The sequence below is a fragment of the Lemur catta genome, chromosome 6 (genome assembly GCF_020740605.2).
Source record: "Lemur catta isolate mLemCat1 chromosome 6, mLemCat1.pri, whole genome shotgun sequence".
Classification (NCBI taxonomy): domain Eukaryota; kingdom Metazoa; phylum Chordata; class Mammalia; order Primates; family Lemuridae; genus Lemur; species Lemur catta.
In genome coordinates, this window is record NC_059133.1 from 44,145,367 (window position 1) to 44,289,545 (window position 144,179).

Here is a 144,179-nt window from a genome sequence, read left to right on the forward strand (position 1 = left end):
TCTAAAATGTGTCCGACACTGTTTGACCCACTGGAGACAGACAAGTTTTCTGCTCTCACAGAGCAACCAAGAGATAAAGAAAGAGTAGAAGTCAGAATCACAGTTTGCTGAAATTCAATGCTTGGGGCTCCGAGGAGAAAGGCCAAAAGGAAACAACTTCAGGAAACACTGTAATTAAAGAAACATCTCTGCAAAGCATTATTGTTTATTATTAGCAAAACAGAGTAGTTGTGGGCTATAAGCCAAAATGTAGAAACAGTAAAGGTTTTATTCAGCAAAATGTCAGTCTACTTGCACTAATAAAGGATCTTGCCTTTCTCCTTTTGTCGAGTCCTCAACCTGAGAACATTCAGAATTAATTGGCAAATGGCAATATCAGATATCTCTAATTACTAATACTTTGTCAAATTTATGAGAATGATGATTAATTTTTCATCTGTGTCACATACATTGTTGGATTCATTCCCAAAGTGATTTAAATTTATATTACAATCACAAATCTTATACTTTTAAAAATAATGCTCTTAATGAACTCAATCTGAATTTTTCTTCCCCAAAGGCATTTGCTATAACCACAGTGTAAACAACGCTTTCCCACTTTCTCCCCTGCTGTTGTGACTGTGTGTGCATTTTGTGTTAGCAGTCTGTGCCCTCTGAATCAATGCTGTGTCTAAAAGGTAGACGTTAGAGAAGACAAGACTCCTTTCATAGGCTGGAGGGCAGCAAACTACACTCCTTCAGCCTTAGGTCCGATGGAAAAAAATCCTTCAAATTAGTTACAGAAGAAGTAAGGCTTGTAGCCCTGGCTTGTGTGGGGCAAACGCATTACATGTAACCAAAATGTTTGTACCCCCATTATATCCTGAATAAATTAAAACAAAAAAAGAAGGCTCTCAGTATAACATCCAGAATTTTTCAATCTTTTAAACAAAAGCATGTCTTTAGAAATTATGTGCTAAGTTTTAAAACAAAATTTTAGAACACATTTAAATAAAAAGAGTAACTGATCTAGGATAGCCAGATGTCCTGCATTAGTAGAGCTCTTTTGCAACCTTGCTTCCAAGATGACAAAGAAAAGAAGGAACAAGGGTCCTGACAAAAAGGGCCAGGGCCACGTGCAGCCTGTGCTCTGCAGGAACTGCCCTGACACCTGCCTAAGGACAAAGCTATTAAGAAGTTTGTCATTCGGAATATAGTGGAGGCTGCAGCTGCCCAGGGCCATTTCTGAAGCGAGTGTCTCCTGTGTGCTTCACACGTGCTTGGCTGTGACAGCAATGTCAAAATGTTGTAAAAGTTTCTCAACATTTACTCTGGATTTCTGTACTTACTTTGTTACCTTGTTTCAAACTGTTCATGGAGCGGCACTGGTGCGCAGGCCATATCTTGAGTGGTAGTGGTCTAGAGGACTTTCATTAATTGTACAATCCAGGAGTAGTTCATAAATTCTGTGGTGGTCATTTTTTGAGGTAACTCCATTTCTAGTAGTTTCTAGAAGAGCACAGTAACGTCCTCTGATTCCCTGACACCTCAGGGTGGGGAAATTCAGACTGTCCCACTTGGGCTCTGCACCTTCACCCTGGGAAGAGGGTGTGGCCAACGTTGGGTTAGAATCGAGATAAACATGATGACATTCAAGAACCCCATGGTGGCAGGGCTTGTCATTCTTCTCTGAAGCCACACAGTGCAATGCGTGTCGGGGGGTGGGGGAATAGACAGAGGGAAACTCATAGCTTCCTTGGCAAAATCCAAGTTTCAGAATGGCATTGAGCTTTTTGGAGATCTGAGAGATTCACAGGCATGAACTCCCTGTGAGAAATGCTGTTCGAGTGCAAGCACTGGACGTCCTCATGACGGCCTTTGTGATTTCAGAAGAATGGTCCTGTGTTTGGCTGAAGAGTTCTCCATTCAGTCATTCCACGACAACACACAGACATTTCCTTCCAACACAGAGTTCTCATCCACGTCCATAGTCCCAGGGTGTGTGTACACTGGGAGGTCCCCTGGTGCAGCTCTGTCCTCCTGTGGTTTCATGAACGTCCTAGAATATTACTAGAGTGAGTTTTTCCTAGATCCTCTTACTGAATATCTGTAGAACTTCACACTGATGCCCAGTTCCAAGACTTTAGCATGACCTTGCGATCATTGGTGATAGTGTTTTCTTGATCTGCTGACTCAGCTTGAAGCAGAACTAGGGGAGCTACTGGGGATAAGGGGGTGCAAGGCTGTGGCTGGGGCAAAGGGCATATTGGGTAACTAGGGATACCCAAAGCCCAGGAGCACAAAGAGGATGGTGGAGGGCAAAGTAGGCCACCTGCCACTGGAATGGAAAGTTTGCTCCTGCTTGGAACTGGTTTGTTCTCTCCAGGCCAGCAACAGCTCCAGGTTTGGGCTCCATCTGAAAGTCCGTTTGCACCAGATCATTCCTTCTCTCCCATGAACCTCACTCCCTGGTGTTTGGTGCTCTATGGAATGGAAGGATGGCAGGGGTCAGGCTACCCTACTGGTCTATTTTTGTTTTTAACCGGTGTTATGGTTTGAATATATGTTTCCTCCAAAACTCATGTTCAAATTTAATCCCAAGTGTGGCAGTATTCAGAGGTAGGGCCTTTAAGAGGTGATTGGGTCATGAGGGTCATGCCCTCATAATCGGATTAATCTATTCATGGATTAATGGGCTATCATGGGAATGGGATTGGTGGCCTTTTAAGAGACTAGCAGGCTCAGCCCCTCACCACGTGATGCCCTGCACCTCTTTGGGACTCTGCAGATCTCCCAAGTCTCTGACCAGATGCAGGCCCTCAACCTTGAACTTGTCAGCCTCCATAATTGTAAGAAATAAGTTCCTTTTCTTTATAAATTACCCAGTTTCAGGTATTCTGTTATAAGCAACAGAAGTGGACTAAGACAACCAGTTACACCTAGTTGTTGCTTCTAGGCTCTAAAGTCTGACATAGCAAGTCCTCCATTCTCACTCCTTTTTACCCAGAGTGCTCAGTAACATGCTTGCAGCTGCAAGCAATAATTAAAAGTGTCTAAACCAAACAGGGGTTTACTTTTCACTGAAAACAAAAAGCCTGGAGATAAGCATCTAATAGCATTGTTTTAACAGCTCAAAACTTTCAGATCTGATTCTCTTCCCCTCTCTTTTACAGCCATAGGTGATGAGTGCAATTGTAGACATCCACAGCTACATTCAAGGTGGAAGAGGTGGGAATAGTCAGTACCAGCCACATCCATCCTTACTATCAGGAAACCCCAGAAATCTTCAGCAGACTTCTGTTTCACTGGTGAGATGTCATTTCATCACCCCTAACTGCTAGGCAGCAACGTAAACAAAGAATTTAGCATTTCTAGCTGCTAGAGTAGAGGTGAACAAAGAATAGGAATGGGTGTTTGGTTAGGAAACCAACTGTGTCTTACAGCATTTTTGTCTTTTTTTTTTGTATAATTTTTTGTTAAATTGTGTAAAACATTCTGATTCTAACAAATATGGTCAGGGAATCACTCCATCATAGGAAATCCTAGTTTTTGACATTCCAGATCTCAATAGGAGATTGCTTTTGAGCCTCCTACCTGCTGGATTAAGGCCCACCCACCCCTCTCCTGCACCAAACTGTAGGCTCTAATTTTTTTCCCTTCATTTTGTACAACAGACTCCAAGACAACACTGCATTCTAGCTATAGGTGGCAAAAGATGTTAGGGCAGGGAATCCAGATGTTTAAAGAGGAATGGAATCAATGGTTGCCATCGCCTCAGGCACAAGGAACAGCTTATTTTTTGCCAAATTTCTTAATTCCGTCTGTGGCAGGGGGTGCAAGGTGTTCACCTTTAGCTCCTCTTGTTGTTTCTCCTTCAAGGCCTTATCTTCCTCGCCCACCTCTTCGGCCCGCTTCTTGTGTTTCAGGGGCCTCCTCCTGCTACCTTCACTGCAGGACACAGCACCTGCCGCAGGGATCTGACTAATTTTAAACTGAGAAAACAGGAAACTGACTTTTTGCGGGGAGAGTAAGACAAACAGGAAAGGGAAAATGAAGACATACGGTTGATACAGATCATTTGATTTCAAAAGGAAAAACAATCTCTTATGGATAACTAAAAACATTAAAAATTTAGAAATGCATAGTCCTCGCTGGTAAAATAACTATGCGTGCTCATTCCTGTGGCATACGTAGTATTTATGAGATATTTTTAGTTAAATAGGAAATATGTTAATATTATTACAGTTTGGGTGACATGCTGTTTTCCAAATTAAAAACAGTGTAACGAAAACAGTTCCCCAAACACCCATAAATAATTCATTGAATCAGCACTAATTCACCTCCTAATGACTTCATATGAAGTATAAAGCAGCTTTGATAAATCAAAAGAAATCATGTGTTCCAATATATCAAAGTAATATAAAAATAAATCGTATTTAATATTTTGCATATACTTTCCAAAAACAGAATCTATGAATAAAGAAATGTACATGAATAAGAAAACAGATCTTGGCCAGGTGAGGTGGCTCACGCCTGTAATCCTAACACTCTGGGAGGCCGAGGCGGGAGGATTGCTCAAGGATAGGAGTTCAAGACCAGCCTGAGCAAGAGTGAGATCCCGTCTCTACTAAAAAATAGAAAGAAATTATATGGACAACTAAAAATATACAGAAAAAATTAGCTGGGTATGGTGGTGCATGCCTGTAGTCTCAGCTACTCGGGAGGCTGAGGCAGGAGGATCGCTTAAGCCCAGGAGTTTGAGGTTGCTGTTAGTTAGGCTGACGCCACGGCACTCTAGCCAGGACAAAACAACAACAAAAAGAAAACAGATCTTGTAAGGGTCAAACAAACTCTTTCAGATTAACTTATTCAGATCTGCTGTTAACATAAACAAATGAGAAATTATAATTTTAATCTAAAAAAGCAGAATCAGGGGATTTTGGAACTGGATGGTCCCTTGGAAATCATCTGGATTGAAGCCTTCATTTTATAAGTGAAGAAACTGAGAAAATTCGGGCAACATCCCCAAAGGCTTACTAAAGGCTATCCTAGTAAATGGCAGTCTGGACTGGAGGTCATGACCCTGATGCCCAGGCTAGACAGTTCCACTGTGCCTCAGTAGCTCCCAGACTGAGATTGGCCGCCTTCACTTTTCCTGCCTTTTCTTCCTTTCCCTCTTTCCTTTGCAGGAATAGAAAATGAAAATGTATAACTGATCATCCCTTAATGGGTTTATAAAATCATTTCTTAAAGTATAATGGCACTTGGCAAAAGTAAATGTGGATTGTATTAATAGCAACTCATATTTCAAGAATATATTCAGGAGTGATCTTGTAATTTGTATTAAAAATAAAACTCCTTTTCAGAGCAAAAATCATCTCTCTTACAAAACTATATACATTTCTTCCAGGAGTACACAAGCTCTTTGGTAGTCACAAATTTAATTCTGTAACAATAAAATATCATTACTATAAAAATCTTTTGACTCAGACAAAAAAGCCCCAGGTCACGTCAAGCATAGTTCAATGCAACAGAATTGTCTACAGTCTTGGATTTCATATCCTTACCTCTCACGCACTGGCTTGTCAGCCCACTCTAACCTCTTTTTTGCCTCTTTCTGCTGAAAACAGCCTTACTTAGTCAACATCTCTCTCAATAAATCCAATGGTTATTTTTCTATCCATGTCTAACTTGACTTCTCAGCAATATTGTCATATTTCACTACTCTCTCTCCTATTCTATTATTGTCCCTGTTTTCCTCCCATCTCTTTGTTCCTTCTTGGTTTCCTTTGCAAAATTGTCATCCTCTATTATCACATGCTAGAGTTCCTTGAGGTTCAGTTGTAGACTGTCTTTTTATTTCATGCTGTCTTCTTCAGCAAGCTTATGTTGGTCTGTTTTTATCCTCATCAGGCATACTCCAATAACTCCCAAGTTTTATCTCCACTCCAACAAAAATTTCCTGAGTTCTAGACCTCTCTAGCTTAACATCAATTGGCTGTCTCAATAGCAAGATGGCCTTGTATGTACCCATAATCTTCCTCTGCTTCATCCTACTCCTAACCCAGTCTTGTGTTTCCTCTCAGAGAATGGCACCGTTCTCCATCAAGCTGTGCAAATCAGATCCCCAAGTGTGATTTTTCACTTCACCCCTTCCCGTGCCCTCCATTTCTAATCCATCTCCAGTTCGGCTCATTCCACCTACTAAATTGCCTTGAATATATCCACTTACCTCACCCCACCACTTTTTAAGCTACCGCGACCTCTCACTACAGTTGTCTCCCAACTGGTCTCCCTGCACGGCTCTGGTTCTCCTCCATTAATTTCAAAATGAAGGGGTTGACTGTGACAGCATTCACAACACTCCACCTTACTTTAAAGATGCCCAGGATAGCCTACAGGTGTTCCATGGTCTGAGGGCTGCCTACCTTTTCAGGCTCATGTCACACCATGTCTCCCCATCCCCAAATTTAGTCCCTAGACTCCATCCTTTTTGCAATTCTTTAAAGTCATCATGATTTCTCCAATCAGTGGGGCTGTGTATGTGCTATACCCTTTCCAGAATGCAATACCCTTCGTTTGCATAGGTAACTTCTATATATCTATCAGATTTCAGCTCAATTTTTCTTCATGGACATCATCCCCAACTGCCAAGCCTAGGCTAGATTCTTTTGTTATATGCTGGCAAAGAACCACGTTCCCTTTAGCATTTATCTGAATTTGTAACAATAAACTCACTTTGTTTTTGTTTACTAAGTCCTATCTTTTCTGCTAATGTGTTCCTTAGCATCATAGGGAACATAGGACTGTATATCCACAGTGCCTAGCACATAGTATATGCTCAGTAAATCTTTGAGTGAATGCAATTATCATTGTATCCCTGATGTTAGCAGGTATAATCCAGTTTAATTTTGAAAACATACAAAACAGAATATATCTAATAAATCTGGTCTCCATTCTTTATTTTTCAACAGACTCAAAAAACAATGCACTCCATTCTTTTAATCAGACTTTCACCTTTGGCCATTCTGCATACTCATTCACCTAATAACTATTTATTGATGGAGAGAATATGGAATGCTAGATTAATGCTGCTCTTTGAAATAAGTTTTTAAAAAGAGAAGACATTAACAGTTTAATAATACCAACGTTTAAAAAGTATTTTAAAAAATAAAACAGGAAAAAGCTTGCTTCATTTCACAAAGATTTCTCCTTTATGTTATTTTAAAAGGGAGATGGCATTCTGGGAGCTAACGAGGCCAGTGCTGGCGTGCACACACACAGATGCCACTCTTCTTCCACTGGCTCAAATGTGCAATACAAAAGTAAAAAGAGGTTGTCTTTATTTTTAACAGGTAAAAACTGAAGTTCAGTCATTTAACATAGGATAAAAAACAAGTCCAGTTACATTGATAACAAAAGGACAGAATGTTTTCTGCGAAAGCACTGCATCTGGTTTGTCTCTGTTTGGTCCCGGTTATCTGGCACACTTTCCCCTCAGGAATTTTCTTTTCAATGAGATGATTGTCTTCAGGGCAAAAAAAGTTTATCAGACTCTAATTCTAGCAATACATATTTTATTCATTATTATACATGTGCCCCTACCCTGTCTTGCTGCAGCCATCTTACTGCATTCCTATTGACACATTTTTTACAACTCCCTCCCCAAGTTTTATTTACAGTTAAGAATTTGTACGTGGCACAGATCAACTCAGCTGCTCTCAGTGCACAGAAATCAAATAATCCTCACGGTGCTGAAACACTTTGCTCCAGCTTTTGAGAAATAATTATGTTAATTTAAACATACACAGAAAATGTTTCTTAGACAAACATAATACTCGAGGCTTATCCGGCAAAAACAAATGCTTTGTTACCTTTTAGCACAATAAAATATACCGAGAAGAACCAAAGAATACTTAAAACAAAAACGGGAAACCACATACACTAATCACACAATAGATTGAGTGACAAGTTGAAATTCTTCAAAATAGAGTTTCAGTGAGGCTTCTCACTTCTAACAGTCTAGGAAAAAAATCCTAAAAAACCCAAAAGGGGGGTTAGCGTGTATGTGCTTTACTGTGGTAAAAACCATATAACATAAAATTTACCATCTTACTGAAAGGCGTATTTTGTATATGTGGCTCTTTGTTTACTTAAGAGTTTTCTCAACATTTAGAAAAAGTATTATTTATTACAAGAGGAATGATTTCTCAATGTATTATATGAGATGATCAAGAACTGTTTTTAATAGTCAATTGTCAAAAAGGTAGAAGGCAGAAATATATTTTGCAATTAAATATGTGGCACTATTATTTCCTTAAGTGGAAATCATGGATTTCCTCTAAATACCCCAATTTTTAAAAATGATCACTGTAAAAACTCATGGAACTAGTTAATCATTTTTCTACTTCTCTTTCAAATCTTTCCTCATATTTTCACCAAGTTTCTGCCTAGTGTTCAGAAAGCTCCGTGGATGCCTCAAATGCAGGGCTAGGGAGTGGTAGCAGGGAGGGGTATTAAGAAATTATCAATATGAAATGCTCAAAATGGCCGGGCAAACAGTTACCGGGCCAATAAATCTGTTCAATTCCATCTATTATCCTTTCTTTGAGCCATTTAATCACGGCTTTTGAGCCAAAAAACATTTTGTTTTTTAACTCCGCATGGTTTCTACAGTTCACTGAAAGCTAAAAAACGAGAGAAGACCCATAAAAATCGTAGTTTTTCTGGATAATATACAACTTCTTACATCAACTTTCTGCTAGAAAAATAGTGCTTTTAGAATTGGATTTGGTCTTATGGTCATCTTCTCTATTATACTTTATAAATGATATTTCATTTCTATAAATAATCAGGAAGTTAAACTAAACCAATTAAAATAGAAATGCTAGATTTAAATTGATTTGAACAGTCTGACCAAAATTATAACAAATCTCACATTGAGAAACCAACTACTAGCAAATAGGTCCTGTGTGTCCTTCCTTAGAAGAGAACGAACACTGAGAACCACAACACATTTGTAGCACAATAACAGTAATTCCTTTGTCATTATCACAGAACTTTAATTTTCATGTGCTTGGTATAACCAAACTATCCTATATACTTCATATAATCATCTTTGTAAAGAAGCACAAACCATTTGGTTTAGAGAATTAAGATCTAAAAAAAAAGAGGACTTAAGTCATTTTATGAATAAAATTTCCTTTTTGTTACTTCTTGAAAATCATTCAATGAATTTCACACTATAATTTTTTTGAAAATAACTTGTACACACAACAACACTTTTTATCTCCTTGAGGCAACATTCTCTTCTCCACAAAAACTGAATTAAGGACGTTGTACGAGTTTACTCTTGCCACCTTCCTGTTCACTAAGTTTAAAGTGGGTATAGGCGAGAATGCCAAATAATGTACATAAAATGCCAAGACCCTGATTAATGGACAGTGGATCCTTAAATAAGACGTATCCTCCAAATAAAGTAATGCAGAACTTGAAGTGTCCAAACATGTTATAGCTGAGGTTTTTGGATAAGGATAAAAAGGAATAACAAGATAGTTATATTTACACACACACAACACATACACACAGAGCAAAGGCTCCCTGTGGCTGCAAAGAACTGCACGCGACACAGCCCACTCCACGTAAAGCACAGCAACTTCAGTGAAGTGCTGGGACAATCCTAGATTCTTCAGGTAGGTGTTAGTGATGAGTCAGGGACGCAAAACTGCCTGAACTCTTCCCGTTGACCTCTCCAAGGAGAAAAGGGCTATAATATAAAAGGAAAGACACTCAGAACAAGGTCCAGAGAAGGTATTTTGTTCAGCAATCTATGATTATGTTTTAGAGTGGCATTTCTAGTAAACTCTCCTTGCCAAATGAGATGATATATGTGAGGCACCAGAGAGCTGACTGAACACATCCAGTACACTCAAGTTCAGGAGGGAGGAGAGGGAAAGCGAGAGGGCCTAATACTAGGCACCAAGTACATGCCAGCCACCGTGAGAGACGCTTTACGTGACACCGTCTTATTTAAGCATCGCATTTGCCTTCACTGCAGTCCCGCTCTTCCTATTTTACAATTATAGAGGCTCAGGGAGTTTAAGTAACTTGCCTCAGAACACAGAGTTATTAAGTAGTAGAGTTGGAGTCCATGTAGTTCATGATCTTTTACAGATATTTATACTAGAGGGATGGTAATTTTAAAGAAACTCTTCATGAATTTTTAAATTAAACCCTTTTATAAATTAAAAAAAAAAAAAAAGAACAGTCTATACATGGTATTTCCAACTCCTCTCTCCAGTTCTTACTCTGTTCCAGGCAGGCTGTCGCCTCCCCGCCCCCTGAATGTTCTCATCAGACCACCAGTGTCCTCTGCCTCACTAGTCCCCTTCACCAGCTACCAGTCTCCCATACTGGCCCTGTCAGTGCACCTAACACAGCTGCTCAGCCCTCCCTCCTCAACTGGAGTCTACACCACTCCCCTTCTCCTACTTCTCTCTGCTGCTCCTCCACCTTTTCCACCCGGCCCCTCTCATTTCTCTGAACTCCAAACACTGAAGTCACTCGGGACTCAATCTTTGGACATCTTTTCTTCTTCTACTTGTTTGCTTGGTAATCTCAATCAGTCTCACCACTTTAAATGACATCTACACACTGCTGGTTCTCTAGAATATCTCTAGCAGAGACCTCACCCCTGAATCCTCACACTTACCCAAAACTGAGCACCTGGTCTTCCTCCCACCCCCAAACCTCCTCTGGGATGTCCTAGGTCAATTGGTGGCAACTCCATTCATCAGGTTTTTGCTCAGGTCAAAACCATGTAACAGAGTCAACTTAGTTTTCTCTCTTACTTTCCACATCCAACTGATCAGCAAAACCTGTTGGCTCTACTTGGAAATATATCCAGAATCCATTCCCCTCTCACTATACCCACTGCTACCATTATTCCTAAATCAGAATGTTTCCATGGCCTCCCAACAGTCTCCCATGCACCTTTTCGTCCAGGGGTTCTCAAACCATGGGTGATTTTGTCATGTAGGCAATGTCTGGAGACATCTTTCATTGCCACAATTGGGGAAAGGGTATGCACTGGCACCTAGTGGTGGAGGCCAGGCACGCTGCTAAACATCCTACAGTGTGCTGGACAGGCCTCCGCAAAGAGCTGCCTGGCCCAAAAGGTCAACAGCACTGAGGCTGAGAATCCTGCTTTAGTTGATTCTCAACACAGCCAAGCTCTGAGTGTTTCCGCTAGAATGTAAGTAAAAGCATATCACTTCTCTGCTCAAAACTCCAACAGCTTCCCATCTCACTCAGCACAGCAGTCCTTATGTAAAAGCTACTCAACCCCGTTCCTTGTTACCTCTGGGTCTGCTACATTCCTTCCTTTGCTCATCCTGCTCCGACCACACGGGCTTCCCTGTTGCTCCTTAGGGCCTCTCACTGCTGTTGCCTCCGCCTGGAACATCCTTCCCTCTCACCTGCACAGAGCAGCCTCATTTCCTTCAGTCTTCGCTCAAAAGTCACCCTCCTGTTGAGGCCTCCCTGACTGTTTTACCTAAAATCTCAACTCCGTCCCCAACATTTCACATTCTCTTTCCTGCTTTATTTTTTCTCCTTGGCATTTACCACTACTCAACGCTGCATATAAATATTTTAAAAGTTTCCTTCTGTATAGTCTATCTTCCTCACCAGAATTTAAGCCTGTGAGGGCAAAGATTTTTGTCTATTTGGTTCACTACTGTATCCCCAATGCCTGACATATAAATATTTTATAGTCACTATATAAATATTTTTAAGTCAATGAGTGGGTATTAAATAAATATTTGTTGGATGAATGAATGTTTTTAATCAGGGCACATACTTGGATGCCTTGATTTGGCAGCATGATGCACACGTTCTGCGACCAGACTACATGGGTTCAAATGTGGACACCCCACTTCTCATCTGTGTGTGGCCTTAAGTCAGTTATTAATATTTTACCTCTCTGTACCTCCGTTTACTCTTCTGTAAAATAAAATGATACAACTTTACCTCACAGAGCTACTGTGAGAATTAAATGGACTAATACAAAATGTTTCTAATAGTATGTGGCACAATATAAATATTTATTAAGTAATGGCTTTAAAAAATATTAAATATCATTGTTATTTGATAGTTGGCAAATATGCTACTTATTTACTTTGCTGACATCTCAGTATTCACTCATTTATATAAGTTAGCACTCTATGAGAAAATGTTACTGAGCTACCTCTCTCATTTGGGGAAATTCATTCTTTGCATTTGCCTAAGGGTAGGGGCAGAGAGAAATACGAAGAGAAACAGACAAGCAGAATGGTAAAAATGGCAATTCAACTTGATCTTCAACATATGATTTCATTTCGTGATTTGAAATAATATTGAGAAAAACAGGCACACCCACATCCAAATAAGTCCAAAGACAAACTCCAAAGTCAGATGCCAGTGGTCTGAAATTATCTTTTGTTATTTGGATTAACCACACCTCTACTTTGTTACTATAAATACCTGAAGACTGACTGAAAACTCAAACCTCCACCTCACTATTTACTCAATAAATATTTAATCTCACAATATGTAAGGAATGGTACTGTAAGTTAATTTTTATAAGGGAAGAGGCCGCCTTTTACTTAAGAAAATTCAAAACCATTCATAATACAGAAATCTAACCCATTTGCTCAGTTTATATTTCTTTAAAATTCTATGGACTCTAGTGCGGACAGATACAGTAAGAGACTAAAAATAACCCGTCTCACTTAATTTAGGCCATGCAATAGTTAGTATGAGATTCCATTAAGGTCATTAATGAGTGTGACAGTTTTGGAAAATATAAGACAATGCATTTATAAGTTATTATGAAAAGGATACGTGACGGGTGAAGTGTTCCCAATGATCCAATAAATTGATAAGTTCACCATAAAAGCTATTACTCCAGATAGCAGCACCATAAGCTACAAATAAACCAAAAGAATCATTAATGCAAAGCACCGCAATCATTATCATCAAGTAAATTTCATTAGGAAGTTTAAAAAAAAACTCAAATATCAACCATTAAAAATAAGATTAGAAATAGAGTCAATTTGGGAGATAGCACAAATTGAAGGTAAAAAAGTGGAATAAACAGTGTTCAGAAATATAATTCTGTCCACAAGAATAATGGAAAATTCTGCAATAATATCCTTTCTCTGAATGTGAATTTTCTTATTTCTCTAAGGAAAAATATTTTGTATTTGTTTATTATAAAATACATACACATTATAAAAAAAATCAGAAAATAAAGATAAGCAAAAAGAATATAAGGAGTTCTTAAAATCCCATCCACCCACCCACATGTTAACATCTTGGCATATATCCTTCCTTATCTTTTTCTATTGAATTGCTCATTTTTATTCTTATTTAAATTAAATTAATAAACATTTATTGCATGTCTACAAAATTAGGCCAGGCCTTGTGAGGAATACAATACTCCTGTCCTCAAAGAGCTTAGGACATAATAAAAGTCATGGTAATCATAGCTTTCCCTTACACAACACTTACAGTATGCCAGGAACTGTTCTAAATGTTTTACATGTATTGACTCATTTAATCCTCACAAAAACACCCACACAGTAAGTGTAAAAATATTAAATATTATTCCTTTTTAACAGATGAAGAAAGAGAGCATAGAGAGGTAAAGTAATTTGCCCAAGATCACACAGCTAGTAACTGGCGGGCGCTGAGATTTAAGCCCAGGCAGTCTGGTTTTGGAGCTCCTGCTCTTAGCCCACTCTGCTAGGCTACCTCTCACTCACATGAAAGGCAGTGTGCAATACGAGATTTACAGCTCAGGCAGTGGAATAAACTGAGTCTTTAGTTCTACATCATTAACAGGCAAACAGGCCAGGTGCCGTGGCTCACGCCTGTAATCCTAACTCTCTGGGAGGCCGAGGCAGGCAGATCCTTTGAGCTCAGGAGTTCGAGACCAGCCTGAAGAAGAGTGAGACCCCATCTCTACTAAAAAAATAGAAAGAAATTAGCTGGACAACTAAAAATATATATAGAAAAAACTAGCCAGGCATGGTGGCGCATGCCTGTAGTCCCAGCTACTTGGGAGGCTGAGGCAGTAGGATTGCTTGAGCCCAGGAGTTTGAGGTTACTGTGAGCTAGGCTGACACCATGGCACTCTAGCCTGGGCAACAGAGCGAGACTCTGTCTCAAACAAAAAAACAAAAAAACCAGGCAAACAGACAACAGGTTCCATACAAATCTCAAGGCAGAAGAGATCACTGTGGGCTGAAATAGAAAAGTCTTTGGATCTCAAAAGTATGTACAGATTAAAGAAAGAAGTGGGGTAGGGTTCCAGGCAGAGGGAACACAGGTCAAAGCGTGGAGGCAGGAAAGGAACAAGGTGTGTTTATGGCACAAGGAATAAACCAACCTGGCTAAGGACAGGGGACAAATGGGTCATACTCATTTAAACCTATCCCATAATTTTATTCAAAAAGTTGCAAAATCATATTCTATTTCTGAAGAGAATTTAGATAAAACACTAGTCATGATTTAAATTATTAATAAGTTTAAGCACCAAAGAAAACATGTCATATTTAAAGATCCTTTCTGTCCCATGTAGGTTTTATCAGATTTCAAATCAGTACAGTCAATAAAAGGACCAAAGCAGTTCAATCTGTGTCCTGTTTAGGTAAATACAGTTACACCTCATCTGATTTACAATTGTGAGGTCTGTTAAATATTCAACCGAGAGAAACTTGCTCCTTAAAAACTTTTAAAACTGTTTCTAGAAATATATCTAAAATTTATCATTTTTAATTTTATTGAATTCACAGAATGTTACCTACTTCTTGATGACTTGGCACATCCTTTAAAACACTACATGCTCTGAGTCAAGGATGCCCCCTAGGGACATTAAGGAATGAAGGTGACTTTCCCTTAAACTAAATGGCCTCAGCCTGTTAGCTTCTTTAACTTTATTATGTCCTTTCTGCTGCCTTCCTCTTTTTTTTATTTTGCTTATGTTTTTTCTTTGTTCTTTTTTTTTTTTTTTTGAGATAGAGTCTCACTCTGTTACCTGGGCTAGACTGCCATGGCGTCAGCCTAGCTCACAGCAACCTCAAACTCCTGGGCTCAAGCAATCCTTCTGCCTCAGCCTCCCGAGTAGCTGGGACTACAGGTATGTGCCACCATGCCTGGCTAATTTTTTTCTATATATATTTTTAGCTGTCCAGGTCATTTCTTTCTATTTTTAGTAAAGACGGGGTCTTGCCCTTGCTCAGGCTGGTCTCGAACTCCTGACCTCGAGCAATCCTCCCACCTCGGCCTCCCAGAGTGCTAGGATTACAGGCGTGAGCCACCGCACCCAGCCTAGACCACTTCTAGCAAGGAAAAATAATCAATTCTCGACAAGCTGTGGAAAACACCTTTTGCGATTTCATCACCACTCATTCTCCAGGCTTCTTTGCTGCTGGCATAAGCAAGCTACTGTTAAGATTACAAAACTGTGTTGATAGTTTAGGCAGATACTTTGATTAATTGTATTGCTTCTTATTTGAGAGATAATAAACTAAACCTTTGATTTGAAATCAGACATTTCATATTTAATGACCTAATATACAAGAGATCCATAAAAAGATCATCACCAAATTGGTAAAGGTGATCTTCTTAGTATGGTAGGATTCCAGGGGCCTTTCACTTTCTTTCTATTTCTATTTATGTTCAAAATCTATATAATGGACATATACTATTTACATATATATTTTAAAAGCCAATAAAACTACATTTTCACTGTAAAGAAAATTAAAAGAAAATGTCCAAATTATTCATGGGCTATAGCTTGGCACGGTCAGAACAGTAAGTGGGCATCAGAAGACCTGAACTGTTAGTTCTGGTTTTGCCATTGACTAGCTGTCCCACCCCATGCAGGTCCTTTCACCTTTCTGTGCCTCAGTTTCTTCATCTGAAAAACATTCCTTACCTTGTTTTCCTTAAAGGGTGATTATGAAGATTTTTTTTTTTATTTATTTTAAAAAATGCTGAGGTAACTTCGTACCTTGAGGTAGTTTACTTCGCACACAGCATTGTCTGACTCCGCCCACATGTCATGGCTGTTTTGTTGTTATTGTTGTTGCAATGTTGGAAGGGAGGGGAACTCCATGCATGGGCTTTTTCCATGCGTAGAGAGAGGCCTTCTTCCCTTCCCAGATTATGAAGATTAAATGTGAAAATAAATCTGAGATAGTGCTCTGAAAATTTAAAATTGCATTAATAGTGGAGGAATTATTATTACACTGTTTCTTAGACACCAAAACAATCAGAACTTACCAAAGCAGAAACTGACCAGGGACCAAATATTCCTCCTTCTCCAAACATTGGCTCAAAGAAGGGCACAGTGACCAGTAACATGGCAGATGACATCGGGGCCTGGTAGTACAGCAGCTGCATTGAATTCACTTGCAATTCATGCTGTTTGGCTCCTACCCACTGAAAATCACGAGATGAAACAAGCCAGGAACAAAAGAAATAAAATCACTTAATCAAAGATGCAACTCTAGCCACAAAGATAGGAATGTGGGGTGCAGGCTACGGGAAGAGCAAACGCCTAATTATTCTACAGGATTTCAAAGATCAGTAAGCTACATGAACGCATTTTTAAGCACCTTGGCTGAAAGGAGCTCTATAAATTCAATTTCTGATTAATCTATTTTCTTCTCAATTCCTTAGAAAGGGGAAGAAAAATTCCCTTTTCCCTCCTCCCTGAGGGAAATAGGGAAAAGTAAATGTGTATGGGGCCCACGAGCATCAGAGATCTTGGGAAAATAAAACAGAAATGGAAATTTAGGTGATAAGTAGGAATACAGATGCAGTGTGGGATTTCATTTCTCTCTAAAAATGCCCCCCCCCCCCCAAAAGGAAGATGTAGGGCGGGCCAGGGGCCACAGGTTAGGACAATGACAGGGCAGTTTAGAGACTGACAGACTGACCAGAACAGTTATCCCAGGTGGCTGCCAAGGTGTGTGGCTTGAATGCCACATGGTTTTTTCAGTTCTTTAGAAAACCCAACCAATGGCAGAAGAAATTTTCCTCTCTATGGATGATTTTCTGTGGGTAGTATTCCCCATCCCCCACCAAATACACCTAAATATGTTAGATAATCACAAACCCTAAAATACTGTACCATTCAGTAGAAACAACATCTCAAAACCTCATGACCCAAGAATCCTCAAGATGCTTCATAAATATGACTAAAAAGGAGATTTTGGGGAAACCTTAGTAGGGCTGTTTGAATAAGATCTGGCAAGAACAGCCAGGCTTTTGACTCACTTCTACATGCCTCTTGTTCCTGTAGGTCTGGGTATCCTGTTACGTAAACTCTTAAGTCTATAGAAATTCACCAAGACAAAAATAGAAGAGCAGGAAATCTGAACCACACTCCTGCCAGCCATAACTAAGAGTCTTCTGTGAATATGAAGGACAAATAATTGATTCTTCTGCTGCCTACTCGAGGGGCACGGCAGCATGCAACAAGGGTGCAGAGAGCGTGTGCTTGGCCCTCCTCTCCTGTAGGCTGCTGTGTGCCTCTGCCGCAGAACTGCCTGGCACGGAGGGGACTCCCGGGTCTCAGCTGTCCCCTCCTGCCCGCCCCCCCTCTAATGCTCTCCTGAAGGCACCATTACCTCCAATGGCCACAACCAAAGGGTTTTCCACGTGGCCCTCTTCCTGCTGGACTTCTCTGCACAATCTGCGAATTTCTCTTGGAAGAACTGCCTTCTGGTTTGCACTCCTTCACTGACTGTTAGGGTAGATGTCTGTCTGCCTTCCTCTTTAATCTCCCTGACTGACCTCTTTTACTATCTGCCGGCATGTGAAGCTCTGACCTACTTCCCTGAGCATTCTTAATGTCACATTTTCAACAGCTTCCTGGCCATCTTCACTTAGATAATCTGCAGGAACTTGTTTAAAATCAAGGTCATGTCTTCCTTCCACGAATAAGCTCCTCTTGTGTCACTCCAATAATGAATGATACAATCTCCACCAAGGATCAGACTCCTTACTTTCCTCACTCTCACATTCAGTCAGGCCCCACTGATTGCTCCCCCAAAAGGTCTCCGGAATGTCTTTTCCCCTTTCCCCATCCACGCCCACAGCCCTAGCCCAGGCCCTTCCCCCTTCCCCTTGAAGCTCAGATGGGCTCCTGACTGCTCTGCCTTGCCCTTTCTTCTCGCTGGTACCCCCCCTTCACTGCTACCAGTTCTTTTTCTTAACCACAGGGAATGATCAAGTCTTTCTCCTATGTGAACTCCTTTCCTGGTGCCTGCAGGATAAAAACACACTTCCTTAGCAAGACATTCAAGACTCTGCCATCTGGTCTCACCCACTCCTCAGCCTTGTGTAGCCACCATGCACCTACAGTCTAGCCTCATCAGACAAATCGAGTTCTCCAAAATGCTCCATATTTTCACACATAACACAAGGAAAGACCTGCAATATTTCACTGCTGAGGGAATTCCTGTGCGTCCTTCAATTTAAATTAACTTTCCCCTAAACTCTTACCTTGCCACCTGTCTTACAGAGCTGCCACTTCCTCATTGGTGTTCCTCAGAACTTTTTCTCATACCCTGAGGTACGTATACTACTGTGACTAGCCGTCTATATATGCTTTTACAATGTTGGATCTTAGCTGCTTTTCATCTCTGTATTCTCAACGGTGAGCATGAAGCAAAAAGACGTCTGTTGAATGAATGACTCAACCATCTTGCCACAACTAAAGCTAATAACTGATCACTCAACTTTTAACTCCTTTTAATGTCCCCAGCAGTATAAGAAAAATTTAGAAATTACACCCAGATACTATGGACAGATACAACTTTCTTTCAGAGGAATTTCTTGGGGAATACACTTACTTTGCAATAGTACTTTTACCATTTACTGATAATGGAAACTGTGTCCATTAGTTAGTCTATAATCATTCTTTGGTCAATCTTACTTCAAATAACTAGCCTAGGGATATAGAATCCTTTGATTCTAATCCATAGCAATTTGAGACTTAAATGAACAAAAATAGTCATACTGACATGGACAGTGAATACTCTGAATTGAAATTATGTAGAAGTACAAAAAATTCTAATGTTCAAGTAATAAAATTTCTTGCTATATTTAATGTTTAACCCACACTAGGCAAAAAAGTGCATTTAACCAAAAATATAAATAGGAATGTTCGCTTACTTTATCTAGTAATAAAATTTAAACACACTGAAGTGGACCCAAATATAATTTTTTTAAAACACAAAGTTGAGCTTCCTCTGATTACTCTGTAGTAAAAGACACAATATTATGGTGGCAATTAACAAGACTGAGGTGCTCCACCCTCTTATGCCGCTTTCTTCTTTCATTTAAACTGCTTTTCTGCCACTAAAAAATGTATTTACAGTAGTTTTTCGTAAGAATCTTTCTGACATGATCACCTGCCAGAAAGTTTAAGATGCTGTATTCCTGAATTCCTACATTCCCAACAAGAATGCCTTAGTTTATAACCACTGGATGTTTGTGAAAAAAGTAAAATTGGTTACACATTTTGGCTGATTCCCCATGCAGGCACACCCAGAATTTCCAGACCAAGGTTTCCAGTATAGAGAGAATACTGTTTCACTGTACCCTACACCAAGTTCTTTTTTTTCCACTATATAAGAAACAAAAAACATATCTGTTGGGATTTTATGGTAATGAAGTGAATCCATGAACAAATTTTTAATGTATGCCTGCTATAGGCAAGGCACTGTGCTTGCACAGGAAGTGAAATACCCATTGGTATAAATTACTCTACTGATATTGACAAATTATTAAAAGCCAATATAAGTTGTAACAGCAGTGTATTTTGAGGCAAAAAAAAAAAAATCTACAAATCTGGAAGTTTCCTTTCCTGTTCAAATTTCTGGAAATGTACTCATTCGTTCACAGCAGTGCTATAATTAAAGAGTAAAGGATAAATATAACCAATAAACTTAGGAAGTAAAGAGTCTTACTACTCATTTTGTAAAGGCTCCCCAGCAAATAATGTACCCTCACCCCAGACTCAGACTGTTAAGCATGGGTATTACACACTTACAAACAGGATTTGGAGAGCATCATACACCCCAAGTTTCTCTGTCTCTTTTCTTCTCTTCACCTTGAGTCAGACAGTTTATGCAATTATGCTTTCTTCCCAACAGTCTATTGTCTCTATACTGTATTTTCTAAACCTTGGGATACAGCTTCAAAATTTATGAAATCTGCTAAAAAGGCACATAAAGAAAAAAAAATTACCAACCACTTGATAAAGGGATGTAACTAAAACACCAAGAGCAGCAAACACCATTCCAAGGAAATTAAACTTCACATCGTAATAAGAATTTAGGATTACACCTAAAGTTATAGGAATCTGTAAAGAAAAAGAGGTAAATGTTGTTCAGATTAAATTCAAGAGACATAAATTTAGTATTCCTTTTAGCGCGTCTTACAAGGCTAATCATAAACACATAACTGAGAAACAATGAACCTGTATAAATGTTTTCTTTTTTCATTTTAGAAAACTAATTTTCATCCTATTTCCTAAACGTGAAATATGATAACTCTACATAGATGTTCACATTTAATTCTTTTGTAAATTTGTGGTAAATGCATTTTGCAAGAAAATACCACATCCACACACAGATGAGTAAATGGACCTCAAAACTAGTGTCTAAACAATATATAAGCATAAACACACAATAAAAGCATAAAGATCTTAAACATTATAAGTTACTAAGTGTTAAATTTTTTTGTCTCCTTTTATTGTATGCAGACATCTCTGCAGTATGTCGCTGCACACATACTCTGAGACATATTTTATGCTAAACCTTTCGTTAATCATACACGGTTCGATTCCCCTGGTGGAGGAGGGCTGTTTTTCAGTTTGAGCTTCTGCAGCTATTCTGATATACTGGACTGCACCACTACAGAAAGCTTTCTTTTCTTATCAATCACAGCATTTAAAGATTTCCATCAAACGGTAGTTATTAATAAGACTCTCACAACCACGCTCTTCTGGGCTAAGAGCCCAATAGAATGCCAAGATGGCTTTTTCCCCCCTCCCCCCAAAAGCTCAACGTTCACAAGCTCACAGATGACTCATCTGTGGATTTCAAGACGACGGGGAAGAGGGTGGCGCAGGGTTAACGAGCATTCAAATTTCCCGGGGAGAAAGGCGGTCCAGGAGGTGAGTCGTTAGAGGAGCGCCTCGGGAAGCCCAGGCTACTCACCAGCGTGAGCTGTATTCTGGTGGAGAAGGTTTTCTGGTAGCAGAAGGTCTGGATGGCTATGATCACCGGCGTGGTCATGGCCTTGGCCAGCTGATAGGTGCCTATGGTGTTGTTCTGCAGAGAAAGGTTGGTGAAGACCACAAAGCCGCAGAAGCTGAGGGCCAGAAGGAGGAGCTTGGAGGGAGGCAGACTTTTGGGGGCAAAGATATCCAGTTTCTGGCAGATGTACAAGCCCAGCCAGGTGACCACGAAATGCACCAGGGTCAGGCTCATATTGGGGAAGCCGTGATGCACATAGATCCATTTGTTAAGGAAGACGATGCAGATGGACACCAGCAGGTTGAACAGGAGCCCAGCGGCTATTCGCCCGTTGCCCCGCACTCGGTCCGCCAGAGATGCCATGATCCCCGCTGCCTGCCGAGCTGCGACCCCCGCGGAGCCGGGGCTGTCCAGCCTCCGAGAGGGATGCCCGGCCTCTCAGTACAAGGGCTGCCCTTGTGCTGCACCGCCGCGTCCTCGCAGACGCCAGCCTCACCGTCTGGCCAGAGACAGGCATGCACGGATCCGGTGCCAGGCGAGCAGCAGCCTCAACAGCGCACACATGCTCCGCCGCCCCGCCCTTTAAGCCTGTGAAGACGCGGCACCACGTCCCGCGCCCCGCCCCATCTCCGCCCACGCCCACGTGACTCGGGGCGCCCTCGCTTCCGCCCCGGAGCAGCGGGCTGGGCTGCTTTGCCTTGCGCAGGCGCGTTGGGCCCTGGGCGCGGAACGCTGCGTCCTTGATTCCCATGCTCTGGGCCCGCTACCCCCTTAGCTACCTAACATCTCAACCTGGCTGGGCCAGTCTGGGACCCGTCTCTTATTGTTTGATTATTTCTTGTGTGTCACTTAGCCCGACATGCTAGGCAGCTTCTCTCAAGTTTGTGGAGTGGGCTGTGCAGATGCTCTTGGACAATTTTACGTATGAGACGGATGCTGAGCAAATTTAGTCCTCGCCAGAAATGGGAAAGCATTACTTACTGAAGGCATATTTTTAATTTATTTTATTTTTGGAAAGAAACATTAAAATTTTGCTTTCCAACAGACAGCAGCTTACAAGGGTGTCTCCGTAGATCATACGTTAACAAGGCATGATTAGCTCAACAGTGAGAAAGCCATTGGTGTGTTCTCTGTAGCAATATCCACTAGCAATGTAAACAGGTACGGTTATTGTGTTCTCTTACAACCCGGAAGGAAAGGCACAATTTGGCAAAAAAAAAAAAAATTGGATATTAAAGTCAGGTGCAGTGACGAACATACAAAACGTTAGGTAACAGTCTTGATGCACATTGCAATAAGGGCTTTCAACGTAGAGGGAAAGGACTTCGTCGTCCGGAAGTTAGGGTCTTTCTCCTTCCTCATTAAACTGCTAGAGCAACATTTCATCATTTGCTCAATGTTATTACGTGTACAAAATGGGATTTAAAAAAGGACTCACAAAAACATCTTGAATGTCCAGCTGGTCCCACCACTACATCAATTCTTAGGTTTATAACACGGCCTGAGAATACTTCAACAGTCATAAAATGGAAAAATAGAGACTATGGCTACAAAAATTAAAAATAAATGGGGTAGCTGGATGCGGTGTATCCCAGCTACCCAGAAGGCTGAGGCAGGAGGATCCCTTGAGCCTAGGAGTTCTAGGCCAGTCTGGGTAACATAATGAAACCCTATCTTATTCATAAATAAATAAATAAATTTTAAACGTTCACACCCAGGATTTGCTCGTTCCAACTTTGTAGCCTTCATGCAATGCTCAGGAAAAAAAATTTTCATAATTATGTGGCATAAGTTGCACCAAGAAAAAAATTTTAAATTAGTATTTTAAAAAATACTAATGTGAACCTGTGATAGGAAACACATTCTTCCATAAATTTCTTCTCTAGAAAGAAAACGCAGTTTTTCAATAGAGTAGGCACTGGTGAACTAAATTCAGTCACCTGAGATTTCCCTCTTGGGTGCCCACATCTTCTGGCTTTCAGGAAGACAAAGGCATCTGGGAAGTGTGGGGAGTACATTTGCACTCTTGGGGATCCAACTGAGCTGTATTTAAATAAGCAGCAACCTAAACATTGACTCCCTAAAGACTAAAATAAGTCCTTTGGAAGGCATCCTATTAAAGGTTCTAAGGTTGAAAGAATTTTGTAATTCTACAACCTTAATTTTTTGTTGTTTTTTTAAAGTACATTCAAACAACAAAGCAAAAAAAAAAAAAAAGATGGGTACAGGGTTGCGGCATATAAAGCAAGTTCCTAACTAGATGGCAGTCCTTGTCCATTTATCCACATACAGTTATCACGGAAGAATACGGTACCTCTCCTTTCCAATTAGGGCTAAATAGTTTTCTTTTCTTTCTTTTTTTTTTTTGAGACAGAGTCTCACTCTGTTGCCCGGGTTGGAGTGAGTGCCATGACGTCAGCCTAGATCACAGCAACCTCAAACTCCTGGGCTCAAGCAATCCTACTGCCTCAGCCTCCCATAAATAGTTTTCTTTTCCACTGTGGTTCAATAGACAGGTGACAGTCTTTGAAAATAGTCTAGGTTATACAAAATTTTTATGAAAGTAACAAAGCTACTTTCAAGACTTGCTTCTTTCTAAACTTTAAAAAAAAAATTCTGGTCTGTATTTATTTTGGTATGATTTTGCAAAGCAGAATAGCAACAATTGCCATTGTAGGGCTGCCTGAATTGTAAACATCAGTTGCATATGAGCAAGAAAAAAGAAAACAGAAGAGAAGAATTCTTTAAAAAGCAAAAAAAAAAAAAAAAAAAAGGCACAGAAACTAGAGATTTCACTCTACACTTCTTCCTCCATGCATATTCCCCTTTAGATTAGCTGATTGCATATTATTTTCTTCAAGGAAGTGAAGGAACTGGTGTTTGGGAACACTGTCAATAACGTTTGATTTTTCCACATCACCACTGATTCGTGATTGGGAGCCATCCATCTTGAATACAGTGGCATTATTCACAATGAAGTTGGTCTCCAGGGAAACCAGGAGGGTGGGAACACAGCTGCTCTGGATCACAGAGATCTCTTTGGTTTTCTTCAGAGCCAAACCACCCATGAGCATGCCAGTGCACTGGTTCCACATGACAAGGGCCACATTCACCAAAGCGGCCAGGATTTCCATCTGTACCTAAGACAGCCATGGTGTTATCAACGGTGGGCTTCCTTCCATGGCATGCTGAGTATTGTTTGCCCTGTGCACCGACCAGTGGGACTTCAAGCTGCCTTTGGTGGTACAAGTGTGCCCACGTGTTGCACACAAAAGGCCCCCTTCCAGTGTGAGCCTGCTCGTGAATCTGAACAGCTCTTGCCACACCATGTGCAGCCATGTTGCTTGGCCTGTCGGGGAGGCTGGGCCACTAACAAAGGTGTCATGCCCTGGGACATGGTTGAGGGTCCTAAAATGGGTGCTAGGAACTTCGGCTTTGACATAGGTTGGCTGGGCTTGGATAAATATTGATGGGAGACCGCTCCAGTCTCCCATCTCAGTGTAGCTGCTATTGGAGGTCTCACCTTTGCCCCTAGCATTAGGAGACTTTGACTTGATGCTTTCTGCTTGGCTGTTGGCTGGGGAGAGGGCCTGGAAGGACATGGTTCCCACAGTGTCTGGACTTTGGTTCTGCTAATCCTGGCATCACATCAATGAGAATGAGTTGTTGGTCAAGTCACTGCTCTCCACTGAACCATTTCCTTGGCTGCTCTGGCACTGTAGGCCTAAAGGGACAGGACCCACTTTCCCTGGGGCACCTAGGGAAGCCAGCATGGGGAACCTTAGAGTGGGTGATGCCGAGTGGATGCTGGGAATTGACATGAGGACCTTTGAGGGGCTACTGGGCACATCCTGAAAGCTGACTTCAGCTACATCAGTGCTTTCAATATCATCATCTATTTTTTGTAGAGACAAGGTTTTGCTCTACTACTAAGGCTGGTCTGAACTCCTGGCCTCAAGCGATCCTCCAGCCTTGGCTTCCCAAAGTGCTGGGATTAAAGGCGTGAACCACCTCATCTGGCCTGATTGTTTTAATTTTCTCTTTGGGCTGGGTGCGGTGGCTCACGCCTGTAATCCCAGCACTCTGGTAGGCTGAGGCAGGAGGATCCCTTGAGCTCAAGAGTTCCAGACCAGCCTGAGCAAGAGTGAGACTCCGTCTCTACGAAAATAGTAAAAACTAGCCAGGCGTGGTGGTGTGTGCCTGCAGTCCCAGCTCCCCAGGAAGCTGAGGCAGGAGGATCACTTGAGCTCAGGAGTTTGAGGTTGCCGTGAGCTATGATGACACCATTGTACTCTAGCCCGGGAGAGAGAGCGAGACTATGCCTCAAAAAAAAGACACAATTATGTTTATGCATGCATTTATGCACACATTATGTATATGTGTGTGTGTGTGTGTGTGTGTGTATGTGTGTGTGTATATATACAGACAATATATGTATATGTGTGTACAGTGTGTGTATATATGTAGAGAGAGAATGTTTTATAAGAAATGAAGAACTACAGACTGAGGGGCATTTCAGATTGGTACTTTGTGTGAGACCCCCAGCACATTCAGGGGATTGCAGAGTCACAGCATAGGGTGAAGCTGAGACCCACCTTATACTTCTTTGGTATCTGATATTCCTATCAAGCATCACTGGTAAATGTAAATGGGGTGGATGATTTTTCTTTTCAAGCTGACTGATGTTTCTTTCTTAACGCAATTCATAACCCGCTCAGATTATTTCTATTTTTTAATGGCATCTTTTAAATATACTTATGGTGTTTCCTCTACTAGAAGAACTAGATTTGTATTCCCCAATGTATTCAGTGCCTATTGTGCGCCAGATACTATGCTAAGTCTTTACATACTCCAACTTATTTTAATAGCACGTTTGCTAAATGACAGCTAAACTAGAAATGTCTTCAAAATAAAGAAAATAGCACAATATGTTAAAAACATTCTTGTTATAGTCATCTTCTTACAGCATTTTAAAATTAATTATGTATTATCTTAAAAATGAATCTACTTTCTATCCTCTATAATTTTAAGATATTACTTATGATTGTGAAAAAATTAGAATAGAAAATTTAATTTCCTTATTATACAACAGAGAGACAATCTTGGAATTTGTGAAAACAAAACATTAATTTTTATACAATTTTATTAATAAACACACTTAGGAAATACTGATATAATACATTAAATTTTCAAAATGTTACCATGATGTTCTGAAACTTTACATTTCCCCCCAGGACAATGCAAAAGAAAAAAATGCAGTGATAACAAATATGTATATCTTACAAAAAGCTCCATTTATCATGGAAATGACTGAGATTACAAAGTGGATGAACTTATGACTGAATTTCATATCCTAATGGGTCAAGTCCCTGGTCTAAAAGCATTAGAGAGGATTCTCTTAGCTTCTGTAGCAATTTCCTTAGTTCTTCCTTAGAAAATACCTGATTTTAAAAAAGAGAAAAAAGTTAATAAGAACAAAGAAGACTATGAACTTACAGTCACCTAATGAATCTGATTAGCTTCACAGAAGAAGAAATTACTCTTTAAGATTTATGCAAGTGCCTCCAATCCTAGCTACTTGGGAGGCTGAGGTAGGAGGATTGCTTGAGGCCAGGAATTCAAGATCAGCCTGGGAAAGATACGGAGACCCCCATCTTAAGAAAAATAAACATATACAGCCAGAGGCTAATAAATTGAGTGGTTCAGAAACTTCAAGGCTATTTCTCAGACTCAGACTCACTCTATGTATTTCTGTTTACAAATATATACACATTTTGGAAAAAAAGTACAAACATTAAAACTGGACCATTACTTCAAGAAAATCCAAGAACAACTAAAAATGGAAACATATATTCACAAAATTAAACATTACGATAGAAAGTATCAAATCACTAAAATTTGAAATTACAATGCCCTAGAACTTACCAGATACAGTTTGTGGCGCTCAGAGGATACCATATCTGCTAATTGCAGGCATTCCTGGTACTGACCAGTACTATGCAATATTGTATGAAGCAGAAAACACAACATTGGCAGACAAAGCTTTCTCAGTAAAACCATTTGATGTGTCCTTTCAGGGTCTTCTTCAGCATCCTACAGACAGACATCAAGAAATCATTTTAACAATTTAAGCTGAAGAGCTTTATAAAAAGGAAAGTCAAGTACTGAATCAAAACTAACATGCAACAGGGAGAAGCTAAGGGGTTTCTCTAAAGCTTATCATGTCCATTAAAAATAAAATAAGGCAAGGTTTCAATCACAGTATCTGGTAGACAAGATTTTATGGCAGAAAAACATGAAGATAAAGTATACTGTAGAGGGGTCATAGGTATGAAATGAATATAAAATGCTGCTAAATTTATATTTCTAATAAACTTACTTGTCTTGAATAAAAACATGCACAAAAGGAGTAAGGTTAGAAATTGAATACTATTAGAGCAAAAATCAGAACAGAAGATAATCACCATTCCCTCAGCTATTTACACCTAAAATTAAATTTTTAGGTCTAGAATTTTTAAAAATTAGATTTTAGTATTCTGTGTGAAGACATTAAATGTGAAGTGATAGTTTACCCAAGAATCAAATATTCCTATTCTCTAGCTAGTATTTTCAGCTTAGGTTAATGTGGGATGTCTGGTTATAACTACAAAGATTAAATAAAATCTGTAGATGCTCCTATTTAGAGACAGAACATTTAAAAAAAGACAGCTTTTTTTTTAAATTTTCACTGTAAATAGTGCACACACAGCTTACCTCTCTAACATCTACCATCCACCCTCCATCAACAAACAACAACACGTTATACATTTTCTCCTTCACATCAGCAGTTAGGGCATCCAAATGCCCTTTCCAAATACCATAATCCATCTGCAAAGCAAACATAAGGCAGTCATATAATGGGAGAAAACCCAATAAATAATGTATGTATAAAGTACAGACAGGAATATACATATGGAACATCATTTTAAAGAGCTGATGTTTCAGTTTGCCAAATATAAAAATAAATATCAACAGACTGTAGTTAAAAAACACTGAAATGTTAACTTTGTAAATGAATGCTAATGTCACCTGAAGGTATTTTTCATGTTTGGTTAATTCTCTACAGAACAGTGACTAAACAGATTGCTTTTTTCAAAGCAGAACATTAACAGGAAGGTCACCTGTTGTAAGAGAAATATAGCTACTAAATAAATGACCTCTTTAAATATATAACATACATTTTTAAGATGCAAGTCCCAGATCCATATTCAACTTACTTCATATTTCTTTTCTTTGTGTTCATGAGCCACTTTCTCAGTAAAAGTTGGCTGAGGCATCAAAGTAGGTTTTTGTGGAGCTGAATTCATATGCTTGAACCACTCATTAAAGGTTTCATGGGCTTCCTAAAATGTAAAATAAAAAAAATAAAATAACAATAAAAGTTTTCACTTTTATTGTTCAACAAAGCTTTTAAGATTGGTTCTTAGAAATAATTTTGCCACATCAAGAAATAAAACTGTTTAATATTTTTTGTACAAAAAAATCATATTATGAATAAATGTTTTGTCAAGTGAGAGAAACCAGCAAGGTGTATATATATATATAGTGTGTGTTTTCTGGCATCTACTCCAGTCTCAGCACTCTGATCATGTATGTATCTTGACATTTATCACTCTGTGATGTTTGCATACCTACTTGTCTTTTCTTGGCTAGCTTATTAGCTTTTAGAGGGCAAGGACAGAATGCTATACACAAATCTGGCCCTACCATCTAACCCACTGTAATCACTTGACTATTTATTAAATGAATTTTGAATGAGTATGCTGTTATTCTAGTCATAACAAATTTAGAATATCTTGCTTTTCTCAGTTATTGCCAAAAGCAGAAATATTACAATTGAGACAAACATTAACAGTATCTTATGAAAACATAAATTCTAGATATCACAGACTATCTTCTGTATGAGATGATCTTGGCTGGTTAGCACTGATTAGAGATCATGCTAATGAAGACAAGGCCATGATTTTAATCTCCCTGTGGATCAGTCAGCTACAGCCACAAGGGAGGTAAGATCAATCAGTACCACCTCAGGAGAAAAAGTTCAAACTCTGAGAGTAAATCAGAAAAATCATCACGAAGATAGGCACATCTGTGGTTTTCTTTACAATCTCACCAAATAAGCTCTAATGCACAAATGTTCTCTGATAGCATTATCATCTTCAGCAGGAAGTGGACTTTCCATTCCTTGTTCCTCCCACTGATTATAGATTTCCGCTATAGAATCCTGAGGAATTTTCACAAATACCTCTTTTGCAGCTTCATGCTTTTTTGATGCTGTGAAAAAAAGATACACAATTTTCAGCACGAATGGTCCTCTGTGTAATGATTTCTAAAAGAGTCAAATCACTGACTTACAACTTTTACAGTAAGCTGTAACCATTTGAGGTCCAAAGGTACTTCTGTTAAAGGTATTGGTGATTTTCTACCTAATGGATTGGCTTTCTTCCTATCTCAGTGTGACAGTAATACAAAAGGACACATTAAATACAGTTACATTTACATACGTCTTAAAGAAAGCAATTACATTTTTCAAAGTCTGATAGCCTTGAGATTGTATGCAAAATTGGTTAGGACAATAAAAATTCACTGTTAAATATGTTTTGTTTCATAATAATAGGTTTGATAGATTAAGAGTGGTTGGTTTTCTCCCCCCAGTAGAAGGATTTAAAAAACAAAAAGCAAAACAAAATTCAAGAATATATGGATCTGAACAAAAATTTTAAAAAAGAATATAAAAATATAGCATACCCAAGAATTTTCTCATTATTGCATTGCCTTGTTTCAGTGCTTCTGCCCTCTGTGCTGGGTCAAATACCAACCAGTCAATTACATCAATCTTTAAACGATCCTCCTATTCATTTAAGGGGGAAAAAATGAGATAAAAAACATCAGTTTTGTTTTTTTCCAAGATGTTCTGTATATTAGAATTAACTTACATCTGCACTTCTAGTGAACATCATTTTCTCTCAAGTCAAACAAAATTATGAAAGAATCTAACTGTCCTTATTTTCATATTTAACAGCTTTCTACTACAGAACAAATTTACTAGACTATAAATCTGGAATTATACATTGTATGCCCCACTAACTTAACCATGTGATTCCTTTAAGTGCTACGCTAAAACTGTTTTCTTTCTTAAACATAACTTTCCATTTCTTTCCAAAGGTAAGAAGCCACCTAAAGTAACCTGATGAGCTAAAAAGCCAAAACTCAAGATATTTTTTCTATTAAAGAAGCTTTCTTTAACATAATACTACTACAAGCGATCCCTTACATAAGAATTTAAATTTGCTGCCAATTTTTATAATTTAAAAGGCCTGGGCTGACAAATATTCTTAAAAAACAAAGAAACTAGTGTAGATCCTTTTGCAGTTCATAAGCGTGATGACTGGGTGTGAGATATGCCTCCCTCAAACCTTGTTACGACATAGGCACATTATCTGTCTAACGTGAAAAAGAAAAAAAAAAAAGAAACTAGTGTAGAATTTCTTTTATTAATATTAAGGTAGAAGTTCACCAAGGAACAATATAAGGGATTATTAGGAGTTATACAACCTCTACTCTCCCATCCAAATTACCTCAGTAGTGCCAGTGTCTAGGGCTGGGGCCAGATCATGATGACTAAATTCACCATTATCTTTCTTTCGAATATTTTCAACTACAGTTTTTGTTATTGTTGCGACATCCAAATCTAAAGAATTTTTTGAAGAGATAAAAACCAAAGATTAATTATTTACACTAATATTCTCTAAACAGTCACAGTGATTTAGTAAATTTGGGATAGTAATTCTTTAAAGATATGTAAAATATGAAAGACATTACAAAAGAAAATGCTAAAATTTAAATATATTTTATATGAGTTACAGTATAAGTTATTTTACTCTTAAGATAGAACTTCTACTGAAAATTTTATTCCTTTTTTTCCTCGTCTCATGTGAAATAAGACTTAAAACCAGAAGGACAAATGTTACTATATCGCAAATGAAAATGCATCTACAAAGGCTAATAGACAAAGTTCTCGATCATTTTTACCTGCTTCTTTTGCCAATTCCAAGCAATGGTGGCGCTCTTCAAATTCTGTAATGCCTTCCAAAAATAATGCATACTGGGCAACAGCTAGGTCTTGAGGCAAATGACAGGTATAAAATGCTATGAGATTTGTATGTTTCTCACTTATTAAAAGCTAAAAAACAGAAAAGATCAAAGCATGTCAATAATGAAAAGTTTACTTCAACATTTCAGACATATTTAGGAGAGGTTCACACAGACATGGATTTGAGCTGCTAGTCAAAATAATTTTAAATTCCAAAAAAATGTACAGTTGACCCTTGAATAACATGGGTTTGAACTACGTGGGTCCACTTTTATGTGGATTTAATAAATATATTGGAAAAATTTTTGGAGGTTTGTGACAATTTGAAAAACCTTGGAGACCAACCACACAGCTTAGAAATATCTAAAAAATTAAGAAAAAGTTAGGTATGTCATAAATGCATAAAATATACGTAGATACTAGTCTATTTTATCATTTATACCATAAAATGTACAAAAATCTTTTATAAAAAGTTAAAATTTATCAAAACCTATGTACACACAGAACATATAGTGCCATTTGCAGTCAAGAGAAAGGTAAATAAATGTAAAGATGCAGTATTAAATAACTGAATAAAACTTACTGTAGTACACTCTGTACTACTGTAAAAATTTCCTAGACACTTCCTATTGCCACTGGGGTGAGCTCGAGTGTTACAAGTATCTGACTAAAACGCCATGTGGCTTGGCTTTATGCCTCTAATCCTAGCATTCTGGGAGGTGGAAGTGGGAGGATTGCTTGAGGCCAGGAGTTCCAGACCACCTGAGCAAGAGCTAGACCCTATCTCTACAAAAACAGAAAAATTAGCCAGGTGTAAGGGCATGCTCCTGTAGTCTCAGCTACTTGGGAGGCTGAGGCAGGAGGATCGCTTGAGCCTGGGATTTCAAGGTTGCAGTGAGCTATGATGACTCCACTGTACACTGGCCCAGACGACAGAGCAAGACTCTTGTCTTAAAAGAAAAAAAAAGGCCATGTGGTCTTAATCATCTCCAAGTCCTGCATATTTTTCATTGTGTTTCGTACAATACCATAACATCATGGGACACATACAAAGTACCACTAGTGATGCTGAAGTGCTTTGCTGAAGAAGCAAAGTCATGACATTATAAGAAAAAGATATCATAGATTGAGCTCTGCAACTACAGTTGCCACCATTTCAGATAATTCATCTTATAAACAGATGATGTAAGATTACAGTACCAATTAATACAGTGCAGTACTGTAAATGTATCTTCTCTACCTTATGATTTTCTTAACATTTTCTTTTCTCTAGCTTACTTTATTGTAAAAACTCAGCACAGTTGACCCTTGAACAACACAGGTTTGAACTGCACCAGTCCACTTATATGGCAGATTTTTTTCAACTAAATTCAGATGAAAAATATAGTATTTTTGAGAGGCAAAACCCAAGTATATGGAAGGCCAATTTTTCATATACATGCAGGCTCTGCAGGGCTGATTGCAGGACTGGAGTATGCACAGAGTTTGACAAACATGGGGGTCCTGGAACCAATCCCCTGAGTATACTGAGTGATGACTATATATAATACATATAACATACAAAATATGTGTTAATCAACTTGTTTATGTTATCAGTAAGGTTTCCGGTCAACAGTAGGCTATTAGTAGTTAAGTTTTCAGGGAATCAAAAAGTTATACATGAATTTTTGGTTACATGGTGGACTGGTACCCCAACACCCTTGTTGTTTAAGGGTCAACTGTACTTATGAAAATTAAAAGATCTCTTATGTAGTCTGATGACTTTCCTAACCACTGAGAATTAAAATAGTAATCATTCTGATTTTTGTTTTCGTTAAAATGGTAAAAAAGAGTTAAGTTGTAGATTCTCAAAGTTTACCTGTATGTATGTCTTTAAAACTTCAATAGAAACTTCTTCCTTCATAGGAAAAAAGACATAATTATAAAAACAACTGCTTATATGAACCAGTAATAAAATTTCTAATAAAAATTCTGCTATTAAATGATTTAATAAGTTTAATATTTACCTTTGAGCAGTATCTTATACACCAGGCCAAGTACTTAGCAAAGTTCACCTATTGCCTGATTTAACCTTAACATAACTCTGTGGGTAGTTACTATTATTACTCACATTTCACAAGGGAAGAATCTAAGACCCAAAGACTTTATTTACCTAGAATTACACAGCTACAAGCTGCTGCGTAAGCGTAGAAACTCAGGATTCTAAGTCCAAAGCCCAAGCTTTGAACTACTATATCATTTACCTTTTACATATAGTCTGACCAAAATGTTATCAAACATTTAGAAACACAGAAACAAACAAAAAAAGAAAACAAAGGTTTAAAAGATATAGAATTCAGTCTGGTTCACTTAGCTCTGCTGGTTGATTTAAAGTTGAGTACTGATGAGGATAAAGTTACGAGTTTATTAAAAACTAGGTAACCAATAGCATTCTGTGGCCAAGGACTAAAACCCTAAAAGGTCACACATAGTGACTTATCACTGAGTGACCATACAAGACTATATGGAAGACTTCTGCACCCTTTTCACCATTTCTAGAAAACAACAATAAAAAAGTAGTGTTTTCCTGACAATAGGGATATAGCATCAACCTTACAGAGAAGGGTAAATTGTGTATTTTTATTTACTTTGGTCTGTAGTCCCAGAGTGCGGAAAAACAAAATGAGGTGAGTCATAAAGCGAAGGAGGTGTCCAGGTAGATTGTTTCTGCTTTTGGAAAGCCATTTGCTAAACTCATCCATCAAACCTACAAGCCATCAAAGCAAAGATTCAACAGGAATAAAATCAAAAGAAGAGAAATAAACATTATGGAGAACATTTACTTCATTCCCATAGTGCTATTAAGTCATTGTCTCATTGTTAGTAGCCATCATATAACTCTCTACACCCTCTTAAACAGATTCTGGGTTAAATTCAAACTTTATTTCATAAAAACAATTAAGTAAATAGTTGTAATCCAATAGGTTGACATTTTTAAGATAAAAATATGTGTTGAGTCATATGCATTGTTTTGATAACTTTCTCCCAAAATTACTATAAGAAAATGAAAAACTCATACAAAGCAAAATAAGATTATATCTTACCATCAATGTCTCCCAAGATAAGGAATTTTTGAACTATATGATAATGTTCTTGATTCTCTTCCAAAACTCTCTGAAAAAAATTTTTTCATTTTTCATAAATATTCTAGTGGTCATTCTGTTACAGTATATACTCATGGTTAAGCTAAAAAATATTAAACTTCTGAAGGAACATATATAAAGTTGGAAATGAAGATCTTAGGAAGGTCTTAGGAAGACCAAAACAAAATAAAATATGGGAAGGATACTGCCTTTGGAATATATTCACGGCTTACAAATCTAGAACTGAACAGTATCTTTGAAAATAGAAAACTATGCTATCACAATTTAATCTCTGTGAAGTTATTAAATTTCTATTCTTATATTTTATTCCTATTTATCTTGGAACTCCATGGTGGACCAAAAAGGAAGTGCCCATATGACCTAAGCAAAATAAACATTTCTTTCAACATGAGCAGCAGTACTTAAAAACATTCTTTGGGTATTCTCTTCTGCCAGTGGTGCAAACAATAGCAAAACAAAATAGTGACCAGTTACAGAGTAGAAAAAAACATTTTTAAGTAACCTGTAGCTTGATTTCTTGATGCAAATAGTGATATTTTTGTCATATTTTAATTTTTATGTGGATAGTTGTCTAAATTTCCTTTTAACATACCTTGTTTTTACATTCAAACTTTTGCTCTATCTGCAATTTATTTTAATTACATGATATGAGGTAGGATCTAGCTTTGTTTTCTTCCAGGTGGAAAGCCAATTATGCCAGCACCATTTATTTAAACAAACCACCCCTTTCCCTCTGAAATGAAAGGTCACCTCTGATAGCTGGTAAGTTCTCATATATATTTGGATCTAGTTTGGGCTGTGTTCCACTAACTTATTTATTCTCATGCCAATTCTGTACTATCTTTATAAGTTTTATTATTAAGGCAAGTACCCCATACCTATTGTTCTTTTTCTTGCCATTCTCACTTATTCTTCTACTTGGGAAGTTTCTGTCCAGAAATAATATCCAAAAGCATTAGATTTCTACACTAATCTGGAATGAGTGACATTTACATTAAATCCTCTCATCCAGGAACATGGTATATTTATTTGTTCAAGTCTTATTTTATGTCTCTCACTAAGATTCTATGGTTTTTTAAATGAAGGTCCTGAAACCCTGGATTAATTTTTTATTCCTAGATCTCTTTAGTTTTGGTCATTCATTTAAATGGAGCCTTTTGCAGAGGCAGGGCTGTATCCTTTTCTAACTAGTTATAACAAGTACAGAAAGACTGTGTTTTTTTTTTAACTTTGTCTTGTATTTAGCTACCTGTTAAATTCTCTTATTAATTCTAGTAACTTATGGGGCCTTAAATTCCCAGGCTTACACTTTTATCATATGTAAATATTTCACTCTTTCCAGCATTTAGATCTATTCCTTGATTTTATTTCATAAGCTAGAATTTCCAAAATAATAGACTAATAAAAAACACTTGACAGAAAAAGCATTAATTTCCTTACTATACAAAGTGCTCCCATATAATAATAAGGAAAAACTAAAACCCAACAGAAAAAAGCTAAAAGATATGAACAAAAAATTCACAAATGGTCAAAAAACATAGAGAAACATGCTCAGCCATATGAATAAACAAGGAAATGTGAGTAGAACAGTGAGCTCCTATTTCCCACCTACTCTGATGGATGGAAAAATTAAAAAGTGTGACACTTGGGACTGGTGAGAATGCATAATTTAATAAATCACCTGTATGGGTATGAATTAATTGCTACAACCAGGTAATTATTTTTTCCATTTCAAAATGTTTCTTTTTTCTTTTTATTGTGTATATTTCTAAGGTATATAATATGATGTCTTCAGATAATTAATTTAGAAATACTGTATATATGTATGCACAGGTATAAAGCATATACTTTTACTTTTCAACCCAGCAACCCTACTTTCAGGAAGCTTATCCTAAAGAAACAGAAGAACCAGTACATAAGTACACAGACACACAAGCAAATTCATTATAGCACTAAAAATAAGCTAAATTATCACCCAAAGGGAAATGATTAAAAAAAATTATATGTCGTTCTACAGAATATTATGTATTTATGAAAAGAATGTTAAAATAGATCAACTAACTTGGAGAGATTATCATTAAAAGAAAAAAATTAAGTTGTAGAGTAAGGTATGTAATACATACAGACGTGAAAAACAACAAAAACCAAAATTCTATATTGGAATATCTACATTATTTACAGATATTTGTAAGATCATGGAGAAAGGTATAGAAAGATACATTATCAATTAGTTTTATCATCTCAGGGGAATGAGAATAACCATAAAGGGGTTGGGAGGAAGTTATTATAAAGGTTTTATATATACATCCTTAGATTATTTTATTGTTATAAGTACATACAATATTACTTTAGTTATTTAAAATTTTTAAAAGAATGATTTTTTAAAAAAATATTAGATTATTTTGGGATTTATGAAAAGAAAGTCTTATTAATTTTCCAGTATGTATTTTAAATTTGCAAAAGGAAGGGATAAATGTAGCTTGCAGGCATATATTTAGATAAAACCAATCCTAAACCAAAGAAACAGAAATGATATATCATTTACATAATAAAGGTTTCTTCCTTTCAAAGAATGTTTCTTTGATAATTGGCAAGGAAAAGAGAGCAGAACCAAGCTCCACATATTTTTTCTTTTCAGCTATAATGCACAACAGCATAACTTTGTTTCCTATTCCAGATATATAACATGTTCATATTAATTTTAACATTTACCTTTTTATCAGTAGCTTGAATTTCTTCAAAAACCTTTTCTAAGGACCAACTTCAAAAGAATGAACAGGAAAGGAATAGAATATGTATTAATAATATGAAAAAGGGCTGTAAAATAAAACATCAAACAGCATGCTACCAACCACCATGACTAAAAGCAAAAAGCTCACTTTGATTCCATATATTCTCTAGGAAGTTCTTCAGTTTCATCCAGAGTCATTACTGATGTCTGGATCTCCTGTTCTACCAGACTGTCCACCATCACCCGGAAGTAGGCCCACACCGTGTCTTCCCAGGTGTCACAGACAGGAAGAAGCTTTTTCCCCCATTCCAAAACAGAAAAACACAGACATATCCAACAACAAGAAAGGAAAAGCAATTATATCCATTGATATGGGCCATAAAGTCACTTTATAATGATATAAAACACTGTGAATTTAAAACAAGAGATCAAATAATCTTTTTCTCCCCCAAACTACATCTTCTAAGTTTGAACTACTAAGATTTTTTTCTATACTGAGTTCACAATAGCATCAATTTTCCATGCTGACATAAGATGGTGTTTCAACTGATTACAGCATCCCTCAAAATAGCTGTAAAATGTAGGGAGTAGTGGGGATTGTTGAGAAACACACATGCATATATAAGACAACCCAAGCAGTCACCGTACCTTAGTGGCACATTTCTGGGTATAATTATGGCTATTACAGCTCATCAGTAAACATGTGTTACAACTAAATTTACAATTCTTAGTTAGAAACTAAAGTCTCATTTCACTCATTAAAATATCATGCATGTATGCAATACATCAAATTAAGCTGATCACTATTCTGTTTCGTGATTATCTCTATCACTGCTACTCTTAGAAAGTAGCTTAAGTTTATATGCTTTGTTATATACAATTATTAGAATATTTTCTTTTTTTAAATGAAATAATTGGCTACTTTTATCTAAATGCACTATTTTTTTGCCTTTTTTCTCAGCTAAGTATATTTCTCAGGCAAGAATATTTTATGTATCTAATTTTATCCCACAGAAAAAACTGAATATTAAAATAGATTACATACCTGCTTAAGATTCCCACTTAAAGCTGCATAAATTGCTCTCTCATATCTATTAAAAAACTCCTAAAATACAACAAATATAAACAAATTTGAAATACTGTTTTTCTTAGAATGTTAAGTCTCCTCATAATCTGGAATTTTTTAATCTTTTTTATTCACTTGATATTTTCTGAACTGTAGTGAAACATCTAGTGGGGTGGTAAGGGGGAAGGACTTCAGTTTGATGAAATGATCAATGCTGAAATCTTCAGGAAAAAGTCAAACATTTAAATTTCAAATATAGGATGAAAGCAGATCTAACTCTAATGTATGCTTTGATTATTGATAATCCAAATTTATCCCAGATAGAACCTATATAGGTGTTTTCCCCTAGAGTGTTTCTAAATACCTAATACGCCCTGACACTGACTTAAGAAAAACATCCAAATAAGGCACACAGCAGTTTGCATCTAATTCCTAACATTAGAATTAATTATACTCATCAGATTACTTCATTTTACTTTTAGGATTCTATTAATGGCATTTCCAGTTTTCTTGTCATCCAAACAAGAGACCTCAGAGACTCAGTTACCACAAAGCTGAGTCCACATCTGCCTTCTGTTTCCAACTTCAGGTCCTTACCTATCTTGCTCCCTCCCTTCCTTTCCACTCCCATCAATTATCCCAAGACAGGCCCTTAATACTTAGTGTCTGAATAATTCTGACAGGCTCCTAAATTACTTTCTCAGCCTTATTCCATTCAATTTTGAGTCTGTTTTCCACTGCCATGCTAATCTTCTTATAACACCTTCCATGTGCCCTCAAGATTCTACAACCCTCTTACACTTGATTCTACAAGCAAACTTCAGGACTTTTTCAAGGTAAAGTGCCCTATTTATTGCAGTATTTATGTATTTAATTGTCTGACAGATGTAGAACCATGCTATCATTTTTATTAACTTTTTATGTATCACTAATGAAGTTGGTTTTTTTTTTTTGGAGCCAGGGTCTCACTGAGTCATCTAGGCCAGAGTGCAGGGGCAGTGATCGCAGCTCACTGCCGCCTCGAACGCCTTGGCTCAAGTGATCATCCTGCCTCTCAGCCTCCCAAGTAGCTGTGACTACAGGTGTGTGCTACCACACCTAATTTATTTATTTATTTATTTTTTGTAGAGATGGGGTCTCACTATGTTGCCCAGGCTCATCTTGAACTCCTGGGCTCAAGTGATCCTCCTTGCCTCAGCCTCTCAAAGTGCTAGGATTACAGGTATGAGCCATTGCACCCTGGCATTAATGAAGTTTTTGAGTATTATTTTCTGAACTCCATTTTCCCATAAGCCCTATTGGTTTTTTGCACAAGTGTGCATGGCATAGTGATTTTCAGGAATGTATATGTCATGTCAGAACTGACTGTATTTCCTTTTATGAGCATTCGACTCCAACCTGGTAGACCTACCTTTCCTTGAGTTTCTCAACCTATGCATCCTACCTAGAATTCCTTCCTCTTGTTTTCAACAACTCAAATTTTAAAAAGTTCAATTCAATTCTCTCCCCTAGAAAGCCAGATTTAAGCTTTAGCCCAATGCCTTTTTTCTCTAAACTCATTTGGCACCTCCTTTACAATTTTGCCTTATATCAATATTTAATTCTAGTAAGTGTCTGAATAATTCTGATAAGTAGTTAAACCTATTTCTCAATTTCACTGGAAGTTCTTTAAAACAAGAACCTTAGTCTTAGACTACTCTGCATGTTTCACAGCCTCTCAGTAGGTCTTCAATTAATCAAACTGGAGTAAAACTCAGTATCAGTGAATACTTTATGTATCTTACATCTTCTGCCATTCTCCAACAACTTATTTTCCAAATGCGTCTATATGGATTCCCTTCAACAGGTTCTAATTCTGTTCCTATAAAACGGTAAAAGAGATAAAATTTATAGTTTAAAATGAGACATTTCAATCATTTCTAAAAAGAAAAGCTATAGTTCACAAAGATTGGTGTTTAGAGCTAAATGCCTTTATCTCCAACTGCCAAAATAAAATTTACTAACATACCTCCATTAACGTTAGGGTCATGATACAATTTCCAGCCTTCCAGTGTTGCAGCTCTCCAGGCTTGACCACAACGTTTACAGAGTCGTTGTGCCTTTGGAAACAAGAAAGAGCAGTTAGTCAAATCACCCGTGTAGTAGTGAAAAAGTACTTGTGCCTTATAGTAAAGTATAACCAATATGTGACAAGATTAGATAACTTATGGCACAAATGTTATGAAGGATGATGGAAGCAATTAATAATAGCCTTCCACTTTACCAACATATGCATATCTTTCTGTGGTCTCCATCTTTGTTTCTCTTTCTAATAATTCCTTTTCTCTTTGATTTTAGGTTTAACAATAGGTTCCCATGGCACCCACTAGCATTTAATTCTGCTAGAAACAAATGGGGTTAAAAGAAGTTGATGTTAAAGTACACAAAAGTATCACAAAACACTGTTAGTCTCTATAATGACAAGGGTGCTATTGCTCATTTAGTCCATTGATGATATTTCTTTATGTTCAACATGACCAATAGGATGTGCTTAATATACCAGTAAGGTAGACACTTGTTTGTTGTTCCATTACTGCTGTAGGTAACTCTCTCTTCCCCATTTTGATTTTATGTGGTTTGGATAAGCCTGATGCCACCCCAGAACTCTAGGGTTAGACATGTGATCTAACAAGATTCACCACCAGGACTCTTGCTAGAGAGATTGGGAAAGAGATTACACTCCTTTTGCTGGGATTGCTAGCTGGCAGGAGAATGTAAGCTTGGAGCTTCTGGTGGACATTGCTCAAACAACATGGGGAGTGGCTTCCTGGGAATGAAGCCACAGAAAAGCAGGCAGAATTATGAGCACTGGAAAGAGACAGTATCCTAGTGACATCTCTGGAGTCTGTGGATCCTGCTTAAAGCCAATACAACCCTCCACACTTCCCAGTTCCATGACCTAATCAATTCTCCCCTTGTAAGTATATGTTAACTTAAGTTGGGTTTCTGTAACTTGAACCTAGAGAGCTTGATAAATACAACTAGTTAGAGAATATAACATCTCAAATATCATTCGAATCATGACCTTTAAAACTTGTGAGGGCTATGTAGCAATTAACACGGAAAAATGTTTTGATATGCTATCAAAAAAAGGAAGGCTAAAAACTTAATATAAAACCTTGAAAACATTATGCTAAATGAAATAAACCAGACATAAGAAAAAACACAAACATTATATGATTCCACTTAAATGAAACACGTAGTATCATTCCACCTAAATGTCATAGAGACAGGAAGTAGATGAGAGGTTACCAGGGGCAGAGGCAAGTGGGGAATGAGGAGTTACTGCATAGTGGAAACACAGTTTCTGTTTGGGTTGATAAAAAAGCTTTAGAAACAGATAGTGGTGATGGTTTCCCAATAATGTGAATGTAAGTAATGCCACTGAACTACACACTTAAATGATTAAAATGGCAAGTTTTTCTTATATATATTTATCACACAATTTTTTTTTAAAAAGTAATATACCAAAACCATTGAATTGTACACCTTAAAAGGGTTAATTGTATGACATGTGAATTTTATCTCAATAAAGCTGTTAAAAAGAGAGTAAAAAACCTTGAATATATGTTATGATTTACAATTCTTAAAAAGATATACAAAAGAAAAAAGGGCCGTAAGTAAATACAAAAAACCCACTACGTGATTATTTAAAGCTAGTGAGACCTCGAGAATTTCTATTTTTCAAGCCTTCAGTAATACGATCATTTTTATTTTCTGTTTTTTAAAATAAGTCCCTCTTGTTTACCACGAAATTTCTAGTATCTTGCACATTATAGGTAAAATTTACCTGGGACTTAAATATTTTCTGAATAAATGAATATGTGGTGCCAACTTCTTTGCTTAATAAAAAATAAGAATGATGCTTAATACCTCAAGACTTACTACTGTAAGAAATTACTTAATATACGCTGATGGTTGATAACACAGAAGAAAAAACAACACTTTGAACTAACATACATCTATCTAAAGAACACTGCCGTGAGTGCTGTGAAAGAGGTACAACATAATAACCAAACAATGAAACTCCTACACATCAGACTGCCTCACCTAAACAACTAATTAGATACTTAACATTCTACATATAAGATCTTAACTATCATACACATTTTCTTTTTTTCTTTTTTCTTTTTTCTAGACAGGGTCTTGCTCTGTTGCCCAGGCTGGGGTGCCGTATTCCAATCACAGCTCACTGAAGCCTCGGACTCCTGGAATCAAGCAACTCTCCTGCCTCAGCCTCCCAAGAAGGTAGGATCACAGATGCACATACTGCCATACCTGGTTAATTTTTTTTTCTGTAGAGTTGGGTCTTGCTGTGTTGCCCAGGCTAATCCCAAACTCCTGGCCTCAAGTGATCCTCTCACCTCAGCCTTGCAAAGTGCTGAGATTATAGGTGTCATGAGCCACTACACCCAGCCTCACACATATTTTAAAGAGGTAAGGTTAAAAGGAAGAAGTTTGAGGACTATTGTAGCCTTCAAGTACCTAAGTAGTGTTACTTAAAATTAGCATTAGACTTATTCTGCACTCTTAAAAATTAGAATTGAAATAATGAGGATATCCCTCAAGTAAACAGTGCAATATAAGAAGGCAGAGTTTGACTTGTTATGAAGAATTTTCTAATAATTAGAATTGTACAAACTAGAGTACACTGCTTTCCAAAGCAATGTGTTCCTTACCACTGGAAATGTTCAAACAGGAAGTCAGATCTAGAAATACTGTGAATGGAATTACTGCATTGAGGGAGCATACTAGGTAGCTACAAATATCTCTTCCAACTCAAAGAGTCTATGACTTTTCGAAAGTGGATAAGCAGGATACACATGATTGATTACCTCTTCTGTCATTCCAGCACGGATTAGAGTGAAAAGATACTTGAGTAATCGAACTTCATCTTCTCTATCCAGATCATCGAGGGGCATCTTCTGTCTTATGGGAGCATCAGGGTCCTGTAAGAAAAAAACAAAACAAAACAATAAATTGTTTGTTCTTTGTACCTACATACATTTCAAACATCATCAAAAGATGATAAACCTATCCTAAGTTTACATACTGAAATAGATTCATTTATAATTCAGTTAAGTAACAAAGGGAATGAAAGTGGCACAAGGTCACAAGTGTTCCAAATAGCCACACAACTGTCTGCTCCCCACTTAAAACAGACCCCAGCGGCCCACACAGGGGCATGCCTAGGTCAGGCAAAGCAGAAATACTACTAGCCTACCCCAGCCCAGGTAACACTAGAAGATGACTTGAGCTTACTCTACCATAGCTACACGGCCAAGTTAAGTCTAAACAGGATTAGACCTAGATGGAGTACAAACATGAAGAAAAACTGAAGAAATCTATTCTGTAACTAGAAAAGTGCTTAGCTAGTACTTTCTGAGAACATATGGGAAGAGAGCCTAAGATCCATGTGGGGATTAACAGCACATAAAACTGTAGCCCCCAACCCCCAGGCTGCAGACCAGTACCAGTCTGTGGCCTGTTAGGAACCAGACCACACAGCAGGAGGTGAGCGGCAAGCAAGCAAAGCTTCATCTGTATTTACAGCTGCTCCCCATCGCTCACATCACTGCATAACCTTCGCCTCTTGTCAGATCAGCAGTGGCATTAGATTCTCATAGGAGCTTAAATCCTACTATAAACTGCACGTGCAAGGGATCTAGGCTGCGTGCTCCTTATGAGAATCTAATGCTTGATAATCTGAGGTGGAGCTGAGGTGGTGATGCTAGCACTGGGGAGTGGCTGCAAATACAGATTATCATTAGCAGAGAGGTCTGACTGCACAATAAGTGTAATGTGCTTGAATCATCCCCAAACCACTCCTCCCCTACCCCCCCAACACACCCTCCTGTCCCTGGAAAAACTGCCTCCCATGAAACCAGTCCCTGGTGCCAAAAAGGTTGGGGACTGCTAATACAAAACACAATACTCCATAAAAGTAATTTTAAACAGATTTCCAGTAAGTAAGTAAAAACCCCCTAAAATGGTTATTGCTACCTAACTTTCACGTGTTTTTAAACATTTAGGATAATATATGGTCCTCACTTTAGCATCAAATAGCTACATAATAAATTTCAAATGGAAAACATCTTTAATATGACTTAAGAAAGGAAATAATTCTTATTTCTCATGTTACTGAGTATATAATAATATGAATATCAATTCAGGAAATGGAATACATAATAGATCAATTAGCTACTTTCACAAATATTTTGCAGACACATCATTCAATTTTGGCACATGGTCTCTCTAGCAAAAGGAAATCACTTTCTAGCTGTTAAGACTAAATGATTTTCAGCTGTTGCTTGCTACAAGGTAATTTAGCTACAATTTCAAGCTCTTCTAGCAGTTTCTAAACAATTTTCATCAAAAACCACTTACCAAACAGAATTCTATAAATTTTTTCAATTGTTACTTATTTCTCTCACTTTTCATTATAAACATTTCACATGCCCCCAAATGTCATAAAGATTTCCGAAATAATTCGGCTATACTTCTTTTCAAATCCACTGTCATTCCTATTATTCATATCCTAGCCTCAAGCTAATCCACAAGGCTTTATTTTCCCCCCTGCTTTCTGTTAATATATAAAAGAGCTTTCATGGAACTTTGATATAAGACCAAAATTAATTTTTTTTAACGTTGGCAAATTAGGTACATTTTCCATACTTTCTTTTATTATTTACAATTCAAAGGCCATGGATATGTTCCAATATATTCCATCAGATTCCAATGCAAGTTAGTTGTTTTAGAGCAAAGTGCTAGTGTGTGCAAACCTTCAGGAAAGTAAAACAAGGATCTAAGAGAAGAGAAATTCTCAGCCTTAAAAAAATAAGTCACTTAGCACTGAAGACAACTTGCATTTCAAAGAACGCTTACTTACCAATTCTGTGACAAGAGGACGGGCACTTCCTATATAAGAAGCTAGCTGGCGTTGTTTTAAGGTATGCAGAGTATTTTCCCTAAAAAAAAAAAAAAATTAAATACCAAATTTTTTTAAAGGGGCAATTTTAATAGGCCTATTAGAAAAATTAAGTAAGAAAAAGAGACAACAAACCCAGGAAAAACATGCAAAAATCTTTAACATAGAAGTCCATTTGGCCAGGTGTGGTGGCTCACACCTGTAACCCTAGCAATCTGGGAGGCCAAGGTGGAGGATCACTTGAGGTCAGGAGTTTAACAGTCTGAGCAAGAGTGTGACCCTGTCTCTACTAAAAATAGAAAAAATTAGCTGGATGTGGTGGCATGTGCCTGTAGTCCCAGCTATTCACACATACACACACACAAAAGTGCAATTTAGCTCAGATGACTAATGATATTGAGCACTTTTTCATGTCATTATTGGCCATACACCTATCTGCTTTTGTAAGGTATCCGTTCAAATCTTTGCCTACCCACCCCCACCTTTTTTGGGGAACAGAGTCTCTCTCTGTTGCCTAGGCTAGAGAGTTGTGGCATCAGCCTAGCTCACAGCAACTTCAAACTCCTCAAAGGATCCTCCTGCCTCAGCCTCCTGAGTAGCAGGGACTACAGGCACGCACCACCAGGCCCAGCTAATTTTTTCTATTTTTAGTAGGGATGGGGTCTTGCTCTTGCTCAGGCTGGTCTTGAACTCCTAAGCTCAAGAGATTCTCCCACCTTGGCCTTCCAGAGTGCTATGAGTACACGCACGAGCCACCTCACCTGGCCAAATCTTTGCCCTTTTTATGGGGTTATCTTTTTATTACTGAGTTATAGTTGTTTATGAACTACATGTACTACGTATTTCTTCCTGTCTGCTGCTTATGATTAAGAAAAGGCAGCTTGCCCCTATCCATTTTCTTAACAGTGTTTTTTATGACGTTTTTAATTTTGATAAAGTCAAATCAATTTTTTTCCTGATTATTGCTTTCTGTGAGCTAAGAAACATATGCCTATCCTCAAGTTGCAAAGAAATCTTCCCATGTTTTCCTCTAAAAGCTTTATAGTTTTTAGCTTTTACAATTAGGACTGTGATCCATCTTGAATTAATTGTTGGGCATGGTGTGAGGGAGATGTCAAGGTTAATCTTTTTTTCTTATAGGTATCGTTTTCTGCAGTTTATAGAAAAGACTTTCATTCCTCATTGGATTACTCTGATGCCTTTACTGAAAACCAAATGGGCCTGTTTGTGGGTTCTCTGTTCTGTTCCATTGCTCAGCAAGAAAAGAAGAACAATTCATGAAAAATTTGCAAAAACCTTATCAGGGCATTTTAACTTGAAAATTTTTTTTCCTGAAAATGAAAATTTCTCTTTCAGAAAAAAATCACTGCTCCTCAAGATTTTTAATAAACACTGATGCACTATTTTCTAGTTAAGCAAAGATATAACTGATAAATAGACTGTGTACATACATAATATTACTGAATTCAAAGAAAATTTGAACTCTTTCAAGTCTTGAAATAAACTGTACCTTTAACCTAGGGGAGCTTTCTAGCTTTAAGGGCTTATTATAATTTAGAAGTATTAAAGGATGTAGGGAAAATAAATTAAAAAAAAAAAACACAAGCAGCTATAAAACATGGAAGAAATATCTTCCTGCTGATCAGATTATGATTAAGAAAAAGCAGCAAGGTGACTGCTTGAAAACATAAATTGGACCATATTATTCTTTTATTCTCAAGGTTTCCCAACATATTCAGAATAAAGCCTAAAATCCTTACGTTGGCCTGCCTGTAAAAGTCTTTATAATCTGGCTCTCTCCAATCTCATTTTCTACCATTTTTTTCCTGGAAGTGCTCCCACTGGCCTCCTTGTACAAATACTTTACCTTCTCAGGGTCTTTATAGTTGGTGTTTCTGCTCAGAACGCTTATCCCCCAGATTTTTGCATGACTTGCTTCCTTTATTTTTTAAAAGCCTCTCACTACCTGTTACTTCCTTAGAGAGGCCTTCTCTGACCACCTCTTCTATTTAAAGTAGGACTCCCTTATCCCTTCTATCCATTAACTCTGATTCATTTTTTTCCCCAAAGTTCTTAGTATCCAACAGGATATAGAGTTGTTCCTTGGTATCTGTGGGGGATTGGTTCCAGGCTACCCCCTTGTATACCAAAATCCTAGGATGTTCAAGCCCCTTATATATTAAATAAAATGTCATAGTATTTGCATATAACCTATGCATATCCTCCCATATACTTTATATCATCTCCAGGTTACTTATAATATCTAATACAACATAAATGCTATGTAAATAATTATTATACTGTATTTTTTTATTGTTGTACTGTTATTTTTAATAGCATTTTTAAAAATTGTTTTTGATCTGTGGTTGGCTGAATCCACAGATGCGGAACCCACCAATATGGAGGGGTGACTGTATATTTGTTTATCTGCTATCTAACTCTTTTAAACAATTATAAATTACATAAAGTCAGGGATTTTATCTTTTTTGCTTATAGAGTGAATAAAGTAAAAACTAAATATTTGCTGAAAGATGAATGAACAAAATCAACATTAAGTGACTTGAAGAATAAAAGTTTCATGACTTACCAATACACTGATTTTGCATAGAACTCAATATTATCAGAAAATTCTCCAATCTCATCTTTGGCAATACTCTCTAACCAATCTACCACCAGCTAGAAAAGAAAAAAAAAGATTAGTATTAACTACAATCTATTAGTGTTTTATTTCTAGGGGTACTCACCCTTAATTCAAATAGTTTCTGATTTCAAAGATTTTCCAAGTACCATTTTTACTTTCTTAAGATAAATAAATATTATGGCAAAAGAATGAACTTTTCTATAGGAATAACACAGTTTTGAACAGGCTATTCCCGGAAATACTAGGGCTGTTACTTAAAAATCAAAAAACAAGGTTCCTGATTTCTTTTAATTACCAATGAAAATATCAAGTAGAAAAAGAATTAACAAAAAAAATTTAAATTAAACAAACTTTAGTACTTTGCATGCCATTGACCTTTTCTCCGTGGTTCATAAAAAAAATTTAAAAATTCTAGCCATACCTGACTTTGCCGAACAAGTGAATCTCTCTGAAATAACGCTTCGACAACTGTTTTTTCACTGGCATTAAGAGCCTATTATAAAAATTATTTAAAGGATGGAGAGAAAGAAAAGAAATAAGAATATATTACAATAGCATTATTTCAAAAGAAAGATAAAAGCCAGTAAAAAAAAAAGTATATTTAATCACCCATACATAAACATTTTACCACACAGTAAATCTGTATATTCGTCTTTAAAAATACTTATTATATAAATAAATTTCAAACTGATAGATCAATTTGCAGCTGCTCTTACTTGATATGTAATTCTTTACATTTCGAATTTTAAAAATCTATTTCCCCAGAGATGATGTTTTAGGGAAAAATAGACACAAAATAAAATGAAACAAAAAATCATAATAAAGGACTAGATGTAGCCATGTTATATATTAGAAAATTACATTTAAAAACTATAAGATCTTTTCATTCTACACAGAAGTTGATGAGTAATAAAACATAAGAGCAATCTAAGACTCTTAAGACTTACTTTAAAAACAATTTAACATAAATATTAGCAAGTAATACTAAGCAGTATATTAAAAGGATAATAAATTGTGATCACTTCAAGCATGGATGAAACCTATTAATTAATTCATTTTAATCATAGGTTAAAGGAGAAAAGCTACATGAACTTATTGACAGATGCCAAAATATCATTTGATAGAAACAGAAGAATATTTAACAGAAGAATATTGTAACAGATTATCTAAGTGAAACCTCTAGCAAATAATATACAATCGTCCCTGGGTATCTGTGGCAGATTGGTTCCAGGATAAAATCTGCAGATGCTCAAGACATTTTAGATAAAATGTCATAATATACTTTAAATCATCTCTAGATTACTTATAATACCCAATACAATGTAAATGCTAAGTAAATAGTTGTTATACTATATTCTTTAGAGAATAATGACAAGAAAAAAAAGTCGGTACATGTTCAGTACAGACCCAACCATCCATTTTTTACCCTAATATTTTCTATCTATGGTTGGTTAAATTCATGGATGCAAAACCCACAGATACAGAGAGCTGACTACAGTTAACTATAAAGTGAGACATTCTCTTTAAAATCCAGAAGATAAAAAGAATAAGAATCCCTGCTATTATTCCACTTTACTTTGAAAATTCTAGCTAACATAATAAAACCGGAAAAAGAATTAAGTTAGCAATAAGTATGTTAAAAGCTAAAATCATCACTATTTGTAGATAATAGAATTGCCTACCTAGAAAACCAAAGAAAATCAATGGAAAACTATTAAGATTAATAAGTGAACTCAATAAATACCCAAATATAAGATAGAATTCCTACATGTACATGTTACTTTGTTGGAATGGACTATTTGCAGAATAAATTCAAAGACTGGAAAGATATTAAAAAATATTTTAGGTGAAAAAGCAGACTAAAAGATATATAGTTGAAATTATATTATAAAAATATATTTATTTTCCCCTTTTTTGACTATGTATCATTGCTTCAAACATGAATTACTTTTGAAATCAGAAGATAAAAAGTAATTAAACCCCAGAAAGCATCTGGCCTTGGTAGTTTTACAGGCATATTTTTGCTAAGCCTTCAAAGAATAGGTAATTCCCATGTTTTCAGAGTGCAGAAAAATGATGGAAGATCTCTGAACTTGTTCTAGAGAGCTAGCACAATTCTAAACACCAAAACTAGATGAAGATAAGTCATAAAAAAAGAAAATACATTTGGGAAACTCCTATATAAAATGTTAGCTAATAAACAGTAGTATATTTAGGACTACATCATGACTGAGAGTTTATCCTATTTGAGGATAACTCAATATTAACAAAACAATTATTATAAGCCATTACATCAATAAATTAAAGCAGAAATCTACAGAAGCTAAAAAAAATTTGACTACATTCAATACCCATTCCAACTCTTAACAATTTAGGGAGGAAAAAAATCCTAATCTACAGGAAAACTTAAAATGTAAAGATGAAACAAAGCATTCTTCTCAGAAACAAGAAAAGAATGCCTACTAGTATTGACATAATTCAATATTGTATAGGTGCTCCTAGTCAATGCAATGAGGCAAGTAAAAAAATAAGGGGTATAAAGATTAGAAAAAATTAAGGAAATCTATTGGCAGATGATTACTGCCAACATAGAAAACCCAATAAAATCAAATGAAAACCCTATTAAAGCTAATAAGGGAGTTCTGAAAGATGGCCAAATATTAACTCTACACATAAATCAGTAACTTTCTATTTGTCAACACCTAATTAAAAAATATAATAGGAAAGGGAATCTATACACAGTAGGACTCACATAGAATTTTATAGAGAAGAGCACAAGACCTATATGGAATATAAAAGATCTGAATAAATGGAGAGCTATGCCATTATCATAATTGGGAAGATTCAACATGGTAAAGATGTCATTTCTCCCCAAATTAATTTCAGTATTACTTAGATACCAAATATACAAAAACTTCTCAGACTGACTCAGTTGTGTAGTACTGGCTTTCAAATGAATGAATCCATCAATAAAACAGAAAATACCCATGTATAAATATGATTTGGTGTATTATATAGGTAGCATTACAAATCAGTAAAGGATGGCTTCTTTGACAAATGGTGTTGGAATAAATGGATATTCATTTGAAAAAAGTTAAATCTCTTGCTTACTTTACAAACTCACTCTAGATGAATTCAAGAGCTTATTATCTAAGCTCTTGACTTAAAATGAGACTTAAATTTAGAAGAAAACATTGGAGAATATTTTAAAAATAGGTATGAAAGGCTTTCCTTAGCAAGACACAAAATAATAAATGCTATAAGAAAATATGAGATATGATCAGATAAAAATGGAAAAGACCCATCAAAGTTGAAAGAAAAGTGGCAGAAAGGAGGAGAGTATCTTTAACATGTGTAAGAGAATAAAACAATTACTAAGAAAGTGAGCAAAAGGTATGAACACAGAATTCATACAATACAAACAGATAAGAATAAAGATACTCCACCTCACTAGTGATCAAGGATACACATATTAAAACAATGAGATACCTTCCCCTCAATTGACAAAATCAAATGGTTGATAATATCACATATGAGAGTAAACATTTTCATACACTATTAGTGAGAGTATAAACTGGTACAGTCTATCAGGAAGGCAATATAACAATCTCTACCAAACTTTGGCCCAACAATTTCACTTCCAGAAATATAGGAAATACTTGCACACATCTTAATATATACATATAAAAAAGAATATTCACAGCATTAATGATTGCTACAGCAAAAATACTACAAATAACCTAAATATGTCCAGCAGAATGTCTGAAAAAATTATGGGACATTTATATTCTGACATACTATGAAAAAACATGGTAAAACTCTATATGAACTGTCTGGGGAATGGACACGCTTGAGGCTCTGACTCAGAGGGATGGGCAGGACATGGGCAATGTATATAACCTGAGCTTTTGTACCCCCATGATAAGCTGAAATTTAAAAAAAAAAAAAACTATTAATGAATTAAAAAAGAAACTTTCAGTATAATGTACAAATGAAGTCATACTGTATGTTAAAAAAACAAACTATGCCTGTGTGTATATATCTATAAAGATGCACAGAAAATGCGTGGTAAAACACATATCAAATTGTTATATTGAATAGTGTGATAAAAAAGGTTTTACCTTTAACTGTCTAATATAAATCAATATTAGATTATTTTATGAGACTGTATCTTTTATTTACTTGTAAAATTTTTAAAATGAAGAAACTTAAGATGGAGGGTTGGTTATCATGTTGAAGTCCAGGCGTTAAAAAGAAATAAAAATGGAGGGTTGGAAATTAAACCCTATTAGTAAAAAACATTTTATCGGTAAGCATTTATAAAGGAAAAAAATTAATACAAAACTTACAGTAATTACAAACATATTTTCATCTTCTAATGCAGACTGTATTCTGTCTCTGGGGAATAATAACAAAAATGGAAAAGGCTTAATTAACATGAGTATGAAATTCACCACTGAGCATCTCAGAAGGAAAATTTGGTTGACTTCTTTCAAACTTCCATATTACACAAAGCCTACCTTTCAGTTCTTAATTTATCCTAAATAGTGCCCTATTTTTAGCACTTTCCTTAAATCTTTGTATCTATCCAAATTTTAACTACCAGCTTTATGACCTGATAGCCCCCTCCTCCATCATAATTCATTCCTGACAACTAAGGTGTTAGAAATGATAAGCACCAAAAATAGTAAAACCTATTTACAAGCACATCCTACTCTAACTGTTAAATTAACTTACGTATTGGTCACCTTATGTTTATTTCAATTATGAATTCTGTACACCTTTACCTATACAAAGAAGCTAGCAGCCTCCACGTGACCATCTCCTGTTGAAGAAGCCAGAGCATACTAGCTGTTTTTGAAAACTTCTGAAGTCCAGGTGTTGCTCTGCTCACTATTTTACTCAGTATATTCACCTGAATTAAAAACACAGATATAAAGAGGTTAATTTCCTACAATTTTAAATCACTGAAAACTTTGTATTCTTCAAGTATATGTACTAAAGCAATACTATATTTGATACATATACAGATGTATATGTTACAAATTGTTCCTATCTATTCTGCGTTTTTAAATTGAATATAATGTAACATTCCCACTAAAAATGGTCCTAATTTAGGGCAAGGTGTGTTTATGTGTATATATGTAAAAGTCTAACATACTCTAGATTTCAGATTCAACAGTAGTAGCCATGGGTACTTTTTTTGCTCCCTGTATATCTACCAAGAGGATAAGTTAAATCAAACCTGCATCTGACAAAATCATAACGAGCCAACACAGTAGCAATGAAAATTGAAAGAGGCCGAGCACGGTGGCTCATGCCTGTAATCCTAGCACTCTGGGAGGCCAAGGCAGGTGGATCGCTTGAGGTCAGGAGTTCGAGACCAGCCTGAGCAAGAGTGAGACCCCGTCTCTACTAAAAATAGAAAGAAATTACCTGGCCAACTAAAATATATATATAAAAAAAAAAAATTAGCCGGGCATGGTGGCGCATGCCTGTAGTCCCAGCTACTCAGGAGGCAGAAGTAGGATTGCTTTAGCCCAGGAGTGTGAGGTTGCTGTGAGCTAGGCTGACGTCACGGCACTCACTCTAGCCAGGGCAACAAAGCGACACTCTGTCTCAAAAAAAAAAAAAAAAAGAAAGAAAATTGAAAGAGATATCTTAAAATTATATTTGAAAAATTTATACCACGTAACAAATCAGGGAAAATATTTTCCTAAGATTGGCACCAAAACACTGTCATTTCTAAACAAAACGTCACCAAAGTCCATCCTTGTTCCACAATAGTGGTCTTAAATCTTTTTAGGACTGAGGCATGTGTGAAAATCTAATAACAAGGGGAATTAAGAAATAAGATTGTTCTCATTCAGAACATGTAGAATCAACACAAGAGGTTTTCCCACACATTAAAAAGTATTCATAAAGTAATGTTAACAGTCTAAGATCACTGTTTAATAAAAGTGTTATCTGTACTTCTCATCCATTTATTAAATTGCCAGTTGGGATCCTGGCTCCAGTGATCCACTAACTGATTATTTTGTTATTTAATGAAGTTACTGCTTTTATAACGGAATAATTCAGATATCAATTATTAAAACATTAAATGCTAAAAAAAATTGTCTATTATAATTTCAGTTATTCTTGAATGCATAGTTTCGTTTTCTTTTTTTTTTGAGACAGAGTCTCACTCTGTTGCCCAGGCTAGAGTGCCATGGCGTCAGCTTAGCTCACGGCAAACTCAAACTCCCCGGCTCAAGCGATCCTCCTGCCTCAGCCTCCCGAGTAGCTGGGACTACAGGCATGTGCCACCATGCCTGGCTAATTTTTTCTATATATATTTTTAGCTGTCCATATAATTTCTTTCTGTTTTTAGTAAAGACGGGGTCTCACTCTTGCTCAGGCTGGTCTCGAACTCTGAGCTAAAACAATCCACCCGCCTCCACCTCCCAGAGTGCTAGGATTACAGGCGTGAGCCACCTCACCCAGCCTGAATACGTAAGTTTTTTGAAGTCTTTTCTCCTTTTTAAAAATAGACTTTATTTTTTAGAGCAGTTTTAGGTTCACAGCAAAATGGAACAGAAAGCAGAGTACCTAAATAACCCTACCCCCACAAAATCACAGCCTCCTTATCAATATCTCACACTAGAGTGTACATCTGTGACAACTGATGACCTCACACTGACACACCATTATCACCCAAAATTTACATTAGGGTTCACTCTTGGTGGTGTACATTCCATGGGTTTTGACAAATGTATAATGACACGTATCCACCATTATAGTATCCTACAGAGTAGCTTCACTGCCCTCTGTGCTCTACCTATTCATCTCTCTCTCCCCACTAACTCTTGGCAACCACTGATCTTTTCACTGTCCCCATACAGAATGTCATAAAGTGGGATCATATAGTATGTAGCCCTTTCATATTGGCTTCATCTTTCTTCCTTTTTTTTTTTTTTTTTTTTTTGGCAGTCAGCGTTCTCAGGTTGAAAGATTAGCTTCTTTCATTTAGCAATATGCATTTAAGGTTCTTCCATGTCTCTTCATGGCTTGATAGGTCATTTCTTTTCAGCACTGAATAATGTTTCATTGTCTGGATGTACCAGTTTATTCATTCACCTATGAAGGACATCTTGGTTGATTCCAAGTCTTTATGAAGTTTCACCATTCTAATAGGTGTATAGTAGTACCTTGTTTTAATTTGCAATTCCCTAATGACATATGATGCAAAGCATTTTTTCATATGCTTATTTGTCATCTGTATATCTTCTATGGTGAGATGCCTATTCCTATCTTTTGTCCATTTTTTTTTTCTTTTTTTTTTTTTTTTATTTCAGCTCATCATGGGGGTACATAAGTTTAGGTTATATACATTTTCCATGTCCCACTCATCCCCCCGAGACAGAGTCCCAAGCGCATCCGTTCTCATTCTCCAGACAGTGCGCCTGGCACTCATCATGTAGTCATACCTCCATCCCCTCCCCCCCCCCACCTCCCCGGGCCTGCACCTTCAAGCATGACCATTCCCCAGAGGGTGTGCAACGCACTCATCATGTAGGCATACACTCACCCCCTCCCCCCACCCCCCATTCCAGTCTGATATCCAATTGGTATCCTTCCCTGATGTACATTTAGGTGATGATCAGGGAAACCAGTTTTCTGGTGAGTACATGTGATGCTTGTTTTTCCATTCTTTGGATACTTCACTTAGTATAATGGGTTCCAGCTCTCTCCAGGAGAACCAAAGAGATGTCGTATCATCGTTATTTCTTATAGCTGAGTAGTACTCCATGGTATACATATACCACAGTTTACTAATCCATTTGTGGATCGATGGGCACTTGGGTTGTTTCCACATCTTTGCGATTGTAAATTGTGCTGGATTGTTCATTTTCTTATTGTTGAGTTTTAAGAGTTTTTGTAGATTTTGGATTTCCCCTTTTTCAAGCAGAAAAATCCTTCTGTCTTGCAAAGAAATTGTGTACGGACTCTCAATATATAAAATGCAGGGATGTTCTCCCTGGCTGATCTCCCCTCCACTCTTGCCACTGTGCCTCTAAAACATGTATGGAAGCAGTATGGAAATTAGCAGGTTAATGCTGTTCAGAAAAACTGAAAGTGCTGAAGTTTGACCAATGATGGAATAAAATTAGCTTACCTGACTACCACAAATGTTTTCATATTCTTCCACAAGGTCGAAAACTGTGGTTGAAGAATGCTTCAGAAAAGACTGCAGGAAATCAGAAAACATACTCATCGATGCTAGAACACATTAAGAAGAAAACAAATAAAGAAAAGTTAAGTGGCATACTTCTAGGTAATTCTGTTTGAAAATTTAAAAACATAGATACAAGTTTTTTTTATATTCACTGCTATATTTTTAAAAATTTTTAACTGGTAAAATACACATAGCATAAAATTTATCATCTTAATTATTTTCAAGTGTATACTTTGTTCCATGGTAGTAAGTACATTCACATTGTTTTGCTACCATCATCATGATGTATCCATAGAACTCTTTTCATCTTGCAAAACTGAAACTCAGTACTTATTAAACATTAACTCCCCATTTCCCACTTATCCCAGTCCCTGGCAACCATCATTCTACTTTCTGTCTCCGTAAGTTCACATACTCTAAATATCCCATGTAAGTAGAATCATACAGTATTTGTCCTTTTGTGATTGGCTTATTTTACTTAGCATAGTATCCTCAAGGTACATCTATGTTACAGCATATGTCAGAATGTCTTTCCTTTTAGACTGAATAATATCCCATTGTATGTACATACCACATTTTGTTTTTCCATTCATCCACCAATGGACACTTGGCTTGTTTCCACCTTTTGGCTACTATGAATAATGCTATGAACATAGGTACACAAACATGTCTTTGAGACCCTGGCTTTCAATTCTTTTAGGTATATACTCAGAGGTGGAATTGTTAGATCAAATGTTAATTCTATTTTTAATTTTTTGAGGGACTGCTACACTGTTTTCCACAGTGACTACACCATTTCATTTTTTATTTTTTTAGAGATGGGGTCTCACTATGTTGCTCAGGTTCATCTCAAACTCCTGGCCTCAAATGATCCTCCCTCACCTCGGCTTCCCAAAGTGCTAGGATTACAGATGTGAGCCACCACATCTAGCTGATTGCACCATTTTATATTCCCACCAATAGTGCACAAAGGTTTCCATTTCTCCAAATCAATGTTGACACTTGTTATTTTCTGTTGTTTTTTTTTTTTTTTTTAACACATTGTCTGCCACGCTAGAAAAAAAAAAGTTTTTCCCTGGGGCCACAGTGTTTTATTATGAAAATAGAATAAAAACTTTGAAAATAAAACAATTCTTCCTAATTTAATGAAAAATTTGGTTTTTTTAATTGTTTTCTGTGTGTGAGTTATAAGCAACTTGAAAAATGGTTCACACGGCTCAAGGAAAAGAGACATGTGAGTTACATATGCTTCACAAGGCCCCAGGCTCAAAACTAGCATAAGTTAAATACAACTCACATGGCAGTTAATATGTTAATAGTTGCCATCCTAATGGGTATAAAGTGGTATTTCACTGTAGTTTTGATTTATTTATATTTCCCTAATGATCAGTAATGTTGAGTATCTTTTTTGTTTTGTTTTTTTTTTTTGAGACAAGAGTCTCACTCTGTTGCCCAGGCTAGAGTGCCATGGCATCAGCCTAGCTCACAGCAACCTCAAACTCCTGGGCTCAAGCAATCCTTCTGCCTCAGCTTCCTGAGTAGCTGGGACTACAGGCATGCGCCACCATGCCCAGCTAATTTTTTTTATATATATATATTTTTAGTTGTCCACATAATTTCTATTTTTAGTAGAGACAGGGTCTTGCTCTTGCTCAGGCTGGTCTGGACCTCCTGAACTCAAGCAATCCTCCCGCCTCGGCCTCCCAGAGTGCTAGGATTACAGGTTGGCCTTGAGTATCTTTTCATGTGCTCATTGGCCATTTGTATATCTTCTCTGAAGAACTGTCTTCAATTCCTTTGCCCATTTTTAATGAGGTTGATTTTCTGTTGTTGAGTTATAGGAGTTCTTTATATATTTTGGATGTTAACCCCCTACTCAGATAAATGATTTGCAAATATTTTCTCCCATTCTGTGGGTTCCCTTTTCACTCTGTTGATTATACCCTTTGATGCACGGAAGTTAAAATTTTTGATGTAGTTCAATTTATATATGTTTTCTTTTATTATCTGTAAGTCTTTTAAGATCTGAAAGATGTACTAGTCATTAGTCTTTTCTGTGTTATCAATAATTATTTAAAAAATTAAGCCAAATTTTAAAACATCTGAATTATATTTTAAGCATACTATAACAAAGTAGCTGAGACAGTTGTAATAAATACTAAATGGTATGTTCCACTCAGGGAGAATAAATACACTTTACTACTGTACTGTACAATACTTAAGATCTCTTAAAATGGAATTCCTATATTTCATAGATTCAGTAGAAAGCATTTTTGAGTCACTCAATATTTGAGTACCTATTATTGGCAGATACTATAGGAAAAAAAAGTGATGATCAAAGTGTTAAGAGCAGGGCTCTGGAACTAAATTGCTTAGTTTTAAATCCTGATGCATCACTTCCTAGCCAGGTGATCTTAAGCAAGTTACTTAATCTCTTTGACCAGCAGTTTTTTTTCCTCTAAAACGGGAATAATTATTGAAACTATTTAATGGACCAGAATAAGGATTACATGAGTTGATGTTTGTACAGTGGTAAGCACATTAACCAGCATACATATATGTTAGCTTATGATGATGAAAAAATGATGAAGAATATAATAACAACGTAAAGGTATATAGACACTAAAAGTAAATGTTTTTTTCCAAAATGGAATGGTAATAACCAACCTGAAACTAACAAGGTCATACTACTACCTGAGAAAACACTGGTATGGTCTAGGCCAAAACAAAACACATCAACAAAGTCAGATTAAAAACTGACCCTGTATCTATAAAAAATAGAAAAATTAGCTGGGTGTGGTGGTGCCCATCTGTAGTCCCAGCTACTTGGGAGGCTGAGGTAGAAGGATCACTTGAGCCCAGGAGTCTGAGGCTACAAGTGAGCTATGATAATGCCACTGTACTCCAGCCTGGGCAACAGAGTGAGATCCTCTCCCAAAACAAAAAACAAAACAAAACAAAAAACAAGTAAAACTATGGCTGGGCATGCTGGCTCACACCTATAATCCCAGCACTTTGGGAGGCAAGGAGTTCAAGAACACCCTTGGCCACATAGTGAGACCTCATCTCCATAAAAAAATGTTTTAGAAATTATCTGGGTGTGGTGGCATGCATCTGTAGTCCCAGCTATTCGGGAAGCTGAGGCAGGAGATCACTTAAGCCCAGAAGTTCAAGGCTGCAGGGAGCTATGATCATGCCACTGCACTCCAACCTGGGTGACAGAGCGAGAACCTGTCTCAAAAATAAATAAATAAATAAAAATAAAAACTAAGTCTAAAGAAAAAGAGATACTCTTTAAACAGCACAAATAAGAAAATAATAAAAACATGAGCCTCATGTAATAACTTAAGAGGCTGTTATTTACACTAAAAAATGGCAATATGGTGCTGAGAACTAAGGTGAGGTTCTTAACCTTCTAGAGATAATGTATTGAATAGTGTAGCCATGACCATAACTAATTAGCCTAATGAAAATATATTATAGGCAGAAGGAAGTCCCTGTGAAGACACAGGAGAAAGCCATCTTCAAGCCAAGGAGAGAGGCCTCAGAAAGAGCCAACCCCACCAGCACCTTTATGTCACACTTTTAGACTCTAGAATTGTGAGAAAATAAATTTCTGTTTAAGCCACTCCACCCCCCCCAAAAAAAAACAGAAAGAAAGAAAAGAAAAATACATTATAATGACATTTAGAATAGGAGGAGACAGTTTCTTTGATCTTAATAAAATGAAAAGCTACTTTGTCACAAAGCTCAAAGCCATTTTACCAGCTTCTCCAGGATCATCCTCCCGTAACATAACAGCACTGAGAGTTATATCTTCTGTTACATTGTGGGGCTCCACGTTTGTGAAGAGCCCCAAACGCTGTGCTGAAAATGCAGCTGTCCAGTTACTGTCATCTAGATTAGTTACCTTAAAAAAGAAAGAAAGAAAAATACAGTAAAGTGAGTTACTGTCATTGAGTGAATAAATAATACTGAATACGGTTTAAAAAAATTGTACACATGTATTTTTCATTTTTAAAAAACAGCCACTGGGGTTATTTTGTTAAGAAAATTATGTTTTTCAAAATTTTTTTCTTCTTTGTACTACATGCTTTTTGAAGAAGCCAATCACATTTTGTAAGTGATTTAAAGATAACATTATTATTGTGGCTCATGCCTGGATTTTAAATAAAAGTGATTTTTAAAAAACTTTTTGTTATGGATATTTTCAACCATGTTCAAAAGAATAACAGAGTAAGCCTCCATGATCCCATTGCCCAGCTTTAGCACCTACCAACATCTGACTGATTTTGTTTCATCTGCACCCACATGTACTTCCCTAACATTACTTTAGAATCCCCTGATATCATACCATTTCATTCATAAATACTTCAGTCCATCTCCGTGAGACATAGTAAGAGTATAATACTAATAAAACATATAACCAACACACACAAGTAATTCCTTTATTTCAAATATTGATATTATATATACTCATATATTTCACTTTCATTAAGTGTTCAGATTTCCTCAGTTGTGTCAAATTTTTTGTGTTTAAACCAGGATCTAAACAAGGTTAACAGACTGCATTTGCTTGATACAGCTCTTAAGTCTTTTAGCCTATAAGTTCCTCCCTAATCCTTTTTCCCATTGCCATTCATTTGTTGAAGAACAACTGGGTCATTTGTCCTGTACAATTTCTGAAAACTGAAAAATTGAGGTGAACCTTATTGAGATAGGACTTTATTTTACCTACTGATATTAGCCAATAACATTTTACAAAATGTTATTTTGTAAGATTCTGTCTCAAAAAAAAGGTAAAAAAATAAATCAGTCTTCCCTAGGAAAAAGCTAAAGATGGGTGCTGGGACCTTATATGTTCTTGAGGTAGTAACTATGGGATGAGGGCTGCTTAGCTGCAGCTTCTAGAGACTGATTACCAGTTCACTTCCAAGTACTTAGCATTATAAGTATAAAACTGAACATCTTAAACAATGACATTTTATTTTCAGAAAAATACTTTGGTCCAAAATCAAATCTTGGTAGCCAGACATATGGTAAAAATATCAACACAGCAAATAATATTACTTCTTTTAGGGGAACCTATATCCAAGACCACCTGTCATGGCTGATATTAAAATTAGCAAAATAAAATGGAAAAATATCTTTGACTACAAAGTAATTTTATAATAATCAATGGACATTTTCTCTATTCTGGCCTTTAAGAGAACAACAATTTTACTATTAATCTTACAGTTCTGAGGCAGTATAATCATAAAGCCATCCTCTTTTCCTTAAACCCAGAAATGGCTGATTCACTTATATTTTTAGTAACACGAAACAGACACTGCCAAAATAACCAGTTTCATAAGCAAAGTAAAATTGTTCAATGACTAGATCATTGTTTACTTAACACTCCAAAAATCCGTAAGACTATAATGAATTTTTTCTTTTTTCTTTTTACAGAGTCTCACTCTGTCACCTGGGCTAGAGTGCAATGGCATGATCATAGCTCACTGCAACCTCAAATGCCTGGGCTCAAATGATCCTCCTGCCTCAGTCTCCCAAGTAGCTGTGACTACAGGCACACGCCACTATGCCTAGTTAATTTTTCTATTATAGAGACAGGGTCTCACTCTTACTCAGGCTGGTCTTGAACTCCTGGCCTCAGGCAATCCTCCAGCCTCGCCCTCCCAAAGTGCTAGGATTATAGGCATGAGCCACCGTGCCCAGGCAACTAGAATAAATTCTAAAGATTGATTTCACCTTCTGTGACAAGGAGAGGTTTTACACAAAAACTTCAAAAAAACACCTAATTTAGACAATTTCACATGTGCATAAAAATCTCTGTGCCTTTTTAATAACACAGAGCTACAGACAGAAGAAACATGTCTTCCTTTTGGTACTAAATATGCCATAATACTCTACTACTCCAACATAACTCTTCTGTTTCCTTCTTCTCAGATATAATTCTTTCTTTTCTATAGAGTATTTTTAAAACACAGGTGAAGTCATTCTGCATCAGTTTACATAACATTCCATCCACTATTTTTAATACTGTACTACAGTGATTCCTAAAGAGCATTGTATCTACTTTTTCCTATTTTCTCTTTTATCCCCTTTAATACATTGTCCGTCTTCCTCATGAAATTCTTCATGTATCATCCCTGGATTCCTACTCTTCTATGCTTCAAAGCAGGGCTCAGCTTTTATAGCCATCAGCAAATGACCACAGAATATATTTCTTCTGGGCAGCAAACTGCCAGATTAAAACAATTTATCTGCATCAAAATGTTGCTGTTGTCACAGTTTCCACCTATGACATGAGATGTGTAGGGTTTTCAGTTTTTTGAGTGTCTAATCAATCATTTCAATCCACATAACCTAGAGTTATTTTTATGATATGACTTTAATTTTAATTAAAAAGTTTTTAAGCCAAATATTATACTTTTATAAAAAGGAGAAGTTTTCAGCCCTATTTTTCTACATACCATGGACAGATTGCCCAAGAACCCTGAAGACTGTGTAAGCCGGGGAGACCTCCCTCCTGTTCCAAGAATGGAGGAAACATCTGGCTGCCTTAGAAAGCTTCGGTTTGGTGGGGTAACTACAAACAAGAGGTTAGTAAAAGAACTCAAGGTGCATGAACATTGATTATCAAAATAAAGTAAGCAAACAATAAAGAATAAACAATTTTTGTTTTCAATTACTTAGATTCTAACCTAACAAATACCTTAAATGTTAACATTTCCATGATACAAAGATTTAATTTATTTTTCTAAATTTGACCTCTGGATACTACTGAGCCTATCAGGAAAAATTTTACTGTAAATACAGATGCTTTCATTATAACATAAATGAGCAGTTAAAGACACTAATGACTCAATGGATTCTGCATATTCTAATTTTATAAAGCATACCGAGGCAATATATTAATAGTATAGCAGGCATACACTTTGGAGTAAATAGATCATTGAATCCTAGTTCCATTATTTACATATTTATTACCTGTATTACATGTTTTGCTTCCAGTTTTGGTAAAATAGAGATAACAATAACTATGTCATGGTTACTCTATATTTATGTAAAGTACAGTGCCTTGCTCATGGTAAGATTTCAACAAATAATAACTGCAATCATTATTATTTGTGCTTAATTATTGATACTGCAACCAAATACTATAGTTATTATGTATACAATAATAATTAGCCACTATTATAATTACTGTTGTTATTAAATGCTTTAAATGCAAAAAATCTTACAAGGCTGTCGAAATGAGCTGGGTGTTCGAGGAATAGCCTGGTTTCTTGGTGTTGTATTACCAAAATTATCCTCTTGGGATGCCCGAACTGTAGAAAAGTTAAGAAAAGTTTTCTATGTAGAAAAGAGATCATTAAAGTTGGAATTAACCATATTTTTACTATACAAATTATGTATGTAAATACATTTTTCAAGAACAAGGTATTTTTCATTTTTCTATGCAAAGAGTAAATAACTACAATTTCCTCTGCCATTTAAATTCTCAGATGTCAGTCTTAGATAACACATTGAAATAAGAGTTTTTAGTCAGATTTCCAATTAAAAAAGGAAACATAACCTCAGTAGAAGGTAACCATAATATGGTAGCAGTAAAGTGGAATATCCTTATTTTCAGGGAAACATAAATCTTAATCTCATTAAATTTTAGCATTATATTTATAAAATAACCTATCTGTGGAGTGAAAAAAACTAATTTCTACAGGATTTTATTATAACTGACATTTAATACCCCTCATAAAAAGAAAATTCTATGACACTGATTCCAAATATGTTGCAATTTTTATAACAATGCTTAAAATGTAAAGGATACTTAAAACTCTTTTTTGAGCACTCTGTTTCCGTGCAGTCCGCGTCACCTCTGCCTCCCGGATCACAGGGGATGACATCTCTCCAAAGCCACTCCTAAGACAGTATAATCAAGCTCATGTAAATAAAATGAGAATGTAGCATTTACAAAAAATTTTATCATCATTATTGGTGCAAAGGACCCTGAATCAGTTAAGATATAGGTTATTCCAGTAGCCTAGTCTTAGATTTTTTTTTTGCTGAGAATGCCCTCTCGGTTCCAAATCCTGCTTACTCCTCAAAGTCCCACTTAAATCTTACCTGCACAAAGACTTCTTTGACTTTCTAATACTCGGTATGTTATTTTCTCCTAGAGATTTATTATTTCAACACTTGGAATCTATGTTATAACACTGCTTTAGGTAATTGCTTCATAAAGGTAAATCTTTCCCCTGTTGGATTGAGGAATTAACTAACTGCAAGAACTCTCTGAAAAGATTTTCTGCAGTCTCCGAAATACTTCAAACCATGGGTGCTATTAAAAAAAAAAAAAGAGTTGGTGAGATGGGAGAGTAAGTAAAAAAGTTCCAGTAAATTGGAGAGAAATGACCCTTCAAGTTATTTCTCCCCAGGGTCTCTCTCTCCTGTCGCACCACTATCATTCTCACTGAAGGTCTAGAAACTCAATCGTGTGGATTAAAAGACCTGTGTTTTAAGATAAGAATCCAACATGCTTTTCCTCCATTTAAAACTTTCAGATAGCTCTCTCTGGCCTATAGAATCAAGTTCAAATTTCCTAGCATGATACTTACAACATGACCCCAGTTGAGGGGTTCAGCCTTATATTCAGCCACAAGCATCACTCCCATACAAACATACACTGCATGTGACCTTTCAGCTACACAAACTATGTACTTTTTTTTCATATCCTCACAGCTTTGAACATGTTTCTTTTACAGAGGCCTACATTTGCCCCCTTTTCCACCTGGTGAACACGTACTTACTCCTCAAACAGCCTCATGGAGGCTACAGTCACACAGATCCAGGTTGGCAACCTGGTTCTTCTACTCATTAGCTTAACTTTGAGCAAGTTCCTTAACCTCTTTTAGCCTCAGTGTTATCTATGAAAAGAGGATGACAATACCTATCTTCATAGGATTGTTTTTAAGATTAAATGTACGATGGCAGTCACATAGTTGGCACTCAATGTTTTTGAGTAGTAATAATTCTTCAAAGACCAGAGAGAAAGTTACCTTCTTTGAAAGGTCTTCCTGATAGCTATCGTGACAGGGAGACTTCCTTGCTCCAAAACACTTACCACCTTACATTGCTTGGTTGTCTCCTCCATTACACAACGAATTCCCCAAGTTCAAAGGCCTGGAATAACTAATCTTTGTTGCAGGCAGCTAGTATAGTGCCCAGATCCTAGGAGGAACTCAGTAACTATCTGATGCCGGCACCTGGAATCAGAAAGTCTGGCCTGAGATCCCAGCATCGTCACTAACTGGCTTTGTGATCTCAGGCTGGTCTCTTAGAATCTTGAATGCCGAGCCACCACCTACTCCGCCCACCCCAGTAGCGAACGATGCTGTTGCCTGAAAGCACCGAACAGATCTTAGAACGTGGAGCGTAGTGGGAAGGTAGGGGATTACCATTATCCCCACCCACACCAAGCGGCCTTTCCTCCATCAGTTGCCGAAACTCCCTGCCAGGGAAAGGTGTCCTAGGGGTAGCACCCGGGACCTCCTCGGCTTCCTCTGGGAGTCTGGTTTCGCCTATTTCGTTCCGCCGACAGACAGGAGGGACAAGACTCCGGATCCAGCTGTCACCACCAGAACTGACCTGTCCATGGCTACAGCCTTCTCCACCCAGAAGCAAGCTTGGCTCCAGCTTAGCCACCGCGTTTCAGCCTTCCCGCTCTCCGGAAACAAACCCTCCGACCCGGAAGCACCCTCTCGCTAACCCAGCCCCAGAGAAAAAGGGTGGGGGAAAAGAAACAGCGTTCCCACCCAGCGCACGCGCAACTTCCGCCTACTGCCGCAGGCCCCGTGGGCGCAGGCGCGAAAGTTTGCCAGTGCCTGAGGGTGCTGGGCGGGGCCGAGCAGGACCGGGGCGGGGAAGGGGCGGGGAAGGGGGCGGGCCCGGCTGCATTTAGCCGGGACTCGCTGCCGCCGCTTTGCCAGACCAACATTTGTGGGCGTGGTCCAGGCGCTGGGTTATCCTACTGGGAAACATAAAGTATATTGATAGTCTGGAAAAATGTGAAGTCACTTCCTGGTATTCTCTGTCAGAAAGCGCCTGTTCTTGGAATTTAGATGTACAGGCTCTGCCCCACACCTTGGGGGTCTCTTTCAGTGCACTCTCCTCCTTGTGGTGTAATTTTTGACATTGTTTTCCATAATTGCTATTTGGCCTTTATTTGGTAGTTTTTCCCTTTTAAAGAGAAAAGGATTACCTGTCTTAAAAATTCAAAAAGCAAGCATAAAAGTTGATATTATTGCCTTCTATTTCAAAGTGCCATCTAGGCAAAAAGTAGTATATTCTGGTCTGGAAGGAATCAGTTTTGTTTGGGTTTTTGTTTTTTCCAATTTGAAAGCAGTGACTTTATTAACTGACCAGGTTGCAAAAATAATGGTAGACACCTTATAGTTCATGCGTCTAATAAACCTGTTAATATGGTCTTTTCTGTTGTTAACATCTCCACCTTCTACAAAATAGGTGGTTTGTTTCTTCATTCCACCTTGTGGGGAAGATAATTTGAAGGGTCACAGAAAGTTGTTTGACTCTTTGAAGCGTTTTCCAACATATAAATCTCGTATGTGAGATCCTCCAGTCAGATGATGCCATATTTACCAAGAGATTGATCTAGCAAAGAGTTATCTGTCAAAGCAGTTCGCTTATTGATTCTACCATAACCACACTTGTAGCTCAGTTCATTTACTGATTGGAGGTTTTGGTTTCCCCATGCAGTATATGGTTCAACAATTCTCAGCCATGTTAACTGAAGCCTTTTTGAGTTTAACAAAGTTGCCATTGAAGATCTGGTGAAAACAAAGAAACTGCAACACCTTTCAGACCTCTGGGCTCATATCACTGATATCTCTGATCCTGATGACAAATGACAATTTGGGTTCCACAGGTACATAGAAGTTGCCAGCTTTTCTTGCCATCCTAGCCATTGGAATCTCAGTTCTGTACATTTGCCTGTATTCTTTGTGATAATGCTTAGCTTTTTCACAGGTACAGGTTTCTCCTCACCTTTCAAAGCATCTTTTGGGCAAATTGCTTTTTCAGGCACTTGATCTTCAGCTCTGCAAAATTCCTTCACTTTTTCTTATGGGTTTCTGACATAGCAGGAATCTTCTTTTTCTTCTCTTCAATACCCTCCACGGTTCCAGCTGAAAAAGAGGAAATCAGTCAAAGTTTTGCTTTAGGCATTTACATTCTGCTCTAATTCTGGGAAATGTGGTTCCCAGGAAGGCCTCTTCGTAGCTTATCCACTCAAAGACAACATGGCATTTTGAAAAAACATGGCTTTGGGCTCTATCTAGACTCAAACCCTCTGTGCGTGCAGATTCCTCATCTGTAGAATGGAAATAACAATACCTTTACTGCAGAGTTGTAAGGATTAAAAACAAGATGTCAGGTGTACACAGTACATGGCAGGTCACTGAAGTGTTAAGGGGCTCTCTCATTCTCCTTACCTCCTAATTTTCCTGTCCAAAAGTATACTTGTTCTTATGGAAAGTGAAATGTGGTCTTGATGATTTTCGTCAGTGCCAAGGCAAATTTATTCAAAGTGTGAGCCAGTGGCCCAGGTTCTTGCCATGTGTCCCCAACTGAATTCCAATCTGTTTTATTCATGTAATGTACTTAAAGTGTACTTGATGTGATTGACCATGAGGCACACAATAAAAAAGAGGAGCAGTTTTGGGGCCAAAAATTAGCACTATGTTCGGTTCATATGCAAAGAGAGAAAACTTGTTGGGAAGTGCCTTGAGTTTCACTTTTGACACATTTAGGTAGGCATGAACATCATACGTTCCTCAAATATTTCAAAATATGTTCATTTGATTACCTTAAAACTGTGTGGAATAAACTTCTTATGTGGTGTTTATTATATACATGGTAGCTTTATAAGGGCTGTGCAGAAAGCCTCTAGCCATTGTTACCGCAATGAGAACATATTATATGGCTGAATACTTTCTGGACAGCCCTTGTATGCTTAATGTTCTTGGTTGCAATGACAGAAATTCACTATGGTTAACTTAAACAACAGGGAATTTACTGGAAGCATATCAGGTGCTCGTGGAATTGTTAAGAAACTAGAGAAAAGGTCTGGGACAGCACAGCTCCTAAGGAGCTAAAGGCCAGAAAGCAACCATCCCAAAGATACTCAAACTTGAACTATCTAACTTAGAGCACTCTTCACCTCCCTTATCCCCAACAGCTGAGGAAATCAAATATCATTACAACCCCTCCACCACCACCAATTTTTCATTTTGAAAAATTTCAAACCTACAGTATTTAGGTTTGTACTATGTAAAAACAGTACAGGCTGGGCGCGGTGGCTCACGCCTGTAATCCTAGCACTCTGGGAGGCCGAGGCAGTGGGTGGGGGATCGTTTGAGCTTAGGAGTTGGAGACCAACCTGAGCAAGAGTGAGACCCTGTCTCTACTAAAAAAATGGAAAGAAATTATATGGACAGCTAAAAATATATATAGAAAAAATTAGCCGGGCATGGTGGTGCATTCCTGTAGTCCCAGCTACTCAGGAGGCTGAAGCAGTTGGATTGCTTGAGCCCAGGAGTTTGAGGTTGCTGTGAGCCAGGCTGACGCCACGGCACTCTAGCCCGGGCAACAGAGTGAGACTCTGTCTCAAAAATAAATAAATAAATAAAAACAGTACAGATAGACGTCAATATACTCTTCATCTAGAATCACCAATGGTTGTATTTCCCCACAATTGATGTCTCTCTTTTTGTTTTTGGCTGAACTGTCTAGGTAGTTATAGATATAGTGAAACTTCACCCCTAGATACTTCAGCATGTATCTCCCATTAAATAAAATTTATAGGGGGCCATTGTTTGGACTGAGCCTCATGCTAGGTGCCATGTAATCAAACTGAACTTTAAAATGATCCCTGTAGTCCCACATACTCTGGAGGCTGAGGCAGGAGGATTAGTCAGGCCCGGGAGTTCAAGTCCATCCTGGGAACATAGTGAGATCCCCATCTTTAAACAAACAAACAAAAATGGACCAGTTTTCAAAAAAACAGGAGATTCACAGCAGTGCATCAGAAGATCCCCAGTCTACTTGAGCCAGGACAATAGGGAAATCCCCTCTGTGTTAACCCTAGAGAAGAAAGTAACTTAGAAATGACCAAACTGTTTTTTTTTCCTTATTTCTGCTTTCTTCAGCCCTTTTCTGCCTATAAAGCCCACCATCTCTGCTCAGTTCACTCAAGCTCCCTCTGTTTTGTAGATGAGATGCTGCCGAATTCATGAATCACTAATAAAAATGCCAATTAGATCCTTAAAATTCAATTTGTTGAAATTTTGTTCTGTGGCACTCCTCAAACAAGAACAAGACATGCTCCTAGTTAGTCACAATAAAACAAACACTCTAACAATTAATACATACAGAATACTATAATTAAAATGCAAATTTCCCCAGTTGCTCCAATAATGTCCTTTATAATTGCCCCTCTTTGTACAGGATCCGATATACGATTATGCATTAACTGTCATGTCTCTTTGTTCTCCTGTAATTAAGAATAGTCACCCAGACGTCTTTTTTTCTTTTAAGTCATTGAACTCTTCAAGAGTTCAGATGAGTTTGCAGAATCTTTTTCACTTTGGATTTATCTGATTGTTTCCTCATGATCAGCACTTTCAAATACATTGAGGAGGCAGGGTGCAGGACTACTACATAGGTGTCATTGAGTATTTCTTACTCCCATTAGATGGTATATGAGTTCTGTTTGTCTCAGTTTCAAAATCTGTTGAACTAACCCCTCCTAAATCCCCTCCAAAAGAAAGCGTCCAATCACCTGATACTCCCCTCTAGCTGCTGTCTTTTCTTTCTCTCTCCTTTCCTTCTCAGGCAACTTCCATTTTGCTAAATTTTAAATAACTAGTACTGGTTTTCTTAGTACAAATCCAATACAAGTGTCTCTTACAGAAAGCTAAGAAAATAGACATAAACAAAGGGAGAGAATGAAAGAATTCTTATGATTCAATGGACTATATCTGAATACAGTTGCATGAAATACCCTCCTCAATGATTACCCGGCTAAGTCCACTTAATTCACAAAACCAAGAGAGTTAATAATATATTGTTTTATGCCACTACATTTTGTTTTTTTTTTTTTTTTTTTTGGAGACAGTGTCTCACTTTTTTGCCTGGGCTAGAGTGAGTGCCATGGCATCAGCCTAGCTCACAGCAACCTCAAACTCCTGGGCTTAAGCGATCCTACTGCCTCAGCCTCCCGAGTAGCTGGGACTACAGGCATGCGCCACCATGCCCGGCTAATTTTTGCTATATATATTTTAGTTGGCCAGATAATTTCTTTCTATTTTTTTAGTAGAGACGGGGTCTCGCTCTTGCTCAGGCTGGTCTCGAACTCCTGACCTCGAGCGATCCACCCGCCTCGGCCTCCCAGAGTGCTAGGATTACAGGCGTGAGCCACCGCGCCCGGCCATATGCCACTACATTTTGTTGTGGCTTTTTATGTGGCAATTAATAACTGGAACAAATGGAATTATACTATAACACTGTTCTATAATCTGCTTATTCACTTAACAATAGGAACATCTTTTCATATAAAAAATTATTCATTGGCCAAGCGCAGTGGCTCACGCCTGTAATCCTAGCACTCTGGGAGGCTGAGGCGAGAGGATTGCTTGAGCTCACGAGTTCAAAACCAGCCAGAGTAAGAGTAAGGCCCCTGTCTCCCCTAAAAATAGAAAAATTAGCTGGGCGTAGTGGTGTGTGTCTGTAGTCCCACCTACTTGGGAGGCTGAGGCAGGAGGATAGCTTGAGCCCAGGAGTTGGAGGCTGAAGTAAGCTATCATCATGCCACTGCACTCCAGCCTGGGCAACAAAGTAAGACACTGTCTCAAAAAAAAAAAAATTGAGAGAATAAGAGTATTGTCCTGAAAAGTTTACACTGGGAATTAAATAATATTTATGTAACTGTTAGGCCAAGGCAGGAGGATCACTTGAGCTCAGGAGTTCGAGAGCAGCCTGAGCAAGGGCCAGAGAAACCCCGTCTCTGCTAAAAATAGAAAAAAATTAGCCAGGCATGGTGGTGTGGGCCTTTAGTCCCAGCTACTTAGAAGGCTGAGGCAGGAGGATCGCTTGAACCCAGGAGTTTGAAGTTGCAGTGAGCTAGGCTGACACCACGGCACTCTAGTGTGGGCAACAGAGCAAAACTCTGTCTGAAATAAATAAATAGATTAATAAACAAATAAATAAATAAAATTTATGTAACAGTCGAGAGGTGGTAAAGAACACAAAAACTCCTTGGGTTGAATCCTGAGGTCCCCACTTACTCAATGAAACCTTAGCAAATTACTCCTTCTATGCCTTTGTAAAACAAAAATAATTGTACCAACATGATAGATTTATTGTGAGGATTAAATGAGTTAACATATGTAAATCACTTAGGACAGTTTTGACATAAACACTCAATAAACGGATAATATTACAATGCACAACATAATCCCATACTTCTCTGCTTGGCCTAGAAATCCTATAAATCCAACACACATTCACATTTCCAAAGAGTGATTTATTAGGGCCCTTAGAAGAACATCGTTGGCCGGGCACCGTGGCTCACACCTGTAATCCTAGCACTCTGGGAGGCCGAGGCGGGTGGATCGCTCGAGGTCAGGAGTTCGAAACCAGCCTGAGCAAGAGTGAGACCCCCCATCTCTACTAAAAATAGAAAGAAATGATCTGGTCAACTAAAAATATATAGCAAAAATTAGCCGGGCATGGTGGTGCATGCCTGTAGTCCCAGCTACTCGGGAGGCTGAGGCAGTAGGATCACTTAAGCCCAGGAGTTTGAGGTTGCTGTGAGCTAGGCTGACGCCACGGCACTCACTCTAGCCTGGGCAACAGAGTGAGACTCTGTCTCAAAAAAAAAAAAAAAAAAGAAGAACATTGTTTTGGTGTTTTCTGTAAATAGCTCAATAAATGTTTGCTATTTTATTCAGCTTTAAGAAACCAGGGGCTATATTTTATTCACTTCTGCCTATTGACACTTAGTAGGTGCCCAGTACATTTTTGTTGAATGAGCGGGTCATTTTCAATGAACACTATTGCATTCAATTCCTCAAACAATATTTTAGCATGAGTAATCTACATATGTGTAATCAGATTGTAATTTATTTTCACTTTTATTTTATTCTCTCAAGTTTAGATACTGCACAGTACTCTGTACCACATCAAACGATGTCTTTATCATCTCAATCTTGTGGAGCTTAAAAACAAGGAAGAATCCTCAAATAATTTATGTTTTATAGTTTCTCCTCAATTCTTTCAAACTGTGTTCAATTTGAAGAGGAATATAGAATGGTGAAATGTAAAACTTCCTAATTTCAAATTACCGTTTTATTACTGAATTGGGATTCAAACGTTGATATCTGGGAGATTTTTAACATGAAATCATAAATACATTATTGCTTCTTAGAATTCAGACAGTAAGGGTTAGCTCAGTATAGGTTTTCATTGTGGCTTGTGCTTCTAGTACTATATCTTAAACATAGCTAGTGACATTTTTGAGGTAGTGGTAAATTTGCTGACAAAAAGTTTGCAAGACAAATAAATCAATTGCAATGACTACAGACAGACCTCATCAATAATGGAAATGATCTTGGGGGCAATTGAAAAACTAAAATCATTACCCCTTCTTGATACAGGACATTCACCAGCTAAACCACGAAACTATTATTGCAATGTATGCAATTTGCTTTCCTGTTTTCACATACTTCTCTGCTTGGCATAGAAATCTTTTTTTTTTTTTTTTTTTTTTGAGACAGAGTCTCACTTTGTTGCCGGGCTAGAGTGCCATGGCATCAGCCTCGCTCACAGCAACCTCAAACTCCTGGGCTCAAGCAATCCTTTTGCCTCAGCCTCCCGAGTAGCTGGGACTACAGGCATGCGCCACCATGCCCGGCTATTTTTTTTTATATATTTTTAGTTGTGCAGCCAATTTCTTTCTATTTTCAGTAGAGACAGGGGCTCACTCTTGCTCAGGCTGGTCTCGAACTCCTGAGCTCAAATGATCCACCTTCCTCGGCCTCCCAGAGTGCTAGGATTACAGGCGTGGGCCACCACGCCTGGCCAGAAATCTTGTAAATCCAACACACATTCCCATTTCTGAAGAGTGATTTGTTAGGGCCCATAGAAGAGCATTGTTTTGCTGTTTTCTCTAAATAGCTCAATTTATACTCTGTTTAGATTTGATTATGCAAAGGTAGCTGGCGTGAACTTTACCCCACAAATTTGACTGGCCCAAAAAAGTCACATTAAAATTTTTTTCTTTTATCGTTGTCTTAGTTCTGACTGAGCCCTCATCCTGTCTGGTTTGATAGGTTGAGGGCAGGAAATTCAACCTCACACATCACAGGGGTTCTCTCCTCTTCTCTGGGGTTTGCACAAAAATTGTGGGGTGGAAGGGCAGAGAGTGGCTGCTCCTGTGCTGCTTAAAACACAGGTAAAAGGCTTTTAGCTTCCAGTAGACTCTGCCTAATGCAGGTCATTGTCCAGGCTTCAGTGTTTGTCTGAAGATGGGAGGCATGCGTTATTCACATACCCAGAGTGATGCCGAAGCTGGGAGGGTAGTGGGAAGGATGGAGGGAGTAGGGGTGGGGGAGCCTGAAAAGAATACAGGGAAAACAGACACACATCATTATGAAGTAATGATAACTTTTTGAGTAACAATGTAACAAATAATTAAAAATTTGGATGGATAGTTATCACATATGTACAATTATCTTTGTTCATAAGCAAATATCTTCTAATTAGAGGACCTGTGAAAGTGTATCCTTAGATACATCATGTATTCATGATGTTATGAAGCTATTCTTTAAAAAACAAAATTTTCAAGGTGTTATTCTAATAATTGAAAATGTAGGATATTTAGTTCATAAATCAAGAGTAGGAATTGACTTAAAATACTTCAAGTATATTTTGAGCTACAAACGTATTGACATATAAGAGCAAATTATGCAGCTTCTATAAATAGAAGTGCATTTAAAAGCATAAAATGATGGAATACGAGCATTGGCCATGCAATATAATGCTAAGAAAAAGCTGTGTCTGTCATGAACATTGCCCTTGGAACTTGTTTGGAAGCTTGAGTCTGTGCTGCAAAAGAGCGTTAGGTAAATTTGTGCTTTAAAATCCATCCTGGCTTCCTATTTGTAATTTTAAATGATAGAGCTTAATCTTTAGGAAATTCTTAACATCCTGTGGGAGTCCTTCTGTCTATTTGTCCTTCACAAGATCAACTCAAGTTCTTCAGCCATGTAAAAAGGCTGAATTTCAGGTAATAAAAGAAAGTGAAACTCCTTTGGTTTTTTGAATGATTTTCTGCTTTAAGTATAAGGTTATAATTTTTTTAAAAAAATTTAAGTTACTTTTACCCAAAGATAGCATAACAATGTTAAGGAAAAGGAAATAACGCAAGAGTCATCCATATTCCTGCTAGCATGAGAACTTTCCTTATTGCACGCTACCCCCCCCATATTTACACTCATATTTTACATGACATTCATATGACTTTTAAAATTCATATTCCAGAAACTGTTGTTTACTTGTTCCTAACAGTGACTTTCTATACCTCTTTGTGCTCCTATTTTGTTTCTTTCCTACCACGGGACTTTTGCTTTTCTTCTCCCACCTACTCAGATCCCTTTCACTTCCTCACCCTTTCCCTCCTGTATCACCATGCCAGACAATGCACGATAACAACCCGGTAGGTATCCTTCAGTACCTCTTCCAGGCTCATGTAATACACACACACACACACACACACACACACACACACACACACACACATATCACACGTCTTCTGTATTTTGCTTTATTTACATCCAGTACCTCATAGGAACCCCTCCAAGTTCAACCTTTAAACATCAAACTCATTTTTAATGACTGCATAATGTTCTATGTTATGCATGAATCATAATTTATTTAATTATTCTATTGATAGGCATTTGCCCTGTTTTTTCTTCTACAGTGTGGCAACACATAATCTTGTGTAGATATCCTTTGATTTCTTTGGTGTAGACATCAGGAGTAGAATTGCTGGGTCAAATAAGCATATTTTGAATTTTCATAGATGTTAGCTTTACAACTCACATTTCCATCAGCAAAAAATGAATCCTTTCTTGCCCTCTAACCTCTCTTCTAGGACTATATATAGGACTATAGTGTTCTCTCTGCAATTTTTGCCCTTGTGTTGGACTCTTTGGTACTTTGATTTGTATTTCTCTGGCTACTAGTTAGAGCATCTTTTTATGTTTATTGGTCACTTGGATTTGCTCTTCTCTGAACTGCCTAGTCATATCTTTCATCTATTTTTCTTTTGGATTGTTTCTTCTCAACTTCTAACAACCTTTTATATTTTATGGATATTAACTCTTTGTCTTTTATTTGCATTTCCCCAAATCTGACTTTGGAATATATTTTGCCAAATAAGTTTTAGATTTATATATACGGACAGTTCCCAACTTATGATGGTTTGACTTAGATTTTTCAACTTTACCATGAGCTTATTTGGGTATTAAATGTATTTTGACTTATCATGGGCTTATTATATTTAATTTTATTGTTTTTAATTTAAATATATAAAATATTTTAATTTTAAAGATAACTTCTGAGTTTTCTGAATTGGCTAAGAAGGTCTACCCTTGTCTCTAGACTTTCAATCTCTAAGATTTCCTTCTAAGGTTTTTATTGTTTTACTTTATAGTTTGAAAAATTTAAATATATCTGGAAAGTATATATTGCATGACATAGGGGTCGAACTTTTATGTTTTTCAGATGGATAGCTAGTTGTGCCAGCATTTTACTAAATAACATTCTTTCCTATTGAAATGTATTTTTGTCACATATTAACTTGTTGTATACTGGAATCTTCTGGACTCAATTCTACTCTACTGATTAATAATTGTCAAAATAAAAGAAAAGAAGAAAAAATTGTCATTTCTTCTTTCACTTGAACTTTAAGGTCATTTAGTTCAATTTCAATTTCAAAACCTCACCCAGTTGAAATTCAGAGTGGAGTCACATTACATTAACATGTTAATTTGGGGCAAGTGATATTTTTATGATATGGTTTTCCCATTCAATATAATTTTTGTACAGATCAATTTATGTCCTTCAAAAGTTTTAATAATAGCTCCCTCCCTCCCTTCCTTCCTTCCTTCGTCTTGCTCTGTTGCCTAGGCTGGAGTGCAGAGGCCCAGTCACAGCTCACTGCAACCCTGAATTCCTGGCCTCAAGCGATCCTCCCACCTTGGCCTCTCAAAGTGTTAGGATTACAGGCATGAGCCACTGCCCAGCCAATAGCTCTTTCTTGTTAGCTTTATACCTTAATACATTTATAGTGTTGCCTCTGTCGTATTTACCTCCATAATAATTTCTAAGTATTTGTTGTAAATATAAAGAAAAACTATCAATTTTTGGCATATTTATCTTCTATCCAGTCACCTTCCCAAGTTCCTGAATAATTCTAATAGATTTTTTGAGCTTTTGAGGTATTCACTCATAAGTAAAAATAATTTTATTTTCCAGTGTTTATAATTAATATTTCATTCTCTTGATTTAATGCATTCATTAGCACCATTAGGAGACACTAATAACCCCTATTTGATAACGTTGTGAGAGTTAACACATGTAAAATGCTTAGAGCAATGTGTGGCATACATTAGGGTGTCTAAGAAATAACTGATACTGCTATTTCTCAACTATCAGAGCTTATCAGTTCTTCAATCTAGAAATGTCTTTCATGGAAGTATCAAGCCAGAGAACTGAAGAATTAAGCTATCATTTCTGGCTTTTCTTATTCTTTCATCATTTCCCATTTTAATTGGTTTTGGAGATCCTAGATGACAGGCTTCTTAAACTCCTATTTGTGTTTCACAGGATGGCAGAAGAATAAAGTCGGTGTGGATAATTCCAGGTTGTTATTATGGTTATCTCCCTTTGTTAAGTCAAACTAGGTTTAAGGCTGGACATTGAATATATTTTGGTTTAACTCACGTAGTGTTTATTTTGTGCAGGCCACACAAATCTTTTGCTTCCTAGAATTTGTTACTTTTCTTTGAGTGAGATAAAGTGGTTGAACCAACTGAGACTAATTTCACTGCTTCTCTGAGTGAGGAAGTAACTGAACTAAGAAAAAATGCCTTTATTATATAATAGCCTTGGGGAAATGAACAGTGTGCAACTGGCTCTCCTCTGACAGACAGTGGTGGAGGAGGTAACGTTGTAAAATGTCTTAACTTTCCAGGGCTAACATGATTGGCATTCTATATCCAGCCTGTCCAGATGACATTCTGAGACCTGCCCTCTTTAACCTTTCCTGAAGGAGACTTGGAGCCTTGGCAGGGGGCCTAGGGCCACCAACTCATTAATTCTACATACGTCATTAGCCACATCCTGCCCAGGGGAGAATGCCCTGACCATGAGAATATCCTGCATCAGTTCAGAGTGGAAGGATGGGGGAAGGGGTAGTAGGTGCCACTTCCTTCTTCACCGACATACTCTACGAAAGCACTGGTGTAATAAAATCAGTGGTAATTAGTGGTATGATATTGGCTAGTAATGTTCTCATAATTTCTGAAAAATTCAAGAGCTAGCTGCTTGCTAAATAGTAATTACCAGATAGTGCAGCTTCTGCAAGGAGCCCAGGATGTATTTCGGGAAGCATTATTGCCTTTTATTCTAATAAAATAGACCGTAAGTCTCCAGTTGAAATCTTGTATGATCCAAGTCATGCTTTATTGAAGTCAGAAAATTCAAAGGAAGGAATAAGTAAGAACTTTTTCCACAATGGCTCTTAACTTCTAGGACTATAACTTTGTATCTTAAACAAGTAAACCACACAGATGGTTACAATCTCTTCACACCATTACTTGAAATAATTAATGGGTAAACAGGCTACCTGGAGAAGGTCCAAATTCATTTTCGAGAATTATACAGACAGAAACCCCATCCTTAATGCTGAATGCACTAACAAACATAAAACTCCAAAAATTCCATCCCTAACTTGCTGAAATGTTGTGTACTTTATTCTAATCAGATTTTTTTTTATCACCTTCCATTTCTTAAAAAAAACAAACCAAAATACTCAAGCAGTAAATAAAACATTCAATTCAGTGCAGAAATTAAGTAAAATATAATAAACACTATTTGGTCTCAGAATCACATATATCTTTTTAAAGATGGGAGGTGAGGTGAAGGGAAAACCCTCTGGACAGTCTGAAAATCAAAAGCAAAGAAAGGAAATCAAAGTTTGCTATTTATAGCAAACTGACTCCCAAATCTAAGTCAGTGGAATGGGGTTTCTGTCATCACCGAAAAATATAAATCATACAGGGTAGACAGGATGTACACTAACACAAGTAGAAGGTAATTCTGTGGGACAACAATAGTTAACAGCATTCCCGGCCACTGTATTGGTTCAGGAATTGTAGAACTAGTCCAGACTGGACTTCTTGTAGACACATGGAAGTCTCACGTGATCCCAGGCTTCCCTAGGAGAATCCCTGTAGAGTAGCTTAATTCTGGGGCTTTCCTAGAAGGTGCTCAGGATATCTGCAAGGGAGATCCCAGGGTCTGCTGATTCAGCTGAATGTTTTGCATTATCCTGCAGTAGACCCACGCTGGTTACTTGTTACTTGAAAATTAGTAAAATTTTTTTGGTAGGCTGTTAATGGCTTCCAAAAATGTCCACATCCCTGTCCCCAAACTTGTGAATATTACCTTTGTTTGAAAACTATCTTTGCATATATGATTAAGGACCCTGAGGTGACATGAGTATGTGGGTGAGCCCTAAATGTCAAAACAAATGTCCTTATAAGAGAGAGAAGAGGAGGATTAGGTACACAGAGGAGATATGAAGATGGGGGCAGAGATTACAGTGATGTGGCATAATGCCAAGGGCGCTGACAACACTTTGATTTTGGACCTGAACCCAGTTAATAAGAAATAAGAATTTATCTCCTTAATATTTTGAATAAAGCACCAAAATGACATTTATGAAGAATGGGAGAGGAAAAAGTTTACATTATTGGGAAGGTACGTGGAGAAATATTGCAAAGGCGTGTATCTGAAAGATGACTTGTGGCCTTGGTGCAGCTGAATTTGAATACATTTGCCAACCTTGACTCTGAAACAGGTTTTATAGCTGCTGCACAGATATACACAGGCCTACTAATTAGAGGATGGTTATTTCCAAAAATATCCTATCATCTCCTTAGGTTAGTAGCCAATTCCACACCAACAATATAGAGACAGCTATAAATTATGACACATCCGGAGAATGAAATTACTGCTGGCCTATCGTGTAAGGGAAGTAGAGAGGAACAACAGTGTCTTGCTCCTTGCCATCAAGGATGCTGTATTCTCAATTGCTGCACAGCCATTTGCCTAGGTCTTTGTAATAGCAATCCTTTGTACTCCAACCTTTCTCCTCCCCATCCCAAGCCTGCTTAAGCCAGGCTTTCCTGGCATGCTTAATTAGTATAAAAATAATAATTATTAAATAATTGTGAAAATAATTTCATTCACATTCATGGTTTCAGTTGCCTCCCGTATGTCAGTAACACCAAGGCCCAACCACTCAAATCTGGCCTCCCACAGAAGACACTTATTCAAAGGCAGCTGACAAACTGGTTGGGTTAATTCTAGCTCTGCCATTGCCCCTCCCTGGGATATCTCACACAGCTGTCAAACCTGTTGCTTTAGTCATGTTAGAATATTTATTATTAGTCCCATTTATAACAGTAGAGGGCTCTCCAGTAACTACTCACTCTTCTACATACTTCTGATTACATTCCATTTCTAGTGTTTTTTCTATCAGGTATTAGTTCTCCATCATTGCCTAATTTGCTCAGGGAATCTAATCAACATTTACTTATTAATAGTCAACTAAATCTAATAGTTGGGAATATAAATCAACTAGTTAATATTATTTTAAAGCAAAGTACAGTTTTTACTATGTTATTTGCTTTAGTGTGGATAACAGAACATGAGCTATGGCTAGACATAAGTTATTAGATTTGATAGCTTATTTGACTGGTCTTCCCCAACACTGACTTGTTAAACACCTTGTCAGCAGGGACTGGGCTTATTACACTTACTCCTTCTTATTACTCTGTCCCAAGCCCAGTACATTGCACATTAAAAAGTATAACAGTAATAAAGTTTCCTGTTCTGACATTAGTGCTCACAAGGGACACAAACTACCACACTATAAATAGAAATTTGAATGAGTAATAATGGCAGATAACAAAAACATGAAAGGCCTTTGATCTCTGCCTATTTAAAAATTGGTGTAACCATTTGACTTAAGTGAATATATTATCCCCATAAAAATCCTGTAAGATCTGTGCTGTTTAGTTTTCAGGAAAAAAACCTGCATTTTGACCCAAACGCTGAATTTGGATAATTATGTCACTCTGTAAAGAAAATCAGGTTAAACTAGGTTCATAATAAAACAAAATGGTAAAAAATCTCTCCATACTCTTTTGGAGAAATAAGAATAATTACTGACTGCCTATAAATAAAAATCTTTCAATCATTAAATTGTCCCAAATGGAAAGCTCTGAGAACGTTTAACAGACTGTTACCAGTTGAGCTTTGTTCATTTGTTGTGTTTTCTCCACATGAGCAGAACATCCTTTGCTCTATCTAGCAATGTGAACAGTGTCTGGAACATGGCAGACAGTAAATACTGAATAAACTTATTGATTCTTAGATACAAAAATCAGGTAGATATCCCTAATTTTGGATAAAACCTTTAATTCCTAAGGTCAGCAACCTAAAGGCCATTAATGGATGTTTTAAGGAAGTTCAAAATATGTGTAACATGTGGAATACTTAAAATTACACCTAGACTACAGACCTATTTAGGAATAAGCATTTTATTTCTACCTTTCAAAGATAAACTAGTATCAAGCCTACAGCCTTAGTTGCTCAGTTAGTAGGTTTAGTAGCCAGTTTTGGCAAGTATCCCAACACAGACTTATGCATTTTTCTCAGTTTAATTAAGGAAATATAGATTAAATTTAGTTCTCTCAATCTACTACTCTTCTCATGTATTCATGAAATATTGGACATATTGATACAAATTATGGAACAGATTTATTTTTTTTTAAATTGAGTCCTATAAATCACAATGTTAAGACTCATTGATAGTTTAAGAGGAAAAAGCTTGCAAATACTTTAAGATTTATAAGATAAAGTAGTAGGAGTATAAATTGTAAAACACTGTAACTCCTTTATACATTTCCAGGATTTAAAAGAAAGGAGACAGAATAATAGATGAAGATTAAATTCAATGAAGACACAGATTAAGGTAAAATATAAGAAAAAACGTTGCAGTGACGAGTTTTCATTCTAAGTTCGCTGCTCCACATCTAGAGATGATTAAAAAAAGCAAAACTTAATTCCATAAACAAAATTGAAAACTTTATATTCATAATGTCCACATATGGTAAAAATTATCTATTAAGAAAAAAAAACTGAATCAACATTAGAGTCAAAACAGGGTTTTATACTTTTTAGAAAAATAGAAGTGAAATATCACTATATCACTCTGGGTTTCTCCTAAAATTCAAGTTTCTCCAAATATCCTTGGGGACATGAAAAGGAACTCATGCTTTTTCTGCCTGAATTATTTCAGCATTTTTTCTAAGTATCAGAAAAGTCCATCTACATATGATTTCATAGGCTGCAGTTACTATTTTATATAGCAGAAAATGGTGATTTTTGCCAAATCACAGCCTTATTTCTATTAGCATTACAACTCACTCTCCAACTCCTATAAAGTAGTTGCTATCATCATTCTCATTTTACAGATGAGGAAAGCAAGGTAACTACCTAATCAAGGTCACATGCTAATAAGTGTCAGACCTGGGATTAGAAACTCAGGAAATTTGGTTTCAGAGCCCATATTCTTATTTTCTACACTAAATCATCCATCTTGTAACCCTAACACTCACCTGTAACTAATTTGTTTCCTACCAGACAAGTAGTTCTCAACCAGGGTGATTCTGCCCTCCAAGTTCACTCCCTCAAACCCTTCAGTTCAACTGGAGGACATTTTTTTTCTTTTTCAGACACAGGGTCTCACCATTCTGTTGTCCAGGCTGGAGTGCAGTGGCCCGATCATAGCTCACTGTGGCCTCAAACTCCTCGGCTCAAGCAACACTCCCACCTCAGCCTTCCAAGTAGCTGGGACTACAGGCATGCACTACTATGCCTGGCTAATTTTTAAAACTTTTTTTTTCTTTTTGAGATAGGGGTCTCACTACATTGCCCAGGCTGGTTTCGAACTCCTGGCCTCAAGCAATCCACCTGAGCCTCACTAAGTGCTGGGCTTAGAGGCATAAGTCACCACACCCAGCTTGGAAACATTTTTGATTGTCACAACTTGGGGTTGGTGTTACTGGTATCTAGTGGGCAGAGACCAGGATGCTACTAAAAATCCTGTAATGCACAGGACAGGCCCACAGTACATTATCCAGCACAAAACGTCAATAGTGCTGAGGCTGAGAAACCCTGTAACAGAGTATAAATTCTAGGAGGGCAGTGTTTTATAGTCGATCTTGGTTGCTGCTGCATCCTTAGGCCTAGGAACAATTCTTGACACTTAAGTACTTAAATTTATTTGTTGAATGAATATTTAGCTGTTCTTAAGAGCCTAGAACTGTGCCTAGTTCTATAGACACAGTACCATAGCTGGCAGGCAACAGCTATTAAAGATAATTAAATTAATGGTGGTGCCCTCAATGTATGTAACAGGACATAATAATTTTAAGTGATTCTAGTGCTCCATAGTTCTATCTTTTTGGGCTTCATTTTTGCCCAAATGAGGATAAATAAAACCAAAACTTTGCCAAAACTCGTAGTTAAGTGCAGCTTCTGGAAGAACATTTTTTCTTTAGACCTTTTAATACATGAAACTCTGTTAAATATGTAAGGAATAAGACCTTTTTTCCTTGTTAAAATGGAAGCCTTTAAAAATGTCCCAAATAGCATGTATTAGCTATTAGCACACACCCCTAAATTACACAGTATCACGAATTAGTTGCTCCAGTGGCTGGCAAATAGCTTGAAAAAGTTTAAGAGGTTCTTTACAAATTTCACAGAAGAATTGAATTACAGCACACATAAGACAAAGACCTGTTCCCTAAAAATAGCAGTACTTTGAGTCCATGTCAAAGATTTTTATAACCATAATATTCTAAGTATAACTTCATCCTATATAAAAAAAAAATCCAAGGTGTAACATCTGTCAAAGTATTTTCAATCCTTTCTCCTTTACCTCAATAAGCTACTGAATATTACCCAAATGCATCTGTTCATAAGTAATATTGCTTGATTTACAAAATTCTTTCTTAAGGAAAAGTTCAAAAGGTCATTATGTAGATATTCAAACAATACCAGAAAAAAAATCCTGACATTTTTCACTTATCATTCCTGTAATTAATGAATACGTCTGGCTTGCTCAAATGTTAAATTATGAAACCACACCACACTGTGTAAAACGCACCTATTACATTTAAAAAGAAGTTAACCCATATTTATTTAAATACTAGCACTGTTAAAACATTACACAAAACACATTCAAAGTGGCAAGTAATTATAATGCAAGCCCTTGCATGGCAATCCAAATTTATTGAACTACTGATGCTAAGTTATACAAAATTGCACCACTTTAATTAAGGCTTTTAGTTTACATTTGGCCACCTCAAAGTAGTTGTAACATTAGGTTGGTCAATTTAAATACTGTGGCTCCCTGTTGGATAGACACACAATCTTTACATCCGAACGTTAATGCATACAAAGCAACAAGGCATTGTTAAATAAAACAGCAATAGTTACTGCAAATTAGGCCTTGTGACCAATTACACATGATTAAAATTACTTCCCACATTCACATCCACAGTACTCGTCCACCATTTAACATCTCAACCAAAACGTTACACATGTGAAACAATCACTAACAGGCAAAAATACTAAACCTGTATATTTGGTATTGCAAATACACTTATGCATGAGCAAGCAAGGGATTCACAGTGAGAATCTACAGCTGCAGAAGCCTGAAAATGATTTACAAAAATTGTTAAATCATTAAAAAATTGTTTGAAAATATACACTTCTTGTTGTAGACCCCCACTGTACACACAACTATAAACATTGTTCCCTATGTAAACAAAAAAGGAAACATAATAAGAGATTTGAAAAGTCTGGACATTTCCTTCCCAACAGATATTAAAGGCAACGTCTTTAATCTAAGACATTATACTGAAAGGACTATCATATTTTAAAGACAAGATCACTGTCTCCACAGGTTTTTTAAAAATTAAAAAAACTATACAGCTGTGTTAATCAAAGCGCTTATTTTGTACAATACAATGATAATGACCTTGAATTTCTTAAAAAAAATTACAATAAGCTACAAGTATCAAAGAAGCGAAGTTATCTGGAGTAGTCTATATAGGAGCTCTTTGGACTTTCTTTTATTATGCTAAAATAGTGGTGCTTTTAGGATTTACATTATTGTACTCTCCAATACAAAGTGTGGGGTATGTTAAAGTATACAGTACACCATTTTCATACATGTACAACATTGGTGGATGAAGAATGTCTCTTAGCAGTAATACTGGATGTAGCCTCTGGTTTTACCAGCTGCATACTCTAGGACTATTATATAAGTAAAAATCTCTCTTGTGATACTGGAAAGTGATTAGAATGTGCAAACTGATATAGTAGCTTTCATCCGCCTCTTAAAGGGTACCACCACAGGAAAGTCCATTTAAGATGTTGGTAGGTTTAACAAAGTTGGAATGCTGGCACTGTTGAATTGGGCAACAGTTCTTCAGACCTGTCAAAAGAAAAAAGATAAAGTAATTGAAAACATGGGTTGGAAAGAGTACACTAAAGATCCAAAGGAAACAGTAAGACAACAGTCTTAAAGTGTTAGAAATGAATACAATACAGGCTCTTGTTCTAGTAATCACATGATGGCAATGTACCACAATTTATGGCAGGCATTTTCATCTTTTCATTCCCAAAAGATGAGGTACCTTTATGCAAATTTTTGCGCATTAACTTCCAAAGATTAAAAAGAAAAAAAAATATTTAACTTTAAGATGGTTGTCAGAAAATGATGGTATTATACTAAAATCACATATAAAGTTCTAAAAATAATTTGTGAGTGATATAAAGTAAGTAAAAACAAAACTGTCTATTAAATACTTATTTACTTTGGATAATTTTCTACATACATGACTGGGCTAAAAAAGTTTCCTTTTTTACTGTTTTTCTGGGGATCAGACTTGTTACAAGCTCCAGAAGGGTTGTTAGTATAGATATGGCTGCCGAAACAATTTTCACAAATGCCTAGGACTTTAAGGTCCTCATTCTGAGTCTGAATGAGGTTTGCAATCTAGTTTTCTACATCCTAACAGACTGTAGCAAATTGGAAAGGACAGATGGGAGTGTGTGAGCTCAGGCACATGTGTGCTGCTAAGAATGGGCATGTGGTCAGGAATGAGAGGATGTTAGAATGAAAGGATATAAACAGAAAGTCCTAAATGGAGGATACTGACAAAAGTTCTAAAAAGATATAGTATCAAAGTGCTATGGTAGTATGGGGTCATTTAACATACAAGGAAGCAGAGTCACAAATGTCAGAAGTTCTCAAGGATAAATGTACAATAAATAAATGGTTTAACAACTGAATAGGAAACCATTATCACTGGCAAACAGCAAACAACTGATAGTTGACAGTTTATGTTGTGCCAGGCATTGATGTAATTGCTTGATAAGTATTAACCTCATTTAATACGATTGTTTTCAAAACCTACATAAAAATGCATGCTCAGTTCTCCTTTGCTATATCATCTCTGGGTTGTATTTGTGGTTCTCTCTGGGAACTCTTCATACCCAACATAGCTAATTTCTACTTGTCCTACAGATCTCAGCTTACATGTCTTACTGACACTTTCCTTGAACCCTTAGTCCACATTTGACAGGTCTGGTGCCCCAATTACATGCTCCTACAGTACCCATAATAGCATAGTGGCTAAGCATGGTCTCAGGGACCAGCCTGCCTATTCAAATTCTGGCCCTCCTTTACTAACTGCAGGGCTTGAACAAGTAACAATCTTTCTGTGCCACAGTTCCCTCATCTGTAATATGGGAATAATATAGTTCTTGCCTCATAGGCATGTGTGAGAATTCAATTAATATACAGACAGTATTTAAGATTGCCTGGCACATGGTAAATGTGTCAGGGGTTTTTATTAGTAGTACTATGTTGGATTTATCCTATCACAGTATTTATCACTTTTTGTAATTAATTGTCTTTCAGTACACCTTAATTAGCTTAAGCTAATTAAAAGGCAAGGAGAGAAGGTTGTTCTTCTCCACCACTGTACTGCCAGCACCAACCAATGTACCATTAGGGCATAAGTATATAATGAAAGAACTTGGTTAGAATATTCACTTGTGTGGAATATCTTATGATAATAGGTAAATGAAACAATTATTTTAATAGGATATCATACTAACTCATGGAATACTGAAAAGAAAGTAACCATTTATTTTTTAGAACCAAAAAAATTCTATACTTGGTTTCATGACAAGAGTGCCCTTAATGAAGCTGAGTGATTAAAAGTTAGAGCAAAGATAAATTAACATACCTGGCTCAGAGCTACAATGCATTTTGTATATTAAAGTAGCTGACATGATGACTTTTTGCGAGGCTTCCCAGGCACTGGAGTTTTTCTGTTAATTTGCCGCACTAGGTCATAAAAGATCTGCAAGCACATTAATTTTTTTTAATTTACAGAAGAAAAAACCCCCCAAAACAAAAAATGAAAAAGTAGAATGAAAAACTAGTGATTTCTATCGATATAAATGAATTCCCAAAAAGCAACTATTTCTGTTCAGTTAAGGAATGAGAGTAAAACCAGGTGTTTTACTGCCACCTGCCAAGTTCTTTTTTGTTTCTTTACATTGGAGGATGGTTAAAATTGTTCTTAAATACTTAGTTTAAAGAGCTGCGGAGATCTTATCTTAGGTTCAATTACAACATTTACCATCACGCAAAGAAAAAAATCCTTTACCCTTCTTCAAATCTTTTTATGTGTTTTTATTCTGTAACACTTTAAGCTCCTTCAAGAACCATGCATGACTTTTTTCAATTTTAGTCCCTATCTTTCACATAATAACATCCTTCAGATAGCTGAAGATTTAATCTGTCTTCTCTATCCCTATCTTTTCTGTCCAGTCTCCCTTTTTCATGGTAAATTTCACTATACGAGCATTTAATAAAGAGACTGAAATAGTACTGTTGCTTATTTGCTACATGCATATATTTAACGTTTAAGATTTTCTTTGCCTATGAGATCAACATATCATTCTGAGTACATATTAACTTGGGGCTGTGTTAATACATACACATTTTTTCCATTAATTTTGAATGTTATATTCCAAATGAAGAGCTTAAGTATATTTGACCATACCTCATTAACATTTATTTTTGATTTTGCAGAAGATTCTAAGAATGCACAGTTGTTCCATTGTCTTGCTAGATTTTGACCTTGTTCCTTTCCTACAACTCTTTCATCTTCCAAGTCACACTTATTACCAACCAGAATCATTGGAACCTAAAAATATATTTGTGAGGGTAAAAATAAACAAGTAAATATGCTGCTATACAAATTCAAATAAAAAAATTTTAAGAGGCAAGCCCAATGATTACTTTTCATATATAATGCCAAATAAAAATACTAAATTAATAATGTGTAATAAAATTTAGTTAAAATATGAAAGCCTTAACAATGTTAACTTGTAATATACAAAGTACTGACTTTCATGTCAATTATACTGTCAGTGATCTCCACTGCCTTCTCTTATGGAGATTGTCAAATGATAACTCCAAAGGGAAGAAAAAAGAAAAAGATACAAGCTATGACCTACTTATAAAAGAGGGAAAAAAACCCTTAAAATTATATCACAATGGACTTATAACTAATTATAGTAAGCAAAACATATAACCTTTTAAAAAGGAAGTACAAGAGGGTGTTAGTGTGAAAAGCCACTATACTTCACCATTTAAAAATGTTTCTCTAAAGGGTGTGAATCAACTTCAAGTTTTCTGGTTTTTCAACATGCACTTATCAAATAAGCATTCTCAGATGCACAACACAAAAAGGAGGAATTTGGAAGGCATCTGAAGTAGAATTTTTAGTTTCTCATATAGTCTTATATTAAAAAGCCAAAAATCAACTTAATTTACTAAAATCAAGACCACTTATTAATGGCATCATGTAGTTGAATATATGTGAAGTTTATAATTTTAAGTAAAAGAATACTATAGGGAAAAACAAAACTTACTTTACAAAACCACTATTAACCATTTAATAATTGGTTTTCTAAAGCATTTTTGGAAAAAATCCCAACTGGAAAATAATTTTGGCTTTTTAGAAATAGATACAGAGTTTATTATTAGGCATTTAACAAATACTTGTTTAATAGAACTGATAGAAGAAAACTATGGTAGTCACCAGAGACAAAAGAAAACAGATTTACTAATTGAAAAATGCTCACTGAGGTTGTTGTAAATATGTAGGGTCCCCCCAAATTCCTTTGTTTCAGAAGTCCAGAAAACGGCAGCATTTACCATGGGTGTCTCCTAGTTCTCACAATATTTGCTATTGCTACAATTAAACTCAGTGCCACAGTAAAGTGTAGTACCCAGATTAGCATCATCAACACCACCTGGAAACTTGTTAGAAATGCAAATTCTCAGGCCCTCTAGCTCTACAGAATTAGGAACTCTGGGGGCTGGGCCCAGAAATCTATGTTTTAACCAGTCTTACAGGTGATTCTGATGCAAGATCAAGTTTGAGAACCACTGGTATATATAGTATGATAAGAAATAATCTTTTTGATGTTTCATATGGGATTAAACTCCATTATGGTACACTCTGAAAGGGCACCTAAATTAATGTTAAAATCTAACGTATTTGATGCCTTCCTTTTAAAATTATTATTATGCTCCTTCTGCCAATGTTGCTTGAATATGTTCATTTGAATGTCTGATTCTTGTTAAAAAGGCTCTTAAATCTACCAGAAATGTGGCCAGATCATCATTCAATTAGGAACATTTGCCTCCCACATCTCTCTTCCACCAAATGCATGTTTAAAAACAGGAAGGGTATTTTTACAGGATAACGGAAAAGGAGGGATTTTATCACTTTCCATATGATCTATATTTGAAAACATGTATGACTGTTAAAGATACATTTTTGACTTTTAAGGACAAAGCTTTTGAAAAACAACCCCTCCCATACATGAACTTTAAACTGAGTTTAAATTTAAGCCTTAAAACTGGATGTCATTATAATAAACATATTGAAATAAAATATATTTGTTAAAGAGTAAGCTCACATCATCAGTGTCTTTAACTCGAAGAATCTGTTCTCTCAGATCTTGCAAGTCATTAAATGTGGACTGTGCTGTGATGGAATAAACTAATGCAAAGCCTTGTCCATTTTTCATGTATAAATCCCTCATTGCTGTAAATTGTTCCTACAATAGAAAAGGAACATTAAAAAACAAGAAATATTTTGGCAGTTAATTTGGTAATTTTCAAAGTCTATAATAATTATAGCTCAATGAAGAATACTGTAGTATTATGTAACACTTCTTAAAAGTACAGTCCATAGTAAGATACTATTTGAAAAACTGATATTTTAAGAAATATATTTAAAAATTACACAAAGTAGATTTATATACAACAAATATACTCAAGTGGAACAGAAATTCTGTCCCCAAAAGCTACTTCAAAGGCAGCATTTAAACATGTCATAATGTGTAGAGCAAGCACTCCAATTGTATCCTCAAATTACAGCTAGCTCACACGCTTTAGTTCTGAAGGGGTCCATCAGCATGCTTACACACAGCACATACTATGTCACTTTCCCACACTTCTCCTTCACTAGACTGTTGAGCATTTGAGGGTAAGAGCAGAGTGCCTGGCACATATCAGGTACTCAAATACTAGCTGAATGAATACCACACACCCAGAATAAATCTTCCCTTCACCCCCAAGTATCTAATCAAGCTAGTTCATTTATTAATACTCTGAAGGAGAAAACAATCAAAATACTTCACACAGTTCCTGAGGAATGAATGTAGGCCCAAGTATTTTCCACATTATTTGCAATATGTGAGACTGAAAATTTTCCTAACTAGTGAGACTGAAGTTTTCCTAACAAATTTTCCAATTAATTTTTCAATAACTGACCCTCTGTAATCACAAAGTGCAATATAAAGAGTAGAATTCAAGAGAATAAGAAAAACAGGTTTAACATTTAATGCAAGTAGTACTTTTAAATAAGCTTGCCTAATATCTGTCTATACAGTATTAGCATTTATTAAGTCGATATTGTACAAACTATATATACTTTGTACTTTGTTTTACATACCGTTCCTGCAGTATCCAAGATTTCAAGCATACACTGTTGTGCATCTACTTCAACTTGCTGTGAGAAAAATTAAAATACACCTTCATTTTTTATGTACATAAGGCACCTTAATATATACAAAAGCTAATAAATCATAAAGAGACATAAATTATAGTAACTTTACAAGATAATATCAAGCAATACTTCAACAAAACAGGAGGAAAAACAGCTAAGTAATCAAGGTGCACAGACCCCCAAATTGTATACTAGGTTCAAAAGCCATGTGTTCTCAAGTCAACACAAGGATACCTGTAGGATCCAGTTTCAATATGAATCACTCAGCACTTATTTCTAGAGAATACTTTCAAAATTGCTCAAATAAATAAAACCAGCAATATCAGAAGTAATTGTGTCTATTTTAACATTCTCATAATACTTTAGAAATACCTCATTTCTCTAGATAACTATATCCCCTCACCATACTGGAACAAGAATTCTGGTAGCAAGCAAGCAGTGCCGTAGATATTAAATAAATTTTACACATATCCCTGCTACCTATTTCTGCCTAATATATCCTAGGGAAAGAAGTTATTTAGAATTAGATGTAGAAAGAAAAGATTAATATTGCTTCACAGCTGGAGTGCAGGAAGGAGTTTCCAGATTTTTGGTAGACTGTGGACACAGAGCGAGGAATGGAAACACAGTATTTGTACAACAGCAGGCTAGGCTAGCTGCTACCTAAAGGTGGGAAGATAGCTCTCTCCCTACTCCACACTGTTTTATTGTCACATGCTATTAGTGGACACAAGAATTCAACTTTCTGCAGGATGAGCATCCCTAATCTGAAAATCTGAAATGCTCCAAAATCTGAAGCTTTTTGAGCCACACATGGAACATGATGCCAAAAGCAGAAAATTCCACACCAGAGCTCATGTGAGGTAGCAGTCAAAACTTTGTTTCACGCACAAAATCATTAAAAATATTGTATAAAATTACCTCTAGACCATGTGGACAAAGTGTATATGAAACATAAATAAAATTCTGTGTTTAGACTTGGGCCCCGTCCCCAAGATATTATGTCTATGCAAATATTTCAAAAATCAAAAAAAAATCTGAAACACTTCTGGTTCCAAGCATTTCAGATAAGCAGGTGAGCAGTGGCACTTTCCCAAGAGGTTAGTAAGTAGGAAGTTTAGGGAGACTTCTGTATGCCTATCTCTAGGTTAAAAAGAAGGGAGCTTGAAAGTATCAGGCTTTCTAGAGGGAAACATGGGGCTACCACTTGCAATGGATGGTCTGCTTTAAGGTTTGTATCTCAATTACAATTTTGGGGTTAGGATAAACACAATTCTGTGAATGTGTGACTCTGTGTTTATGAGTATTTATGATTTTCCTAAACTGGTAAGCATGCGATGCCAGAAAATAATCAAATGTGAACTCTTCCCATTAATTTTATGAATTAACTCTGCTTCTTCCTTCTACTTTGTATACAACATTCAATAATTATAAAGCTAAAAACAAATATTTATATTAAAATAAAAAAATAGCCTTCTAAAGTAATATATACCTTTCTATAAGAATCTTCTATCGTAGGATCATATTTTTCAACAAAAATTCCTTGAACAAATTGTACAGTCTGAAAAAAAATTAACATATTGTTAAACTTCTAAAGAAAAAAACAAATTCAAATTTGTACATTTTAAACTATTGATTTCACATAGGTCATTATAACAGAAAATAACCAATACTACATTTGAATAAATGAATTTGGTGAGAAAATTATCTCAGAAAGCTTGCTTTTCTTAAAAAATCCCAAAATTAATAGTCACTATATACGCTCCTTATTGGTAATTCTAAGTTTAGAGATCATACATTCTAAAAATTTTAAATGTCTGCTTCAGGCTTAAGGGTTCAAACTTGAATTTTAATTAGATGGCACTCTAAGGGGCCAAGTAAGATGGTTTATCTCACCAGGGAGAAAGAGAAGGTCAATCTATCTGCTTGTGGGGCTTTGCTAAACTCTGACCTAATCATCAAGTTATTTTCCCTAAGTTTCTCTCCTTCTCAAACCCCCACCACCAAGTTGTGTCTGAATTCTTGCTATACTATTCCTTGATGCAAAAAACATGGCCATTAAAATAATTTAATACTGGACAAAGGTTAATTATTTAAAAAAGACTTTTTATAAGCTTTGATGTTTTCTAACCTAAAATATATAGTAGTATAAGCCTATTCAAAGGAATAAAGACTGAAATTCATTCCTACTTGGCTCTAAAATGTAAACAGACACATATTTATATCTTTCACTCTTTGCTTAGCCCAAACTATATTCTGGTGTACCTCATGTCAGTCTAGAACCAATGTTCCAGAGAGAATATGATCCACCCAGATATAATTAAATTTCAGTAAAATTACAAGAAAAATATGATATTGCTTCTAAAGTCATTATGGGATTTCACTTCAATAAAGACAAATAATCAAAACCTAAAACTCAACAGAAAAAGAACGTCTTGGAGTGAAAAGCTTAGGAACAGTAAGAATGACTTACCAGAGCAGACTTTCCAACACCTCCTGAGCCAAGAACGACTAGCTTATACTCACGCATGATGCAAACCTGTCAAACTTAGTACCTTATTAAAGAAAAAAAAAAAAAGAATTGTAAGTAAAGTCTCTGTGTTCATATGCTTTTTACATAAATAAGACATTCAGGGAAGTAGATTTATTTAAAAATGACTATTATACAACACTAATATGAAGTGCTCTATAAATAGACTTACTAAAGGATGCTCAGAGGTAGAAGGAAACTAGAGAATTATAGACATGACTTTCAATCCTAACTTAAGTAAGAATAAAATATTACCGGGAAAAAAGGGGAACTGAAAAAATATCACAAAGGGTATTCTACTGGTCATAAGAAGACAGTGACAGACATGCCTACATTCCTTTCTCAGAAACCACCCCAGAACAAGAACAGGAAACAAATATAAATATCCTATGCACCATCTGAAACCATGAACCACAAGTAGCTGAATGCTTACTGAGTGCAGGATATACACCCAATGAACAAAACAGACAAAATCCCTGCTCTCATAAAGCTAATGTCCTAGAAAGATCAATGGGATAGGACAGAGGTGTGAAAACAAATCTGGCCTATCACCTGCTTTGTTACATAAAGTTTTACTGAAACACAGCCATACCCATTAATTTGTGTATTGTCTATGGCTTCCTCTATGTTGTAACAGCAAAGTAGTTACAACACAGGCCATCTGGTCCACAAAGCCTAAATATTTACTATCTGGCCAACCCCTGGATAGATGAATGGCAAATGTAAATAAGTTGGCAGAGGAAGGAAGCAGAAGACCAAGTATCAGTTCCAAGACTGAAAAATTTTAGTGAGTGTTTAATATGATGAAATAATAGAAATCAAAACAAAATAAAACCAAAAAGAAACAACCCATACCAAGGGTTTTCAGTATAGAGATACACAGAAGGTCCTAAAAGTTTCTAGGGTGGGGGATTACATATGAATAAAAAGTCTCACATTCCTAGAAAAAGCTAAGTGGTCAGTAGCCACCAGAACAGGTTTAAAAATATTTTTTCCTTTTTTTTTTGAAACAGAGTGTCGCTTTGTTGCCCTGGCTAGAGTGGGTGCCATGGCGTCAGCCTAGCTCACAGCAACCTCAAACTCCTGGGCTTAAGCAATCCTACTGCCTCAGCCTCCCGAGTAGCTGGGACTACAGGCATGCACCACCATGCCCGGCTAATTTTTTCTATATATATTTTAGTTGGCCAGATAATTTCTTTCTACTTTTAGTAGAGACAGGGTCTCGCTCTTGCTCAGGCTGGTCTTGAACTCCTGACCTCTAGCGATCCACCTGCCTCGGCCTCCCATAGTGCTAGGATTACAGGTGTGACCCACCGCGCCCGGCCTTTAAATTTTCTTAATCAAGAAATGAGTTTTTAAGTCATGGTAGCAAGTAACTACTAGAACTGGTTTAAACAAATTGAATCAGCCTCAGTGAATATGCTATGCTGCAAACTAATCGATTAGTGATGGCCCGTTACTTCTGAAAGTCAGTCAGTCAAGAACTGGACTCACTTCAATGAACACACAAATCTGAGTGTCAACCAATCAACTGACTCACTTGAGTCAAAGTGTTTCTACAGCTAACATTAACTCACTGCTGCCTTTAAAAGTCTGTCAATCTTTGAACTTCCTAATTCCCAGAAACCCTGTAAAGCTAGCAGTCTGTTCTCTTCAGGGGAGGCACTATCTAACCAGAATAGCTTTTTCTTTAAGTAATCAAATAACTTAAACTTTGTGGGTTTTTTCAGATATTAAATGTTATTTCTCATACTTTCACAGTTTCACTTAAGACCCTCATTTGGCATCATTCCAAGGAATCTTTAGACAAACCAGTATACTGAATGGTTCCTTATGGCCAACTTTTGTTTATTCTTTAAATTTGCTATGAGATGAATCAGTCTTAACAAATGATGGCAGTACTAATTTGGTTCCTTGAGCTCACACTGCTGAATTAATTTTGTTAACCAACCAAAATTTGTAACCAAGTAGGTCTTTGTATAAGGCCCTTTGGTTTTGACTTTGAGTTGTACTATTTGGTAAATACTTTTGTCATTAGTTCAATTCTTCAGCTACTTGCTTGGTTCTGTTCATCTATTTGTGAAAAGTTTTCTCTCATGTGTTTAGTGTTTTTTTGTCCTGGGCTGCTTGTTTCCATTTATTGAATAAGGGAGTGTTCTATAGGGAATGGATGGAGGCTGGGCCCAGTAATTCTCCAGTCCAATTCAAGCTGGTCCCAAGCACTCCAGGTTGATGATAAGTAAAACCAATGACCAACTAAGGCAAAAGTAAGTGACTGATCAAACTTTACCTGTAGTTACCTACAAAGCCTTCACGATGGCAATCATTATCTTATTGACTTACAAAGATACTCATTTTTGTTTAATCTACATTATAAGTTAAATGTGAGGCTGTTGGTTATATGGTCCCTTCCTAACGTATGCAAGGTCAGGAAACCTAAGAATGTTTATAAGAACATATTTGTTTAAAAAAATGTTTTTAAACTATTTTTATGTCAAAATATTAGGCAGTACAACTGTTCTTGTTATATGGATGAATTGTATAATGCTGAAGTCAGGGTTTTTAGTGCGCTCATCACCAGAATAGTGTACATTGTACCTAATAGGTTTTTTATTCCTCACCCTCCCCCCTAAAAAATTTTTTTAAGCATTCAAATCATTTTTATTTAGGAATACTTTACATCCAGTGAAACATGCTGATCTTAAGCATTATAGTTTAGTGAGTTTTAATATATACCAACATCCACGTAATCTATAAACATAACCCCCATTAAGATTTAAAACACTTCTATCACCCAGATAAGTTCCAACTTTTTCCCAACTGATTACCCCAATACCCTTTCTTGACTGTAGCCACCTCTTTCTTGTCATGGCTTTACATTGTCTAAGTGACAACCTTCTCTCAGAATGCCTGTGTCTTTTATAAACCCCCAGTATAACATTAACTCTTGTCATTGGTAAATGACAAAAACTGTGACTCAACAATTGGACATATAGCCAACTTTGGATATGCCATAAATAATACCTTTAAGAGGAACTATAACTATAGAAAAAATTATGAGACAAAACACCATCTAATAATCAATTTCAGTTGTTATTTTGGGGGCCTTGAAACAAAATGATTAAGACAGTCTCTAGTTTCCCCCTGCTCAAATCTTCAGAAACCCACCCTCCTTGAATCATTCTATTTACATTACCCACATGACCCTTCTATTCCTTCTGCTTCTTCCTCTTACCCGTGAAATGAACTACCTTTCTTTTTTTTTTTTAGGAAAGGAACAATTATATCATACAATAGCCTCTTTGAATTGCTGGGGTAGAAGGCAGATCTATAGAACCTGAATTTAAACCCTGGTCTGGAATTTAGGTCAAGGTTATACTTTAAGGATTTTTCTAAATCTGAGGAAGACTGACAGAAATTTGCAGCAGAATTCCGGAATTTGTTAGACACAATATTCTGGAATACCAGATCTATACCAATATAATTAGTAGGCGCCCCAATACAAGAAAATGATTAAAAGCAGCAGGATAGGAAAGACCAGAAGAATTAAATAACCTATTTTAAAAACTGACCTTCAGAGAACAAGAACCTATTTAGGAAATACACTATTTGAGAAGTCTTTCTTAGGAGTAGATTGGTCAAGAATCAAAATTGTAAATAAAAGAAAAATGATTCAATAGGAAACAAAATAAAAATTGACTTCAGGAAACTTTCAAAAATATTCTGGCATAGACCCAAGAGCTGAGGTAAAGGGAGACATGTCCCTTTTTATGGTAAATGGGCTCAGACCTGAAATAGGAAACTTAAAATGGAAAATTGGTAATTTAGAAAATCTACAATGGCTGAGATTTTCAGTCTTATGAAGTAAATAAACTAGAAAAACAAAACAAAACGTCTTCATTTTCTAAGAAATGAAAGCATATGGACGAGAATACTTCTACAAAATGCAAACAGAAGAGTCACAGGAAGAAATAATGTTTCACATTTACTAAGAAATGTTAAGTACAAAGATCCAAAATCTGTCTGATAATGCTGCTCCAAGGGAAACACGAGCATCCAACAATTCCCCACCCTTTCTCCACCGAGGGGTGGGAGTGGGATTGACTACATATATAGTCGTGCGCAATCTTTTGGTGGTGATGGAAGTGTTCTGAAACTGGTTGCAGTGATGGCTACATACTGCATAAATTCACCAAAACCCCAAAACACAACTGACTGAATCAACACAAAAACCACTATTTAAAGATATTGAACATACAAAGTCCACATTTGTTGAAAGTGCCTTTCTTTTTTCTTAAGACAAGTATGCCTTTATTTCCTTGTTTCACAAATAAAGGTGACTGAGGTGGTTGTGGAAATTGAACTTCACAATGGGACAGTTGGGATTCTTTTACCCAGTTGCTTCATTTGTCCATGAATGAGTATTATTTGTTAGCATGAGTCAGGTTCAATCATATTATTACATCTATCAGTAATTCGTTCCTTTTATTTATTATTGATTAAAAATATATCTATTGTATGATATATGACATGTTTTTTATTCATTCATACCAGCTGATGAAAATTTGGATTGTTTCCAGTTTGGGGATGTTATAAATAATGCTTATCAATTTGTGTTTTAATTTTAATAACTCAACCAAGAAGAATTATTTAACATAAAGCCCAATGGTCAAAGAAAATCTAAAATATTTCAAATTTTGAAGTAGAGAAATATGATAAGGACACAATAAAGACTTTCAAATCTTAAAATATAGTGACAAAATGCATCTAACTTACCAAGAAGCAGCTTTCTAATAAGGAACACAGATAAGAGAGCAATACAACTGAATCATTATCTTTCACTAATCTTTTGCCAGTATTTCCTTACATGGACCAAACAACCAATATATTTTTATTTAAATTCTGATAAATACCAATGTGAGTATTGGTATTTCTGTATCCTTAAAAAACAAACAAAAAACTCCAACAGTATAACAGTCAAGATTTGAACCAATATGTATTTTCCAAATCTGTGCTTTTTTGTTTTATTTCAGTATATTATGGGGGTACAAAAGTTTAGGTTATGTATATTGCCCTTGCCCCTCCCCCTAAATCTGTGCTTTCTACTATACCAATGTTGAAAAAGTGTTTAAAGATTCTAAGACTGGAATAAGAGATTTTATTGTGAATCCCAACTGTGACTGGCAATGGCCATGAGTAGTTCTGTTTTTAAGACTGTGTGGTTACATCTAGTTTTAGCAAAAAAGGTAACTGTTCAATAAAAGCAATGCCATTGGCTTGTGGGGTGGAGGGGGAAGAGTGGTGACACTTGTGTACCTGTGCTCTGGGCATGATCTTTCTATTCAAGTTTTCTTAGACCAAAACTAAGTTCAGGTTAAGAATGAGCACTTACTTTACTATTTGAGACATGGAGACTAATTATTCTCCTTCATAGAAACCCAAAGGGGACCATTTTGATAACATAGCACAGTGGTTAATGGTACCCAAGTTTCAAATCCTGGTTTTGTATAATCTTGCGCAAGTCATGAAACCTTTCATATTTCATAGTCTCACTTTCCTTCCAGGTAAATTGGAAATAGCTACAGGATAGGATTGTGAAATGGGTGACAGAGAATGTAAACTCCATGAGGACAGGGATTTTTGTCTGTTTTAATCACTGTTATATCCCTAGAACCTGAAACAGTAGCTGGAATACAGTATGTGCTCAAAAAATTAAGGAAAGAATAAGAAATTTGTACCATTAATAATTTTTAAAGCATCATTAGTACCTTGCACATAGTAACAGTCAATAAGAAGATAGCTTTTAAAATAATAGTAATAGCCATGGTCTGAGCGGCCACTTAATAGTGAAGCAGAACTGTTATTCTCTCAGTTGAGAATCACTGCTCTACCCTTTTATCTACTAGTTCAGTAAAACATGTAAGAATGTAAATGAGAGACTGTCTCGCTTTTGTCTGATTTAGAACGTTTTCTTCTAGGTGAGCAAAAAGGTGCAATGCACAGGCTAAAACTATTTTCTAAATACATACTGACATGGGTCAGTAACTTTCCATGATAATACAAAAAGCAAAAAGCTGAGCATACATCAGTAGTTTCAATCATTAAAAAATGTAGTTCAGAAACAGACTCGGAAATAACTTTAAGTATTTAAAAAAACATTATTAAACAAAAATCCTGTAATACTCGCATTATCTGACTCCTAATATTAATCATACAAGCCTTAATGAACTGTATTGTATCCCAACTTATGCAGACTGTACTTTTGACAACTGAGAGGAAATTTCAATAGTACTACAGTAATTCAAGGATACTGAGAAAATCTTGAGATGTAATGGAAAGTGAATTTCAATTCCCTGGGGTTTTAAAAAACAGATACATTTAGGCTGGGCGCACCCAGCATTCTGGGAGGCTGAGGCGGGAGGATAGCTTGAGGTCAGGAGTTTGAGATCAGCCTGAACAAGAGCAAGACCCCATCTCTACTAAAAATAGAAAAAATTAGCCGGGCATGGTGGTGCACGCCTGTAATCCCAGCTACTTGGGAGGCTGAGGCAGGAGAATTGTTTGAGCCCAGGAGTTTGAGGTTGCTGTGAGCTAGCCTGACACCATGGCACTCTAGCCTGGGTGACAGAGCAAGACTTTGTGTCAAAAAAAAAAAAAACAAACGTAAAAATAGATACACGAAAAGGTGGTAGGACAGGTTATTTTCTTCTTTTTCTTGTGCTTTTTCTGATATAGTTTTATTTTTAATAAACAGAACAAAATTATATAACACTAGTGAAAATTAAAAACTGAACAGCTGTATAATTACCCCAATGTTATTACAATTTAAAAATGTTGATAATCACTGGCATTTTAAAAAGGTGGCCGTTAGAAAACTTTAAAATACAAAGTTTAACCACTCAACTCATGAATAATTATAAAAACAAATAGGTAAGCATTAAAGTTCTTTTAATCCTATTTTTAAACCATAATTACTGTAATAATATGCTTCTCCTCAAAAAGGGCTATGAGATACTTAAGTATTAAAAAATACAAAATTAAACATTTTTAAGAGCTTGATAGAAAAAGGAATGCTTCAAACAACACAAATATTGACATTTTAGGCATGTTTCTCTTTTAAATCAAAGTAATATTTACCTTTATATAATATTAATTAGCAAGCCAAAAAGTTTACCTAGAAAGAAAAGATAAATAGGTGGCAAAGGACTTAAGTTGTAAGTACTTTAACTGATATGCCACAAGTAAATGATTATATTCTGAGAAGCCTGCTGGTTTGTATCTACTTGCCCATCAGCACAAAATAATGATTAAGACAAAAAAGAAAATAGAGTAGTATTAGGGTACCTGATATTTCGAAATTGTGTTAACAGAGTTCTGACTATTAGGAGGTATTATTGCCATCAACTACTATGTAAAGAGAAGAGTCTGAAAGAGCAAATAACACTATTTTATAATCAACTGAAAAATCTACTCTGAAAAAAACTTTAGAATTAACAACCTTCAGAAAGTTTAAAGCAATACCATCAGAAAAAGTTAAATGAAGCTGTGTCAACAATGTGATGTATCTGTTAAACATTGTGCCTAAAATTACGGTGCTCTTGGTCTATGGTAAAACATTCTAGTTTGTATTTCTATTATAATACAGGTGGTAAGAATTTGTTGGTTTTCATGTGCTTTCTTCATATATTCCTTGTAAACAATGGCATTTATTTGTAAAACTGGATGCAATTGGAAGTTATCTGCTAGTTAACAATAATATACCTATGCATTAATTAGTCTGCAAATACAGTATGTTTGTACTAAGCTTTAATCTATAAAATAACCAATTATATTAACTAATGAAGAACTCCCAGATGCTCACTTTCCCTGGTTGATTAAATAGGAAAGAATACAGCATACATGCAAAATTAATTGAGGAGTGTTATCAACAGTGCCACTATAAGGCACATACTTCATCGGCAAAAAAGTACAACTTCTACAACAAGCAGGCACTTATACAATTATAAATAGAGAGCATGATTTACATTGTCTCTCCAACATAAGCTAAGATTACAGGAGAATCAATTAAATTTCTAAAGAAAACTACCAAAACACTGAAAATTTTACTACTGTTGAAACAAAGTATTTTTTACACTAATTTTCAAATGCATAAATATTTCTGTTATTTATCTTTGAATAAATTTTTTGGGGCAATTTTTAGTATTATTATGTAATTTACATTTAAAGATTCCTAATTTGTTAGTTATGTAGGTCACCTAAAATTTGCACGACTACAACCAACCTGATCAACGAAAGTAATGGACAGATCTTACATGCTGCTATTATTTCTTGCAAAATACTTAGATACCCTACTCATTCATTTAAAAGTTGTTTTATTATTACTTTTACAATGTTCTCCGTTTACAGACTGTAGCTTTGCTTACATTGGTTCTTTTTATCAATTTAAGAAGTTAATTTTAGTTTCAGAGCAAACCACAGCAAAGACATGGAAAGATAAGAACCAAAACCTAGGGCTCCTTACAAAGTCAGGTTTGTAAGGACTGCTTACACTGCTTACAGCCACTTTGTAAGTGGCTTCTTCATAAATGCTTGAAATGAAAGTGGAAGAAAACAGACACATACTCTACATTAAGTTCAGTGAATTTACCTAAGATACTATTTCAATCAGAAATTAATAACTGGCATTTTCAAAAAACTATAAATCAATGCCATGATTCTGAGTGAGAAGAAAACCCTGAAGATTTATGAATCAAATAAAAATTTAGTAAAGTTTCAGTCTAAATGTATTTACTACATTAAAGCACACATCCAAATGCAAATAACTAATTATCCACCGTTCTGAATTGCCTGTAACATTCTTCATTAATAAGCCCTAAGTAAGATTCAAATGTAGATATTACTGATCCCAATTACGAACTAAAACAGTAATTCTAAAAATCAGGGAAATTAAAAAGCATAACAATAAATGTATGTATTTAAAAACCACAATTCTTGGCTATTTACTTAGTGTTGACATTTACTGAGGACATACTCCGTGTTCCAAAAACTGTGCTAGAATCTGATAACCACAAAATAAAATCTAGGAAATGACAACTTCTACGAAGACTACTATAATACAGCATTCAATATTCAACATCAATAAATACATACTGAGTTAGGCACTACTCTAGGCAGTGAGAATAAAGCAGTGAATCAAAGAATCTGTCCTCAGAATGTAGAAAACGAAGTCAATATAAAATATGTCAGGTGCGATAAGCAGTATGGAGGAAAAAACCAAGCAAAGTAAAGGAGACAGTGTGGGAATAGATGGATTGCTTTATACAGGATGGTTATGAAGGACTTCTGTGAAGGTAAAAGTACTATATATACAGTTCAGTAGCCAAGAGTCCTGTCAATGGATTGATATTAAATCCTATCTTCAACAGAAGACTCCACCATTAGGCTTTGTTCTGCTGAGTATTTTAAAATTATCTTTGGTGGGGTGACATGCCCATTAATTTGTAGCTGAAACTAAATTTGGATTTGGGAATTGGAGATTTACCTAGGATCCACCAGAGAGCGTATGGCTTTGATGCCCCTTCTTCCTCTGCACATAGGGGCACAAATGGGATTTCTGGAGGAGTCTAAATGTAGTTGGTCTAGGTACTGTTTTTCAATATGTACAAAATGCAATTCAGCAATTTCCATTACCAATGCTTTATGGAAGGATATTTCTGTCTTTTCCCCCACTGTATAGAAAGAATAACACAGATCTGGACAGGGTGTTCCTGACCAGTATATATACTCTAAAGTATTCTTGCACTATCTCAGCCCACAGTAATGGGTCTTGTTTCTGACAGCTGTACCAAATATTTTAGAACTTGATTATATACTATCTTGAACTGTTTTCTAAGAGGAGACAACAAACTCTGGAAAGTAACATTACCTTGGATTTAAGAAGCTCTATTTAAAAAGTTGTGTATCTTGAGGTAAATCACTGACTCTTTATTTTTCCTTTAAGCTCTGTTGGACTTGACACTTAATTTTTAGTTTCAGGTTCCTTGTCTGTAAATGACAGAATGAAGGACGGGGAAAACAATGAACACTCAGATACTTTGCATCAGCTTACATCAGGTAAGCATGTAAAAGCCTGAAGCAGCAAGGTGTTATTAGGTAATAGTGTGGATTGTGGTCAAGCAGAGCAGTGGTCCCTAACCTTTTTGGTGCCAGGGACCAGTTTCATGGAAGACAATTTTTCCACAGACTAGGTTGGGGGCGGGGTGATGATTTTGGAATGATTCAAGCACATTACATTTATCGTGCAGTCAAACCTCTCTGCTAATGATAATCTGTATTTGCAGCTGCTCTCCAGTGCTAGCATCACCACCTCAGATCATTAGACCGTAGATGCTCATAAGGAGTGTGCAACCTAGATCCCCTGCATGTGCAGTTTACAGTAGGGTTCAAGATCCTATGAGAATCTAATGTCACTGCTCATCTGATAGGAGGCGGAGCTCAGGCGGTGATGCCAGCGATGGGAGCAGCTGTAAATACAGACGAAACTTCTCTTGCTTGCCCACTGCTCACCTCCTGCTGGGCAGCCCAGTTCCTAGAAGGCCATGGACTAGCACCATCTGAGGCCTGGGGATCACAGAAGTGGAGAGTGAATGCTATACAGATAAAGTTATCTGAATTCTAAAAATTATGAATATTGTAGAAACCAACAAAATCAAATTGAGAGATGGAGATTTGGACTCCGGGCCAGCAGTTTTTGACTTTTGAACTAAATGATCCCTAAGGTCCCCTTTACAGTTCTAAAATGTATTATTATTATATTGGTACATATAGCAGGTTTTGAAGAATTAAATATAGATGGAACTTCAAAAGCATTTTAATGTTATATTCCTTCTCTTTAATTACTGTAAAAAAGACACAAAACTCTGCTTTGATAATAAAATTTAATGATAATATATTCTTTCTCAAACTTCATGATAGTGGCTTGATACCACAGTTATCTTGAAAAAGCGGGTGAAAAGTATTAGTAATATAAGACAATCTCCCCATTCATAGTCTGTGTACAACTGAGAAAATCCATGAAGAATACTAGGCACTCGACCAAGGCAAGATGCAAAGTCCTTCCACATTTTCTTCTACCCACTGGCAAGTCCAAGACACTTCATGCAGTGAAAGCCTTCTTTCTAACTAATTTAAGATTAGGGCATGGGCATGAGGTCCTCTCTCAGGGAATATACTTCTCTTCAATTATCACTCCAAATAAAGAGATTGACTATATAAGAGATTATACAAATTGGTTATGGGGATTAAGAATGGGAAGTAAAATAAAAGAAGTGGCTACACAGAAAAAGGTTATATACCAAATACACAAAAAACAGAATTGAGAATCCAATGTCACCAGACAGTACCATAAAACATTAAGGCCGCTGGGCACGGTGGCTCATGCTTGTAATCCTAGCTCTTTCAGAGGCTGAGGCAGCAGGATTACTTTAGGCCAGGAGTTCAAAACTAGCCTGGGCAAGATAGCAAGACCCCGTCTCCACAAAAAATAATAAAAAAACAAATTTAGCTGAGTGTGGTGGCATGTGCCTATGGCCCTAGTTACTCAAGAGGCTGAGACAGGAGGTTTGCTTGAGCTCAGGGGTTCAAGGTTACAGTGAGCTATGATCACACCACTGCACTCTACTGAGTGACAGAGCTAAACTCTGTCTCTAAAAACAAACAAAACAAACAACACATTAAAGCCAGTAATAGATTATCTTTAAAGACTGCTTCAACCCTATCCAGGATAAAATCTAACACAGCAGACCAACAGCATTAAGAAAACTTTGTATTAACCTAGCAACAAAATTAAATCCAAGGTTACTCTGAAAAACTCTGAATCCAAGATTACCTTAAAAAGCAAATAAATTGACTCATCTTTTTAAAAAAAATGATGGACCTATGTTTAAATGAATAAAGCAATTCTATATTTTAAGAAGATGAAATCAAACAAATAACTGACATTATTATAGACTTTCTTAAAGAAGTGAGGCTAGTTTACTGCCATTAAATAAAGAAGTTATGTGGCTGGTTTGAGGACCAAACTTAGTTTTTCCTTATATACATAAAAGTAAATACTATATCATCTTTGCAACCCAGGGTGGCAAACCATGAAATCTGGAAATAAGGAGACCCAGAACTCTTGATGTAATTTGTCACAGGGTGGTCACTTATTTCTAAGCTGGTGTCTTAATTTGTAAAATATGGACAAAGACAATACAGACTACACAGGGTTGATGGATAGATCAAATAAGAATGTACATTGTTGATAAAAGCCTTAAATATTAATCATTACTGTCATCAACCAGCTGCAGGGTAGCCCTTATTTATTTTGGTGTCCACTATGCAGTCTAGAAATGTTTGCAGAATAAAAAACTAAAGACTAATAATTCATTTCCAGGCCAGGTATGGTAGCTCATGTCTATAGCCCCAGCACTTTGGGAGGCTGAGGCAAGAGGATCGCCTGAGCCCCAGGTATCTGAGGTTACAGCAAGCTGTGATCAAGCTGCTATACTCCAGCCTGGGCAAACACAGCAAGACCCCAACTCTAAAAAATTCATTTCCAGAAACAAACAAACAAAAAGATAATTATTTAGATTTTTAAAAGACCACTAATAAGTTACCTTTCATGGGTAAATCACCATTTAAGTTCACATTGAGTATTAACAGATGTCATGAATCCCAACAGAAGATGAACTACACAAAAAAACAATTCTTATACTTGCCCTCTTGTATAATATTACATACAACTCAGTAGAAATGATAATGAATGCCCTAGAACAGGAATAGTGTTAAAACCAACAACTTACGGGTTCCAGAGACAATTGCACTTAACGTGATAATCTGATTTATTCTTTAAATCTCAATAATAAATGTAAAAAGTAGGTTAGGTTATTGGTAAGAATCAAATCTTTGAAAAGTGGTAACATTTAAAAAGCGCAATTTCTTTGTGTTAAAATATTTCAAAGGGTCTCCACATAACAATAGTCAAAACAAAAATTTTCCAGACAAGCAGTTATCCTATCCTCAAGTTGATTAGCTACAACACTCACCACCACCACACCTCCTGCTCCCCATTTGAAATTCTGTGATCTTAAATTATAAAGAAAGGGCTAAGTAAAAACACTTTACTACTGGTTTCTTAAGTCAAATGACATTACTGCTCTCACACTGAAGACTTTCTGGAAGAGAAGATACTTGATTTCTCCTTTCTGCCTCCAACCCCCAAAGTAGTTTTTTTTTTTTTTTTTTTGAGACAGAGTCTCACTTTGTTGCCCGGGCTAGAGTGAGTGCCGTGGTGTCAGCCTAGCTCACAGCAACCTCAAACTCCTGGGCTTAAGCGATCCTACTGCCTTAGCCTCCCGAGTAGCTGGGACTACAGGCATGCACCACCATGCCCGGCTAATTTTTTTCTATATTTTTAGTTGGCCAGATAATTTATTTCTATTTTTAGTAGAGACAGAGTCTCGCTCAGGTTGGTCTCGAACTCCTGACCTCGAGCGATCCACCTGCCTCGGCCTCCCAGAGGGCCAGGATTACAGGCGTGAGCCACCGCGCCCGGCCCCAAAGTAGTTTTTAACAGCTAAAGAGGATCACTATCTCCTCACTCCCAAATAAAATTAATTAATTCAACTGTCAGAAGGACCCAGTACTAATTTGTTGGATACAATGACAGAATTCAAAACTTCTGAGCATATTTAAAAATTATTTTTGAAGGAAAAAAATAAGAGGTCCAAACACTATCTCTCATACCCTCTTTTAAAAATAAAACTTAAAACTACAAAATAAACGGAAGGCTGTTAAAAGGAATACCGCTTATCATACTTACTTTGTGAGTAGTCTCCCTCTCCTATAATGAGGACAAATGGAACATATTCCCAATCTTACTACATGATTCTGCCAAGAAAGGTCTTCTTTGTGAACAGGATTTCTAAATCTAGACAGACTATCAAACTGCCTATTGCATTTTCCCTATTCTAACCTATTTATAATGCCTCAAATAGGAAAAAATTTTTCTCTTGCCCTTTTCATGAATTAATATTGCTAGTAAATAAAGTTTATTTTAATTAATCACATCAACTCTTTCACTGAAATATTCAATGACATAATTTGAAATGTAATTTAAGGTCATATTTTCTAGTTTTATTTCTGTAGTTACCTTTCAGTTCAGTAGTTTATCATGTATCACAGTATATTAACTAGAGTATAACAATTCATCAATAATCTGACAAATGCAGAAGAACCTGTTTCTTAATAGATTTCTCAGCTGAGTCAATAGATGACAAGGTAGTTAAATGATTAAAAAAAAATGGAGATACCAACAATGTTTCAAAAGCAGGCAAGAAGAAATACTGTGGGCTCAAGATCACCTTATTAGTTCCTATCAGATCTTTCCAAATAGGTTGTATTTGTGTAGAACTCTCCTCTGCTCCCAAGAATTCTCTGGATGTGTCCTAAAAACTAATGTCAGTTTTTCCACCCCTCCTCATTTGAAACTAGCTGTAAATTCTACAGGCGTGCATACTGACTCAGTATAGGCCTTAGATCTGATCTGCTGAGTTGGAAGTATTAACTGAGTGACCTTGGGTCATGTTATTTTAACTTCTCTGTGCCTCATTTTCTCATCTGAAAATGGGAATGAGAATATCTAAAGTCTTTGAGTTTTTAAGATTCAAATGAAAGAACTTATCCTATGGAAAATATTTAACACAATGAGTAACACATAGTAAGCAGTCAGTAATGTTAATTCACATCTTGGCCGGGCGTGGTGGCTCATGCCTGTCATCCTAGCACTCTGGGAGGCTGAGGCTGGAGGATTGTTTGAGGTCAGGAGTTCGAGACCAGCCCAAGCAAGAGCAAGACCCCGTCTCTACTAAAAATAGAAAGAAATTATATGGACAGCTAAAAATATATATAAAAAAATTAGCTGGGCATGGTGGCGCATGCCTGTAGTCCCAGCTACTCGGGAGGCTGAGGCAGGAGGATTGCCTGAGCCCAGGAGTTTTAGGTTGCTGTGAGCTAAGGCTGACGCCATGGCACTCTAGCCTGGTCAACAGAGTGAGACTCTATCAAAAAAAAAAAAAAAAAAAAAAAAGGAGGTTTACAATTTTGTAGGAAAAGATGAGATATAAAAATATGGAAAAAATCATGAGAAGCACAAAATACTAAGGGAGTTCAGATGGAGTGATCAGGAACAGATTTATGAAGAAGGTGACAAATCAAAAAAAGTTACAGCATCTTAATAGGAAAGAACATACCAGGGATAAGAAAAGTGAAAGCAAAGGCATAACAGGCAGCATAATGTGAGAACATAATTAGAATATAGCAGAAAGCAGTCTGACTGGATCACAAGGCACAGAGGAATAGGAAAATAAAAATAGCGTGAGTCTACAGTAAGATCTCTGAGTACTGGTCAAAAGCTTTGACTCATTTAGTAAGCAACAATACTAAACATTTTGAAGAGAAACCTACCAAGGGTGAGAAAACTAAAGGTACTTTTAAATTAACAAAAGGAGTTCTAACAGAAGGCCGGATAATACATCTAGGAACATTAAGCATTTTATTAAAATATGATTAACATGTGGTCTGTTTTTAAAATCAAAGAGTTGGTTTACAACAAGCCCTATATTAAATTGGGGAAAACCAAAACTAAGAGGTCAGAAACAGTATACCACATAGAAGAAACAAACTGCAAGAAATTGACATAAGGCTAATTCAGACAGTCGGTAACTTCAGCTTTATTCAACAACACTGTATGGATATTAAGTATCTGCTATGTGCAGCCAGTGTAGATACCAGGTGCACACATCTTTGGTTCCCTATTTTTTTTCTTATTATTTATGGTTGCCTTCAGGCTACAATGGCAGAGCTCAATGGTTATGACCAAGATGATATGGCTAACAAGGCCTAAAATATTTATTATCTGGCCCTTTACAGAAAGTTTGGTAACACCTGCCCTACAGCATAGAGCTTGGAAGAGACAAGGATAGATCCTGCCCATTAATTCAGTGGTGAAATGGGTTTTACCTCAGACATGAACTCAAAATATTAGTGGCCATTATAATGAGTGCACTGCTGAGAATGATTTTGAGACCAACTTAGACTCAAAAGTAAACAGTACAGTTCTCAATTACCAATGGTTACTGTGGTTTAGGGGAAGGACAAACAGGGTTTTAACTCTAAAAACATCTGAAAACTGCTATAGAATATTTTAAATATCTTTGACTGTCATCTTATCTTGGTTCTGGCATAGCTGATAGCACTTATTTTTATAACATTCATTCAGTACCTCTCTGTGCCAGGCACCTTATTCATTTAGTAAACAGATTCAGTTGTTTAAGGTCATTCATCAGGATGATAAAATAGTATTACAAGGAACACCTATTACAAGGTTAGTCCTGAGTATATCTAAAAACTTCATCAAGCTTTATAGATAAAATTGAAAAGGACAGTTTGGGTAAAAAGTATGTGTATATCTTACATTTAAAACAGAAATCTGTCTGAGCGTGGTCGCTCACAACTGTAACCCCAGCACTTTGGGAGGCTGAGGCAGGAGGGATTGCTTGAGGACAGGAATTTGAGACCAACCTGGGCAACACTGCAGACTCTGTCTCTAAAAAAAAATTTTTTTTAAATTAGCTGGGTGTGGTGGCCCATGCCTATAGTTGCAACTACTCTGGAGGCTGAGGCAGGAGGATTACTTGAGCCCAGGAGTTTGAGGCTACCACTGCACTCTAGCCTTGGGCAACAGAGCAAGACTATGTCTCTGAAAAATAAGAATTAAAAAAAAAATACAACCCAGAATCTGTTAACTCTGCCCATTTTGATTCCTGAGTGGTTAATACACACAGTCTACCATTAAAGCATTCATGCCACTGGGGCTCTCAAGTTTCTTTTCAGATTATTTTAGAAAAATCCTTTGTTAACCAATAAAAATATTCTTGATCTGGAACATTTTAAAGATATTCTTTTATCTTTGGAAGTTAAATAACATCTGTGTGGTACTTTTAAAGTTTACATAGTCCTTTCACATATTAAGTTTCACTCAATCTTCAGAGCAACACTGAAGATAAGGTACTGTTTTTAGTTAAAGGAAGTTTGGATTACTTACCCAAGTTTGCAGAACTTTCAAAATACTGTAGAATTAGGACTAGAGTACAGACTAGCATTGTCCAATAGAACTTTTTGCGATAATATCCTATAGTAACTCTATCTGCACTGTCCAGTATAGTAGCCAGCAGCCATACATGGATTATCAAGCACTTTAAATGTGGTTAGTATAACTGAGAAACTAAAATTTTAATTTTACTTAATTTCAATTAAAGTTCTTTCTACACCACTGGATTTTTGCCTGTAAAACTATAGAACAAAGCACACAGAGCCTCAATACTCATGAAAAGCTTAGATCCAAAAGCATCATCGGGGCATTTATCTTGGGAAATTGGTCTTTCTCTAATCTCATTCTTGAATTTTTCTCTCACGTGAAGATACCACTCTTCTTTTTCCTTACATAAATATATCTCTGATGAGAAAGTTTCGCTAAACTTTCCAAGGACATGTATTAGACAAGGTTTCTGGTTGGAAGTAACATAAATCAAACTTATATAGAAAAATGAGTCATTAAAAATATCAAGCAACTCAAAGAATTATCATGGGAACTAGAGAATGAGGTTGGGGGTTTATATAGCCACAAACACCCGAAACCACATTGCAAAACTGGCCAGGTGAGGAAACTGCTGTCACCACTGCTAACAGTAGATGCTTCTATCAATTGTTTATACAGCAGGAAACTAATCTTGTAGTGTCCATCAACCACCAGGGAAAGAAAAATCCATCAGAAATCTATCATCTATTCCTCTTCCACCCTAAGTTAAAGTACCTATAATTTTGCAGGGCCCAGGTTGTGTACTTGTGCCCTAGCTGCAAGGGTGGCATTTTAATTTTCTATAAAGCAAGGCTGTCCACCAAGACATAGGCCGGTCTTTTCAGTACACTGGGGAGTCCCTCTAATACACCCACATGATAAAGGACATTTTTAGCCAGATACTGTTTCTGTTAGATGTAGTCTGGTTGGTATGGGCTGCATCACCACATGACAGGAAGCAAGAAGGAGAAATGCACGGGATATTTGAAGAGGTAGTAAAACAAGTCACTGGTGGGAATGATGGGAAGGGAGGTCTCAAGGTCAGATCCAATTTAAATGCGAAGGCCCAGAAGCCTGAGAGAGCTAAGTGACTTTACAGTAGTGGATGGCTACCAAACTATTCACATTTCCAACACAAATATTAATAACATCTCATTGTAGTAGGCACTGGGTGTATGTGTGCAAGTTCTGAAAGGCACCCCTGGAAAATTTGGATAATAATTTCTCTGCTCCTTATGACCCTAAGACCTATATCCCTAGCAAAGAAAGATCAGGGTCTAACTAACAGAAACCATATTATTCCTCTTTTTGCCTGCAAATATTTAATAAATTTCCCCCAAATCAGTAAAGAAAAGAAGGGTTTCTGTTGTTCCTCAGATCTCCAGAAATTAGATTCTTCAGTAATTTAAATAAACTACTCATATCTTAACTCCACAAGTCACAGGGGGGAAAAAAAAGACACACCACCTCCAAAGAAATGATTATTACAGGGGGAAAAAGGCTATCCAAGACAGTTCTTTATATCCAGAATTTAAAGCTACTATTACAGGTGCTCAATAATGTTTGCTGAACAGGTTGCAGAATGAGATAACGCCATCAACTACAGAGATATCCCCATTAGGGAAAATATCTACTTTGATATATTTCAAGGAAATACTATATTAAACACAGTTTATGAGCTGCTGGGGCAGAAGTGTATAAGAAATCAGAAGTGAGGCACTTTAGTAGTAGTAGAAAATTGGGATTCCAGTTAAGGATATGGAGTCCAGAAAAGCACATCCATTTCCATGAATGGAAAACCACAAATTATTCTCTTAAAAAAATGCCTAGCTTTTACAATACACTATCCCCCACAAGAATGGGTAAACATTTTTTAAAAGACAATTTTACAGTCTGTTTCAACACAAGGCTGAATTCAGAAATAAACAGAATTAGTGTCTTCCATGAGAAGAACAAATGGCTACAAAAATACTTTATTTCATCTTACTGTTAACCTCAGAACTAGGATTAAATGACCTCAGAACTAGGATTAAATGACAAGCTTAATATGACTGCCCCCAATGCATTTAAAAGTATGAGAATACCTTGATTTTAGATTGTGGGTTCATAATTTGCATATTATACATTCTAAATGAAACATAAGGACCAGGATATTCCTAATGGAAAATCAACTAGTAAACCTGCCAAAAGTTAAGAGGAGAAAAATTAACCAAGCAACAAAGCACAGTGGAAGCACAGGTACTTCCTATAATTTTAATATCTCAACCTAAGATTTATGCTAGTGGCTTACTGCTCACACTGGCTTATGCAGCTAATTGTGTTATAAAGTTGTTTTTGACTAATTTAACAGTTTTTCCTTTTATACTCTACACTCTTCAGTTTATTCAAAGATCCAGTTCATATCCAGAAAAATAAAGACCACTTAGAAAAATAAAAGGCATGCCACACTTCACTGGAAGCCATAAATAATAGTTATATTTGGCTTTTACATATGAATAATGCATAATTACTTACTTGCATAATTACTAGGTCAGTAAGCACATTTAAAAAAATAAAGTAGCTTCAAAAACTTGCCTGCTGTCTTGGCAATTCTATGAGATAAGTCAATATAAAAAAAAAATCACATTCATATATGTTTACATTCTTGAACATTAGTATATACACCAAACAAATGGATAAAGGCAATGAGAACCAAAGTTTGGGTGTCAGGCTGCTAGAATAAACAAAGCATAAGAGGAAAACACGAAAAAGTAAGCAGTGACTTCCTGTAATCAATTCTGAATTTCAAAGTAGTCTCTTGAGATATTTACTTCTTTCCTCGTCACTATTGAGTGGTTCCATTAAGGATTTATTTATTTTCTAAATTTTTATTTTTAGGGTCTCACTCTGTTGCCCAGCTGGAGGGCCAGTGGTGTGACCATAGCTCACTGCAACCTCAAACTTCTGGGCTCAAGTGACCCTTCTCTCACAGTCTCCTGAGTAGCTGGGACTATAGGGGTATGCCACCACACCTGCCTAATTTTTTATTTTTATTTTTGTAGAGACAGGATCTTGCCATGTTGCCCAGGCTGGTCTTGAACTCCTGGCTCAAGTGATCTCCCGCCTCAGCCTTCCAAAGTGCTAGGGTTACAGGTATGAGCAACCCTGCCCGGTCCCATCAAGGATTTTTAAATAGAGATTACCTTAGTCCTATTTATAATATTTCTATTCTAATTTTCTATTGGATTCTTACTTTACAATTAAATGTATTATATAATTATTGAAAGCTTATCAACTGGGAGAAAAATTGCATGATATCTTATAAGACTTTGGTTCTCCTATACCCCCCTAAAGACTCATCACCCTCAGCCAGGGTCAAAAATAACTCCTTGGCAGAGACTGTTTCTAAGCTAATTGCTTCAAAGTAACATTTTCAGACCCCGATGTCTTCCCCAAAGACACATAGTAATGAATAAAACCTTTCCAACCCATTTCAGACCCATTTCTTACAGCTGCAGTCTCCACCCCCAGGCCTGTTAGGAACTGGGCCACATAGCAGATGAGTGGAGGGAGAGAGCAATGCTTCATCTCTGTTTACAGCTGCTCCCCATTACTTGCATCACTGTATAAACTTTGCCTCCTGTCAGATCAGCAGCAGAATTAAATTCTCACAGGAGTTCGAACCCTACTGTAAACTACGCATGCAAAGGACCTAGGTGGTGTGCTTCTTATGAGAATCTAATGCCTGATGGTCTGAGGTGGAGCTGAGATGGTGATGCTAGTGCTGGGGAGCAGCTGCAAATACAGATGCAGAGAGGTTTCACTGCACAATAAATGTAATTTGCTTGAATCATCCTGAAATCATGCCCATATCCCTTCTGTGGCAAAACTATCTTCCACGAAACCGGTCCCTGGTGCCAAAAAGGTTGGGGAGTGTTGCCTTACAGAAATTCTGAAATCTAACATCTCTGAAAACTGAATGTTTTATATAACAACTAATTTGGTAGTAAAACCTGACCTGATATAAAAATTTTCAAATAGCAAAGGCTACTTTTACCTTTTATTTATCCATTTAGTGTAGCTATCCATATTTCACATTAACATCAAGTGTTTGATTACTCTTTATACAAAGCTAAGGGATTATGGCCCTACAATCCATTTCACAAACATCTGCTGGAGCAAAGCACTTCTTGAATTTACTTCAGTTTGTGTGTTGTTGCTCACGATGATTCAGTGTTAATTTAAAACTTACACACTCCTTTACTATTATGCACAGATTCCACCTAATTTTACTATTTCTATAACTACTAGAGCCTAAGGGTTTTTACTTCTTTCTTGGACTCTATAATCACTCAGCCACATCACTCATTTGAGTATTTTGAACTGCTATTTACGTTTCATACTGGTTAACTTTTCATGTTGTTGCTAAAAATCTTGTGCAAAATTACTCAATTTAATCCTAACAGACAGTAACTAAAAACAATTAGCTCTCAATGACAGGCAGTCAGATGAACTAGTACTCAAGAGACACATGACCTAAATAAAAAATAAGAGAATTATAGTTGGACATAGATATAACACTTTAAAAAATTAGTTTTAGTAGCTCACGATGGGAATTGATAAGGACAAACCATTGCACTTTGTATATTTTTTCAATTAAAATGATCTTTTTTGCACACTTGCCAATTCTTGGGCTAACCATCTGAAATAGTGGAGGAAAAGTAACATGGTGTTCCTATCCCCCTGAAACAGTTTAGAAGGGGAAGAGAGGTAAACAAATGGATAAGTATAATTACTGACTGTGATAACAACTATGAAGGTAATGAACAGGGATTTTTATATAAGGTGATCAGGAAAAACTTTTTTAAACGTGACATCTGGGCTAAGATCTAATGTTGAGACTGAGGCAGAACTGCAGATAGCTGGGGAAAGATCATCACAAACAGAAAGCTGTAGTAAGCACCAAAATTCAAAGGTGGTAAAGCGCTTGCTGGGTCAAGATCAGGTAGAGGTACAGTGTGGCTAGAGCTTAGTGAACAATGAAAAGGAAACAAAATTGTGAAGCAAGAACTGGATTATGCAGGACCTTGTAAGTAACTGGTTTTTATTTTAAGCCACTGAAGGAAAAATTGGGACCAGAGGGTATTATTACATGATCTCATCTACATTTTTAAAAAGATCAATGTGTCTTCTGGGGACTTTGTCCTTCGTGGAGAAGGACAAGAATGGAAGCAAGTTAGGAAGCTCCTATAGGAGCCCAAACAAGAGATGACTATGGCTTAAACAAAGGTGGTATCACTGAAACACAGGGTTTGAGCTCAAAAAGACCTTAACTTCCATTTAGCCAAACTTTTTCTCTACATAAAGATAATGTCCTAAGAAAGGAGTTTTTGTTTAAGGTTTCATGGCTACTGCCAGAGAGAGAACTGAATACCTGTCACCAGATCAATGTTATCACCACCAAACGATGCTACTTAAGACAATCAAAGATCTAGTAACTACTTAAAACAAGTACAGATTTATCTTAATGCCAAAAGGAATCAGATAAAATTTATGAGGACAATGAAATAAATGTCTAATTTGAACACCTGAAGGTCCAGAGAAAAGTGCACAAGGGTCTGCTGCGGAGTAGAAATAGCAAAAATACTCTACTAAAACTGCTTAGTGATGAAACTTTAAGACCATAATCTCTAACTGATAATGCCAAATTTATTCTCTGCATAGGACCACCTGGTGGATAAGATGTATCAATCTCTGTAGGCATGCAGTTTGCAAAAGAAAAAAAAAAAAGATGTATCAATCACTAAAGCATCACAAGTGCTTTTCAAAGTGGGCTTTATCATTCCTGTTGACCAGAACTGTGAAGTGAATAGCTGTAACAGTAGCCCCTCTCATAGAAGGAGAACCTCTTAATTACTACCCTTACTCTCTTTTTTGCTCTACTTCCTTCCCTTCTACCTCTTCATTGCCTATTAGCACCATCATCATCACTTTCAATCGAACAATAGAGAAATGTTATTTATGAATGCTTTCCTGTCCTCAAAAGCTTGCAAAAATCCTGTCTTACTTCTCTTTGTTGGAGAATGATGAAGGAAGCCCTGAGGACTCCTGAAAGAAAAAAAGCAAAAGTATAAAAAAGCTAAAATACAAGAAATTTCACACAATTTTTTCGGCTATCAACTAAACTGCATAAACAATAGTGGCAACCTTGTGATTAATTTGTGATTAATAAATATGATCTCAATATGTTCTCTAATTCAGAACTGCTAGAACAGCTGACCAGTTAATTATTTATTATAGAGAGCACTAAAGCTTCCTATTAAATTCCCTCTCTCACTGAAGGATTGGCTCACGTAGGCAGGAGTTCTATAATGCATAATCCCTGAAGCTACCCTGAAGTTAGCATTTTCACACTTATTCCTTCTCTAAACCACTTTGCACCCCTTTTCTCTTCCTCTGGTGTTAACCTTTTTCTTTCAAACAGTGGTGCTCAGATTCAATATTCTTTATTCACAGAACACACCATTTTATGTCTAGGGAAATAACTGGCACTAAATTTCCAAGAAACTGAGCACAGTGTAATCTATAATGTAACCACCTTTCTTACTGCTTTTCTAATCTGAAACCAATTACTTGATCCACATGCAGGTTAGCCTAAAAACTCTTTAAAATTTGGAACTGTCCCATGACATGAGGTTTATAAAAATAGTTGTTTAACAAGAATAACTATAAGCATTTTTAATCTAAACATAAGAAACAGCACTCTCCCAAAAAGTTAAAAAAAAAAACAACCAAAAAACACCTTAGAAGTGTTTTTTTCGAAGTATCTACTTAAGGTAGATAATACCCCAAATTCTCAGATCAAAGAGATTACCCTGGCTAGAATGCAGTGGTTTCATCACAGCTCACCGCAACCTCAAACTCCTGGGCTCAAGCAATCCTCCTGCCTCAGATTCCGAAGTAGCTGGGACTACAGGTGCATGTTACCGCAACTGGCTAATTTTTCTATTTTTTGTAGATGGGCCCTCACTCTTGCTCAGGCTGGTCTTGAACTCCTGACCTCAAGTGATCCTCCCTCCCTCAGCCTCCCAAAGTGCTAAGATTACAGGTGTGAGCCACTGTGGGTTGGCTCAAAGAGACATTATTAAACTTGAAATTGGAAAAAATCTATAGCTTTATTGTAGGAAAGCTACTAAATATCCTAAAATTGAGCAAGTCAACTATTAAAAATCTACTGAAGGTTTTATGTTAGAACTTGAACACATATGCACTCTGTCTACAGATGAGTAATCAAGTATATAAGACAAATATTAAAACAAAAATTAGGCTTAGGCCAGGCGCGGTGGCTCACGCCTGTAATCCTAGCACTCTGGGAGGCCGAGGTGGGCGGATCGTTTGAGCTCAGGAGTTCAAGACCAGCCTGAGCAAGAGTGAGACCCCGTCTCTACTAAAAATGGAAAGAAATTATCTGGCCAACTAAAATATATATAGAAAAAATTAGCCGGGCATGGTGGCGCATGCCTGTAGTCCTAGCTACTCGGGAGGCTGAGGCAGTAGGATCGCTTAAGCCCAGGAGTTTGAGGTTGCTGTGAGCTAGGCCGACGCCACGGCACTCACTCTAGCCCGGGCAACAGAGCGAGACTCTGTCTCAAAAAAAAAAAAAAAATTAGGCTTAAAGATAATAATTATCTATTACGGTGACCAAAAGTTGAGCGGACTGCTCACAGAAGACTGCAAAGAAATTAACTTAACCTAAACTGATTATATATTAATAAAAGATTTCAAGATAATGCACATGAAAACACTGCCTCACATTTATCTATGGTTTCCATTCCTCTCTCCTCTCTCCAAAATATAAACAGAATAAATAAAGACATTAAACATTGAGAACAAAGTATGGAAAAGTGAGCAATACAAGAAAAAAAGAGAATACATCAGACAGATGGGAATATTTTCATAGCCTTGTCAGATAAATGTGGATATTCTTTTTTAACACTACATCAAAACTCAGTAATTGGTTTCAATATGGAATGGGAAACCTTATCAATAAACTTTATGTTCTCTATAACATTAAAATCCACTGGTCTGGCTAGCACTTTGGAAGGATTTCTTATCCGTGAACGATTTTAATATCATGCATTGGTCATTCGGAAATTATCAGCTCACAGTTAAGAGGATAGTCAGATCTTCATTTCATTATACATTTTTAAAAAATGCTGATTAATATCATCACCAGTATCAACAGAAAAAGCTTTGAAATACTGGGAAACTGAGCACAGCAGCCGATAGAGGCTTTAAATTTTTGTTTAAAAGCTAGAGTTTTTATCAGTGACCAAAAATACTGTCACTATTTTCTGTAAAGCAAAAGGCTGTTTTTGAGAAAATGTTAGCCTAACACATGAGACGGAATAACCATAGTGTGTCAGGCATTCTTTCAAGTAAAAGTGGTGTTTCATGAAAAAAGTGACTGGTTCAGCTTCTGACTCAATCACACAAATGCTTTCCTCCTAGAAACAACCACTATACTTCAGTATGCAGCCAAAGTGTTTTAAGCATACTTCTCATTTTCTAATAGCATATTAAAAATATGTGTGCAAGGGTAAAGATTTAAATTTTTTTACTTCTTAACACATTAACTGCCATGTGAGTTGTATTTAACTCATGCTAGTTTTGAGCCTGGGGCCTCCTGAAGCATATAGAATTCACATGTGTCTCTTTACCCTGGGAGCCGCAAGAACTATTTTTCAAGTTGCATATAACCCACACACAGAGAACAATAAATAAAAATCTTTTCATTAAATTAGAAAGAATCATTTTGTTTTCAAAGTTTTTATTCTATTTTTGTAATAAAACACCATGGCCCCAAGAAAAAATTTTTTTCTAGTGTGGCAGCCAATGTATTAATCAAGAGAATTTAGGTGAAACCTTTTTTTTAAAATTGTGAGTACATGGTAGTGAAGAATACAATGATTACTAGTACAGTATGGTGCTCTATCCTGGTTTATTCTAAAGTGCCTTACCTACCATTACTTGTGCCACAGGTACAAATGTCAAAACAGTGAAAAAGGCTAAGAATATCTCAGTATTGTTATAAAAATAGTTTTGCACCTGTATATGTCCTGAAAATGTCTAGGAGATCTCCAGGATCTCTTGGACCATACTTAAAAGTCACTGAGCTAGACAATTAGTTAAGCTGTTCAAAAACAATTACTCTCTTTGTCCTTATTGATACCTTAATGGGAATCTTAAGCAAGGCTATAGAGGAATAAAAAAGTTTTATACAACAAGAATACTACATTAGTATATTCTTTAATGGTTTATAAAGCATTTATGAATAATAATGCATTTAATCCTCAACAACTCCAAGAAGTATATGCCACCATTCCCATTGAGGAAGCAAGGCTGGAAAACTTTAGAAAGGGAAGTATACATTTTGCCTTAGAAAAAACAAATCATTGTAGTGATGGGATTAGGTGATATTAATTTTGTTCTTTACACTTTTCTATATTCTAAACATTTTAATAATAAGAAAAATTACAAGATAAACATATTTGGAAACTCAAGTCACTCTTACCAATACAGTGCAAATTCAGTGCAGTATCTCAAGTTCAATAATTTCAACACGAGGAGACAATAATAGACACACATGTTATATACCTCCTCCCTATCCTTGTACAGTAGACTTCCAGATTCCAGAGGGATTCTTGAGCTTTGCTATTGTTACTGAGAAGCTTATTGATAACTTACAAATCTTAGAAATAGCAGCTATCAATATGTTAGCATAAAGTAGTAACAGAAGTCCACATTCTCACTGCAACTTTAAAACACAAGGTAACAAACAGCTGGATGCAATATATATACCAATTGACATCTAAAAACTATTTATTAAATAAAAATAGCATATTTATAGTCCTTATTTTATTGACACCCTCAGCAGTTTTATTAACTGAGAAATTAGAAGCCTCCTAATTTAGTATAAAGTAACTTTGAAAAATATATTCTAATGTTAGAAGAATAAATTTTATAGGGCACAGATAATTAGAATTTTATTTTACCCAGCATTTCCCATTTCCTATCCAGATGCTTTTGCCAAACACTGGTATTAAATGGACAGAACACTGTTTTATCTTTTTTCCTTCCCACAGGCAAAGAGGAGGAAAACAACAGTTAGAGGCAATCTACCAATGGGCAATCAGTTTACTGTATATGTTCAAAATAATTAGTGAAATGCTGAATAAGTTTTAAGTAAAAAAGGAAAAATTTATTAAAGTATACATTTACTGAAATAAATTTCAGAGCAATTACTGAAAAATTTAGCCAGAAGCTCCATGATATAATTAGTAAGCCCATAAATCAATGCAGTGATCAAAATTATTTAACTGTCTTTAATGGATGTTCCCTTTAACATCTTTATTCAGTCCATTTGTACAATAGGTAAAAAACATCCAATTTCCTACTACTGGAAAAGATCACCTAGCAAGCTACCTCATGACCTCCGGATTCAGTTTAAATTTAAAAGGTTTCATTGATAAAGTAGCATAACTGTAAGAGTAAGCTTTAGGAACCAGTTTACTATAAAATTCAAACTCAGAACATTAGATAATTACTTTCTACAATTCTCTTATTCTCTAAGATTCTTAAAAGTGAACATATTTCTAATATTCAAGCATCTCATAAACAATCAAATAATTTTAAGTTGTATAGTGATATTCCAGTCCAATACTGACCTTCTGTATAATAAAAACCAGATGGAAATTCTGCAACTCATGTTGCAAATATTTTTACTTAGAGAAGTAATTTAAATGTTATTTCAACATCTTGTACATTTCCCCTTAACTTATAAGTTTTAAGGCACCTTGAAAACAGTCAAAAATTTTGATTCTCTACTGATGTAAAGGAAAAAAATCCTTCTAAATTGCTACTGAAATAATCAGTTGCTCTGTACCCTCAATTTGACCAACATTAGGAATAAACCCACCGGTTATTAGGAAGTATGGAAAATAGGTGATAACTTATTTCTGTTGGTAGTGAATTTTAAAAAATGATTTTTTTAAGGTAACACAAAAGTTCCTTATAACTTTTCTTGTTCAAAATGGAAACACTTGATGACTAAAGAGATTGGTTTTAAAATCCAGTGCTCAAGTGGTTTCAAAGTACAACACATTATATACCAAGTCAGTTTTTACTGCAAATGGATAAATTCATTCTATTCTCTATAGCTACTGCTTCCATTGTGCTCATGAGATTTCCAAAGAACCAATAAATTAAAAGATTTACATCCTCAAATGGTAATTAGTATCTTTAAATACCACTGTAAAATATCTATGAACACTGAAAAACATTAGCTTTCAGCACAAGGGTAAGCCATGGGAGGACACTCATGTTCATAGACAGCTGAAGTAAAAATTTTGTCCAGTGTTACAATGAATCACTGCATCAGCCAAAATGTCTGTCTCTTGTTCTAAAAGAAATTCAATTTGAAAAGCCTAACAGTAAAACTTCAGCCTTATCTCCAAGACCACCGAGTCCTCAAAAATGAGGGGGGAAAAACTCAGGGCATATAGTTAGTCACAAACTTATGTCTTAAGGATAGTTCAATCTTTATCAAGGTTTTTTATAGAGTGAACATGTGACATCATTGCTATGAAAGAAAAAACAACTTTTGAATAGTTAGTTCATAAATAAAAAACTACTCCTAGTGCCAGTCAAATCTAGACACTGCAGATCAATACCCATCCTCTTAATCAACACAAACATACATAGGAACATATTTCATATCGTTTGGGAAATGACACATACAAATCAGTAAGATCTCCTTGATATTCAATAATAAAACTATTTAAACTATACTTTTGGGGAAAAACAAATGACACTTTTGTAAAATCAGCTAAATTCTCTCTCTATCAGATCCAATTTCACAGATTTCACTACCTCAACAAATATTTATCAAGCACCCACAAAAAAGGCAAAGAAACTAGAATGTGTGCTTTTCATTCAAATCTTAGACTTTGCATTTAAAACACGTATAATTAGTTACCTAAATGTTATCAATCTCTACAACTTCCACCAATCTTGAATTACTATGGGAAGATACACTTGAAAAGATCCTTAAATAGATGGATCAAGTTTTTTTATGATTAATCCTTTACTATACCTTACCAGACCCTCCTTACATGGTGGCTCTTTACTATGGGGACTCACTTTCCCTTTATACAGCTAAGACAAAACATTGGAATTCTATTGTAAAGGATTCTTTTGAGGATAAAATGAAAATCAATTTGTAAAGTAAAAGAGATTCCAAAGCCATGTGGAAATGTTTCTTTTTGAAGGATTACACTGTTCTCCTTAAATATCCTCTTGGAATATTCATTACCATTAACCCCTAAATTGAAAAGCTAAACATTACTATGTGCTCAGGCAAGGTGCTGCTAGAAATTAAGAATACAGTGGAGAATGAATTGGATCAAGTCTCTGTCCTCCTGGGACTTATTATATATTTAACCAGTATTGAGTCAATGTGCAAGGCACCATATCAAAGCTTTAACGCACACAAAAGAACATACTTTGTTGCTGGAGTTTACAATTTACTAGAACAGATAACAAGAATATATAATGATAAGACAAGGTAGGAAGTAATATGTGCCATAGAAAGGAAGACAGATGACTTTCATGGGGTTACAGGGTGGGTAGGAGAAGGTGAAAGGGGACAGAGCAATGATTTTCATGCCCCATACCACATTTTTAGTTAAGCCAGTTTAGTATGGGCTCTTCAGTTATACTGTGATAATTAGTACATTAAAAACAAACTAGACACGTGTCCCAACGATTTACTTTGGGGCTTCCTCAGATAAGGCAGCTTCACAATTTACTCTGAATGTCAAACAACGAAACGCAAGTGAAAACTCCTAATGTAGTGCAGAGATGAAAAGCATGGGGGGATAACTAAGATCATTCCGGGCTCTGTGTTCTTAAAGTTATTTATCTGAGTATTAGTTTTCTCTCCCAAAACCTGGGGATGAAACTATCCAAGTGGTTCTTCCATACTATTTAACTAAGCCACCTTTTAAGAATATGATATAGGAATAATAGTCTTTGTAAAATGTAATTTACTATAAAAATGTATTTCTTCCTCCAGGTTGTCTATTACAGACAGACTACCGTCCTAAAAGTCAGCAGACCCATTAAGTGGTTATCTTATCTATCGCAGGCCTCAGTTTCCTCCTCCATAAAATGACAGGGTGGGACTGGATGATCTAAATAGTCCCTTCCGCCCCTTAAAAAGTCCCATGACTTCACTATGACTCAATAAATACTATTTCAAGAGTCAGCTTTTATGAGTGATATGAGCTTGAAGTTAAATGAATGTCTCCTTTTTCTGTGAGATACTTCTCGCTAAGATAAAGTCTTGTTGAGCAAGTCCAAACAGCATACTAGTTAAAAAAAAGAGGGCTGAAAAATAAATTTACGAGTTAGAAGCTTTAAGTTATAAGCACTAGATATACATTAGATGCTACCAGCAAAACAAAAGTTCAATTAGACGGAATTAATTTTAAAAACTAAAATCACAACCTTCATTTAGTGTCAACTTCTACCCTGTAAAAATGTGATTTCCCGTTACTGCAATACAGAACTGCTTCAATTCATACCAACCAGGAGTTACAGGGCCAAAATTTTTTTCTAAACTATTAAAGAGGGTGGGGGGGGAGACAGGCGAAGGGGAAGCAAACCATCTGCTCTAACTCGCAAGGATCATCTTTTCTCCAAAGGGCATCAGTTTTTCTAAGAAGAAAAATCCGGAGGATTTTTCACTGGGCGTAGTTTTAAATAAAATTCATGGCGCTGATAGTTTTAGAATTAGACACATCGAGATGGCGAAAAAGAGAAGAAGACAAACTTCCTGGATTTTCTCTGCCTGTGTAAGAGAAAGAGATTTCCTCTTGCTGACGAAGGGAAAGGCCCCTTTAACAGTTTTTCTCTGCACGGTGGTGGCTGCCAGACTAGGTGGGGCTCCCTCCGCTGCCTTCCTCCTGCCACTTCCCGCAACAAATGGAGCAAGCCAGCCCCGATTCAGGCAAACTTTTTCCCTGTCAGGCTCGAGCCCGCAGGGCGCCGGGGAGTGGTTTCCCCTGAACGCTCCTCGCCCAGGCTCGGGGCTGGGGGAAGCTAGGTCTTCGCAAAGGACAACTTTCTGGTTTCCGTTGTAACTTCCACCCACACCCGGGAGGGAACCAAGGCGAACAGCAAGGGGGCTCCGGGGCGGGGAGCGCGTCTTCGGGGAGCCGACGGGGAAAGGCGGGCAGGAGGAGGCTGCAGCGGCCGCGGGCTGAAGGGAGCGGGCGGGGGGGGGGTCCTCGGGCTCTCACTTCCTCCGCCATATTTCAGACATTTGACCCCTTCCGCAAAGCGCGCTGTTTCCCCGCGGTGGCGGCTCGTCCTCGCGGACCCGGGCGGCAGTGCGCTCGCCGGCCGGGCGCCGGGCCTTCGCGCCACCTGCCGCGCGCCGAGGGGCAGCCGCTGCCGGGGACCCCGACCGCCCCGCCCGGCCCGGTCCGCGCCGCACCCCACCCGCTCCCCTCAGCCGGCGCCCGGCCCCCGCCCCGCGCGGCCCCCGCCGCTGCCCTCAATGGCCACGCACGCACTCTGCGAACCTCTCACGCTGTCACCGGGTCCCCGCAGCCAGCGGCGCCCCGCGCTTCCTCCGGGTCGCTACTCCCGGCGCCACGGCAGACCTGCCGTCGCCGATGCCGCTGCCGCCGCTCGGGCTGCTTTACACGCCTGACTCTGGGCGAGGTTTGGCGGTGTCGCCTTGACGTCAGGCGTTCAGCCTCGCTCTCGCTTCCGCCCGCGGGCGGGGCGCGCGGGTACGCGGCCCGGGAAGGGGCGGGACTGCGGGGCGGGACGAGGGGGCCGCGGGGGCGGGGACGCCGCGCGCCGGGTCCTCGCCCGGGCCTCCCGCGGGCCTCCCGCGCCGGCGGAGCGCATGCCCAGCCCACGCGGCGCTCTGGCGGCCTGTCTTCCGCGCTGGCTCTCCCCGGCCTCCGCCGCCCGGGCAGCCTCGCCCGCGCAGGCTGGCTGGTGGGCGGCTTCGCGTGTCGGCTTTTCAGAGAGCGCGCACTTCCCCACCCCAGCGGGCTACAGCAGGAGGCAGGGCTTAGAAACCCTCGGAAACCCAAAAGGTGCCTCCCTAATGCAAACTATAATTCCGTCGTCAGCCCCTCGAAACTGTTGGTGTTCGCGTCATCCTTTGTGCTGGGCAAAGTAACTGAGAAGTAACCGAGAGCGCGCAGTTTGCGCACCTCTACAGAGCCCCCGCGAAGGAGCCTAGGCCAGGGCAGCCTTTCCTTTCGTGAGATGGCCTTTCTCTTGAATTGACAAGTATTTCATCCACTGGTGTCTTAACCTGGGCAAACTTTCCAGATTAACCTGCCAAGTGGTTCCCAAACAAGTTGGTAACCCTGAGCCCAAACCCTGAGCACTATGGATATGAATATACGTGACTTGGGCGCTTTGGTGGCTTTGCAGCATTACCCGTAGGTAGGTTTGTGATGTGACTTCAGGGCACCAGAAAACACTTTCTGTTCCAAAAAGATCTTGTTCCCAAAGGGCAGAAACTTATCAGAGCTTTTTTTGAAGAGGTTTTGATAGGCAAACAGATTCAGAGAGAGAAAGTGCAGGGAAAAGTGGGGGTTGAGGGCCATTGAAGACTAAATTTTGCTTAGTTTGTAGTTTACCTGGGCCATGTACAAATGATTCTTGAAGTAAATCTTTACAAACTTTGGTAAATTTGGAAGATAACTAGGCTAACTTTAGTGAATAGATAAGAATTAATTATAATTATCTGAACAGTTTCCTGTATGTAAGTCCTTTTAGGTGTTTTACAATTTAGATTAATTGAATATGTTACCTATTTAGGTAATTTCTATTTCCTTAGAAAACCCTTTTCAAATTAATTTATTTTAAGATTGACAGATAAAATTGTATGTATTTATGGTGTACAACATGATCTTTTGAAGTAATGTATATATATACATTGTGGAAGGTATTGAATCCACATGGTTAAATCTAGCTGATTAACATATGTGTTACCTAACATAGATATCATTTTTGTGGTGAGAGCCTTAACATCTACTCTTAGAAAACCCTTTCTAAATGGAAGTTTCAAGGGCAAATTTCAGAGCAGTCTGTTGGAATTATTATAAATTCTGAATGAATGAATGAAAAATAAATTTGACTTCACTAACTTTTCAGTTATTGCATAAAAATGTGAGAAGTCTGAAAGCCTGAAACTTTGAGCTCATGGAAACAGTGTTACCTAGGAATACTGTATTTTTTCTTTTTGTGTCTTTTTTAAAAAGAACTTTCTTTGACCTTTGGGCAATTGATTTTATTTTTCCAGGAAAAAAAATCAGTTTTAGAAGATTGAAGCTAGAATCTTTAGAGTTTGAGAGAATGTGTAAAATAGTTTACTGTAATTAAAAATGCATTCATTTTCTCCTATTGGACCGGAAATCATTGCATTTGTATTGAACTGCTATCACTAGGCAGAGAATACCATAATGTCCATCTCTTATCACTGAACTCACTTTTAAGTTTGAGCCCTTTGTTCCTATTTTCTTGACATCTGCACCAGAATATTCCACTGGCAACTTAACTGGTCATTCATGTATGCAAACGGAACTCATCATCTTTGTCACCAAACCGGTTTCTTTTCCTTTTCCTTTACTAATTGTATCACCATCTTTTTATTTACCTGGTCTTCAAGCTGACACTCCTTTCTCTGCCTTTTCTTGAATAATCCACCAGTTGGCACATCTTTTAGACAGAAATTTGACAAGCTCTTTCATTTTGTTTCCTCTTTTCCATCTTGGCTAAGACCACACTTAGTCATCTTTATTTTCCAACTTCAGGTTGGTACAACTTCTCACGTCCCAGACCTTTGCAGCCTGGTGGACCTTTCCAGTCTGTTCCTTCTGTGATCTATTCTATATATTGTTACTGGATGAATTACGTTAAAGCATATGGAGCAAGTCACTCCCTTCCTCAAAGAGCCTTCAGTTACTCCCCTGGTCTATCAAAATAAAGTTAAAATCCTTGTGTCTGACTTTTCCCTTTCATTTGAAACTGCCTTACCTTCAGAGTAGTGTTTTCATCTTGCCTAAATAAATTGCTTCTCTACCCTTCTGTTGTGCATAGATAATTGATTTCCTCTGCCTAAAGTGCCCCTTCCCACCCCATCTCATTCTATAAATACCTTGCCTGTTATTCAAGGTTTATCTGCTTTCTCTAAGAAAGAGCATCTTTTCTAATACTTGTAACCTAATGTGGCCTATTCTCTTTTGAATCCCTGTAACACTTTATTGTTCCTTTCCTTTGTCACTTGTGTTTGACCTTCCTACTAAAACGGGGGTTTGCAAACTTTTTCTGTCAAGTGTCAAGGGCCAGATAGTAAATATTTTGGCTTTGTGGGCCAGACAAATGGTCTCTGTTGCAGCTACTCAGCTCTGCAACTACTCAACTCTGCAAATGTAGCACCAAAGCAGCCACAGATAATACGTGAAGAGTGAACCTGACTGTATTCTGATAAAACTTTATTTATGGCTACTAAAATTTGAATTTTATGTAATTTTTATGTGTCACAGAAATCTTTCTTTTTTTTTTTTTTGCCATTTAAAAATGTGAACATCATTCTTAGTTAATGGCTGCATAAAAACAGGTGGCAGACTGGATTTGGCCAGTGGGCCATAGTTTGCTCAACCCTATACTCAGGGCCAGCTTCATGGGCTGTGACCCATGCAGTTATACAGGGCCCTGTACTTACAACAGTCTCATGATGGAATTAATGCTCTAATATCACTATCTGACGTTTTAAATAATTTTTGAACAGGAAGTCTGCATTTCTATTTCATACTCAAATTATGTAGCTGGTTCTGCCTCTACTAGAAGATAAAATTCAGATCAAGATGTATATTTCTTTTTTTCTTTTTCTTGCTTTCTTTTTTTTTTTTTTTTTTTTGAGACAGGGTCTCTATTGCCCAGATTACAGTGTAGTGGTGTCATTATAGCTCACTACAACTCCTGGGCTCAAGCAATCCTCCTACCTCAACCTCTTGAGTAGCTGGTACTACAGGCATGTGCCATCTCGCTCAGCTAATTTTTCTATTTTTTGGTAGAAACGGGGATCTCACTTGTTGCTCAGGCTGGTCTTGAACTCTTGGTCTCATGAGATCCTCCTGCCTTGATCTCCCAAAGGGCTAGGACAGGGGTGGGGAACCTGCAGCCTTAAGGCCACATGTGGCCTTCTAGGTCCTTAAATGTAGCATTTTGACTGAATCCAAATTTTACAGAACAAATCCTATTATTTTTATTAATACATTTTTGTTTGTCTTTTATATTTTTATTTTATTTTTAAAATGAACATATTTAAAATACCAAAGAATAAAACGAGTTTCAACAAAATAATCCTCCCAGATTGACTGGCACAATCAGAACATTAGCAAGCCATAAGGGCTAAATTGACAGCTGATACACTCATGATTTCGTTCTAATTTCCACTATCCGACTGGCATCACTACTGCAGAGGCTGGTTGGTGAAAGTTTAGGGGGGTTAAATATGCAAGTCTGTTACCAGCTTTTGACAACGGTGCACTGTGTTTCTGTTTGAAGTGGAATTTGTGAATAGTTGCACAGCTTGACAGTATTTTTTAACTCTGTCTGCTTAATAGCCCATCATGTCAAAGAAGACCAAGAGAACAGCAGGGAGAAAATGGATTTTTTAATGAGGATTGGGAATTGCAATATTATCTTGTTTCTGCTAAAGGTAAGATGATTTGCTTGCTTTGTGATACTACACTATCAACATTAAAGACATTCAATGCTCATCAGCATTATAACACTCATAAGGACCACAAATATTTTGAATTAGAGGGAGGCGCATGAAAGGTTGTACTGAAGAAATTAAAAGATGAAAAGCACAAGCAGAGACAATTCTTTCAAGCAGCAATAAGACCTGGCGGTGGCTCACGCCTATAATCCTAGCACTCTGGGGAGGCCGAAAGGAGAGGATCGCTTGAGGTCAGGAGTTCAAGACCAGCCTCAGCGAGAGTGAGACCCCCTCTCTGCTAAAAATTAGCTGGGCTTGGTGGTGTGTGTCTGTAGTCCCAGCTACTTGGGAGGCTGAGGTAGGAGGGTCCCTTGAGCCCGGGAGTTTAAGGTTGCTAGGCTGACACCACTGCACTCTATCCTGGTGACAGAGTGAGACTTTGTCTTAAAAAAAAAAAAAAAAAGACCTGGAAATAATGCCACTGAAGCAATTTATCATATAAAGTAGGCTTATATGCACTCAGGAAAAAAGGGAAGCCATTCAGTGATGTAGAAATTGTGAAAGAATGTGTTGTCAAAGTTGTAGGATGCTTAGACACTGATAACATTTCAAAGTGCAAACAACTGCGTCTTCCAAGGAGAACCATAACTGATTGGCAGCATGAATTAGCCTTCAACTTAACATTCAACTTCATGCAATACTTCAAAAGGAAAATTTATATTATTTAATTGCTTTAGATGAATCACTGATGCTGTAGACTTGGAGAAGGTTTTATACTTCATTCGGGTCATAACAGAAGATTTTCTTTGCTACAAAGATTTACTCACTTTGAGCACTCTTGTGAACAGAACAGGAGTAATAGATACCTTCAACAACTTTCAAGATAAATGTTATGAAGTTGGACTGAATTTGATAAATTTAGTGGGTGTATGTACAAATGGTGAACCTTCCATGACAGGAAAACAAAGGGTTTCTTTGCACAGATAAAAAAAAGTATTAACAGATGCACATGCTTTCATTTCTTTTCATTGTGTCTTGCATCAGCAAAATCTCTGTGCTAAAGCTGCTAGTTTAAGTGACGCTTTGCAACAAGTTCTAAGTATTGTTGACTATATTCCTGCAGATGCAACATGGCATGGTCAGTTTTGCAACATGCTAAAGTTGAACCATGAGGTATTCAATGTGGATTTGCCATATCATTCTAAAGTGTGTTGGCTATCACAGGGACAGGTGTTAGCCAAAATTTTATCTCTGTGAGAACAGATGGTTAAATTTTATGAAGAACAGAATCAGCAATGTGAATTATTGAAAGAAGATGTCTATAGGAATGCAGCATTTCTGTATGATATGTCAAATCAAAATGACTTGAATATTTCTTTGCAAGATAAAACTAAGTCTATATATGATATGTGGCAAAAAATCTAAGCATTTCGAAGAAAGCTATCTTTTTTCAAAACACTTCTTCAAAATGAAATTTCAGATGAACATTTTCCCTAGTTAGCAAAGGTCATTGATGAGCAGGATGATATATGAAAATCATTTGAAGAATATTCAGCTCCTATAGACCTATTAATTGGAGAATACAATGAAAGCTTCACTGACTTTGAGAATCATGACATCACGCTGAAATTAGCATTTCAGCCTCACCTAATTAATACCACCAAGGCACCTAAAGAACTACAGATGTAATTGATTGGGTTTTCTGTTGTTGACATTTTAAAGTCATTGTTTGATGCTAAGAAAGATCCAATAGAAATATGGAAAAATGCAGTAGAATATCCAAGCCTTCAGCAACATGCCCAAAAAATGCTTTCTTGCTTTTCGACTACTTAATGCTACAAATCTACATTTTTCTACCTAACCCAAATCAAGACACCCTTAAGGTCACATTTGACTGATACCCAGCTGGAGGATCAACTGAAACTGGATGTCCATGCTGCAAGCAAATACTCAAATGCTTTCCAACAAAATGCAGACACAACAAAGTCATTAAAAGGCTAGTTAACTTAAAAATTAACAAATAGTTTTCATTTTTTGAAATTATTAAGTACATAGTAGTTTGATTTTTTACAAAATAATGTACATTTTTAAGTATATCTAATTGAAGTTTCTTGAACATGGCTTTATTTGATTATGGCAAAATTAATGAGGCCTTCCAGTATGAAAGGTTCCCCACTCCTGGGCTAGGATGACAGGCGTGAGCTACCACACCTGGCCCAGTATGTATATTTCTTATCTTTGTCTCTGTTAGCACCTGGCATGGTGCTTTCCATATGTTAGATTATTAATTTTGAAATGTCTGATTTCCTGAAGTACTAAGTTCGACAGTTGATACTGCTGACATTTCACTTTGGTACTTTTTCCTTTATTTTTATTGTGAAGGTACATCCTCAGTCTTTCAAACGCATGTTGTGGCTTATAATTATCTTTCAAAGTTTTTTTAGAGCAATTTTTTGGAAACCATGGATAAGTAAAAAGTTCGTGTTATTTTCAAATATGAATTCCGTTATGGAACCAGTGCAGCGCAGACAGCTCAAAATATCAATGAAGTGTTTGGGAAGGATGTGGCTAATGATCATATAGTACATCAATGGTTTGAGAAGTTCAGTTCTGGTGATTTTAATCTTGAAAATGAGCCACATGAGTGACCTGAAACCAATGTGGACAATGATGAGCTGAAAGTTGTAGTGGAAGTGAATCCATCTCAACCTACATGTGAATTAGCAGCAAGATTTAATGTCACTATTCCAACAATACTGGACCATTTGAAACAAATGGGCAAGGTAAAAAAGCTAGATAGATGGGTTCCGCATGAATTAAATAAGCTTCGGAAGAGACATGGTCTGGAAGCTTGCCTTTCTTTGCCGTCACGACATAATGTTATGTGTGACAAAAAATGGATTCTTTTTGACAATCACAAGCATTCAGCACAATGGTTAGATAAAGACAAAGTGCTGAAACACAGTTCTAAACCGAATATTCATCAAAAAAAGCTTATAGTGTCTGTTTGGTTGTCCAGCGCTGGTATTATCCACTATAGCTTCATGAAACCTGCTCAATTGATTACAGTGGATGTCTACTGCAACCAGCTGGATGAAATGATGAGGATGCTTGCGATTAAGCAGCCAAGATTGGTCAATACAGACAGGTCAATCCTCTTTCAAGACAATGTTTAACCACATGGCGCACAAACAATGCTGCTCAAACTACAGAAGCTGGACTTGGAAACTCTCTGTCATCCACTGTATTCACCAGACCTTGCACCAACTGACTCTCACTTCTTTCAGGCTTGGGACCACTTCTTGGAAGGAAAAATATTCAGTTCTTAACAAGCTGTGGAAAACACCTTTCTTGATTTCATCGCCATTCTGTCTCCAGGCTTCTTCACTGCTGTCATAAACAAGCTACTGATAAGATGGCAAAAGTGTTGATAGTTTATGTGCATACTTTGATTAATTGTACTGCTTCTTGTTTGAGATATAATAAACTACACTTTTATTTATTTATTTATTTATTTATTTTTATTTCAGCTCATCATGGGGGTACATAAGTTCAGGTCATATACATTGTCCATGTCCCACCCATCCCCCCGAGTCAGAGTCCCAAGCGCGTCCGTTCTCATTCTCCAGACAGTGCGCCTGGCACTCATCATGTAGTCATACCTCCATCCCCTCCCCCCCCACCTCCCCGGGTCTGCACCTTCAAGCATGACCATTCCCCAGAGGGTGTGCAACGCACTCGTCATATAGGCATACACCCACCCCCTCTCCCCACCCCCCATCCCAGTCTGATATCCAATTGGTATAAACTACACTTTTGATTCAAAGTCAGACATTTCATATTTAATGATCTATAATAATTATTTAAGATATATTTGTTGAATTTTCTATTCCTAAGATACTGTGGAATAGTGAAGGACATGAGAATCAGAGTTCATCTCCACCACTTATTAGCTGAGTGGTCTTGTGCAAATTCTGTAACCATGTTGAGTCTTAGTTTTCTCATCTATAACATAGGGGTAATAACATTTGCCTTACGGAACTGTTGTAAGATAATGTGTAGAAAATAGCCATGTCATAGCCCCTGGGACAAGAAGAAGCTCAAAGTTAGTTTTTCCCCTTTTAGAAAGTGAATTAACGGTGTGCTCACTCATAACTATTGCTGTATTTAACTTAATACAATATTTCTGATTTTTCGTGTTATTTACTTCCTTAAAAGTTTTACTTTAAATAACATCTCTGCTTTATTAGTTTCATTTCAAAAGTCTGCATAAGTAGAGGTCTTATTGCAAATCCAAAATTAAGACTTTAAAAAGACCTAAATTTAAAATTTTCCTTTTGACAGTTAATGATTATCTGCATACATAAGAGTCATGGTATTAAACTTCCAATTGGGTTATCAATAACATCAGTGTTCATTAAAGTTAAATATTATTATATTATTTCATTCACAAATGAATCATATTGAATTTAATCCTTTCAAGATGCTTTCTTACTGGCTTTTCCCTCTGTTGTGTGAGCGTATGTATGTGTGTATATGAATATTTGTATGTGGATATAGTGTATGGTATATAAATACAGTTCTGTACCTTTGCAACACCCTGCCTGGCTGGGGTTGGAGGCTGAGAAGGACAAGAAGGCCACTTGTTGCATGCAAAAGAGGAAAAACCATGGCTTAAATCTCCAGTTAGTTTCATTCTGTTTTCTTGATCAAAAATTGTATTCCAGACTCTATGCAGTTATTTTATAAATTTCACCACTTAGTCAGACAGGAGACTAGGTAAGAGCATATTCGACCATTGCTATTATGGGAAAACAACTCAGAACTTACATTCTCCTAGGGTAGTTTGTGTTCCTTTAAGATTTTCTGTTTTGGGAAAAACTCATACATAAGAAAAATGTACCAGCTTGGCATGTTTCTACTCTGTGTAATAACTGCTTATTTGTCTCAAGATATATTTCCAATTCTGTCTGTACTCTATTTCAGCAGTTGTGGGCTTGACCACCAAAACTGCCTATACCACATTAAATAAATCTAACAGTTCTATGATTTTGTCATTGCTAATGTCTGTGATGTAAGGAACAGATTATATTTAAATTTTTCCCTTCTCAAGCCTTAGCTGAGAAAAACCATAAAAATGAAAATGGCATTCCCAGAGCCACCATGTAAATGAATTAAAATCTGAAAACCATTGGAAAAACCAACTTCATAAAATAACCCCTGTCATGAAATTTTCAAAAGAAATTTAAATTATGAAAAGCTTCAAAAACCACATATAACTTTCAGAATCTAGGCTGTCAGGCTGTCCCCAAATCAAACAGCTCACATGCCAAAGATGTGCAAGAGTCAGGCATCCCCGGGGACTTTATAATTAGGATGGTATTTAGTTTCTGGCCCCAATTACCCCCAAGTCCTGTGTATGAATCACCTACCTCAATAATAATTACCAAATTCCAAGAGGTAAGTTTTAATGAACTATTATGCAGATGAGAAAATTTCTTCTATTTTGTGTTTATCTAAATCTTAGTCATTCTGTAAGACCCAGTGGTCTCTGCCTTCTCTGAATTCCCCTAGTAATTGTTGATACCACTGGTTTGGTACTTATCAAATGATAAGTACATTGCCTTACTTAAATTGCTTTTGTCTTCTCTCCATCTTGACATCCTTGAGAACTGAAACCATATCTTACACTTATTTGTACTTACCATACTGCCTGGCATTACGTATTAGAATTAAAATGTAGTTTGAGGGGTCTTGCTAATCCTGGTTAGATTCTCCAAACTGATCATAGTGGATTTATGACCTCGGGCAGTTGTTTAGCCATTCCAAGTTTCTCTTTATTAATCTTTAAAATGCACATAACAATATTTATAATGTAGGGCTTTCAAAAAGATTTAAAATAGGGAATCAGGTATAAAAATGGAAGTATTCCTGAGAAGTGGTTAAGTGGCCAGCCCTGGAGTTGTATGGAGTTGTACTGCAAGTTGAAATACAGGCTCTACTCATCTTGAGGAATTTACTTCTCGTGCTTCAGTTTCCTCGTTTGTAAAATAAGTGCAATAATAGAACCTATGTTATGGGGTATTGTGAAAATTAAATGTGTTCATGACACAAATAGAATAGTGCTCACCACAAAGTAAGCACTCTATAACTGTTAGCTATCATCATTTAACAGATTCTCAGTATATGTTGGTTCCTGCTATATCCTCTGGCACAATAGTACTTTGTGCAAACATAGTAAGAATGTAATAAACGTTTATTAAAATTTCACTTAGCTTTGTTTATGACAGTCCTCAATTAAGGATTGGTTGTGTTTAAGTCAGTAGTTTGTAACTTGAAAATACTTATGCGATGGAAACAATGCTATAAAGTTTATAGCATGGGTACATTAAAATGTGAATTGATTATCAAGGAAGCTAAAAAGAAAAGTGTTTTCATCCATAGGTACTAAAAACATAGTCCTAAAAGGGCATTTCAATTACTATAAATCAGCATTTATGTTGCTGTTCCCTTAGTTTTCACAGCACCTCATTCTCATGGTTTCCTCCATTTTCTTTGGCCACTCCTTCTCATTTTCTGTTTGGCCTATCCCTTCCTCCCCCTGACGTTTAAGGGTTGGAGTCTCTCAGACCTTGATCCTGGGCCCTTTTCTTGTATACTTTCTTCTGGGCAATTTTATAGTCTTTCCCATGACTTTACATGCCATCTAAATGCCAGTGACTCATAGATCTCTATCTGTGGTTCAGACTTTGTGCTGAACCTGAGTTGCAGAGAGCCACCTGCCTCCTGGAATGCTTTCCTTGGTTGACCTCCTTGAGTCTGCTCTTCCCCTAGAAATTCTCATATCCATAAATGGTACCAGCTTCCTAACACAGAAGTGTGACACTTTCCTCTACCCTATTCCACATATCAAATTCCTCACCAAGTCCTATTGATTCTACCTCCAAAGTCACTCAGATCTGACCACTCTTCTCCATTTCCATTGTCTGATTGGTTTATGCCCTTTCACTTCATCCCTCCTCCGTTCTAGTCTGTAAATAGTAGTGTAAATTTTTAAAAAGTCGTTATTATGGAAAATTTCAGACATCCATAAATAGAAGAGTTAATGAACCCCCATGTCTTCATCGCTCCGTTGCAACATTTAACCTCATTTTGCTAATCTTGTTTCATCTACCACTATTTTTTTTACCCCGCCCTGCCCCATTGAAGTAGTTTAAAGAAAATGCAAGACATCATTTCATTTCACCTATAAATAATTCAGTAGGCATCTCCCATAGATAAGAACACTTAAGAAAGTATAACCACAATGCCATTATCACATCTAACAAAATTAAAAACGATTCTTTAACACAATCTAATACCCAGTCCATATTTAAAATTTCCTGATTGTGTCAAAAATGGCTTTTTAATGTTGTTGGTTTGTTCAATTCATGATCCAAACAAGTCCAAACATTACATTTAATTGTGTCTCTTAAATCTCTTTTAATCTCTAACAGTCTCTACTTCCTTTGTTAAGTAAATGGCCATTTGTATTTTTCTTTTGTGATGTGTCTTTCCTTATTTTTCAGCCATTTATACAAAAATGACACCACTTCAGGTCAATACTTTCATAAGCACTCTGTGGCAAAAATCCTATGGCTTTTACATCACACATCTTTATCTATAAATACAAGACTGAGAAAGTAAGGATTTCACTTATACACACATATTTATATTATGTGAAGGAAACAGAAGATGTATTAAAAACTATTCTTCGTTCATCCCCAAATCCAGACAGGAAGTACAGTTAGTTATTAAGTCATTGCTACATACTAGGAATTTATCTCATTTGATCCTTTCAAAAGTCCTTCGAGTTGGATATTTTTATCCCCATTTTCAGATTAGGAAGCAGGTTGAAGGAGGCTAAGTTAGAAATACGAGGCTACGATATCAGCCTGAGGTCTTTTTCTGGGAGCCTCATGGTCTTTCCTTTGCATGTGGCGTGATGCTGTAGTAGTAACGAAGAATATAATGAAGGAATGAAGGATGGTTGAAATAGGGGTGGAAAAAAACTAGCAAAGGACAATTCTGGTAATTGCTTTATCAGATAAAAAAGAAAATAAAGGAAAAAATAAGTCCTAGTGGGGTGTGTGTCAGGGAGTAGGCTATTTTGGCTTAAGGTGAATATATTTGGGAAAACAATTACTCAGTGGGATTCTGATAAAAGTGTAACCAAGTTTAACAGTGGCAGAAGCAGCCTTCTAAAGGCATGTAGTTTTCAGTGCTCTGCTCTAGCTGATTCTACTTTTTTTTCTCTTTAAAATTACATCCTTTTGCCTTTTTTAAGACTGACTTTAACATCACTAATGTGTTTATACATTTCCTTCCTGCTTCACAGTAGACCTCAGAACCGCAGCTTTTTTTTTTTTTCCTCTAGGATCCCTTTCCTCCTCTAAGTGTCTCTATCTAAATTCTTCTGAGGCTTGTCCTGTCCTTAATGCCTAAAAAAGCATGTCAAAGGGCCATGTTAGCCAAGGCAGAGAAATTATATTTAAAATACATTTGGCCTGAAAAATTCTGTCTGGTTCATCAGTCTGCCTGCACGGACCTACATTTACCCATGCTGTGAGCCACCCCAGCCTCTTCCTGCTACTCTTCACTATACTAGCTTAAGGTGACATACAAGAATCTCCCTAGATGTTTGCACATTTGTAATTGCTTCATAAATGGAGATGTCCACGAAAAACAAAAGCAAAGAGTAACTGGCCATTAGCAAAGAGAAGAAAGGTATTTAAAATACCTTAGTTAATGGATATATACCCAACATAATTGAAAGCAGGTACTAGAACAAATATTTACACTGCCATGTTTATAGCAGCACTATACACAATACCCAAAAGGTGGAAACAACCCAATTGTTGATAGGCAGATAAATGGATAAACAAAATGTGGTATATATGCAGTGGAATACAGTTGTCCCTCTGTAGCCATGGGGATTGGTTCTATGACCCTAGCAGATACCAAAATCCATGGATGCTCAAGTCCCTTATATAAGTTCAAATTTGTGAAGTTTGATGGAAAGAACAAAGGGATTGGGATAATTATAAAATATTCCCTCAGCTGGGTACGGTGGCTCACACCTGTAATCCCAACACTTTGGTAGGCTTAGGCAGGAGGATTGTTTGAGTTTAGGAGTTCTAAACCCACCTGGGCAACATAGTGAGGCTGTGTCTCTACCAAAAAAAAAAAAAATTAGTCAGGTGTGGTGGAGTGTGCCTATAGCCCCAGCTACTCAGGAGGCTGAGGCGGTAGGATCGCTTGAGCCCAGGAGTTGAAGATTACAGGGAACTATGATCATGCCACTGCTCTCTAGCATGGGTGACACAGGAAGACTCTGTCTCTTAAAAAAAAATCCTTTATATTTGGAAAATTAAATTTTCAGCTACTTTCTCTCAACTGTTTGAGAGTAAATAGCAAAGAAAATAAGATTGATTTTGAATATTTTGAAACTTTAGAGAATCTTTTTGGTAGTATTTGCTGCATAATCTAATAGATATTATCTAAGTCTCAACTACAGGAAAATATCCTCTAGCCTAGATTGTGGTTTTTAGAAAGTAGGCACTGAGGATGTATCTGCTGACTTGAATAATTATAGAACACTGATTGTGAAATGTCTCAATTTTACACTCAGAACTGATTCTTTTGTGAATCATTTTGGTGTGTATGAGAGTGAAACAATAGAAAGAACTATGGAGGTGCTGCTTTTTATAAAGGGGAAACCTGAAATATAGGAGGGACAGCATGCCAAGCTTTTTACAAATGAAACCTCCAACCCTTCAAGGTTGCCATTATCATCGATTCTATTTTAAACGCAAGGAAAGAGGCTCAGACTTGCCTGTGTGTGCAGAGAGCTGGAATTTGAATATAGGTTAATTTCTCTCAAACCACAGTCTCCAAACTGGAACTTCTTGCCACTTGTTACTGTCACTGGAGCTAGTGTCACTTTTGGAGCTGCTGAATGTGCTGAAGTCATCCTTTGGAACTATTGCTATCACTGATGGAATGTGGTTGGTGGCTCTTCGCTCTTCAGCCCACACTCTGCCAAGAGAAAGGAGCTGCCACTTAGAGGGGGTGAATCCCACGGGCCACAGTGAGGACTCTGTTGCCAGAAATATCCCTTCTCTCTTCTAACCTGACCTGAAATGGCCACTATCAAAGCCATTCCTGGTTTAGAAAACGAAAGTGCCATTGTCATCAGAAATTTCCAGTTACAGCATACACATGCTACCTGAGAGTAAGAAGAAGGGCACTGAGAGTTTCTTCTGGCTCTCTCATGAGCACAGTTTAGTCTGTCAGGTAAGCTAGTTGTCTCCTGGAAGGCCTAGAGAGACTATCCCAAGGAAGACACACTTGACAAGTGAGTGTTACTGGTGCTCAGTGAGGGCCTAGTGAGGCCCGCAGGTCTGGGGAAATGTCCTGAAACCCAGGTAGTGATGGGGCAGATTGTGGACCCTGGACAGACAGAGAGAGCCTCAGCCATGCTGCCTGTAGTAGTGACGATGTGTTGGTTGCAAGTAACAGACACCGACGTGAGTTACCTTAAGCAGAATGGGAATGCATTAGAAGGATACAGAGGTATCTCAGGGAACTGTGGAATTATTGACAACTAGGTCACAGGAAGGGAGGAACCAAGGTAAATCCTGGGACCACAGCAGCGTGGATGGAGGCCCTAACCTGTGGCCCAATGACCTGACTCGACTTCCAATTCCAGTGTTTCTCAGACCTCAGGTGAGAATGAGAATATGTTATGCTCAGCATAGATTATTGTTCACTGTTGCCTTACTCAGCATTGGCTGTATGTGAGGAGGTGCAGAGAGAGTTCCCATGGGATGTTCACACAACAGAAACAGGAACCCTTCCTATGGACAGACCAGGCAGTTTCAGAGAAGAGAGGCTGGGATGATACTATTGGACATCAGCTACATATCTCCAAAAGGGACAGATCTTCTTCGAGGAGTCATGCTATAGGGGAAATTGCTTGGATGCAGTCTAGCACAGCGATTAGGAGTGAGTGCTTTGGAGCTAGGTTGCCTGAGTTCAAATGCTGGCTCTGCCACTTCCTGGGCAACTTGCTTAAGTATTCTGCATGTCTGTCTGCTCACCTTTAGAGTGGCAATAATAATAGTGCCTACTACCTGAGAGCATTAGGAATAGACGAATTAATACCAGCAAAGAGCTTAAAACAGTGCCTGGCACACATATGCCCTTGATAAGTAATTATTACTGTCTGGTCTACAGAGCATCATAATATTTACTGAAATCATCAAACAGGCCAACCTCACTTGAAAAATACTTAGCGGGGGGGCTCTTTTAACATGGAATTTTATAAAAGAAAAGAGCAATCAGATAAACATTTTGTTATGAAATACCTATTTCATTTAACTTAGGCATAAATATAAATGCAACCAATTAAAAATATATGGCTACAAAACTATTCAGAAAAAAGTAAGGCAAAAAGAAAAATAGTATGGATATAACACCAAATATATGAAATAAAAAGTGGATAAATTTGGCTTCATCGAAATTAAAAACTTTGCCCTTCAAATGGTGCAATTAAGAGAATGAAAAGGCAAGCCACAACCTGGGAGAAAATATTTGCTAATCATATATCTGATAAAGGATTTGTATCCAGAAAAGAACACTAGTCTTCATTATAACTCAGTAATAAGACAAACTACCTAATTAAAAAATGGGCAGAAGATTTGAAAGACATTTCATCCAAACAGCTATATGAATGGCTAATAAGCAAATGAAAAGATGCTCGACATCCCTGGTTTGGGAAATGCAAATTAAAAATCGTTGTGAGATACCAATGTGACTGCTATAGCAAGTGTAGGAGATGTGGAGAAACTAGAACGCACACACACACATAACTCATGAGAATGTAAAATAGTACAGCCACTTTAGGAAGTAGTTTGGCAGTATTTTATTTTATTTTACTTTACTTAATTTTATTTTATTTTTTGAGACAAGATCTTGCTCTGTTGCCCAGGCTGGAGTTCAGTGGCATAATCACAGCTTACTGGAGCATCAGACTCCTGAGCTCAAGCAATCCTCCTGTTTCAGTCTCCCAAGTATTAATACCTAGGACTACACATGTGCACTACCACGCCTGGCTAAGTTTTTATATATATTTTTTTTTTGTAGAGACAGGGTCTCACTATGTTGCCAAAGCTGGTCTCGAACTTCTGGGCTCAAGTGATCCATCCCACCTTGGCCTCCCAAAGTGCTGGGATTACAGGTGTGAGCCATTGCACCCGGCCAGTTTGGCAATATTTTAAAAAGTTAAATTTAGTATATGACCCACAGCAATTTATTTCTTAGATATCTACCTGAGAAAATAAAAAAAACACAAACTCAAAGACTTGTATAAAAATGTTCATAGAAGCATTATTTATAATAGCTAAAGAAAGGACATACTGCAAATGTCCATTGACTAAATGTTAAGCAAAATGTAGTATTAAGCAAAATGTAGTATTAAGCGAGATGTGGAATACTATTCAGCAACTAAAAGAAACAAACTACTGGTATGTATACAGCATAGGTGAACCTCAAAAACAGTATGCAAAATGAAAGAAGACAGACACAAAAGACTCTGTTTTGCATGATCCTATTTACATGAGATTTCTAGGAAAGGCAAATACACAGAGACAGAAAGTAGAACAGTATGTGCCTAGGGCTAGGAATGGGAGGGGCGATTGACTACAAATGGGTGCAAGAGAAACTTCTGGGTGATAAAAATGTTTGAAAACTGGATTGTAGTGATGGCTGCACAACTGCATAAGTCTACTAAAATCATTGAGATGTATGCTTGGATAATAAGTGAATTTTATGATATGTAAATTATACCTCAATAAAGCTGCATCTGTCCTATATTTCAGTCATTTTGACTGATTTACTGGTGAAAACTATAGCTACAAATAATTAAGAAAGAAGAAATCTTTTAGTCCAACACAATTTGCTAAACTTTTTGTTGTTGTTTCATGATGTTTTATCCCTGGTTCCACCCCATGTCCTTCACTGATGCACCCTGGAGTAGTAACTTCTTTATTAGGGGTGATACACCACATATAGACAATGGAGTCTAAGATTATTCTACACTGAGACTTTAGGTAGAGAGTCTTTATGAACTGTATTTATATAGCTCTAGCTGCATCCGTTCCTATTTGATATTGGACAGATCTAAGCAATACTAGAGTGGGAGAAACCATTCTCCAAGGAAAATTCTCTAGTGCTGATTTCTACAGCTTCCTGCTAATACCCAGGAATTTCTCTTCTCTGTCTTCAAGGTGAAGACATACTGCCCTAACCTTGACAGGAAGAAAACAACTTTCAGGTTCAATGCCACATCAAAAAACCTCCTGTTACCAAAAAAAAAAAAAAAAAAAGTCATTTACTTGATAGTTACTTCCTGTGTCAAACTATCAAATGTTCCCCTATGTTCCCCTTGACCACAGCCAAGAGGGGGTTTGTTGTTTGTGTCATGCCAACATGTTAACCTAAGGTACCTGGAGGGAACAATGTCCATTCACTCACATGTTCATCCACCCATCATTTACACGTTCAGCACCGATTTCTCAAGCACCAGCTATGTCCCATATAGCATGCTAAGTGTTCAGGTTGCAACAATAAATGAGAAAGGCATGGTCTCTGCTCTCACAGAACTTAAAGTCTTTTTCAAATAACAGAAAAAGGCCAGCAGTGAAGACACATTTTTCTACTTTCCAGGTTTTCTTGCACTGGACTTGGCTCCTCTGCTGGCAGCACTGGTGACTTCTCAGGTGACATGATGACTATATGGTAACTGATAGTGGAGGCAAGGAGCTCCCAGGTGCTGGTAAAGGTTTTGATCCATTGGGAATGGTCACTTAGTCAAGCTCCAGAGGGACAGGCATTGAAGTGGCTTCCTCTTAAATGGCAAGGACAAATGTCTCTGCAATGGCCACAAGACCTTTGGCAGTGGTAGCAGCAGCTCTGCCGTTGTCAATGGTGCCTCCAGCACTTCTGCAAATTAAATAGAAGTCAAATGCAACTTATAGATCTTTTTATGAAAATATACCTCCTGTACTTGTTTAGAAATACATGGGCACTTTTATACCATAATTTTCCCAAGAAATGAGAATTCATTTGTTTCTCAAATATGTCATATTGCAGTGACTACATAGTACATCAAGATTGCTTTTGAACTCTTACAGTATTTTCAGCTTTGGTGTATGTAGTAGCTAGGCAATGACATTAGACAACATTGTTTTTAGAAAGGAAAATTAAAAATAATGTGTTCAGTTGGGACTCTACAGAGAAAAGAAGACAGTAAATAATTAGCCAATTTATAACTAGGACCAAAAGATGCAGCTCCAACCTTTACTTCTGAATAAAACAAAACAAAAGCAAAAAAAAAAGTAGAACAACACTTTGGGTAATATAAGTCAGTTAAAACCTTATGAGCACATTGTATTTGCTGTATAGCCTTTCTGGCCTAAACTGCCCCTGCATATGGTAGAGTCCAAAGTCTTCTGAGTTACATAATTTGCAGAATGCCACTTAGTCTGACCTCCTTAACTGCATCAGTCATAAGGGACTGCTGTAGTAGTTTCTTTTCTCCTGCTGGTCTGGAGATTCCTACCATTGAAAGCACTTCCTGTGAAGTCAGGGTGACGCCAGGTATGGCCTTGGTGTCCTCATCAGCTCAGCGTACCAGGCACCACTACCAAGCAGTTGGAATTGACACGAGATGAAAGGAGCAGTAAAGGGCTCTTTTTCTTTTTTAAATCAGATTAATATCTGGTCCTGAAACATCAATCAGGAGAGAGACTTTGAGTGCCAGG

At 37.0% G+C, this 144,179-nt stretch overlaps 3 protein-coding genes and 2 pseudogenes across 3 annotated transcripts; 1 reads left to right on the top strand and 4 right to left on the bottom strand.

Moving 5' to 3' along the window:
• Nucleotides 1–7,306: 7,306 nt before the first annotated feature.
• Nucleotides 7,307–21,917, bottom strand: SLC35E3 (solute carrier family 35 member E3). Its single transcript, XM_045553406.1, has 5 exons — nucleotides 21,261–21,917; nucleotides 20,291–20,401; nucleotides 16,309–16,467; nucleotides 12,862–12,944; nucleotides 7,307–9,493 (listed from the first exon to the last, which is right to left on the bottom strand). Exons 1-5 carry the CDS (start codon nucleotides 21,660–21,662, stop codon nucleotides 9,307–9,309), a joined length of 942 nt encoding a protein of 313 aa, XP_045409362.1. The 5' UTR covers nucleotides 21,663–21,917; the 3' UTR covers nucleotides 7,307–9,306.
• Nucleotides 21,918–26,424: 4,507 nt separating this feature from the next.
• Nucleotides 26,425–65,959, bottom strand: NUP107 (nucleoporin 107). The gene is made up of 28 exons (XM_045553407.1): nucleotides 65,846–65,959; nucleotides 64,029–64,120; nucleotides 63,442–63,528; nucleotides 62,671–62,786; nucleotides 59,963–60,107; nucleotides 56,138–56,241; nucleotides 52,767–52,894; nucleotides 52,329–52,377; nucleotides 48,401–48,472; nucleotides 47,926–48,014; nucleotides 45,300–45,378; nucleotides 43,246–43,359; nucleotides 40,380–40,470; nucleotides 40,156–40,232; nucleotides 38,351–38,410; nucleotides 37,454–37,599; nucleotides 37,287–37,335; nucleotides 34,515–34,584; nucleotides 34,059–34,177; nucleotides 33,290–33,328; nucleotides 31,371–31,521; nucleotides 30,917–31,029; nucleotides 30,087–30,189; nucleotides 29,452–29,612; nucleotides 28,556–28,681; nucleotides 28,053–28,166; nucleotides 27,225–27,392; nucleotides 26,425–26,740 (listed from the first exon to the last, which is right to left on the bottom strand). The coding sequence occupies exons 1-28, from the start codon at nucleotides 65,851–65,853 to the stop codon at nucleotides 26,633–26,635; spliced, it is 2,778 nt and encodes a 925-aa protein (XP_045409363.1). The 5' UTR covers nucleotides 65,854–65,959; the 3' UTR covers nucleotides 26,425–26,632.
• On the top strand, nucleotides 30,699–30,788 carry LOC123640951 (annotated as a pseudogene).
• Nucleotides 65,895–77,670, bottom strand: LOC123640532 (annotated as a pseudogene).
• Nucleotides 77,671–83,891: 6,221 nt separating this feature from the next.
• Nucleotides 83,892–125,353, bottom strand: RAP1B (RAP1B, member of RAS oncogene family). Its single transcript, XM_045553409.1, has 8 exons — nucleotides 125,144–125,353; nucleotides 93,281–93,362; nucleotides 92,300–92,368; nucleotides 90,754–90,810; nucleotides 89,714–89,854; nucleotides 87,784–87,927; nucleotides 86,959–87,075; nucleotides 83,892–85,136 (listed from the first exon to the last, which is right to left on the bottom strand). The coding sequence occupies exons 2-7, from the start codon at nucleotides 93,335–93,337 to the stop codon at nucleotides 86,989–86,991; spliced, it is 555 nt and encodes a 184-aa protein (XP_045409365.1). The 5' UTR covers nucleotides 93,338–93,362; nucleotides 125,144–125,353; the 3' UTR covers nucleotides 83,892–85,136; nucleotides 86,959–86,988.
• Between the last annotated feature and the right edge of the window lie 18,826 nt (nucleotides 125,354–144,179).

Bases quoted from the DNA above. Each gene is read 5' to 3' on its own strand.
- SLC35E3 (XM_045553406.1), bottom strand. From the start codon at position 21,662: ATGGCATCTCTGGCGGACCGAGTGCGGGGCAACGGGCGAATAGCCGCT. The intron at 20,402-21,260 runs GTGAGTAGCCTG...TTTTCTTTACAG, and splicing joins CCAGAATACAGCTCACGCTG to ATTCCTATAACTTTAGGTGT. The intron at 12,945-16,308 runs GTAAGTTCTGAT...GTTTATTTGTAG, and splicing joins CCTGGTCAGTTTCTGCTTTG to CTTATGGTGCTGCTATCTGG.
- NUP107 (XM_045553407.1), bottom strand. The intron at 34,178-34,514 runs GTAAGATATAAT...GATGGCTTGTAG, and splicing joins TATCTTGGGAGACATTGATG to GTTTGATGGATGAGTTTAGC. The intron at 33,329-34,058 runs GTAAATAAAAAT...TTTCCTATGAAG, and splicing joins CTCTGGGACTACAGACCAAA to GAAGAAGTTTCTATTGAAGT.
- RAP1B (XM_045553409.1), bottom strand. From the start codon at position 93,337: ATGCGTGAGTATAAGCTAGTCGTTCTTGGCTCAGGAGGTGTTGGAAAG. The intron at 92,369-93,280 runs GTAAGTCATTCT...ATTTTTTTTCAG, and splicing joins GTGTTGGAAAGTCTGCTCTG to ACTGTACAATTTGTTCAAGG. The intron at 87,928-89,713 runs GTGAGCTTACTC...ATATATTTTTAG, and splicing joins GAGTTAAAGACACTGATGAT to GTTCCAATGATTCTGGTTGG.